The sequence below is a fragment of the Oncorhynchus mykiss genome, chromosome 25, assembly GCF_013265735.2.
Source record: "Oncorhynchus mykiss isolate Arlee chromosome 25, USDA_OmykA_1.1, whole genome shotgun sequence".
Taxonomy (NCBI): Eukaryota; Metazoa; Chordata; class Actinopteri; order Salmoniformes; family Salmonidae; genus Oncorhynchus; species Oncorhynchus mykiss.
In genome coordinates this window covers 13,183,175-13,327,353 of record NC_048589.1, presented here as the reverse complement: position 1 = coordinate 13,327,353, position 144,179 = coordinate 13,183,175, and the positions used below count along the sequence as shown (strand labels likewise).

The 144,179-nt window shown below is 42.4% G+C and overlaps 6 protein-coding genes and 1 long non-coding RNA gene across 10 annotated transcripts; 4 read left to right on the top strand and 3 right to left on the bottom strand.

The window, feature by feature from the left end:
* Positions 1-7,777: 7,777 nt before the first annotated feature.
* On the bottom strand, positions 7,778-9,111 carry LOC118944138 (C-C chemokine receptor type 6-like). Its single transcript, XM_036962262.1, has 3 exons — positions 8,767-9,111; positions 8,232-8,642; positions 7,778-8,116 (listed from the first exon to the last, which is right to left on the bottom strand). Exons 1-3 carry the CDS (start codon positions 9,109-9,111, stop codon positions 7,778-7,780), a joined length of 1,095 nt encoding a protein of 364 aa, XP_036818157.1.
* Positions 9,112-17,406: 8,295 nt separating this feature from the next.
* Positions 17,407-21,032, bottom strand: LOC110505380 (C-C chemokine receptor type 6-like). Its single transcript, XM_021584561.2, has 4 exons — positions 20,788-21,032; positions 19,087-19,440; positions 18,552-18,962; positions 17,407-18,436 (listed from the first exon to the last, which is right to left on the bottom strand). The coding sequence occupies exons 2-4, from the start codon at positions 19,429-19,431 to the stop codon at positions 18,062-18,064; spliced, it is 1,131 nt and encodes a 376-aa protein (XP_021440236.2). The 5' UTR covers positions 19,432-19,440; positions 20,788-21,032; the 3' UTR covers positions 17,407-18,061.
* A 7,866-nt stretch (positions 21,033-28,898) lies between these two features.
* On the top strand, positions 28,899-80,525 carry LOC110505377. 4 transcript variants are annotated; one of them, XM_021584555.2, is made up of 22 exons: positions 28,899-29,503; positions 50,565-50,703; positions 53,713-55,100; positions 57,334-58,493; positions 58,758-61,453; positions 63,766-63,804; positions 64,920-65,038; positions 65,268-65,582; positions 69,643-69,769; positions 69,883-69,918; positions 70,742-70,914; positions 71,108-71,234; positions 71,429-71,574; positions 74,365-74,491; positions 74,653-74,682; positions 76,232-76,344; positions 76,527-76,659; positions 76,833-76,972; positions 77,400-77,523; positions 77,812-77,970; positions 78,223-78,388; positions 78,774-80,525. In XM_021584555.2, the coding sequence occupies exons 1-22, from the start codon at positions 29,160-29,162 to the stop codon at positions 78,860-78,862; spliced, it is 7,890 nt and encodes a 2,629-aa protein (XP_021440230.2). In that variant the 5' UTR covers positions 28,899-29,159; the 3' UTR covers positions 78,863-80,525. The 4 variants fall into 4 exon arrangements, with proteins under 4 accessions (XP_021440230.2, XP_021440231.2, XP_021440232.2 ...); XM_021584556.2 differs by lacking the exon at positions 28,899-29,503 and adding an exon at positions 49,564-49,580; XM_021584557.2 differs by lacking the exons at positions 28,899-29,503; positions 50,565-50,703 and adding an exon at positions 52,524-52,831.
* Positions 79,704-110,865, bottom strand: rtn4ip1 (reticulon 4 interacting protein 1). Its single transcript, XM_021584560.2, has 9 exons — positions 110,363-110,865; positions 109,457-109,614; positions 106,774-106,842; positions 104,079-104,203; positions 103,146-103,194; positions 102,509-102,645; positions 101,958-102,141; positions 97,356-97,448; positions 79,704-79,943 (listed from the first exon to the last, which is right to left on the bottom strand). The coding sequence occupies exons 1-9, from the start codon at positions 110,640-110,642 to the stop codon at positions 79,815-79,817; spliced, it is 1,224 nt and encodes a 407-aa protein (XP_021440235.1). The 5' UTR covers positions 110,643-110,865; the 3' UTR covers positions 79,704-79,814.
* defb3 (defensin beta 3) lies at positions 85,950-92,490 on the top strand. Its single transcript, NM_001195183.2, has 3 exons — positions 85,950-86,088; positions 86,303-86,432; positions 92,283-92,490. The coding sequence occupies exons 1-3, from the start codon at positions 86,040-86,042 to the stop codon at positions 92,293-92,295; spliced, it is 192 nt and encodes a 63-aa protein (NP_001182112.2). The 5' UTR covers positions 85,950-86,039; the 3' UTR covers positions 92,296-92,490.
* A 44-nt stretch (positions 110,866-110,909) lies between the features above and the next one.
* qrsl1 (glutaminyl-tRNA amidotransferase subunit QRSL1) lies at positions 110,910-116,606 on the top strand. The gene is made up of 10 exons (XM_021584559.2): positions 110,910-111,055; positions 111,421-111,580; positions 111,694-111,792; positions 111,885-111,981; positions 112,105-112,266; positions 112,376-112,667; positions 112,778-112,970; positions 115,170-115,287; positions 115,478-115,683; positions 115,979-116,606. The coding sequence occupies exons 1-10, from the start codon at positions 111,032-111,034 to the stop codon at positions 116,194-116,196; spliced, it is 1,569 nt and encodes a 522-aa protein (XP_021440234.1). The 5' UTR covers positions 110,910-111,031; the 3' UTR covers positions 116,197-116,606.
* A 1,034-nt stretch (positions 116,607-117,640) lies between these two features.
* Positions 117,641-123,117, top strand: LOC118944316. The gene is made up of 2 exons (XR_005039562.1): positions 117,641-117,702; positions 122,814-123,117. It is a non-coding gene; the product is annotated as an uncharacterized LOC118944316 (long non-coding RNA).
* Positions 123,118-144,179: the final 21,062 nt, after the last annotated feature.

Here is a 144,179-nt window from a genome sequence, read left to right as displayed (position 1 = left end):
CTCAAAAATAAGGAAAATGTCTGTACATTTCAGCTGTTTCAAAAACATGGCTCAGCTATTACATGTTTACATGTAAGACTGTTGGCTCAACGAAACAACTGTTTTCACTGCCCTGCTTAGAGGGGGGCAACTGTCAGGTTATTCTCCTGTGCTTCCTCCGGATGTAGCGTTTGAGTTGTGACTAGTTTGCAAGTTTACATTGCAGTAAAATGTGTTGTCAAGGTTATTTTTGCGAAAAGTCTAGTTAGTGTGAAGACCCTCTAATTCTTGTTATTCATCATAGGGAGTTATGTGAAAAATGTACCTTTGTGTTCAAGGGGGCCCTAACAACACATGTTGCATACAATGGTTTCAGCAGTGTCTTTTACACTCGATCAAGATTCTTGCATGTGGTGTTGTGATTTTGATCTTTGTGAACTCAAATCCAGTCTTATGTAGGTCAGAAAAGGGGGGCAACTGTAACAGTGTCTCGTTCCTGCAGTCACTGACCAAAAGCACCCCTTTTGGCCCCAAAGGGGGATTATTAATGATTTTCACAATTAATAAAATAAAAAAATAACTAATGGAAATCTTGTGTTTCAGTCTTCTGTGATGTACTGTATATAACGTGTAATATTGGGATGAAAACTCAAAATTGAATACATTTCAACTCTATATCTGTCACGTTGGTATGAAAAGTCGAGGGACAGGTGCAGGAATGCATAATAGGAGTTTTTATTACCCCAAATTACAGCGTGCCATGTAAAGGCACGGGAATGAAGACCAGGGATCCGTGACAGTACCCCCGCCTGTGCAGCGCAACGATACCGGCCTCGAGAATGATCACTGGACCGCAGTGCGGGTTGAACAGGACCCGATATAGCTGCCGAAGTTGCATCATCATTGGACGGGCCAGTTGTCGCTGCCAAAGTTGCGGTGGCGTCAGACGGACCAGTAGCAGTGGCGTCGGACGGACCGGTTGTGGCGGTGTCGGACGGACCAGTTGTAGCTGCTGAAGTTGTGGCGGCGCCGGACAGACCAGTCTCAGCATCGTCGGACGGGCCATTCCCGTTGTCGCCCTTATTGGTCGATTATTCTGTCACGTCAGTATGAATGATTTGGGAGACAGGCACAGGAATGCGTAATGGGATTTTTTATTTCACCCAAATTACGGTGTGCTGTGTAAAGGCACAGGGACGAAGACCAAACAAACACTATACAAAACACAGGGTTGAAACCCAAACAAAAGAGCGAGGAATACCTCAAATAAATTCACAATCGCACAATGATTATCACAGGGGACGAAAACCGTAATCATCTGCACAATACAAGTGGCACAAAATCCAAACCAACACTGCACAGGTACTCACACACACCAAAGGACATTGTAACAATAATCTACAGCCCAATGGAACCAAAGGGCACACTTATACAAGTACTAATCAGTGGGAATAGGGGACAGGTGTGCGTAATGAAAGTTCCCTGAGGGATCCGTGACAATTTCTGACATGGTACAGGTGTCTTCTTTTTTTAAGCCTATAACCATGTGTGTGAGGTGTATAAGTTTGTTTCAAAGTAGATTTGTTTAAGACTACCAAAAATCACTCTGTGTGACCCTGATTTCGCCTACTGCAGTAATTATCCAACAGCTACATAGCCACCTAAACAATGCTGCTCACAGCTCAGCTCGAAGACAGTTTCATGTCTACAGATGTTGTTCTCTTAGGAAGATAAGAGGTGAACTGTGTGACTGAAAAGCTCAAAGCATTTTCTATACTCTTGAAGTCTGTTGTAGTGCTATATAGCACATTTTTTATTCTTCTGCCATATTTATAGCTATAGTTTATAATGCACATAATTTTTTTTATTTTTTATTTAACCTTTATTTAACCAGGTAGGCAAGTTGAGAACAAGTTCTCATTTACAATTGTGACCTGGCCAAGATAAAGCAAAGCAGTTCGACACATACAACAACACAGAAATACACATGGAGTAAAACAACCATACAGTCAATAATACAGTAGAAATATAAGTCTATATACGATGTGAACAAATGAGGTGAGATAAGGGAGGTAAAAAAAAAACACACAAAAAAGGCCACGGTGGCAAAGTAAATACAATATAGCAAGTAAAACACTGGAATGGTAGATTTGCAGTGGAAGAATGTGCGAAGTAGAAATAATGGGGTGCAAAGGAGCAAAATAAATAAATAAAGTGGGGAAGAGGTAGTTGTTTGTGCTAAATTATAGATGGGCTATGTACAGGTGCAGTAATCTGTGAGCTGTTCTGACAGCTAGTGCTTAAAGCTAGTGAGGGAGATAAGTGTTTCCAGTTTCAGAGAATTTTGTAGTTCGTTCCAGTCATTGGCAGCAGAGAACTGGATGGAGAGGCGGCCAAAGGAAGAATTGGTTTTGGGGGTGAACAGAGAGATATACCTGCTGGAGCGCGGGCTACAGGTGGGTGCTGCTATGGTGACCAGCAAGCTGAGATAAGGGGGGACTACCTAGCAGGGTCTTGTAGAGTATGAAGTGAGGGCCAGCCAATGAGAGCATACAGGTCGCAGTGGTGGGTAGTATATGTGGTTTTGGTGGCAAAACGGATGGCACTGTGATAGACTGCATCCAATTTATTGAGTTGGGTATTGGAGGCTATTTTGTAAATGACATCGCCAAAGTCGAGGATCGGTAGGATCGGCAGTTTTACGAGGGTGTGTTTGGCAGCATGAGTGAAGGATGCTTTGTTGCGAAATAGGATGCCAATTCTAGATTTAACTTTGGATTAGAGATGTTTGATGTGAGTCCTGAAGGATAGTTTACAGTCTAACCAGACACCTAGGTATTTGTAGTTGTCCACATATTCTAATTCAGAACCGTCCAGAGTAGTGATGCTGGACGGGTGGGCAGGTGCAGGCAGCGATCGTTGAAGAGCATGCATTTGGTTTTACTTGTATTTAAGAGCAGTTAGAGGCCACGGAAGGAGAGTTGTGTGGCATTGAAGCTCGTCTGGAGGGTTGTTAACACAGTGTCCAAAGAAGGGCCAGAAGTATACAGAATGGTGTCGTCTGCATAGAGGTGGATCAGAGACTCACTAGCAGCAAGAGCAACATCATTGATGTATACAGAGAAGAGAGTCGGCCCAAGAATTGAACCCTGTGGCACCCCCATAGAGACTGCCAGAGGCTCGGACAACAGGCCCTCCGATTTGACACACTGAACTCTATCAGAGAAGTAGTTGGTGAACCAGGTGAGGCAATCATTTGAGAAACCAAGGCTATTGAGTCTGCCGATGAGGATGTGGTGATTGACAGAGTCGAAAGCCTTGGCCAGGTCAATGAATACGGCTGCACAGTATTGTTTCTTAACGATGGCGGTTAAGATATTGTTTAGGACCTTGAGCGTGGCTGAGGTGCACCCATGACCTGCTCTGAAACCAGATTGCATAGCGGAGAAGGTGCGGTGGGATTCGAAATGGTCGGTAATCTGATTGTTGACTTGGCTTTCGAAGACCTTAGAAAGGCAGAGTAGGATAGATATAGGTCTGTAGCAGTTTGTTTCAAGTGTCCCCCCCTTTGAAGAGGGGGATGACCGCAGCTGCTTTCCAATCTTTTGGAATCTCAGACGACACGAAAGAGAGGTTGAACAGGCTAGTAATAGGGGTTGCAACAATTTCGGCAGATAATTTTAGAAAGAATGGGTCCAGATTGTCTAGCCCGGCTGATTTGAAAGGGTCCAGATTTTTCAGCTCTTTCAGAACATCAGCTGACTGGATTTGGGAGAAGGACAAATGGGGAAGGCTTGGGCGAGTTGCTGTGGGGGGTACAGTGCTGTTGACCGGGGTAGGGGTAGCCAGGTGGAAAGCATGGCCAGCCATAGAAAAATGCTTGTTGAAATTCGCAATTATTGTGGATTTATCGGTGGTGACAGTTTCCTATCCTCAGTGCAGTAGGCAGCTGGGAGGAAGTGTTCTTATTCTCCATGGACTTTACAGTGTCCCAGAACCTTTGTGAGTTTGTGTTGCAGGAAGCAAATTTCTACTTGAAAAAGCTAGCCTTGGCTTTTCTAACTGCCTGTGTATATTGGTTTCTAATTTCCCTGAAAAGTTGCATATCACGGGGGCTGTTCGATGCTAATGCAGAACGCCATAGGATGTTTTTGTGTTGGTTAAGGGCAGTCAGGTCTGGAGAGAAGCAAGGGCTATATCTGTTCCTGGTTCTAAATTTCTTGAATGGGGCATGCTTATTAAAGATGATGAGGAAGGCATTTAAAAATAATAAAAAAACAGGCTACTGACGGGATGAGGTCAATAATCTTCCAGGATACCCGGGCCAGGTCGATTAGAAAGGCCTGCTCGCTGAAGTGTTTCAGGGAGGGTTTGACAGTGATGAGTGGAGGTTGCTTGACCGCTGCACCCTTTACGGATGCAGGCAATGAGGCAGTGATTGCTGAGATCTTGGTTGAAAACAGCAGAGGTGTATTTAGAGGGCAAGTTGGTTAGGATGATATCTATGAGGGTGCCCGTGTTTACGGCTTTGTGGTGGTACCTGGTAGGTTCATTGATAATTTGTGTGAGATTGAGGTCATCAAGCTTAGATTGTAGGATGGCTGGGGCGTTAAGCATGTTCCAGTTTAGGTCACCTAGCAGCACGAGCTCTGAAGATAGATGGGGGGCAATCAGTTCACATATGGTGTCCAGAGCACAGCTGGTGGCAGAGGGTGGTCTATAGCAGGCGGCAACGGTGAGAGACTTGTTTTTAGAGAGGTTGATTTTTAAAAGTAGAAGTTCAAATTGTTTGGGTACAGACTTGGATAGTAGGACAGAACTCTGCAGGCTATCTTTGCAGTAGATTGCAACAATGCCCCCTTTGGCCGTTCTATCTTGTCTGAAAATGTTGTAGTTAGGGATGGAGATTTCAGAGTTTTTGGTGGTCTTCCTAAGCCAGGATTCAGACATGGCTAGGACATCCGGGTTGGCAGAGTGTGCTAAAGCAATGTATAAAACAAACTTAGGGTGGAGGCTTCTAATGTTAACATGCATGCAACCAAGGCTATTACGGTTACAGAAGTCATCAAAAGAGAGCGCCTGAGGAATAGAAATGGAGCTAGGCACTGCAGGGCCTGGATTCACCTCTACATCACCAGAGGGACAGAGGAGGAGTAGGATAAGGGTACGGCTAAAAGCTATGAGAATTGGTCGACTAGGACGTCCAGAACAGAGAGTAAAATAATGTTTCTGGGGGCGAAAAAATAGCTTCAAGGTATAATGTACAGACAAAGGTATGGTAAGATGTGAATACAGAGGAGGTAAACCTAGGCATTGAGTGATGATGAGAGAGATATTGTTGATGGAATTTAAATGTTTAAATGAATGATTAGAATATTCCACCCTGAAATCATATATTTGTATGAAATTGATTAGAATCATAAAATTATTATTAATGATGTGTGTAGTTTTAGTCAGTGAAATTATAATAAATGTTGGTCAGTGAAATTATAATAAATGTGTAGTTTTAGTCAGAATTAGGGTAAAGCAATAGATCTGTACAATATGTCTTTATAGTATCTTAAACACAGGCTGTCTTAACAGAATTCGTTGCTGACCTGGCCAGGGGCCTCTGAGAGATTGGGGAAAGGACAGGAAGTACTTCCCACGGTCTCCCTATCTTGATGGAGGACGGGGAGTGATTCTCACGGCCTCCCCTAATCTTTGTCGGCTGGGTAGTGGGACAGTATGTGCGTAGGATACCTTCTGTTTGTGTGTGAAAGTATGTGCGCAAGGAGTCTGTTTGTGTGTGAAAGTATGTGCGTAAGGAGTCTGTTTGTGTGCGAAAGTATGTGCGTAAGGAGCTAGTATAAAATGAATGGTTTTGTACAACGAACCAGCCCTCTCGTGAATAAACATTTTGACTATTTTAGCTGGGCCTCTGTCTGTTTCATTCAACCAGTCCTTACAAATTCTGCGTTGCAGAGCGAGTAGCTGCAAGATCCAGGTGTAAATGTCCAGAGCTTGCGGTAGAAATCCGGGGATATGGAGAGCAAATAGGTATGCTCTGTTCTGAGTCGCGTTGTACAAAACTGCCGATAGATTTTCGAGCTAAAGGATAGCTGATGACCACCAACCATGGTTAGCTGAATACTAACGTTAGCCAGTAAACTGGCTAGCTTCTGGCTAGCTTCCATATATATATATATATATATATATAATATAATACACTGTGATAGAATCTGTACTTTATATAATACACCATATGATTTCACTGATTGTCATGAAAACCTGAAATCAGCCAAAAATACCCTTTTCACAATGAGTACGTATCTCAACCAGCCTAAGGATGCTGTGACTGTCTATATGATTAGATTTTGTTGAAGTGTGTCATCATTAGGGTTTATTAGATGTTTAAGAGCATTACAGTCTGTGGCACAAATACTGTAGACCTTCTCCTATTATGAATTCATTCCAATTATACCACAGTTGTACAGCTGCGTTGTCATCTCCACTTTTAGCTTCCCTTCCTCCACTCTATCTATGCCTATTGACTCTGCTCATCCTCGAACGCTTTCATGTGGAAACTTAGTCTGAAGTTGTTTTATTTTCTCTTACCCTCTAATTTTGCTCAAACCAAAACTCTCTTTGTTGTTGAAAAGTGTCTTACCTGAAAAGCTTATAAATATAACAAAAAACAGGATGTTAAGAAAATAAAGTGGAAGGTCTTAATGCGTCTCGTAGGGATTATGGGTTCAGAGAAGGGAGAGTACTATGCTCAGTATACTACACAGTATACTGTATTCCAAGGTTCAGGGGAGAGTGGGGTAAGTTGAAGCATTTATTAAATTCAGCAACACTTCGTCAAGGGAAATATAGTATTATTTCTAACAAAGATATCTACATATATTTCAGGATGTTGTGTATCCCTGGAAATAACCTGAATTCATGTAACCAGTACAGTTAAAGATTTGTGCAAAGCTTTCATCAAGGCAAAGGGTGGCTACTTTGAAGAATCTCAAATATAAAATATATGTTAGTTTAACACTTTTTTGGTTACTACATGATTCCATATGTGCTATTTCATAATTGGGATTCTTCACTTTTATTATACAATGTAGAAATAGTACAAATAAAGAAAAACCCTTGAATGAGAAGTTGAGTCCAAACCTTTGACTGGTACTGTATACATATTTTTTAACAATACAATACAAAATAAAACTTACACATACAAACAGCAACATCACACCTGCTCACACTGCCATCTCCAGCATCACTCTCCACCATATTGCCTCAAACTGCACCATTTGTATCTCTCCGTAGCCCCACATACACTTTCATTTGGAAAGCTCCCCTTTGGCACCAAATTACTTTTACTGAAAGACTGGTTTATGCAAAACATCCCATGGAACTAGTGAATGCTTATTTTTATTTTAGAGTTATTTTTAAGAGAGATGAGATATTTTCTAGACAAATACATTTACTTTAAATACACAGTGTCATTGCATTCTATTAGATTGCATCCAGTACATTTTTATTCTATTGTTTTTATGTTTTAGCAATTCTTGGCTTTATTTTGACAAAAAGCAGTATCATGCTGTGAAACAAATTGGCATTGATAAGCAAAGAGGAATATTGGTTATTAGAGCAATTTCAATACATAATTATCAGCATCCATGATACAAATACCATGTACTGTAGCTACAGCATCAATCAAATGCTCATAATAACAGTCATTACTGGACTTCCTGTAGTTGGAGGCAATCTCAACCTACTCCCATCTTCACATGGTGAACGAGGAGCCATTCTCATTGTTGGATCAGTCAGTGGACTTGCGAGCTGGGATATAGAGGTCAGAGGTCATGCGTGAGGAGCGACCCGAGGGGTAGATGTACTTCCTGCCCAGGCACCACAGATCCACCAGGATCTTCCTGAAGTGGTTCCTGAACTTGACCCCGACGAAGGCGTACAGGATGGGGTTGAGGCAGCAGTGGAGGTAGGCCACGCTCCTGGTGGTGGTGAGGGTGGTGAGGATGACCTTCTCCCCCTCACACTCCCTCTGCTGGAACAGAGCCACTGTGTGGTAGAGCAGGGCCATGTTGTAGGGCAAGTGGCACACAATAAAGACCACAACCACAGCTAGGACCACACGCACTGCCTTAAGTGAGAGAAGAAACAACAAGAAACTTAATTGACCCTATAAGAAACATTGACTGTATTCTTATAATTAAACATTCTAATTCTATGACTGGAACTTTGGTGGATACTGGAACCTTGTGCCTCTGGGTGCTGTGGGCCCTCAGGAGGGTCCAGATGATGCTGGCATAACAGAGGACCATGACCAGGATGGGCAGGAAGAACCCCATGGTCATCTGCAGACTGGGTACCAGCACCTTTATCAGCCGGGCGGTCTTGTTACTTTCAAACTGAGCCTGGCACACGGCTATAGTCTCTCCCAACCTGTTGGTCTCCTCAACCCGCTCGTTGTAGATGACTGTGGGGATAGACAGGGCTATGGCCAGAGCCCAGATGGCAGTGCAGATGAGGCGGCTGTAGATCAGGGTCCGGGAGCGGAGGTCGAAGGAGCGCCTGGCCTGGACGATGGAGATGTAGCGGTCTCCACTGATGCAGGCCAGCAGGAGCATGCCACTGTACAGGTTGATGCTGTAGGCTCCTCGTAGGGCCTTAGAGAATGAAGAACATATTCTTATAATTCCATGCAATGTTGACATCTGCCTCTGACTTCACTGTAACATGAACGACATTGAAGCATCAGGAGCTTTATTAGGAACTGCACCAAACCCGTACCTTGCAGACCACTGAGCCCATGCTCCAGTCATGCTTCTCATTGTAGATGATGAGTGGCAGGGTCACGATGAACAGAAGATCTGCCACAGCCACGTTCAGGAGGTACACGTCCGTCATGGTCTTGGCTCTCTTGTAGAAGGCATATGTGACAATCACCAATGCATTGCCACAGAGACCGAATGCACAGATGAAGGAATGGACGTAGGTCTGTATGACTATCTCCATATCACGGTTGAGATTCAGGTTACAGATATATGCTGTTCCGCTTTCATCAGGATAACCTTCAGTGTAGTCTTTTGGGTCATAATCATATTCATCTGTTTGCATCGCATTACGCACCTCCATGTTTATCACCTGTGGAGAAAAATATATTTCTGCAGAAAATAGTAGGCCTTCTATCATGATTTAGTTATTGAATGTCATGATGTACAGTCAAGTCCATGACAAAAAGAGAAGATATAAACATCACAGTAACTGTGAACTATTGTCTGTAGCTTCAATGTGACATGTCCTATTTTACACATACAGCAGTGAAAGTGTTCAACTGCAACTGCATTTGTCTGATCTAAAGCACTGATCAAATCCTTATCAGACCCAAGGCTAGAGATACCAAGACACATTGTACACAGCATCTCAGATCTGTTCCCACATCAACACTGATAATACAGAGGAAGGTCTTAATGTGTCTTGTGGTGATGATAATGGACATGGGGTAATGAATGGAGTACTATGTTTGCTTTAGTAAATGTAGTGTACTGTTAGCCACGGCTGTAGCTCAGGGGATTCAGTAATATTCCCTCCTATCACCATGTTATTGTTATTTTATTGTGTAACGTTTTTTTATTCTTTACTTTAGTTTATTTAGTTAATATTTTCTTAACTCTTCTTGAACTGCACTGTTGGTTAAGGGCTTGTAAGTAAGCATTTCACGGTCTACACTTGTTGTATTTGGCGCATGTGACAAATAAAGTTTGATTTGATTTGACCATGCTTCATAGTAAGCACCTGTCAGGCCTTTCTGTTCGAAAGCTTTGGCATCATAACATTTCTAACGTCTGAAACCCTACGTCTTCAAAGATTCCCAGTGGTTCAGAAGTTTACATATCCTCAATTAGTCTTTGGCAGCATTGCCTTTTAAGTGTTTAACTTGGGTCAAACGTTTGGGTAGCCTTCCACAAGCTTCCCATAATAACTTGGGTGAATTTTGGCCCATTCCTCCGGACAGAGCTGGTGTAACTGAGTCAGGTTTGCAGGCCTCCTTGCTCGCAAACGTTTTTTCAGTTCTGCCCACAAATTTTCTATGGGTTTGAGGTCAGGGCTTTGTGATGGCCACTCCAATACCTTGACTTTGTTGTCCTTAAGCCATTTTTCAACAACTTTGGAAGTATGCTTGGGGTCATTGTCCACCTATTTTGTGAAGTGCACCAATCCCTCCTGCAGCAAAGCAACCCACAACATGATGCTGCCACCCCCGTGCTTCACAGTTGGGATGGTGTTCTTCGGCTCGCAAGCATCCCCCTTTTTCCTCCAAACATAACGATGGTCATTATGGCCAAACAGTTCTATTTTTGTTTAATCAGACCAGAGGACATTTCTCCAAAAAGTACGATCTTTGTCCCCATGTGCAGTTGCAAACCGTAGTCTGGCTTTTTTATGGCAATTTTGGAGCAGTGGCTTCTTCCTTGCTAAGCGTTCTTTCATTTTATGTCGATATAGGACTCGCTTTACTGTGGATATAGATACTTTTGTACCTGTTTCCTCCAGCATCTTCACAAGGTCATTTGCTGTTGTTCTGGGAACGATTTGCACTTTTCTCACAAAAGTATGTTCATCTCCAGGAGACAGAACGCGTCTCCTTCCTGAGTGGTATGACGGCTGCGTGGTCCCATGGTGTTTATATGTGCATACTATTGTTTGTACAGATGAACATGGTACCTTCAGGTGTTTGGAAATTGCTCCCAAGGATGAACCAGATTTGTGGAGGTCTACAATTTTTTGGGCTGATTTCTTTAAATTTTCCCATGATGTCAAGCATTGAGGCACTGAGTTTGAAGGTAGGCCTTGAAATACATCCACAGGTACACCTCCAATTGACTCAAATGATGTTAATTATCCTATCACAAACTTCTAAATCCATGACATAATTGTCTGGAATTTTTTAAGCTGTTTAAAGGCACAGTCAACTTAGTCTTTGTAAACTTCTGACCCACTGGAATTGTGATACAGTGAATTATAAGTGAAATAATCTGTCTGTAAACAATTGTTGGAAAAATTACTTGTGTCATGCACAAAGTAGATGTCCTAACCAACTTGCCCAAACTATAGTTTGTTAACAAGAAATTTGTGGAGTGGTTGAAAAACCAGTTTTAATGACTAAGTGTATGTAAACTTCCGACATCAACTGTACATACCTCAATTACATTGTACCCCTGCACATAGAATTGGCACTAGTACCTCGTGTATATAGTCAGGCTATCGTTACTCATTGTGTATTTATTCCTTGTGTTATTGTTTTTCTATTATTTAAAAAATCTCTCTCTGCATAAGTAATCATTTCACAGTTAGTCTACATCTGTTCTTTACGAAGCAAGTGAGTTGCTTCTTTCCTGGACATCGGTGGCTCAGTGCAGTCAAGCAGAAACTACACCGTTGAGATATGATGACAATTTCAGAATGTAACAGGCTTTTACTTCAATTTCATCAGGTTAAAACTCAATAAAGCAAGTATCAAAAAAGAAGGAAAATGTCTGTACATTTCAGCTGTTTCAAAAACATGGCTCAGCTATTACATGTTTACATGTAAGACTGTTGGCTCAACGAAACAACTGTTTTCACTGCCCTGCTTAGAGGGGGGCAACTGTCAGGTTATTCTCCTGTGCTTCCTCCGGATGTAGCGTTTGAGTTGTGACTAGTTTGCAAGTTTACATTGCAGTAAAATGTGTTGTCAAGGTTATTTTTGCGAAAAGTCTAGTTAGTGTGAAGACCCTCTAATTCTTGTTAATCATCATAGGGAGTTATGTGAAAAATGTACCTTTGTGTTCAAGGGGGCCCTAACAACACATGTTGCATACAATGGTTTCAGCAGTGTCTTTTACACTCGATCAAGATTCTTGCATGTGGTGTTGTGATTTTGATCTTTGTGAACTCAAATCCAGTCTTATGTAGGTCAGAAAAGGGGGGCAACTGTAACAGTGTCTCGTTCCTGCAGTCACTGACCAAAAGCACCCCTTTTGGCCCCAAAGGGGGATTATTAATAATTTTCACAATTAATAAAATAAAAAAATAACTAATGGAAATCTTGTGTTTCAGTCTTCTGTGATGTACTGTATATAACGTGTAATATTGGGATGAAAAAAATTGAATACATTTCAACTCTATATCTGTCACGTTGGTATGAAAACAGGTGCAGGAATGCATAATAGGGGTTTTTATTACCCCAAATTACAGCGTGCCATGTAAAGGCACGGGAATGAAGACCAGGGATCCGTGACAGTACCCCCGCCTGTGCAGCGCAACGACACCGGCCTCGAGGATGATCACTGGACCGCAGTGCGGGTTGAACAGGACCCAATATAGCTGCCGAAGTTGCATCGTCATTGGACGGGCCAGTTGTCGCTGCCAAAGTTGCGGCGGCGTCAGACGGACCAGTAGCAGTGGCATCGGACGGACCGGTTGTGGCGGTGTCGGACGGACCAGTTGTAGCTGCTGAAGTTGTGGCGGCGCCGGACAGACCAGTCTCAGCATCGTCGGACGGGCCATTCCCGTTGTCGCCCTTATTGGTCGATTATTCTGTCACGTCAGTATGAATGATTTGGGAGACAGGCACAGGAATGCGTAATGGGATTTTTTATTTCACCCAAATTACGGTGTGCTGTGTAAAGGCACAGGGACGAAGACCAAACAAACACTGTACAAAACACAGGGTTGAAACCCAAACAAAAGAGCGAGGAATACCTCAAATAAATTCACAATCGCACAATGATTATCACAGGGGACGAAAACGGTAATCATCTGCACAATACAAGTGGCACAAAATCCAAACCAACACTGCACAGGTACTCACACACACCAAAGGACATTGTAACAATAATCTACAGCCCAATGGAACCAAAGGGCACACTTATACAAGTACTAATCAGTGGGAATAGGGGACAGGTGTGCGTAATGAAAGTTCCCTGAGGGATCCGTGACAATTTCTGACATGGTACAGGTGTCTTCTTTTTTTAAGCCTATAACCATGTGTGTGAGGTGTATAAGTTTGTTTCAAAGTAGATTTGTTTAAGACTACCAAAAATCACTCTGTGTGACCCTGATTTCGCCTACTGCAGTAATTATCCAACAGCTACATAGCCACCTAAACAATGCTGCTCACAGCTCAGCTCGAAGACAGTTTCATGTCTACAGATGTTGTTCTCTTAGGAAGATAAGAGGTGAACTGTGTGACTGAAAAGCTCAAAGCATTTTCTATACTCTTGAAGTCTGTTGTAGTGCTATATAGCACATTTTTTATTCTTCTGCCATATTTATAGCTATAGTTTATAATGCACATAATTTTTTTTATTTTTTATTTAACCTTTATTTAACCAGGTAGGCAAGTTGAGAACAAGTTCTCATTTACAATTGTGACCTGGCCAAGATAAAGCAAAGCAGTTCGACACATACAACAACACAGAAATACACATGGAGTAAAACAACCATACAGTCAATAATACAGTAGAAATATAAGTCTATATACGATGTGAACAAATGAGGTGAGATAAGGGAGGTAAAAAAAAAACACACAAAAAAGGCCACGGTGGCAAAGTAAATACAATATAGCAAGTAAAACACTGGAATGGTAGATTTGCAGTGGAAGAATGTGCGAAGTAGAAATAATGGGGTGCAAAGGAGCAAAATAAATAAATAAAGTGGGGAAGAGGTAGTTGTTTGTGCTAAATTATAGATGGGCTATGTACAGGTGCAGTAATCTGTGAGCTGTTCTGACAGCTAGTGCTTAAAGCTAGTGAGGGAGATAAGTGTTTCCAGTTTCAGAGAATTTTGTAGTTCGTTCCAGTCATTGGCAGCAGAGAACTGGATGGAGAGGCGGCCAAAGGAAGAATTGGTTTTGGGGGTGAACAGAGAGATATACCTGCTGGAGCGCGGGCTACAGGTGGGTGCTGCTATGGTGACCAGCAAGCTGAGATAAGGGGGGACTACCTAGCAGGGTCTTGTAGAGTATGAAGTGAGGGCCAGCCAATGAGAGCATACAGGTCGCAGTGGTGGGTAGTATATGTGGTTTTGGTGGCAAAACGGATGGCACTGTGATAGACTGCATCCAATTTATTGAGTTGGGTATTGGAGGCTATTTTGTAAATGACATCGCCAAAGTCGAGGATCGGTAGGATCGGCAGTTTTACGAGGGTGTGTTTGGCAGCATGAGTGAAGGATGCTTTGTTGCGAAATAGGATGCCAATTCTAGATTTAACTTTGGATTAGAGATGTTTGATGTGAGTCCTGAAGGATAGTTTACAGTCTAACCAGACACCTAGGTATTTGTAGTTGTCCACATATTCTAATTCAGAACCGTCCAGAGTAGTGATGCTGGACGGGTGGGCAGGTGCAGGCAGCGATCGTTGAAGAGCATGCATTTGGTTTTACTTGTATTTAAGAGCAGTTAGAGGCCACGGAAGGAGAGTTGTGTGGCATTGAAGCTCGTCTGGAGGGTTGTTAACACAGTGTCCAAAGAAGGGCCAGAAGTATACAGAATGGTGTCGTCTGCATAGAGGTGGATCAGAGACTCACTAGCAGCAAGAGCAACATCATTGATGTATACAGAGAAGAGAGTCGGCCCAAGAATTGAACCCTGTGGCACCCCCATAGAGACTGCCAGAGGCTCGGACAACAGGCCCTCCGATTTGACACACTGAACTCTATCAGAGAAGTAGTTGGTGAACCAGGTGAGGCAATCATTTGAGAAACCAAGGCTATTGAGTCTGCCGATGAGGATGTGGTGATTGACAGAGTCGAAAGCCTTGGCCAGGTCAATGAATACGGCTGCACAGTATTGTTTCTTAACGATGGCGGTTAAGATATCGTTTAGGACCTTGAGCGTGGCTGAGGTGCACCCATGACCTGCTCTGAAACCAGATTGCATAGCGGAGAAGGTGCGGTGGGATTCGAAATGGTCGGTAATCTGATTGTTGACTTGGCTTTCGAAGACCTTAGAAAGGCAGAGTAGGATAGATATAGGTCTGTAGCAGTTTGTTTCAAGTGTCCCCCCCTTTGAAGAGGGGGATGACCGCAGCTGCTTTCCAATCTTTTGGAATCTCAGACGACACGAAAGAGAGGTTGAACAGGCTAGTAATAGGGGTTGCAACAATTTCGGCAGATAATTTTAGAAAGAATGGGTCCAGATTGTCTAGCCCGGCTGATTTGAAAGGGTCCAGATTTTTCAGCTCTTTCAGAACATCAGCTGACTGGATTTGGGAGAAGGACAAATGGGGAAGGCTTGGGCGAGTTGCTGTGGGGGGTACAGTGCTGTTGACCGGGGTAGGGGTAGCCAGGTGGAAAGCATGGCCAGCCATAGAAAAATGCTTGTTGAAATTCGCAATTATTGTGGATTTATCGGTGGTGACAGTTTCCTATCCTCAGTGCAGTAGGCAGCTGGGAGGAAGTGTTCTTATTCTCCATGGACTTTACAGTGTCCCAGAACCTTTGTGAGTTTGTGTTGCAGGAAGCAAATTTCTACTTGAAAAAGCTAGCCTTGGCTTTTCTAACTGCCTGTGTATATTGGTTTCTAATTTCCCTGAAAAGTTGCATATCACGGGGGCTGTTCGATGCTAATGCAGAACGCCATAGGATGTTTTTGTGTTGGTTAAGGGCAGTCAGGTCTGGAGAGAAGCAAGGGCTATATCTGTTCCTGGTTCTAAATTTCTTGAATGGGGCATGCTTATTAAAGATGATGAGGAAGGCATTTAAAAATAATAAAAAAACAGGCTACTGACGGGATGAGGTCAATAATCTTCCAGGATACCCGGGCCAGGTCGATTAGAAAGGCCTGCTCGCTGAAGTGTTTCAGGGAGGGTTTGACAGTGATGAGTGGAGGTTGCTTGACCGCTGCACCCTTTACGGATGCAGGCAATGAGGCAGTGATTGCTGAGATCTTGGTTGAAAACAGCAGAGGTGTATTTAGAGGGCAAGTTGGTTAGGATGATATCTATGAGGGTGCCCGTGTTTACGGCTTTGTGGTGGTACCTGGTAGGTTCATTGATAATTTGTGTGAGATTGAGGTCATCAAGCTTAGATTGTAGGATGGCTGGGGTGTTAAGCATGTTCCAGTTTAGGTCACCTAGCAGCACGAGCTCTGAAGATAGATGGGGGGCAATCAGTATGTGCGTAAGGAGCTAGTATAAAATGAATGGTTTTGTACAACGAACCAGCCCTCTCGTGAATAAACATTTTGACTATTTTAGCTGGGCCTCTGTCTGTTTCATTCAACCAGTCCTTACAAATTCTGCGTTGCAGAGCGAGTAGCTGCAAGATCCAGGTGTAAATGTCCAGAGCTTGCGGTAGAAATCCGGGGATATGGAGAGCAAATAGGTATGCTCTGTTCTGAGTCGCGTTGTACAAAACTGCCGATAGATTTTCGAGCTAAAGGATAGCTGATGACCACCAACCATGGTTAGCTGAATACTAACGTTAGCCAGTAAACTGGCTAGCTTCTGGCTAGCTTCCATATATATATATATATATAATATAATACACTGTGATAGAATCTGTACTTTATATAATACACCATATGATTTCACTGATTGTCATGAAAACCTGAAATCAGCCAAAAATACCCTTTTCACAATGAGTACGTATCTCAACCAGCCTAAGGATGCTGTGACTGTCTATATGATTAGATTTTGTTGAAGTGTGTCATCATTAGGGTTTATTAGATGTTTAAGAGCATTACAGTCTGTGGCACAAATACTGTAGACCTTCTCCTATTATGAATTCATTCCAATTATACCACAGTTGTACAGCTGCGTTGTCATCTCCACTTTTAGCTTCCCTTCCTCCACTCTATCTATGCCTATTGACTCTGCTCATCCTCGAACGCTTTCATGTGGAAACTTAGTCTGAAGTTGTTTTATTTTCTCTTACCCTCTAATTTTGCTCAAACCAAAACTCTCTTTGTTGTTGAAAAGTGTCTTACCTGAAAAGCTTATAAATATAACAAAAAACAGGATGTTAAGAAAATAAAGTGGAAGGTCTTAATGCGTCTCGTAGGGATTATGGGTTCAGAGAAGGGAGAGTACTATGCTCAGTATACTACACAGTATACTGTATTCCAAGGTTCAGGGGAGAGTGGGGTAAGTTGAAGCATTTATTAAATTCAGCAACACTTCGTCAAGGGAAATATAGTATTATTTCTAACAAAGATATCTACATATATTTCAGGATGTTGTGTATCCCTGGAAATAACCTGAATTCATGTAACCAGTACAGTTAAAGATTTGTGCAAAGCTTTCATCAAGGCAAAGGGTGGCTACTTTGAAGAATCTCAAATATAAAATATATGTTAGTTTAACACTTTTTTGGTTACTACATGATTCCATATGTGCTATTTCATAATTGGGATTCTTCACTTTTATTATACAATGTAGAAATAGTACAAATAAAGAAAAACCCTTGAATGAGAAGTTGAGTCCAAACCTTTGACTGGTACTGTATACATATTTTTTAACAATACAATACAAAATAAAACTTACACATACAAACAGCAACATCACACCTGCTCACACTGCCATCTCCAGCATCACTCTCCACCATATTGCCTCAAACTGCACCATTTGTATCTCTCCGTAGCCCCACATACACTTTCATTTGGAAAGCTCCCCTTTGGCACCAAATTACTTTTACTGAAAGACTGGTTTATGCAAAACATCCCATGGAACTAGTGAATGCTTATTTTTATTTTAGAGTTATTTTTAAGAGAGATGAGATATTTTCTAGACAAATACATTTACTTTAAATACACAGTGTCATTGCATTCTATTAGATTGCATCCAGTACATTTTTATTCTATTGTTTTTATGTTTTAGCAATTCTTGGCTTTATTTTGACAAAAAGCAGTATCATGCTGTGAAACAAATTGGCATTGATAAGCAAAGAGGAATATTGGTTATTAGAGCAATTTCAATACATAATTATCAGCATCCATGATACAAATACCATGTACTGTAGCTACAGCATCAATCAAATGCTCATAATAACAGTCATTACTGGACTTCCTGTAGTTGGAGGCAATCTCAACCTACTCCCATCTTCACATGGTGAACGAGGAGCCATTCTCATTGTTGGATCCGTCAGTGGACTTGCGAGCTGGGATATAGAGGTCAGAGGTCATGCGTGAGGAGCGACCCGAGGGGTAGATGTACTTCCTGCCCAGGCACCACAGATCCACCAGGATCTTCCTGAAGTGGTTCCTGAACTTGACCCCGACGAAGGCGTACAGGATGGGGTTGAGGCAGCAGTGGAGGTAGGCCACGCTCCTGGTGGTGGTGAGGGTGGTGAGGATGACCTTCTCCCCCTCACACTCCCTCTGCTGGAACAGAGCCACTGTGTGGTAGAGCAGGGCCATGTTGTAGGGCAAGTGGCACACAATAAAGACCACAACCACAGCTAGGACCACACGCACTGCCTTAAGTGAGAGAAGAAACAACAAGAAACTTAATTGACCCTATAAGAAACATTGACTGTATTCTTATAATTAAACATTCTAATTCTATGACTGGAACTTTGGTGGATACTGGAACCTTGTGCCTCTGGGTGCTGTGGGCCCTCAGGAGGGTCCAGATGATGCTGGCATAACAGAGGACCATGACCAGGATGGGCAGGAAGAACCCCATGGTCATCTGCAGACTGGGTACAAGCACCTTTATCAGCCGGGCGGTCTTGTTACTTTCAAACTGAGCCTGGCACACGGCTATAGTCTCTCCCAACCTGTTGGTCTCCTCAACCCGCTCGTTGTAGATGACTGTGGGGATAGACAGGGCTATGGCCAGAGCCCAGATGGCAGTGCAGATGAGGCGGCTGTAGATCAGGGTCCGGGAGCGGAGGCCGAAGGACCGCCTGGCCTGGACGATGGAGATGTAGCGGTCTCCACTGATGCAGGCCAGCAGGAGCATGCCACTGTACAGGTTGATGCTGTAGGCTCCTCGTAGGGCCTTAGAGAATGAAGAACATATTCTTATAATTCCATGCAATGTTGACATCTGCCTCTGACTTCACTGTAACATGAACGACATTGAAACATCAGGAGCTTTATTAGGAACTGCACCAAACCCGTACCTTGCAGACCACTGAGCCCATGCTCCAGTCATGCTTCTCATTGTAGATGATGAGTGGCAGGGTCACGATGAACAGAAGATCTGCCACAGCCACGTTCAGGAGGTACACGTCCGTCATGGTCTTGGCTTTCTTGTAGAAGGCATATGTGACAATCACCAATGCATTGCCACAGAGACCGAATGCACAGATGAAGGAATGGACGTAGGTCTGTATGACTATCTCCATATCACGGTTGAGATTCAGGTTACAGATATATTCTGTTCCGCTTTCATCAGGATAACCTTCAGTGTAGTCTTTTGGGTCATAATCATATTCATCTGTTTGCATCGCATTACGCACCTCCATGTTTATCACCTGTGGAGAAAAATATATTTCTGCAGAAAATAGTAGGCCTTCTATCATGATTTAATTATTGAATGTCATGATGTATAGTCAAGTCCATGACAAAAAGAGAAGATATAAACATCACAGTAACTGTGAATTATTGTCTGTAGCTTCAATGTGACATGTCCTATTTTACACATACAGCAGTGAAAGTGTTCAACTGCGGAGTGCAAACCCTATTTACTGAGAAACAAACATGTCTGAGAGCTTGAGAACATCCGTTGGTTGTGAATGACCCCATTTTCTGTTGTAACCGAGAGTACATCAAGGCACGTGTAGGTGTTTAACAACTGCATTTGTCTGATCTAAAGCACTGATCAAATCCTTATCAGACCCAAGGCTAGAGATACTAAGACACATTGTACACAGCATCTCACATCTGTGCCCACATCAACACGGATGTGCCTAAAACAGGTCAACATGAAGCCAGTGAATCCTGCTTGCAAGCACATCGAGAATCAGCTCCCACACGGTATTATCATGACTGTCATGACTTCTGTTTGATAAGAATGATAAACATGACCGAAAAGACAAATTGTGTAAAGCATTTGGTAACTACACTATATTACCCAAGTACTGTAGCCATTTATAATGGATAATAGTCAAATAGCTGTAGAGATGTACAGTGACATACTGTGTGAGGAACAATCTGACTACGCTGAGATATTGTCATGCTACCACTCACATGTTACACACGTGCTACGTTAAAAGACACTTCCGTCTTTCACAATACATGTTCCTGTTCATGTTCCTGTTCCTATTTAGCTTCCCAACCACACTCTGTATCTCACCGACAGCCATTTAAACGCAGTTAATTGCAAGATTCTCTGTGCTCAGTGTCACAATAGTGCTGATCTACAGTGTGAAGACATTCATCTCTCAATCATCCAAGAACGGTTACGAATGAATGTGCTCATAGTGCTCGAGGATTTGCTCGTGCCTTGGAATGTGATGTGATTCATTGCGGATCCTCTTCAAATAATACATGGGCCTTATACAGTATAGAGTTTTTCAAGGACCCAAGATTGCTTTACAACCATAGAAACAAAACAATAATCTGAGCTCTAAACCAGAGGTGGGACCAAGTCACTATTATTCGAGTCACAAGCAAATCACAAGGTCCAAGTCCAAAGTAGAACAGGTCAAGTCCAAGTCGCGCAAATTTTTTCAAGTCCAGTCTCAATTTTTTTTTAAATACATATTTGTGCAATTATTTGTTCAACTACAAATCTTTGTCTATTTATTGAGGCTACCAGACAGCCCTTTTCATTATTTCGTCTACAACACCTTTGGATTATGTAATTGTAAAATATAGACCTTGTAGCAGTGGTAAGGGCCTGTAATCAGCAGAAGGCATGGCAGGTTGAAGTGCTCAGAGTGTAGATTTATTTCCAGGTCTTGGTGATCGTCACGGCTGTTGGAGAGGACCAAAGTGCAGCGTGGTACGTGTTCATACTCTTATTAATGGAACTGAACACTGATTAACAAAACAACAACGAGAACGAACTAAACTGAAACAGTTGCGTCTGATGCAGACACAAAACAGAAAACAACTACCCACAAACACCAGGGGGGAACAGGCTACCTAAGTATGGTTCTCAATCAGAGACAACGAAAGACAGCTGCCTCTGATTGGGAACCATACCAGGCCAAACACATAGAGAACATAGAAAAACAACATAGAATGCCCACCCCCACTCACGCCCCGACCAAACCAAAGACCGCACAGCCTCTGTCTAACAGAAGCTCAAACAGGTAGCCTACACACACTGAGTGTTCAAAACATTACGAACACCATCCTAATATTTAGTTGCACCCCCTTTTCCCCTTAGAACAGCCTCAATTTGTCAGGGCATGGACTCTACAGTACAAGCTGTCAAAAGCGTTCCACAGGGATGCTGGCCCATGTTGTTTCCAATGCATCCAAATTTTTTGAGTAAATATATCAATATACATACATACATACACATACCCATATATATATATATATATATATATATATATATATATATATATATATAAACATTCATACACATATATATACATACATACACATACACACTTTTTTAAGAATCCACCTTTATTATTCCTCGCAAACCCTACCACCCCTCCCCCAATTGGTGTAAACTAGTAAACAATAACACTTAGGCTTCTACCTTCAGTTTATACATACTATACACATTTTACAGACACAATCTATTTTACAATGTATATATTTTGTTTGTTTTTAGTCCGTCCTCTATTTCTGATGTCCATCCAGTTTGTTTTCTATTTGTAACTGTGCTATTTCACAACATTTCTGAACCTATATACATTTTACAGACCCCGTATGTTTTACATTGGTTATCTTGTTATTATTAGTCCCACCCTTCAGCTCCATTCAACCCCTCCCATCTATCTCTCAACACCATCCATTTTGGATTTCTATTTTCAATATATTTTTTCGACTGTGCTTCACAAAAGTACTGAACTTTTCTATTCTCATAGCTTCTACAGATTGTAAATTAAAGATACATTTTTTTACTAAAGTAATTATTATATTATTGATCGATTGACTATGACTTTTCAAATCACCCAGTATTGCTATCTGCAGCGTTAGTTCTAGGTAAATGTTGCAATTCTTCAGTCATTCCTGGAGCTGTGACCAAAAAACGAGCTACGTATGGACAGTACCAAAATAAATGATCTAATGACTGTACCTCCTCGCAGCAAAATCTGCAGAGCTGGAAGATTGTATCCCCCATATATATAACATTCTATTGGTTGCAAGAATTTTGTATAATAATTTTAATTAAAACATTTTGAATCCAGCGTTGTTTTGCGTGTCAATTCATAAACCATGTGCCATGGAATCGGTGCGTCGAAAATCTCTTCCCAACTATTTAGCCATTTATATGGCACAGCTGTCAATCTTTTGGTCCTTAAATGAAATTGGTATATATTTTTATTTAGCACAATTTTCTTTAACCATTTTTGGTCTGTAATGCAGGGCCGACAGACAAGTTCCTTACTTTTTCCCCTTCCACTTGGTAATGCTGCAATTAGTCGGTTGCAATTTTGGGTAGAGCAAACATTTCGATATGTCTCTGTTAGCTGACATAACTCCACCAGTCCTATTTATGATATCATTTACAGAAATTATACTTTTTTTTTTTAAATGATCGAAAAAAAATGTTTTATGAATAAGTATATTTGTTGTTTTATTTGTTGTCTTTTCAGGTGTATTAAACTGAAATTGCAACCAACTTTCTAAGGCTTGTTTAAAAAAATACATAATAATGGAAAGTGAGCCATTGTAATCTGAATAAAGGGAAAAAGGCCATTCTTGAACATTCTTACTAATTTACTAGAGAACCATTTTGGATGCAAGTATAACTTTTGTATGACTGATGCCTTTACTGAGAGGTCGAATGCTTTAATATTTCATATTTTCTGCTATCTGAATTCATGTTCGTTATATAAGTAGGCCATTTGAATTTTGTCTGGCTTGCCATTTCAAATAAAATTGAATATTTTTTGTTCATATAATTTAAAAAGCAGGTCACTAGGTGTAGGCAAAACCTTAATCAAATAGGTTAACTGTGATATGACTAAAAAGTTTATCAGGTATTTTCCTTTCCATGGTAGCAAGATCTTATATATTTTTGCTAACTTTCTATTAAAATGTATTGGAGTGAGATCATTTCTTTCTTCTGGGATATGTATGTAAATCTTTTGTCTTGATGGTTCACCACCCTCTGGCACACATACACAATCCATGTCTCAATTGTCTGCCTCAAAGCTTGAAAATCCTTCTTTAACCTGTCTCCTCCCCTTCATCTACACAGACTGAAGTGGATCATACAGTAGCTTTCACCTGGATTCCCCTGGTCAGTCTAAGTAATGGAAAGTCAGCTAACGTTAGCCACTAAGCTAGAATTCATGACATATCATACATTTTGCAAATTTGTAACATATTGCACGTTTTGCAAATTTTGGGAACATATAATACGAATTGCAATTTGTAACATATCATACAAAATGGGTAATGTAAGTCCACAAATGAATATATACCATACAAAACGCAACATATAATGCTAAATGGGGTGTCCCGGATTTACGTACAGAATAATATGAAATGCTCTGAGACCAGGTTGCAGGTTCAAGGAAGGGAACGCCTGTAGTGTGTCAGTGTATGAGTCAGCGAACAGGTGTTGTGCATGTGTGTGTGAGAAATAACACTATTTTGGTTTGTCAAAGGTTTTACAAGCCTCATTCATTACTAGACATTATTTCCGATGTAACTAAGAACCAGTTTATTTCAAATACTCTTCATAAGTTATCAGTACATACCTGTAGACAAGCCCTTGAGAGGACAGGTTGCTGGGATACAAAACAGTTGATGAAAAATGTTCTGGTCAGGTTAAGCCCAAAATTTAGCCTTCTAAATCAAATCAGGCAAAGCCTGGTCAATCTTGTAAGCTAGGATGCCCAAATATGTTAACTTGATTTGAGAGTACTCTTGTTAGGCTATTGTCTCGGATATCCCAGACATTGGAGCAATGTATGCTAGCGTTGGTATATTACCTGATGCAACGGTCTGTGTACAGAGACTAGTTTGGCTACCTTATGATCTCTGCAGACAGAAGTTACTGTGTGTGGGGGTCAGGATCGAGAGGTTCAGTGTGGTTGGCTGTGTCTCTCCTGGGAGGTGGAAACCTCACGGTGTCACAGCTACTAGCTTCTGCACAGATGATCTTATCTCTGCTTATCTGTTTTCTCTTTTTTGATCTCATGCCTGCATATCTACATCTCGCCTGTGTTCAAAGACACATCGGCTTTTATGTAATGCCTACACACACCCTCTGACATCTTCATATTCAAATCAAACTTTCAATTGGTAGTTTGAGCATTTTCAATTGCACAGGAAAATGAATTGACATTTGAATTGACATAGATTAACCCTTAGGCCCAACATTCTAGGCATAAGGTCTGAAAGGATATGATGGGAATAGGCACTGTGACAGGCTCAATAGAGTTTTTACCACCTTGCTTGTACTAATAGTACTAACCTCTTAGATGTTAAGTCGTCTATTTGGGAGATTTTGAGTGGTTCTGGACCGGTTCTGACTGATATTTTGGTGTGCAATGCACTCTGTGAACTTCATAGGGTCCAGTGCCTTACAGCAGTGGTTCTCGAACCTCTTCTCAGGGAACCCCAGATGTTTCACAATGTTGTTGTAGCCCTGAAGTAGCTCAACTGATTCACATAGTCAAGGGCTTGACAAATTGAATTATGTGCTATCTGTGGAATAAATCAAATACATGAAATATCTGGGGGTCGTTGAGTAAAGGTTTGAGAACCACCGCCTAATAGTACCAGAAGAACTCATCTGTCTGTACTCCGCTACCACTCTGTCTGCAGAGCAGACTTGAAGTGTCAGGTTTCACAGCCATAGGGAGCGATGTGTCCAGTGGCAACCCGTAATTCAGGGCAGGTGGGGCAGAGCCCCACTTGTCTTGAGCCCCACATTTTTAGCAATAAATAAATAAATATATAAATATAAATATATTTATTTTTTGGGGCTTCCCTGTTTTGCATGTTATTTTGGCATTATTACGTGTCACATATCAGTTTGCAGACAATGTAAAAAATATATATATATATCATTGAGTTAATAAAGCCGCATACAAACATGGTCTCTTTTTGTTTTATTGAGTAAGCCAGCTCCAAAATGCAGGTGTTTCAGCCCAACTCAGTGCTTTCAATGCTGGTGGGACGAGCCAGCAAAAAATAGGAGCATTGCGCCTTGATTGGCTCAATGTTCTGTCGCTCATGGGAACACTAAGATGCCACCAAGTTTACATCCTTAGTGAAGGTAGGCATCCACAATTTCCGCCCTTTGGATCCTGCCATAGAGTAATATTACAAGTGCCCTTCCAAGAAGGCTCAAGGTCATTGACCACAGATAAAATGACGTAAAATCAAATTTTACGTACAGTAGCTTTGATTGGACTGATCATGTCAACATCTTACTTTCAAAGTCTTAGCTTGCAGTCATCATCATGAATCAAGTTGACAATCTCCTGGGAAATCCTTTATAATCCTTGTCATATGAAGAGAAATAATGAAGAGGAATTATAGATAAAACGTATCGGTGCTCATCGGCCATTGGACATAAAGATTACACAACAAGTTGGAAATCGCAAATTCAACAATGAGTCGTTTGGAAGGAGTCAGTGACTAACTGCAAGAATTGCAAAGCAACCAGTAGCATGCTATTCAATGGAGTGGCTGTGTTTTTTTTCTTTGGAGTTCCCACCATAAATCCAGGGAATGTGTGGTGGCATTTTTCTGCTTTACCAAATGAGGAGAGTTACAAACTACACACCAGTCAGAGATATACTTAAATTACATCTTTAATAATAATAAGAGTTTTGCAATAGCCTTTTTTTACTTTCAATGATGCGCAATCTCTTATGAACCATTGAAAAGTGACTACAGAAAAATAAAAAATATATTTTATAGCCAATACACCCCTCTCAACTTATATGACGAACCACAGATCTTCGGAACTCTTCAAAAAGGGATGTTTACTTGAGAAAGAAGTATCCCTTAGCCAGATAGCATTCACTATAAATTATCGCTCAGTTTGGTCTCTAAAATGGGGTTCTAATCACGTTCCTGGTACTTCATAGCACAGAACCATTACCTCATGTTATCTGGAATGCTCTTTAGGTTTTATCACCCAAAGACATCGTAAATCTCCTCTGTCAGTGCTATCTCAGAGAGGCCCATCCTCAGTGGAATACACATACACAATAGTATAGTCTGTTGAATGTAAAAACTATTATAATGTAATACAAGCATGAAAACATAATCTTGCAATTTTCCATGACAAATGCTAGACTTTGATGATAAAGTTTGATGCCAAAATTTGCCCACAAAGGACCACTGCGCCACCTTCATGTTTAAGAGAGCATATCACAAGCCAAGGTGAGTCCAAAAATGTATTGTATGCTGCTGCATAAATTATGTGATATGCAAGGGAGATATGTATACTGTAGCTAAAAAAGAAATACTAAGTGTATGTTGTGTAGTAAGCAGTTTGTAGCACATGTGCCTCACCCAAATAATTTGGTCTATTTTCACCTCCTAATTTCACCTAACGTTACTGTTCTGACTCTGTGGTGCTGCACATGTACTGTAGTCTATAACCTGTTTTTGAGAAATGTCATCATCTAATATTGTAAGAGGTTTTATTCAAATGAAATGAAATCAAATGTATTTATATAGCCCTTCGTACATCAGCTGATATCTCAAAGTGCTGTACAGAAACCCAGCCTAAAAACCCAAACAGCAAGAAATGCAGGTGTAGAAGCACGGTGGCTAAGAAAAACTCCCTAGAAAGGCCAAAACCTAGGAAGAAACCTAGAGAGGAACCAGGCTAAGTGGGGTGGCCAGTCCTCTTCTGGCTGTGCCGGGTGGAGATTGTAACAGAACATGGCCAAGATGTTCAAATGTTCATAAATGACCAGCATGGTCAAATAATAATAATCACAGGCAGAACAGTTGAAACTGGAGCAGGAACACGGCCAGGTGGACTGGGGACAGCAAGGAGTCATCATGTCAGGTAGTCCTGAGGCATGGTCCTAGGGCTCAGGTCCTCAGAGAGAGAGAAAGAAAGAGAGAAAGAGAGAATTGGAGAGAGCATACTTAAATTCACACAGGACACCGGATAGGACATGAGAAGTACTCCAGATATAACAAACTGACTCTAGCCCCCCGACACATAAACTACTGCAGCATAAATACTGGAGGCTGAGACAGGAGGGGTCAGGAGACACTGTGGCTCCATCCGAGGACTCCCCCGGACAGGGCCAAACAGGAAAGATATAACCCCACCCACTTTGCCAAAGCACAGCCCCCACACCACTGAAGGGATATCTTCAACCACCAACTTACCATCCGGAGACAAGGCCGAGTATAGCCCACAAAGTTCTCCGCCACGGCGCCAACCCACAAAGCTGTCTGCTTATATGCCCCCTATATTTATCCTACGTTTCTGACTTGGTGTACAGGGAAAAAACTGTAAGAGCAGCCCATGTTCTGCATTCTGTCGCTGTACATTTCAAAAGTGCTGTAGATCGCTCATTAATGTCGTAATCTAAATTACGGAATTTCTCTTATCTGCTCATCGTTCCCTTATGCCATAGTTTGTACATCTCAATTGTCAGTAGAAACCACATTTGTTTATGCAAGTCAGCCATGTCAGCTTTGTTTAAAAAAAGGCAATAAACAAGGCTGAATTAATTGTTTCGCTGCCAGACAAGGTTCCGCTGATAGCCAGGTGTAGCAGTGGTAAGGATTCACTCCATTGTGCTGGAAGGAAAGCTCTGCTGTTGGGGACAGTTTTATGTAGGCCCTAACAGTTTGTGGGCACCGCTTGTCGCCGTTATAGTGCAATTAATGTATTGTTTAGTGTTGTGTTGTGTAGTGTCTTTGCTGGCATGCATCTAAAACAAATATGGGAACTTTGCCCCACCAAGATTTACATGCTAAAATCGCCACTGGATGTGTCATATTTTCTGGCCTATCCAGATAAATAATTGATTTCCTCCGCCTCTGAGCGACAACTCCGAGGCAGGGAGATAGCATTTTAAATCCTCCCCTAAAGTGAGTAGGGTTGGGGGTAGAGGTCGATTTGGATTGTTTCATGCCATTGTAGTTCGTGTGGATGAGAAACTGGTCCTCCCTCTGGTTCTTCCAGATCTCAATTGTATTCTACCATGTGAATAAATATATCAATTTGATCTTGAACATTCCAAATATGGCCAGCAGGGAGGGCCAACATGCATAAAATGCAACTCTTGAGAAAGGTTTTGCCCAGTAATTTGGCTATTATGCCACAAAATGCCCTCTTGACACAGTTTGGATAGCCTAGCCTACTTGACTTACATCTGCAGGTTTATGCCCAGTTTATTGATGCTATGATAAGTGCAGTAGATTTTAGTTGTAAAATGAATGTTGTGAAGTATGCTTTAGACTGCTAACTGATTATATGGAAGGAAAGGGGCAATGAGTGTATTTTAGTATGTAGCATAGCCTACATTTTTATGTGACAAAGTATACAATTTTTTTCTTGTCCAAATCAAACACCCTTTATAACTGAAATATTTTGGTATTGTATTGGCATAGGCCTACAAGTAAAGGACAAAAGGCTTTGGACAAAAAAAGTTTTGCCTACTATTTGCAATATTGTCAGATATGTGGATATAGCTCTGCTTGAGCAATGTGTGATTCATGTACGAAAATGAATCCTCATAATTATTTTTGGTTTTGTATACAATGACGTATATATACATCATTGGTTATACATCATTGCCGGTGGCTCTGAAAGTGAACAAAAGAAAGGCTACCTGTGTGCTGGAACCCTTTTCGAAACCGGAAGATGACACTCCGCAGTAAAGGAGTTAAGAGATTTAGGAGTTCCACTGAGACAGACTTTAATCACCTGCGCTCCCTGCGCATTTGCAAATGCGCTCTTGGCCACTTGGCATGCGTTTAAAAAAAAATCTTGCTATAGCTTGCAAATAGTCTGCGTGGATCGGTTCAATCAACTTTTTTGTGTTTCTTATTTCGATTTCTGTATAATATTTTAAATTCAATGTATTATCGATTTCATTGAAAAGCATAATTTCGGGCAACCATGAGTAAATCTGGAACATTTAAAATAAATAATTTGTTTCATAAAACAAAGTCACTGGATAAAGTAAACAAGGACGGAGGAAAGAATACATTTATAGATGCAACTTCATATGTAGATGGAGAGCCTTCAAGCCCTTTACGGTCGAGTCGCGGACTTGTCAGCCCCAAAGATGGGACCTTTCCCGGTGATATTCTACCTACAAGCCCGCCGAGCGAGGAGAAAAAGAAGAAGAAACGGTTCCTGTCCTTTAAACTCAAGAAGAAACGCTCCAAGGACTCAGGGAGCATCGACGACCCATTGTTCTGCACCGGTGCCGACGAGCTCGACAGCTTCAGCAGTAACATGTAAATTATAATCTTTATTAAAATTTGTGGGGACTGGGGTAGGCCTATTATCACCTTGATTTGTTGAACAGGCTACACTGTTTATGTAGGTAGCCTAGCTCTCACACTTAAAGGCAAGACATAAAATAGATAGGCAAACCTATTCTAATTTACCCCAATGTTTCATGCCATTATGACAGAATGGATGACATATCTTACCCTGCAGTGCTACCTGCATTGATACCTGTCAGTGCCAGCTTGGTGCTCAAATGTAGGCCACAATTTAGGCTATGATACAGGTAGGCCTACCTCAGGCAGAGTTATACTTCTGGCAACAAATCAAATTGACTGATTTTAACAGTATGGTTATTTGCCTTAAAGCTCACCTCCATATTCAATAATAGGGGATTTTATTGAAAAACAGGCTATTTGCAATAAGAGATGTGATTAAGAATATATTTAATCAATAAGGCCTGAGATTGTGTAGTATATGGCCAATATACCAAGGCTAAGGGCTGTTCTTAAGCACGACACAAGCACGACGCAACGTAGAGTGCCTGGATACAGCCCCTAGCCGTGGTAAAATGGCCATATTCCACAAACCCCTGAGGTGCCGTATTGCTATTATAAACTGGTTAACAACGTAATTAAAAATAAATGTTTAATCATACCTTTGGTATACGGTCTGATATACCACAGCTGTCAGTCAATCAGCAATCAGGGCTCGAACCACCCAGTTTACAATATGTTTTAAATCCCTGTATAGTTGTCACAGATCCTCTATTGACTGACTGTCTTGTATGGGGTGCAATTATTTTAAGAACTGGCTACTTTAATGTATAAATGTATCATAATCTGCAGTGTTACAACAGCTATTGTGTGTGTGTGTGTGTGTGTGTGTGTGTGTGTGTGTGTGTGTGTGTGTGTGTTTGTGTGTGTGTGTGTGTGTGTTGCGTTGGTTAGCAATGTTGTTGGGATTGGCTACTGGATTTCAACAGAAATGGGCCTATCTGATATGATGCGCTTGATAAAGCGTGAATTCTTGCCAACTGCTTAATTTTCACACAAAACAATGAGTCATGAGGAGTTGGCAAGATAGCACAAGCATATCTGGGATCAGGCCAGGTAATATGCAGTTAGGGTTTAATTCTCCACCTGCACTCTCCCATTTGTACTCTCATAAAGATAAAGTGAGCTCCTCAAATACTTACTGTATGTGCATATTATAGTATAATAGATTACAGTCCCAGTTAATCCTGTATTTCAGTCAGGCCTACAATACATAACAACTCTATGGTATTCCAGGTAACACTATAGCTAATACTGTGACAAACCACCACTAGACCTGACATATGTTTCTCAAGTTAAACCTATTCCTCCAATTATGGTCTCACATGTATTACTGCACTTGAGGTGTTTGTCGACTGAATGCGTTTTTGATGTATTCATGTCGTTCTAAACGCAAAGCAGAGTGTATCTTTTCCCTTGTGGCAGTTTGCATAGGTAAACTAGTGAGGTGTCGAGTTCCTGCTCACCTAGTCGGGTCTTGCTCAGGTTTTGGTCACTGTCGAAGGGAGACAAGTTTGATCTGGTGTTTGGGTCGTGATCGACATCCTTCCATCTGTGCAACGTAATGGGGAATTTACCAGCAAGCAGCAGTATAACAATGGGAAAGGCAATAACAAGGTGTGAGAAGGGTAACGGGGTAAATTAGGTGAACATTTAAATGGGAAGCTTATGTTAATCCAGGGTTATCCAACCATCTTCCTGGAGAGCCATCCTCCTGTAGGTTTGGCTATTTCAGCTAATGAGAATCAGTTAGATTCACTCCATCCTGCTAGATTAGGGTTGGAGTGAAAAACCTAGAAGACAGTAGCTCTCAAGGAACAGGGTTGGATAGCCCTGTGTTAAACTGTGTTTTATTGTTTGTTTGCTCTTAAATGGTTTGGGTGGATTTAAGTGTCCAGTCTGTCATTTTTAGCAGCCTGGATGGGGTTGAGGAAATGTGTCTCAACGTGTTTTGAAGCCATACATGGTTTATCACGTGACTTAAACAGCCATGACATCTGCTAATTGTTCATGACGGTTATTTTATGATTATGCCATCCTTAAGGCGGCGGTAATGTTTTCGGGTAAAGTGTGACCGACACAACGTGGAGTGCCTGGACACAGCCTTCAGCCGTGGTATATCGGCCATATATCACATACCCAGAGGAGCCTTATTGCTATTATTAACTTGTTACAAACGTAATTAGAGCAGTACAAATACATGTTTTGTCATACCCGTGGTATACGGTCTGATATACCACAGCTTTCATGGAATCAGCATTCAAGGGCTCGAACCACCCAGTTTATAATATTCAAAAATCAATGGGTACCGTATATCATTGAAATGACCATTGAACACGAACAGCAGATAGTCACTGTCACACTTGCATCTATGCAACCTGGATGTCTGTGTTACTATGTGGTGTAAATACTATTACTTTCAAAAAGCTATAGACTCTCCTCATGGCTATGCAAGTGTACTGCACATGTTTTCCATTATAAACCAAACTCCATAACACACCCCAACAACTCTCCCTACTAGACGATGACAGTCAACCATAACCTAACTGGGTTCCACTGTCAGACAGATACATAAGAAACCCTTATGGTGGGACTCTCACGAACGTGGTGCGATCCAGTGTAATTGGCCTGGCAAGTGTGCATGCGTTAATTCAGAGAAAGTGTTGTTTGATGTTTTAGCATTGATGTTTTAGCATTGAACTTTGACTAGTACCTAATCCTGGTGTGATGATGATGATGTAGTGTGGATCATGTACTTGGCTGAGGAGGTGGCCTGGCCAGCCTTACATCATATTTGAATAGTGGATCAGAAACCTGTTGCACCCGTAGGACCATGCAGTGCAATCCTATCAACCTGAGCTCAGTGATGTGTGATCCCTGCAGGCCAGACAGGGAGGAATATGACTCACGCGCACAAACGCAGGCACGCACGCATTCGTTCAGCAAATTACATTTGAGACAGAAGACGTTATCAGAGTCCCTGTAAATGTACACTAACAGATCCTATCTGTTCTTGAGGTTAGAGGAGAGCTGCTGTAACTTTTCATCGCAATGCCGCAGTGACATCACCAGTTTGTGACTGTCATCACAGACTGTCAGGTGGACTTACGTTTTGTCCTGTGTTTGTTTGTTCATCGTAGGTCAAAGAAACACAGACCATTCAGTTTACGTACAGTAACATAGCTTTGTTCAGATATGTTTTCAGAGATATGCTTTAAAAATCCTAAACCTTCTACCGTACTCTGTCAACAACACCCCTATACAAACAAACCTATTTATAGCACCCTAGTACTGTTCTGTATTCTCAATCATCAGGTATAAGTGTCACAATTGTTTTTCTCCACTTTGGCACTTGGGCTCAAAACAGTTGTCAATGCAAGGTTTCGAATGGTCTTCAGCTGAAATTCTATACAAGGCAGTTATAGGAACGGGATATGTAATGATTTTGGATTGTAGCACAGTTGCCAGACCGAAAGCCAGAAAGGTATAGCTCGTGGCTCCAGCATGCTTGAATTGAATGGTTTTGGATTACCAAAGACATGTCACATACTATACAAGTGCACTGTGCCACAGGCCCTCATGCATCCACCCAAATGTTAGCATCATTAACTTAATAATCCATGCCCTTCAGTGGTTCCACTATCATTTCTTCAACAAAACAAGCACCCTTTCATTTTTCTGCCCACCCTTACTGGAATTATACGACCGAACACCAATCCAAAACAGAGTGCCACACACTCATAATATTGAATAGTGGGAAGGGATGTATCCATTTTAGATATGACACATATAGTCCGTTTGCACAGTTTGACCAAACATTCACAGCCTTACAGCTTAGATAAGTGGTCTGCTTATCATACTATAGAACTGATGGATTGCTTTCAGTAATGTACTGTAAATCGTGTCTTGTGACAGAAAGGGGACACTCTGATTGTGGTGCAGTTGCTTTCTTTCTGCGCTTTGTGAGTTTTGAGTTACGGCATCTTGTTTATGTCCCTGTCTTTTAAATTTCCAAGCCTGCGGCTAATTGGAATTGGACCAGTACTGCACTGTGTATCCCAGTTGAAGTTCTGGACAGACGTAACATGCTCCCCCAGCATGCTTGCTTCACTGACACAGTGGCATTATATCAAAGCTTCTGGTAATGAGCGATGTTCCCTGAAGTTGTTTTGGCACTGAGCAAATTTCAGGTCTTCTGAGCGCGAACTCGAACGTTGTGAATATTCTATGCAACTTCCAGCGTGCGTTTAGTGTGAACACTGATGCTGTATCCACTTTAAGTTACAGTTTCAGACAGTGGTCAAGTAGGCTACTGTGGATGATTATAATGTAGGCCTACCAGAGTGGCCTAAAGTACCATCAAAAAACAATGGAGAAAATGCATCCCATAACATGGAAAGAGCTGTTCTATCATTCAGCCTACAGTAGCAGCCAATGTGTGGTGTTAAATGTAGGCCTACATTCCATGAGACTTTTGAAGAAAAAAAACATGCAGGACTTGACATGAACCTGTTTATCCACTTGTCCTTTAGACAAGGAGGTGACTGGAAATGTTGTTGTGTTTGATGCAAGAAACCACTTTACAAAATAGAACGGATTATTATTCCCATACCATTATAACAGAGAATCAGACAAATGATGCTACCCTCTGGCTGTTGGCTATTTAGTTTATTCAAGCCTATCTCAAAATACAACACTGCCCCTTTAAGACAAAAAAAAGCTCTTTACCTGACTTGTTTTTCAAAAAATGGCTAGAAATGCACATGTTTTGTGCTCCTGTAGGAAGCATTCCCTTCACCATTGCTGACTACAAATGATCTATAACTGGGCTAAAAACTCTCTTAACTAGCAAAGGATATGAGCAAATGTGCACACGTGGCTACATGCAGCTCTCGCTTTGGTCTCAAAACAAGCGCATTTACTCACGACCGCTCATGCTGTAAACACAGCCTTTTTCAAAGTGAATGGCACAGATGCATTATGGCAATGGTCTATTTGCATAGGCCTACTGCTGTTATGGCGCAACGGTCTGTGTAGAGAACAGGACTGAGTCCTGCCTGTGAATGCAATAGAATCCTACTCCGATGTGTTCTGCCTGCAACCACATCTCTCGCAGCGGGATGTTGCGTTGAAAGTGGCTAATATTGCGTTGATTCGATCACAATTCCCACAGTAAAGAGAAAACCTTAATGGTGTTAGCTAAGGGGGAAAACTCTAGAAAGTTCAATCTGGTGCTTATCTGCCGGGGCTGATCTTTCTTCTGCACAGCAGTCCCTGGGGAGCTGTGCTCCCACGCATCTGCTCAGCTTCGAGGGAACCTTGGCTGTGAGCCTCACAGACAAGTCTCTATCAGTATCGTTGAGCGTCCTACTGCTCTATAATCTTACTAGGCTCTGTACTGACAGGATCTCCAGTATGATGCGTAACAGCCAGGTTGTGGTGAGTGCCTGGGGGAGGGTGTAGACAGGGCCAAGCAGGTTGTATGATAAATGAGAAGTGGATTCTAACACAACACCTCTGGTTTCCCTTCACACTGTAGGATTGCTCCTACACTCCTACGCTGTAGCTTATAGGCCTACCTGTGCTCCTGATTAACACGCGCAAGGTTATGGTATGGGTTATGACTCATTTACAATGGGTTTGTACTGTAACAACTGGAAGGATGGTCCTCTTTGTGACACTAATATCGTTGTTTCCTATGGATGGTTAAAGTAGTCTGCTCTCAAATCCCCAAATGATCTTCTATGGGTGTGTGTATACCGGTCGTCTTTGTCTGGTGTCTTCATTATCTACTACTGAAAGGGTAGTTGTTTTAAGCAAAGAGTAAGCTGTGCCCCTGGACAACTAGCTATACATGGCCATTGGCCATAGTACAATTGGCCTACCGGTTTATGTTTGCCAAGGTTTCAACTACCTTTGTTTTGCGTATTTGCTGGAGATTTCCTAGGAGATACATTCCAGTTTAATTCCCTGAAGTTAATGTTGTTGTGTTATTCTACCTGTAGGAGATTTCCATTGTTAAGACTGTGATAATATGATTAATATATTCATTCGTTATGAGTTTGGCTGTTTTGATGTTATTGTTTATTGGTTTTGTGGGAATGTGGCAGTTTCAGGTACAAGAGTGTATGAAATCAGTTGTCTCCTGTAGAAGCAGACACATACAGTATCTGTAGTAAAGGGTTATTTGCATTTCTGTTGATGGAGTTTGCCATGGGAACTCAGAACAATAAACAGATGTAGCCTTACTGCCAAATGCTGCAGAGTCAGTCTATTCGTGGTCTGTAACCGGCTCCCTGCTTTCCCTTTGATCCCAGCTCGCCCGGGGAGAGTGTGTGTATGAAACTTCTCGTAAAAGCGAAAGGAAAGATGCCATAATGATTGACTGGTAATATTGTGGCGAGACGCACCACGCAGACACAGTCACGAAGCTCATCAGCTGACACGTTTCAATCATAGAACGGAATATGTAGATGAACCAAATCAAATCAAATGTCTCATTTATTTGTCACATACACATGGTTAGCAGATGTTAATGCGAGTGTAGCGAAATGCTTGTAGTGTAGCGAAATGCATTTATCGTCCTCTCTGTATAGACATACTCGATTGCTCTAGGTCCGATCCATTTTTCTCTCATTTAAACATTCCTTGCTCGATGATTCATATTACTGTTCTTTACCAGATAAATCTGTATAAATCTTCTCCGATGTGACATAATTGATTTCACTACCTGTTCCGTGTTCTCTAGATCATCAGAGTCACTCCAGTGGAATGCACTTAGCAAGCAAAGCTTTTACAAATAGTTCCCTACTTTAGGACCATTAGATAAGACATTGATTCACCATTCTGTCCATATCAGCCCTTTTGACATCATCCCCTACTGACAGACAGTATTGCTGTCTGGATTCCTAAACCGGTGTTGGCCCTTCTTCACTCCCAGGGGGAGGTTCTGTAAAACTCTTACATATGGCACAAGGCCTGTCAGTGGAGAGCATGAAGGACTGTTGTCAAAAGCATAAAAAAGTACAATTATAAACTCTGATCGGTCATGGCAAAGGTTGAGGGGAGTCTTATCTGTGCTATCCTAGGTATTGACCATTCTCATATTGAGCGCTTGTGTGAGTTTGAGTGGATTAAGAGAGAGTATCAGACAGGGCCCTGCAGGTAGAGACAGAGTAGAGGGTGAGGTCGGAGAGAGGGAGCAAAAAGAGGGATGGAATGAGGAAGGGGTGAGTTTGGAGTGAGGGATGGGTGGGAGGGAGTGAGTGAGTGAGAGGGAGGAGTTACGAGGAGTTGCGAGGAGTGGGAATGAGAAAGTGGGACAGTGGACAGTGGGACAGTCTCCATGAGCTCAAGATGTGTAAAGCATATCGCCCAAAGCTTTCCAAAGGGTTGGGAGATGTGTTTGGAATTTAACTGTCATGGCTAACTGGTTCTGGAGTCTAGAAAACTAGAAACCTTAAAAACTTGTCTGCAATGAAATAGAATGTGCATGGCATGAACCGGAACCAAGGTTGCGAGATCCTATCGAATTTGCTCACCTGAATTAAATGTGTTGTTTGCCTAGTTCCTTTGTGCTTTACTTAAAAATACATACAGAATCTAAAAGGTTAACAGCCATTTAAACCCAATGACTGAGTCGTCATGGCAAGGTCAGTTACCATATCACAACTATCCCTCTGTGTCAGTATGTTGGTCCCTCCCTACACTTCTCTATGTTGACAAATGTCTCTCTACACCTCCAGGTAAAATGGATGCTTTAGGCCTCACTCCATCCCCAACACATAATCACTGACACAATCACAGTGCCGACAAGGCCGGACGAAGCCTACAGTTTTTTTACTAACACTGATGGGTGTTTTGTAGGTTGTGTTGTTGTATCTCGTCAAGGCCAACTCTTGATTTTGAGACAATGAATCAAGGCTTTGCTTTTCAATGGTCAATTAAATTCAGCTTAGTACACATGTTTTACCCCATCAATCGTCATCCAAAGTAAAAGGTTGTATTACTTTATATTTTTCATGTACGGAAGCGTATTAGGGCCAAGTGAAGAGACATTTGATTTATGTAATCAGTAGCGTAACTTTGGATTACCAGAACTCAGTAACGTAATCTGATTACATTCTGTTACTTTTAGATTACTTTCCCGTTAAGAGGCATTAGAAGAAGACAAAAATGTATGTTACCAATTGAATGACATCAATTGCAGGATAAATCAATGTTAAAGTTTACATAGCTGGTCACATGGATGTTACATTTTACTTTATGGGTTGGTTATGTAGGCTTCTTCTAACACATCGCTTTCTACTACATATAATCATATTATTATATCTTTACATTAAAAACCAAAGTCTATCAGAATTCCAGTCATTCCAATAAATGTTATACTCCTTGATCTTCAAGACTAGGACTTGGAAATATGGAAGTATAGATTAGCCAAATTGTTTTACCTGAGCATGACCCCAAAACTAAGGCCTTCTTAGCCAGCCCTGCTCTGTTGTTTCTGATTTTGTTGTCATGGAGGACTGATTCGAGTTGAAAAATAAATGCTGCGCTCATGGAATGGCATGCTTTGAGAACTACTGAAAAGTGCTATTTACAAAATGAATGCCATATGCTGCATTTGCTGTAGGCCGGTTGTTTACTTTTTTGTCGGTGACACTTTGATATCTTGATAATATACAGCTGTTTTAAAGGGCAAATCCACAGATAAAACAATTTAAAAAATGGTCGCCCCGCCTCTGTTTTGGGAAAAAAGCTGAGGAATGGGCCTGTAACCATATAACCATTCTCAGATTAATAGACAGAGCTATGGATGCAAGGACTGTTATCCATGATAACAACAATGATATCCATGATGTAACAATGATATAACAATGATACCGTGTTTGTTACATTTACAATGTTTGCAAACATTGGATTAAAACAAGCCTATATTTTAGATTCTCATGAAGTGCGACAGTTGAGCTAAACTCATGAGGCATTTATACGTTTTATTCTTCAAGAATCAATGCATATACATTATACCATTTATAAATCCAAAAATGGGAGTAGCAGCTACTTATTGCCCCTTTAAGTTTATCAAAAGTGTGCAAGTTTGAGCATGTGTCCATTACGCCTATGGATTTTTTTCTTGTATCAGCATGAATTAGATTGAGCAATTAAAGCCCAACTTTTATTCCATAGGCTTGGATCCGCACCATGCAGCTGTTGCACAAGCACATTTTTCACCCACCGGCTGTCTACTAGTTTCAAAAGCAGTGATTGATAGGCATCTTAAACTTCTTGAATTCAACCATTATTGGGTTCAAATACACATTCAGATTTGTCAACAGCCATCCACAACAACCACAATCTGTAAAGCTCAAATAGCTAAATGAGAGATCAGCAGTGGGATTCACATCAATGCGCTATGATATAAATAATAAGTGTTATCCGTATCGCCGTAGACTACACTGCTGTCATCCTTACCTCCAAGCGTTTGTTCAAGTTGGATAATCTTTGGATGCCGACAGCAGTCACACCATTGGAAGACATAGCTTGGACTGTAGCCTACAAAAGCCTATTCCTGCTCTTTTCCCGCGACCCATCAAACACATTTGGTGTGTCGTCATAGTGGTCTCTGACTTGTGGTCAGACTCGCTCAGGTGTCACAAACTTAAGTGTCAAAGTTTTTTTTTTGCAAACATCCTTTCTGAATTTTAAAGTAATCCTCAAAGTAATCATCTAGTTTTTCAAAAGTATCTGTAATCTGATGACCATATTTTTGCTGGTAACATAACGAATTACAGGTACCGTTTTTTTTGTAATCCATTACTCCCCAACCCTGGTCTTTTCAGAAGGAGGAACCACACGGACTTGGATGAGGTATTTTGAGTATGTGTAGTTACATAGGTAGAGATGGGTTGTGTGTGTATGCAGCTGTGTGTATGGGGGGGAGGGGTAAAACATAGAGGCAAAACAAACAAATGGTCATCAATCTAATGATCTAACACACTTGTTTAAACAGGCGTTGCTGCACATGCACACACACACACACACACCAAGTTTCCCCTGGCAACTTCAGACTGGATGGATTCTCCCTTTCTTGAAATAATCATTGATCTAAATATTGATCTATTAGATCAATGATCAATAAAGAAATATTCACTTATCTGAAATAACTTGGTTGGTAGCCTAGCGTAAAATCTCCTTACACGTATCCATCTATCAGTGATGTTTTCAAGGATGTTTTCAAGGATGTTCAAGGATATCCCAAAACAGGGGCATAGTGTCCGTTATGCTGTAGGCTATGCATTAGGCTCAGCTATACCACTAACTTAGGCTACCGCTTGTTCACCTCATACAAACTAGTGGCTAGACCTGTTAGGTTATAATAAAGGTCCATAAAATTGCTTTCTTAGATGGGGATTTAAACTGCCTCCCTGCACCGTGGCTATGCAAGTTCCATGACAGGGGTTTGGGGGCAGCCCTTGAGCAAGACAGGGACGCGCAATCCTTCTCCGTGCAATCCGTGACTTATATTCACAAGATAATAAGCATAGGCCTATGAGACTACTTCATTGGAAGTGTACATCACCATGCCATTACACACACATTTGTAAGTTAAACTTTCGTTTTGACACAAAGGCAGCTGGACCTAGCTGTCACTCTAAAATACTATGCAAGGTGTTGGCATACGCAGGGGATTGGGAACATCGTGGCAAATTGTGTGTGTGATTTTGGTTTTACTATCCTTGTGGTGACCAGACGTCCTTTACAAGGTATAACATGGACAATTCTGAGAAGTGGGGACATTTCGCAAAATGCTATTTTAGGTTTAGGGTTACAATTAGGTTTAGGTTTAGGGTAAGGAATTAGGGTTCTGGTTAGGGTTAAGGTTTAGGGTAAGGAGTTAGGGTTCTGGTTAGGGTTAAGGTTTAGGGTAAGGAGTTAGGGTTCTGGTTAGGGTTAAGGTTTAGGGTAAGGAGTTAGGGTTCTGGTTAGGGTTAAGGTTTAGGGTAAGGAGTTAGGGTTCTGGTTAGGGTTAAGGTTTAGGGTAAGGAGTTAGGGTTCTGGTTAGGGTTAAGGTTTAGGGTAAGGAGTTAGGGTTCTGGTTAGGGTTAAGGTTTAGGGTAAGGAGTTAGGGTTCTGGTTAGGGTTAAGGTTTAGGGTAAGGAGTTAGGGTTCTGGTTAGGGTTAAGGTTTAGGGTAAGGAGTTAGGGTTCTGGTTAGGGTTAAGGTTTAGGGTAAGGAGTTAGGGTTCTGGTTAGGGTTAAGGTTTAGGGTAAGGAGTTAGGGTTCTGGTTAGGGTTAAGGTTTAGGGGTTAGGGAAAATAGGATTTTCAATCAATTGTTTGGTCCCCACAAGGATAGTAAAACAAATGTGTGTGTGTGTGTGTTCATTCAGAGTGGTTACATTTCCCCAGCCCAGCCCTCAAAAATGTTGCTGCTCCTGATGCCCAGATAAGGGATTGTAAAACATGGAAAGTATCCAGCTTTGCTGTGACTCAGGTGACTCTCGTGTGTGCGTGGGCTTATGTGAATACTTGACTGGGTGTTATTGACAGGTAGTGTTTTATCCACTTTGAGACAGGCCTTTCTGTCAAGTTCGGAGGACTTTGATCGGTATGATAATTAAAGAAGGCCTTCTGAGGCTGAAGATCCTCCATCCCACCTGGCTTCATTGTTTCCATTCTAGAGTAACATCAGGAGCCCCATTTAAACCTGATTCTAACATGTATCCTTTGCCCTGATCTTGTCCACATACTGATTGTCCCCACATTTTTAGACAGCTGTAGACGTTTAAAAGACACATTGTGATCTGATTGTGATCAGATCTTCCTGGCCTCCCCAGGAAGTAGTCGGGCACACATTGTGTCTGGATATTTTACAGGTGTAGACAGATTAGGGCAGTGAAACCATTTAACCATTCATCATTATCCCATCGTCTAAAATCCTTGACAGGTGGCGGCGCACTACTGACTTATGACACCAAGTCTTAAAATAAAGAAATATAATTTTGAAAAAATATCCGGCAAATATTTTGCATTTAGGGAGACTACGAAATCTGGTCACAACGCGGATACAGTGGACAGATAAGAGACACATCTTAATACCATGTGTAGACGCTTTTCTGAAAACGTGGGCACAATCAGAATGTGAACAACATTAAGACAGAGGACGCATGTTTGTGCCTGTTATAAACAAGGCGAGGGGGTGTGAATGCAGTCTGTCTCTACAGTTTGTAGGCAGCAATTTGGTGCTCCAGGTTCAACTAGACGAGAATAAGTGACTGTCACCTGCAAAGTTTAAGTTTAGATAACCTGTGACAGTCTATTGGTCTGTTTTCAGTCCAGTCAATGGAATATGGCTGGTACAGTCTGAGACTAGACATACAAACTGTTACAACTGACCCAGATTCAGCTTTAGCTAGTTAAAATGCCAGATTAGCTGGTGGCATGTGACAATGATCTGACTTTGGAATATAGCACTTAACATTAAAGGTGTAGCTCTTGTTATTTTTACATACAAAGCCAATGCAATGCGATCTGGGCCAGCGTATTATAGGTGTGTGCTGCACATCCTGTTATTTGTGCATGTGTGTGTGTGTCTGTGTGTGTGTGTGTGTGTGTGTGTGTGTGTGTGTGTGTGTGTGTGTGTGCGCGTGTGACCTTCGAAAGACTATTGACCCTGTCAATACAGTTCCTATCATTCTGCAAACCATGCACAGTAGCAGGATATTCATGTAATGTAATGTGTGATGGCGTGTGTGGAGGGAGGGAGTGTTTCTGTTGTTTGAGGGGACTGGTTAGAAGTCATTAAGTATTCTAGCTTCTTTTGGGCAAACACAGTCTTTCTAGAGGACTATAATGCAAACATAACCCTGCTTTGAACCTCATCCCCCTGAACACTGTATATACAAAGACAAAATCACATACCGTACGTACTGTATACACACAGACCCACAGAGTGGTATTCAATAAAGACCTAGGGATCACGCTGACACCAGTCATCTTCTGGGGAAATAAAGCTCTCTTTGTTGTCCTGCAGTGAATACAGGACTTATTGCAACATACAGACCTGCCTGTTTGAACGAGATGTTTTTCCTAGCCCTTCCCCCTTGGTTTTACTAACAACCAGTCTAATTTCTCTGCTGCCAACAGTTATCCCAAGAACTGTTGTATTGCTTCAATTTTGTCAGAAATCACTCGACTGTGACAATGAAGTCCTAACTGTGCGAGTTACTGTCACTCCCTGGCCATAGAGAGGCTTTTATTTTCTATTTTGGTTAGGCCAGGGTGTGACTAGGGTGGGCATTCTAGTTTCTTTATTTCTATGCTTTGGCCGGGTATGGTTCTCAATCAGGGACAGCTGTCTATCGTTGTCTCTGATTGGGAATCATACTTAGGCAGCCTTTTTTCCCACCTGTGTTTTGTGGGTAGTTGTTTTCTGTATTGTTTTTGCACCTTACATAACTGTTTCGGTTTTCCCTCTTGTTTATTTTGTTCGAGTGTTTTGTGATCAAATAAAATCATGAACACTTACCACGCTGCGCTTTTGTCCGATCCTCATTACGACGAGAGCCGTGACAGTTACATTTTTTATTAGTCGTATCGGACTGAGCTGCACATTCTACATGCTCACCTCACTCCAAATGTCATATATTTTAGGCTACGATTTGGCTATGATTTGGTCAAACAGTAATGTGCATTATCCTCATTCTTTACTGTAATGAAAGTCGCTCCGCTGCCCCTGTACCTGTTTCACTGGAGCTTACTTCTGTGATGATCAAAAATTGTTCTGATTGTAGGCTATAACATTTCAAAATCCAACTGCGGGTAAAACACAGCTTTGGAGGCAACTGATGTTGTTACTGTTGAAGAGAGAATATTCTCATCTTTCTGTAGGTATAATTTAATATTGAGCTCTATAGCAATTATTTTACAACTAATATATTTGATATGGCTTTGAGAAGTATTTTTAGGATATTACATTTACTGTTAGATTATTACATGGCTACCAGCAGTGGGTATTATGTTTAGAGTTAATTATCTAGCTACCCAGCTAGCACATAATGTTCTGAGAACCATATGTTTCTTATAGCTTGGTGAGAGTGTGGTTATCCTATGGTTATTTTGCAGGATAGTTGCTTGACTTTGGAACATTCTCAGCACATTGAAAGAACTTGAGAAAATAATGTAATTTTCTTGTTATTTCATTACTTTAACAGAACGTTTCCTAAACGTTCAAACATGGTTACATTGTCTAAAATGTTGGTAATGTTCTAAGAACGTTCTCCATCTTCTTTGACAGTGGGAATGTTCTCAAATATTTCAGAGAACGTAAAGAACCAATGTTCTTCTATGAGAATTTCAATATTTCAGCATAACGTTTCCTACAGGTTCCCTCTTAGTTCTATCTAAAGAAATGTTCTCAAATTGTTCGAAGAAAGTTAAGAAACAACGTTCTTCTGTGGGTACGTTTCCTACAGGTTTCTTGATGGTTCTATTTAAAGTAGTGTTCTCAAATTGTTCTGAGAACATTAAATCAAAATCAAATGAAATTTATTTGTCACATACACATGGTTAGCAGATGTTAATGCGAGTGCAGCGAAATGCTTGTGCTTCTAGTTCCGACAATGCAGTAATAACCAACGAGTAATCTAACCTAACAATTCCAAAACTACTACCTTATACACACAAGTGTAAAGGGATAAAGAATATGTACATAAAGATATATGAATGAGTGATGGTACAGAACGGCATATGCAAGATGCAGTAGATGGTATCGAGTACAGTATATACATATGAGATGAGTAATGTAGGGTATGTAAACAAAGTGGCATAGTTTAAAGTGGCTAGTAATACATGTATTACATAAAGATGCAGTAGATGATATAGAGTACAGTATATACATATACATATGAGATGAGTAATGTAGGGTATGTAAACATTATATTAGTAGCATTGTTTAAAGTGGCTAGTGATATATTTTACATAAATTTCCATCAATTCCCATTATTAAAGTGGCTGGAGTTGAGTCAGTGTGTTGGCAGCAGCAACTCAATGTTATTGATGGCTGTTTAACAGTCTGATGGCCTTGAGATAGAAGCTGTTTTTCAGTCTCTCGGTCCCTGCTTTGATGCACCTGTACTGACCTCGCCTTCTGGGTGATAGCGGGGTGAACAGGCAGTGGCTCGGGTGGTTGTTGTCCTTGATGATCTTTATGGCCTTCCTGTGACATCGGGTGGTGTAGGTGTCCTGGAGGGCAGGTAGTTTGCCCCCGGTGATGCGTTGTGCAAACCTCACTACCCTCTGGAGAGCCTTACGGCTGTGAGAGAAGCAGTTGCCGTACCAGGCGGTGATACAGCCCGACAGGATGCTGTCGATTGTGCTTTGTGAGTGCTTTTGGTGACAAGCCAAATTTCTTCAGCCTCCTGAGGTTGAAGAGGCGCTGCTGCGCCTTCTTCACGATGCTGTCTGTGTGGGTGGACCAATTCAGTTTGTCTGTGATGTGTACGCCGAGGAACTTAAAACATACTACCCTCTCGACTACTGTCCCATCGATGTGGATAGGGGGGTGCTCCCTCTGCTGTTTCCTGAAGTCCACAATCATCTCCTTAGTTTTGTTGACATTGAGTGTGAGGTTATTTTCCTGACACCACACTCCGAGGGCCCTCACCTCCTCCCTGTAGGCCGTCTCGTCGTCGTTGGTAATCAAGCCTACCACTGTAGTGTCGCCACGCAATCGTGGGTGAACAGGGAGAACAGGTGAGGGCTCAGAACGCACCCTTGTGGGGCCCCAGTGTTGAGGATCAGCGGGGTGGAGATGTTGTTACCTACCCTCACCACCTGGGGGTGGCCCGTCAGGAAGTCCACTACCCATTTGCACAGGGCGGGGTCGAGACCCAGGGTCTCGAGCTTGATGACGAGTTTGGAGGGTACTAAATGCTGAGCTGTAGTTGATGAATAGCATTCTCACATAGATATTCCTCTTGTCCAGATGGGTTAGGGCAGTGTGCAGTGTGGTTGAGATTGCATCGTCTGTGGACCTATTTGGGCGGTAAGCAAATTGGAGTGGGTCTAGGGTGTCAGGTAGGGTGGAGGTGATATGGTCCTTGACTAGTCTCTCAAAGCATTTCATGATGACGGAAGTGAGTGCTACGGGGCGGTAGTCGTTTAGCTCAGTTATCTTAGCTTTCTTGGGAACAAGGACAATGGTGGCCCTCTTGAAGCGTGTGGGAACAGCAGACTGGGATAAGGATTGATTGAATATGTCCATAAACACACCAGCCAGCTGGTCTGCGCATGCTCTGAGGACGCGGCTGGGGATGCCGTCTGGGCCTGCAGCCTTGCGAGGTTTAACACGTTTAAATGTTTTACTCACATCGGCTGCAGTGAAGGAGAGTCCGCATGTTTTGGTTGCAGGCCGTGTCAGTGGCACTGTATTGTCCTCAAAGCGGGAAAAAAAAGTTATTTAGTCTGCCTGGGATTAAGACATCCTGGTCCGTGACGGGGCTGGTTTTCTTTTTGTAATCCGTGATTGACTGTAGAACCTGCCACATACCTCTTGTGTCTGAGCCGTTGAATTGCGACTCTACTTTGTCTCTATACTGATGCTTAGCTTGTTTGATTGCCTTGCGGAGGGAATAGCTACACTGTTTGTATTCGGTCATATTTCCGGTCACCTTGCCCTGGTTAAAAGCAGTGGTTCGCGCTTTCAGTTTCACGCGAATGCTGCCATCAATCCACGGTTTCTGGTTTGGGAATGTTTTAATCGTTGCTATGGGAACGACATCTTCAATGCACTTTCTAATGAATATTCATATTCGTCAATGTTGTTGTTGGACGCAGTGCGGATCATATCCCAGTCCACGAGATGGAAGCAGTCTTGGAGCGTGGAATGAGATTGGTCGGACCAGCGTTGAACAGACCTGAGCGCGGGAGCTTCTTGTTTTAGCTTCTTAAGAAAACTTTCCATTAAAAAAAACAAGAAAACTTCCGTAATGTTCAGAGTTCTAATTTTTTTTACATTTAAAAACATATACTGTTCACCGTTCTCAGCATCAACAAAACTCTCTCTATCCTCAATGTTGTTAAGTGTGTTCAGCTGTGTTTGCCGCGCCCACACATTGGCCACACCTGGTCTTAATGATCGTTTGTTTCCTTTGAAATAGGGTCTGTTTGAATAGACTAAAATAAACAGCTTTGTATGAGTTATAAAAACATGGCATGGTAGCCCCATCCCGGTGGTGTAGTGGACTTATTCCATGGGTAGAGAACAGAAGACGATCATAGGTTTGAATCTCACATGCCGCAATAAAAAATACATGTTTTTGCATGATTAATGCCCACGCAAATACATTTCTATGTGTCCTATCTGTGCTTTGAGTTCAAAACAGTTAACTCAAACTAAGCTAGCAGTGTTGTTAAAAGTTTTATTGAACATTGAACATTATTTAATTACCTTCAAATAACCTGGCAATTTCCATTGTCAGAACGTTATTAAAACCTCCCAGGAAAATTCCCTGCATTTTAGGTTGCACCTAAAAATATCTTGAATCATGACATTGAAAGTCACTTCAGAAGTCTATTAAACCTCTTAATTAAGCATAGCAAAAAAAATGATCGGTGTCACCAAATCATGGGCTTGTGCAACCAACTGAAAATGCTAGTCTGGAGCCCTGAAACTCATAACTTACATTGCTCTTCTGGACAAAAGCTCTGTCTTTCAGCTTTCTGCTAAACTATGCATAGTTGCGTAATGTACAGTATGTGCACAGAGTGATATATAATGTTTAATGTTCATGTTCTCTGTCTATTAAACTGAAGCACATGCGTCATTCAGCTACCATTGTAAGCTGCTGTCCAAACCAGAGCCGTTTAAGTGTGTTTTAGAGTTTGCATTAGATTGGGCCTGGCAAAAACAAACATGTCTTTCATCAACAGCCACTGGTGAGTCACCTAGCCAGCAACACTCATAACTTGTAGAATAGGGTTTGAGTCAGGCCTTGACTTCCCTCCATCCCTTGTTTGACTTTATGAAGTCCCACAGGGTCCACATGTTTTCTCCATGCGTATGTTTATTAAAACATGTTTGTGTGTTTGTTTCTGTGTGATGAGTGATGCGATTCATGTGACTGTTTTGAAAAACCTAGGCAAGTTGGCATTGTCGTGGCATCGCACTGTGCCAAGCTGCAAGCTGTGCCAAGCTGTCCAGTGTGTGTGTGTGTGTGTGTGTGTGTGCATGCATGATACACTGCCTTTTTGACAAAACAGCTGTGCTGTGTTGCCATTGTAAGTGTATCGTGTGAACATGCCCAGGAAACTAGTGGGAGTGACCATAGGTATTGCACAACAGTTCATTGAACTTCATATATGTCTAAAACACTGTACAACAGTTACATTAATGCTAGTGTTACAGGAAAGCTTATTGAAACTGTTAATGTTACTCTCTTAGAAAACAAACAGCTTCTTCTGCTGTCCCCATAGGATAACCCTTTTTGGTTCCAGGTAGAACAATTTTGGGTTCCATGTAGAACCCTCCGTGGAACCAACAAGGGTTTTTCAAAGGGTTCGCCTATGGGACAGCCGGTTTTAGAAAGCACCTTTTTATCTAAGAGTCTACCCGGTTCCTCTTGTTGTGCAAAGTTGTGCCTGATCTGAAGACGTGCTATCTCCACAGCCCTGTACTGTGTGGGTGACATCAGTTGGCATGGCATAACAAGAGGAACTGCTCCTCCCTACCTTCAGGCTATGCTCAAAACCAACATTCCAAACCGAGCACTCCGTTCTGCCACCTCAGGTCTCTTGGCCCTCCCACCCCTATGGGAGGACAGCTGCCGCTCAGCCCTTCTCTGTCCTGGCACCCCAATGGTGGAATCAGCTTCCCCCTGAAGATAGGACAGCAGAGTCCCTGCCCATCTTCCCGAAAACATCTGAAAAACTACCTCCTCAGGCACTATCTGAAATAATCTTCTTCCTCGCCTTGACCCCCCCCCCCCCAATTTTTTTAAAGAAAAAAAAGAACACTTAACCAGCACTTGCACTTGACCCCCCTGCCCCCCCCCTCTTAGCTCCGATTCTGCTGACAGCTACGTTATTGAAGAAAAATGTACTTTCTATGCCTGTGATATGTGGTTGTCCTACCTAGCTATCTTGAGATGAATGCACTAACTGTAAGTCACTCTGGATAAGAGCATCTGCTAAATGACTCAAATGTAAATGTAACAGAGAAAGACTCCAGGCAGGTTGGAACTGGTTGGTTTGGGCATTGGCTTTGTGTCAAGAGTCTGCAAACTGCAAAATTGTTAATGGTTTCTGTGGTCTTTAAATGAACTTATAGTGCATAGTTGTTGCATTGGATAGGCCTATGTAATAGTGAATATCCATGATTTAACTAATGGAAGCAATTAGCATTCATATGCATTGTCATCCTTTCAGATCTTTTCATATCGAGCCGCGGTATGTGAGATGTCATGTTCTGCCAGACGTCTTCACGAAGAGAATGCATCTGCGCTGGATGCTTCCTTTGTGGAAGTCTTGCAAACTGAGCATCGTTTTGCAGAAAACAAATTCATAATCAACACCATTCATGCATGATGTCCCATGAATTAAAAACATCCCCGGTTCCTTACCAATTCATGGCTCATAGACTGGATGTTGTAGCACACCTTTCTGCACAGTTTACCCAACGTCACTGTACCAGTAAATCATTAACTAAAGAGACTGGCTTCAAAGTGTTGGCAAAGTTGGCATGACCAGGGTAACTAAACATATGCCACGGGGAAACAATAGATTCTGTAGAATGGCAGTATGTTTTGTTATTCTGTATGATTCATCCGTCAACATCAGTCAGGAAAATGTAATCTGATACACCCTCTTGTGGGCGGAGATGGTATAATAAAGCTAGAAGATGCTGGTCAGTGATACCAGCTATCTTGGAACAAACATAGCGTCCTCTTGTGGTGAAAAATTCACATGACCAGCCATTTTCACTTGGCAGGGGTTTAGGTGGTTGAAACTTCCCGAACGTAGAAGATACAAATGTAAGTGAATAGTGTAGACGATTATCGTATTGATTGATGTGAAAAGTATTTCTCTAGGTACTGGATTAATCTTCAACATTGCTGAATTATTTCTGAACATAACATCCTCTTAAAACACCCCGGATGTTGCACACGTATCTACAATGGAATGCTATTGACCATTCTGCATTCGGGGGAGTGATGACCGTAGCTCACTATAATGGGATGCCACAGTGGGTGAGCTAGCCTAACTGCTTCTGTTGACAACACAGTCTACTTAAAAGCCTTTGGGTATAGTGGTGACAGCCAAAACCTCCTGAAAACAGACCAGTGCCTCTTCACACACATGTCCCAGAATCCACGCGGTGTAGTCTAGCTGCTGCACACACGCATTGGTGTGACTAAGCCGTGTGGAGTGAATGTCGTCTGACCAGTGTCCCATTTGTCTCTGCTATAATTGTTGTCGTCTGCCGAGCATGATCAAGGTGTCAACACTTACAATGAATGCTCTAATGAACTCACCCCATTTGGAGGGAGGAAATGTTTTTGGTTGTGTTTGTTCCTGTACTGCAGTACATGTATGTACACAGTGTGTGAAGAGAACAACAGATGCCATAGTTGAAGCAGGAAACACAGGGGTTGTCGTTTTGTTCTTGGATAAGTTGACGTTTAAGAAAACTATACTTTTCTGTTTTACAGGTGATGTTATTTTCAGAGCGTCAAGCAGTCATGGGAGGTGACTGGACTTTTGTACCTTTCATTTTGACAAGGTCATATAACATTAATGGGATAACAACAACATGTGGGTGGGACTATCAGCCATGCCATGGGTCTGTGAATGTGTGTGACAGAATGTGGGTCAAAGGCTAAGGATATGAAAGAAAAAGAGAGGCTGAGCGAGTAGGCGCAGGATAGAAACATAGTTACATGTTTATCAGTGGTAATGGGTGAGAAGATCTGCCTGCTCTAAGCCTAACAGTACCTATCTTTCTCTCTCTGTGACAGGAGTTTTGATCAGCTGAGTGTGTCGACAGAGTACAGCGTCAACAGCACCAGGACGGAGAGAGACAGGGATGCTACCTCCATGTTCAGCTTCGACATGTCAGCCTTCAACAGCCTCAGCCCCACCAAGTCCAGAAATAAGGTACGTCACAATATAGTAGTGTACAATAGGAGTCCACTTTTGTGTTGTGGAGAACTAATCAGGAAATATCCATTATTTACTATATCTGAATTACTGTACTTTCAAACCACCCCCTCTTTACCTTCTGTGAGGACAATCTGGACTCCTTTAGGATTTTTTGATTTAATTTATTAGGATCCCCTTTAGCCGACGCCAATGGCGCCAGCTAGCCTTAGGACAGACTCATCTAAGAATGATGTTGAGATGAATGATGAAATGTGACTATAGTATACATAGTGGCTAATCATACTGTACCATACATGTTTACCATAGTTCTACAATTGTCCAAAGTATATGTCAAACATAGAGGACTTTCAGAGTGGTTAGAATAATATCCAACTGACTTGATAACACTTGATAAAGATTTGTATTTTTTTATGTGAAACTTTTTTCAAATCATTTGAGAGTGACAGAATCTGTCTCTTAGAGATACATTTACCCCATACAACTGATTGTTACTGCTTGCACTGAGCCTGGCTGATAGGTCATATAAAAAGGGTGCATAGGAGGGCAGTATTGACTCACTTTGCAGGGTATCAGCTGCAGGAGAGGTAGTGTGGTTATAGGATACCTTCCAGATACACAAATCCTCCGCAGAATATCTTTACAATGCCCACGGAAATCCATTTTGATTGTGTCATTTGCACAGGCCTGTGCGTAATGTGTGTATCTGGAACCCACCTGTAGTGTTATTGATTCTAACTGCCCATAAACATTTTATGCAGCAACTGAAATTCTTCAGACAGACCCCCTCAATATAAGTTTATGACTCCGTTTATACTAAAGCTTTGCATTACGCAATATTTGGGTTTGGAGTAACAATCGATATGAGCATTTATTCCATGCCTAGAGGTTTTAAGATCAATGTCAGACTGTAAGTTCTTTATCAGCATCCTGTCAAATTGTATAGAAATCATTAAGGGCGAAGGGTCAAATGACAAGATGCCATAGATATCCTCGGTGAAATGGCATGCTAGAAATGATTCTTTAGAATTGAATTTCCTTACTGTGTTATTCTCCATTGACACAGACTTGTCCAACCTGTTCTCCGTCCTGGAGTAATTAATGGGGTAGGATTCACTCTGTGTTCTATTAATATTCATCCAACATTCACAAGTGCAGAATTGAGCACATTTCAGCCATTCAAGAAGAAAAAACCTGGTTACTGGGGTAGACTTTTATTTCTATGCTAGGCTCACAATTTGGAACATAACCTGGAATACAGTACTGCAAGCACAAAGTCTGTGGTTTCTCCTTTCATGTGTTTCCTGACCTGTCTGAGGCCATTTGGAAACAAAGGAACAATGAGCTCTGTTTCAACAGGATTTTGTATTAGGTAAGTCCTGTTGAGATCCAGACTCTTCTCTGTTAAAACCATTTCTACTTCTGAATGAAGGACGTGCACAGGTCCATATGAAACAATACCAGCAAATCATTCAACCTGTGTCAATTTAAAGGGAAAGGGTGTCCAAAATGTGTGTCCTTGCATGTGTTAGAGTTGGTCAAAACATTTATACTCTACACAACCGAAACATGCTGCGATTTGCAAGTATGCAAATGTCCATACTGTGTTACGTACAACCCACAAGAGATGTGTTCTTTCTTTGTCTCAGTCCAACTGAAAGTAGCTCTCCTGTCCATGGTATTATTATATTGATAAAGAGGTTTTCAGACTACTCACTTGCTCCAGTTTGAATGAGGAAGGAAGGGTGGGGTTGTTAGGCAGATATCCGTGTCCATATATTCTCATTGGATCATTCATTCCTGTGAGTTGTTTGCTATGTCAAAGCTCTTTCACAATAGCCTATATGCTGCACTGTACTTGGCAGTACAAATTGATTTATGCCCTGAAGCGATGTACTGTAGTTTGTTTGATAGTCTACTCAAGGCTAGACATATACAGATACACACATACATCACACACAGACTGTCTGTCTCTCTGTGAAGGTCATTTTTTTCCCCCACATTGTTGGATTTGGCGGCGTTGTGACTCTTATCCCAGCTTAGCAGGAAGTAAAAAGCTGATCAACATTAGCTTTTTGCAGCTGATATGCGAGTGGTCAACTGGGCTGGAGTGGTGCAGTATATGGTCAGTATGTTGGGATTCTAAAGAAAGGAAATCTACCGGTTAAATTCCAGGAAGTGTCACTAAAATGGTATGCAGCGGTCTCATTTTTCTTGTGTTAGTGTGTATTATCTTTGGTTATGATTTGTAGCCTGTTCCAGCCTGTACTAGGAAACAGACAGAGTGTCCTGTGATTTTGTATATATGCTACTGTGTCTACTGTGTTTTTATCTAGTCAACCTTTATGTGATGTGTATTTTTTATTGATTCGATGGAACCCAGGTCTCCCTGGAAAACAGTGGCAAGTGTTACTGAATATACTATCCTGGCTAAAGGAAACAAGCAGACCATGTCGTTATTGACTTGCCTGGCTAAGTATAGGTTGAATGAGACAGAAATATATTGTATTTGCTTCAGATATGATATTTACTCCAATGATACTGCATAGATCGTATTACAAACTAGTCTTATTTGATGACCCTCCCATTCCTAGTTTGCCTCGTTGGTTCTCATTCCTCCTATCCCGCAGTGGGTTTGAATACTTGTGGTTACTGACTTGTGGGCATCACAGAAATGTTCCTGTAATGTTCTATCTGTCCAATGTTGTCATTACCCAGGTGCTGTAGCAGCCTGATCATGTTCAACCTGGCTGTTAGTAGAAAGACACATTCACTATTCAGCTTGGCTGGTGTTTGATTTTGACAAGAATCTGTACCTAATCTTCGGAGGTTATAGTTAAGGATATTAAGGTAAATGTACTAAATTATATCAAGGACTGAAAGAAGTGAGATGAGACCCAACCTCTGGCTCTTTGTATAGCTGTGCCAAAAACAACAGGTGTGTCTGTTCTCCATTTGGGTATTTATTTTTCTTTTTCTTTTTTTTGTCTGTCTGTCTCCTCCCAGAGCTCGGACGGAATGTTTAACCGCATCAGCAGTTTATTTTCCACCAAGAAGAAGAAGAGCCGGAGTGGTTCACTCTCAGTAGGCTCAGAGGATGGATCCTGGCTGGGTCCTGGCTCTCCCATCTCTCCCCTGTCACCTGGTTCTCCTCTCTCCCCCCACCAGAAGGACGGGCTGAGGACCACCACTACCCAGAAAGAGGGGGAGGTAGTGGAAGCGGGAGCTGGGCCAGTGCTGGAGAGTCTGTCGGAGCTCCAAGCGAAGGGGTCAGTGTTCAGTAGCAGCTCCAGCCCTATTACATCCAGCCTAGCCTCTCTGTTGGTGGCGGACACAGAGGACCTGCCGTTTGCAGACAGTGATAGCAGCGGCCGGGGCAGCGTGAGGGAGGTGCAGGTGTGCAGGGTCAGCCGGGCGGAAGCAGAGTCAGACGGAGAGGCAGACAGGAATTCTGGGAATCTGACTCCCACGAACGTGTTCCCCTCCGGAGCAGAGCAAGCCCCAGAGCTCGGCCTCACTAAGGACGTGGTGGAGGAGGTGAACAGGAGGCTGCAGGTATATCTGAAGGAACAAACCACTGTGAAAGACGGAGAGGGGTCGGAGTGGGGCAGCCCAGTGGTCCAAACCACCCTCAGGTCGTTTGAGCTCTCTCAATCTCACCTAAAGACTGATGTCACCTCTCTCGGCATCGAGTCTAAAAAGACCTCTCTGAAAACATCTGTTGGAGGGAAGGGGAGTTCCCTGCTGGGAGTGACTCTAGGCTCTGTGTCTCACACCCCGTCCTCCTCAGACCCACAGCCAGAGGGTGTGGAGGGAGAGAACAGCCCAGCCATGGGGAAGAAGAACAGGAGAAGGGCTCTGAAACCCACCAGCGTCAGCTCGGCTGAAACTGCTCCCCCCAGCCAGATGACGTTACCTGGGGGAGAGGGGACGAGGCGGGACTCACCTGCGAAGCTACATAAACCTGTGTGGGTGGAACCACACCTGGGAGAAGAGCCCATACCTGTGTCTGTGGCCCCTGTGGTGTACACTGATACTGCCGGTGTCCTGGCCACTGTAACCCTTTCAGCGGTATCCGGTGGCAGAGAGCCAGAGCTGGCTGTATCCACAGCACCAGTCTCCAAGGACTCCGAAACAAACAAAGCCCGGCCAGAGGCGACCAGTCCAGCCACAGACTCCGAGTGCAACCCCCCTCTAGAGGATGAGACGGCCCTGAGCAAAGAGGAAAAGCGCAGGAGTGTGAAACTGTCCCACAGTGAGAAGCTTTTCACTAAGAAGGTGTATGTGAGCCCTGAGCCCAGTTTTGATGGGGATGAGCAGACAGAGAGAGAGCTGGAAAAGAATGACATCGTAGACTTGGCTTCAAAGATTCCTCAGAAGTCTGAGGTGAAACTGTAAGTGTCTTTATTTAACTTTTTTGGGAAGTCTTTTTAATGAGCACTTTGATCCTTGAGAGGGAGAGCGAGACAGAGAGAGAGAGAGAGGTGTGCAACCTAACCTGTGTATTCCCATGTCTATTTGTGCCAAAAGAGAACAATAAGAACAATTTGTTACATAGCTGAAAAACTCCTGCGTCATTCAAATGTTCACCTACAGTACTAATACTTTACTTTGACTGAATGATACTGACAAGACTACTGCATGTATGGAAGGCCATTGACTATAAAGTACAACAATATCGTCTTATGTATTCGTCACAAAATACTGTGCACAGTCAGTCAGTCTTTACAACCGAGTCAATAGGCTAAATTGTTACGGGTCTGCTGTTGAGCAAGAAAAAAAAATACAGGGGAACCATTTCAATATTGTAGTATACTGTAATTCAGTGGCAAATCAATCATGATGCAGCAGTTATTTCAATAATGCAACAAGTAAACTCATGAGCAACTGTTCCTTTTACCCAAGCTAATAAGAATTGTGTTAAATTATGCTAGCAGCGACCATGACAGCTTCAGATGTAGGATCTTAATTTGAGCCAGTTTGCTGCAGCAGGAAAATAATCCTGCAGCAACAGGAAATTTTTATTATTATGTGGGTTATAATGAATTGACATTTTTGGTAGGGCAAATCAAGTCTGACATTTTAAAGTGGAAATTCCAAACTTTAGAAGTATTTTTATACCTAAAATACACTACAGGTTTGCATTTCCTGCCGTGCAGGAACATTCTCAGCAACAAAAGAGTGATCAGGTTAAGATCCTACATCTGTACCACTGATGCAATGCTTATTATCTTAACAATATGGTTAAGTCTGTTAACTGTGTCCTCTGGCACAGGGGATTCTGAAGAGAAAATATCATAGATGATCAGCCCAACCAAGATTGTCTTTAAACTGTTTTTCCAATTTACTGTAACATTTCACACTAGTTATTTTGGAGGCCACTTTACTGGAGTAAGCAGAAGTTTGTAAACAGAACATTCATAGTAGATAAAGATAGGACGTGTAAAATATAATATATATTGCATGAGATAATTATAGATAATTAGCTAATTATAATCACTGAAAGAAAAAAAAAATGTTTGTTCAAATGAGCTGTTGTTATATTTCAATCAAAATGGAGGGCATCTCAAACTGGGCACTCATTGGTTCATTCAACATTGTTTCCACGTCATTTCAGTGAAATTACTTTAAACCAATGTGGAATACACATCTGTGACCACTGGGCTGTGTTTACTTCAGGCGTTATTTCCATCCTGAATGGTGACTCATGACGAAAGTTACTCTGAAGGTGACCACAAGTCACTCACTTTGTTTGACTAAAAGGTTTGCTGAATAGAAACAATACAATGCTGATAAAAGTAAGGCATGCCATTCTGATATCCATCTATCAGATGTACTATTGTCACAAGGAATATGTATTTAGTTGTATCATGTTCAGGTGGAATAGCCTGTTTTTAGATTAAAACTATTGTTATACTGTACCTCAATGGAATCAAATTTCTACTGTTCTACTGATACCTGAGGGGATGTTCTGCATATCTGAAAGTTTGAATTAAGAGCAGTTTAGAAAAATCTGTTTTGTCAAGTTACACATAGCAGAAGGATTTATTTCAGTTTCACTTTGCACTTATGGGTATTGCTAAAGGCTGTTTTTCTTTATCTGAAGAATGTGTTTATATATTTTAAAGTTGAATGTATAAATCAGGTAGCATCAATGTCATGTTATCTGAGTTTAACAAGCACACCTGTTTGTGGTGACAAGTTTATTCTGCACACTAAATTGTTTTCCCCTCCTCCCCTCAAAGTGAACCTTTTACTGCAGTGGGCTAAATCAGGATCACGCAGAGTGATTATTGGTAGTCTTAAACAAATCTACTTTAAAACAAAAGTGTACACCTCACACACATGGTTATGGGCGTAAAAATAGAAGACACTTGTACCATGTCAGATATAGAGGTGAAATGTGTTCCATTTTGAGTTTGCATCCCAATATTACACTTTATATACATCACAGAAGACTAAAATATAACCAAACTGTTTGACGTAGAAATGTTTTATACATTTTTATAATCTTTATTAATTAAAGAAAAATATAAATACCATTCTACCCATGAGGCGAAAGAGGGAGCTTTTGGTCACTGTCTGCAGGAAAGGGCTACTCACTATTTTTCCATCTTTTCTCTCCAGGTTGCCAAGCCTCAAAAAGGTGAATGTGAATCTCAAGGAACCAAACAATGACTGTATCATCTCTGTGGGAGAGATAACTGAGGGTACAGACTTTGACCTAAGCCACCATGAGCCCAAAGCTGTAGACAGTTCCCCAACCCCAGATCTGGATGAGGCCTCTCCAACCACAACCATGCCAGGACGCAAAACACAGCCTAACACTGGGGGTTCAGGGGTTAGAGGTCAGGGGATGCCCCAGGTCACCCCGTCTAAACCAGGGGATAAAGTAGGACATGTAGCCAGTCGGTTAAAGAGCCCATCTCCTTCTGTTGGACCCAAGTCCAAAGCTGGCCTGGGCATGGCTAAGGGAAAGGGTCTCAAAGATGGTGGAAAGTCTGGTGTTTCTAGTGGGGCTCCATCGCAAAGTACAACTAAAGATGGCGGGGAGAAAACAGAGGTTATGCCGTCTACATCAAAGGGTCAACTCACTGCAGAAAAAACAGAGATCACCGACAGCCCCAAGTCGAGAATCCCCAAAAAGTCATTATCAGAATCTGCATTGAAACCCCCAGTATCACCAGACACAACCTCAGTGGTTGATGTTTCAGAGGTTGTGCCTGTGGCTGGTTCCAAACAACAGAAAACTCCTGAACCTAAACATTTAATGATGAAAACAGGCACAAAGCCTATTGTTGAGGAGATGAAGGGAGTGGGTTCAGGAGAAAAACAAACTTCTGGGCCTGTTAAGTCAGAAGAGGTTTCACCTACTAAAGTACCACTCATGTCACCTGTGAAGTTCAGCAAAGATAAGAGCAAAGATATTTCAGATAAGGTTAACCTGGTCAATGGACTGGAGAAAGACCCAGAGGACAACACTACCACTGCCAAAACAAGTGAACCCAAAGATGTGAAAAAACAGACTCCCACACACCCAGACAGCAACAACAGCAGCTTGATACCAAAGAGTCGGTTACCCAAAGCCCCTGACAACTCTTCGGTCAGAAAGGCGAAAAATGGTAAACCCCAAACCATCGACACAGGCAGTAAAAAGACCAAAACCACTGAGAGAGCATCAGGTGTCAATAGTAGGCCTTCCACACCAACCAGTCCAAAGCAGCAGGAGCTTCCCAGCCCAGAGGAAAGGCCCACAGATGAGACCCTGATCCCTGAACCTGAGAAGGGTAAGACAAATGTGTCGTGCATTTTAAACATGCAGTATTAATAAGATTATCTGCTTGCTTATGGCATCTGTCTAGCTAACACACTTTAGCTGTGTGTTTAGTAGTGGTAATGTTTCAGAATTGTTTAATTGCTTTGATGGACTTGAGGTATTGTACATTTCACATATTTTATAGAGGGATAGCTCTCATTTTGCATTGTATGATTAAAAACGAACCAACACACCGTTATAAGAATTGTCTGACTAACTAATGTATCACCAACAGGAAGCAAGCTGCCTTGCCCTTTGCCAACAAACTTGCCCCAACAGCTCTCCAATAAGAGCAATCCACATGACGATGGTGACACACCCACCTCTCCCGCACTGGTACCAACCAAGTCAGAGAAACCTGCCTTCCTTAGACTGAAGAAGCAGAGTAACATCACATCTCCCATCATGAACAAGACTGCTGAGGATGCTGGGAGTTTGAAAAGTCCAGTGAAAGATCCAAGTGATTCTGTAACTGTGGCTAGCAAGCTTCCGATGTTCCGTCAGAAAACCCCCCCTAAAGGAAAACGCAGCAAACCCCTTAAGAAATTTGAGCAAACTGTGAACTCTGAAACACTATCTGAAACACAATCTACACCAGTACAAGATCATGTGTCGCTGATCACAGATAACTCTCAGATAGAAGATCAACAAACCAAACCAGCAACAGGCTCCTCACTAGTAGCAGACTGTAGCACTGAGCTTGTAAAATATCAAACAGATAAACCAGCAATCACTGGAACGAAGGAATCACTGAAGGACAGCAGTAGTAGTACACCTGTAACAAAACTGGATGCAAAATCGGAAATTGCACAAGAAAAATCCCTGTCAGTCAGAACTACCTCTATTACACAGAAACATCAAACCAAACCACCCCCAGATCTTTCATCAGAGATTGACCGCGACTATGTGGAAGCCTTAACAGATACACCACAGCTGCTGACAGGTAATGTAGAGCCAGGTGTCGTTGTGGAGAAACGCCCATCTGAACCAAGCCCCATTGTGTCTGCCTCAGGCACACCTACCCATGAGGAAGTAATATATGCATCTACCAAGCCTGCATTGACTGACCGCATTCATGCTGACACTGACACCCGAACCAATCAGAAGAGTAATGAGAGCAATGACAACACCTCTACAGCATCAGAGAAGCTCATATCTGGTGCTGGAGAGGAAATAGGTAGTACAAATCAGCCTGTGGAAAATGGCCTGGATGAAGCTAAGGAAAGCTCACCCAAAAATGCCTCCACTGTGGTTGAAAATGGAGATAGTCTCAATATGGCAACACAGACAAATCTGATTGGCTTGGAGGAAAAATCAAAGGCACTAGCTAATGTTCAAACCCCAGATATAGTACCTATTGGTAATGCCATAGATTCTGATATATCCACAGTTTTTAGGAAAGAGAGTGAAGTACAGAAGGAGGGAGAGCCGGTGAAGGTCTCAGACATTCTAACAAAGGGTGGGATTGTTCAGAAAACAGTTGAAAATGGAGAGGTCCAACTGAACAAAGAGGTTCCTTCACTGACACATAATTTGGCAAATGCACATAGGCAGCCACACAAAGGAAAGAAACAAGAGGACAAACCCCATGAGGCAGCCAATAAGAGTACCGTAACTAAGATGGATGCAAAACAGGAATCAAAGACCAGAACCACAAAGGCTAAGGAAAAGAAGAAGGTGACAAAACAAGAAGATAGACCAAGTGAAGGAGTGACTAAAAACACTGTCTTTAAGATATTAGACACAAAACAGGAATCAAAAACCATAAGCACAAAATCTCAGGATGAGAAGGTATTGGTCCTCAAAGAACCCCCTAAAACTCAAAAAGCATCCCCCAATACTGAACTGCCTCTTCAGCCGCCAACTTCTCTGAAGCACCCCTCTCCCTTTAAACCTCTCCCTTTGAAACAGGCCTCTCCCTCCAGCTGGTTAGATGTGGAGCACAGATCCAAGCGGGAGCAGAAGAAGGAGACCAAGAGGAGGCTGGACTGTTCAGCCAGCGAGGATGAGAGTCTGGCTGAGTCTGACGATGTGGAGGACTTCATCAGGAACATAAAGGAACTGGGCACCCCCTTTTCCCTGCCCTCCAAGAGGCACCACAGTCATCCCAAGACCCCCTCACCCCCCTTTGCTCTGCCCGCCATCAAGGAGGACCGCTTCGAGAACCCCTTTGATGCTGAGGGCTTTCAGTTTGGCCTGAAGAAGAGGCCGAAGGATAAAGTAACCCCGGCCATGTTGATAAAGAAACAGCCTCACAGGGAGGACAAGACACGGACAAGACAGAATAGAGCAGAGGGTAGCCTTCTCTACAAAGCTCTCCAGTCTCCATCTAGAGCCCTGAGAAAACCAGGGTATCAAACAGACAGGAAAGATGGAGAGGTGGAAGTGAAGGTAGAAGTGAAGAGGGAGGTAGAGAAGGAAGAGGAGCAAGGGAAAGGAGAAGAAACCGGGCAGCTCTCGTCACGGCTTGGAAGGATGTCCATACTGTCCAAATTGTTGAGTTCCCCCAAGACTTCCGGAAAGGGCAACGGGGATCCTTCCTCCTCAGTCTCTATTGGTGCTCCTCCTTCTCTTACAACCCAGGGCACAGTGCCAGGAAGGGCGGGCGGGAGCGGTATGGATCCAGGCCTGCTTGTGGGTGTGGGTGCAGCTTGTGAGTCAATAATCAGTCCCTCTTCATCTCCTTCTTTGCCCTCATTCACTGAGCTAAAGCTACCAGATCACCTGGAGAAATGTCTCAGGGAAGACAAAAGAGCTTCACAGAGTAATGTTACACAGAGTGCTTTGGTTAGTACTGTAATGGACCTAGGTCAGGGTGCTGGACTTCCTTCTCTAAATATGAGCGTAAAGGGACTAACGTTACGACATCTTTCAACCGATAACCATCTCCCACAGGCCCCTCTGAATGGTCTTCTTACAGCCAACACAAAGGTAAGAGTCTCAGATGACTGCATGAAACCAACTGACAGTTTGGGGTTTTGCATTGTTGCTGTGTCTACCTTATTTTATTTATCTGTCTAAAATCTCTTTAGCCAGGTAGGGCAGACCGGGGTTGGTTGTCTCACAGGTTGGTCAATTTATATCAGGATGGCAAAACATTGAAGTGACGGGAATTTGTGTTCTTCTTCATAGGTAAAAATAAATATTTAAAAAAGATCCACGTATCCTGTATCCTGTATCCAACAGTTATGTTTGTTGAAAAGTTCTTATTTCGGAGTTCCTAGGTCAAGCCATGTGGTAACTAGCATCTTAATTAGCGGGTGGTTGGGCCATCTTAATTAGCGGGTGGTTGGGCCATCTTAATTAGCGGGTGGTTAGGCCATCTTATTTCGCGGGTGGTTGGGCCATCTTAATTAGCGGGTGGTTGGGCCATCTTATTTAGTGGGTTGTTGGGCCATCTTAATTAGCGGGTGGTTGGGCCATCTTATTTAGTGGGTGGTTGGGCGCATACACACGCAAATGTACTCAAAATGTTATTCTCACGGCATAAAATGCTGAATTTTGTTAGGAATATTGTTGGCTGCTTTTCCTTCACTCTGCGGTCCGACTCATCCCGAACCATCTCAAATGGGTTGAGGTCAGGGCATTGTGGAAGCCAGGTCATCTGATGCAGCACTCCATCACTCTCCTTCTTGGTAAAATAGCCCTTACACAGCCTGGAGGTGTGTTGAGTCATTGTCCTATTGAAAATAAAATGATAGTCCCACTAAGCCCAAACCAGATGCAATGGCGTATTGCTGCAGAATGCTGTAGTAGCCATGCTGGTTAAGTGTGCCTTGAATTCTAAATAAATCACTGACCGTGTCACCAGCAAAGCACCCCCACACCATAACACTTCCTTCTTCATGCTTTACGGTGGGAAATACACATGCGGAGATCATCTGTTCACCCACACCGTGTCTCACAAAGACATGGTGGTTGGAACCAAAAAAGGCTGGTAACTATAATGAACATGTCCTCTGCAGCAGAGGTAACTCTGGGTCTTCCTTTCCTGTGGCGGTCCTCATGAGAGCCAGTTTCATCATAGCGCTTGATGGTTTTTGCGACTACACTTGAAACTTTCAAAGTTCTTGAAATGTTCCGAAACGATTCACCGTCTTTCTCTTTGCTTATTTGAGCTGTTCTTACCATGATATGGACTTGGTCTTTTACCAAATAGGGTTATCTTCTGTATACCACCCCTACCTTGTCACAGCACAACTGATTGGCTCAAATGATTAAGAAGGGAAGAATTTCCACAAAATTAACTTTTAACAAGGCACACCTGTTAATTTAAATGCGTTCCAGGGGACTACCTCGTGAAGCTTGTTGAGAGAATGCCAAGCGTGTGCAAAGCTGTCATCAAGGCAAGGGGTGGCTATTTGAAGAATCTCAAATATGAAATATATTTTGGTTACTACATGATTCCATATGTGTTGTTTCATAGTTTTGATGTCTTCACTATTATTCTACAATGTAGAAAATAGTAAAAATAAAGAAAAATGAGTAGATGTTCTAAAACTTTTGACCGTTTAGTATAGCTATGGTTGTCTCCACCTGCTTCTATTATATTCGCTCAGTACCATCACTGCTTTACTGCTTCAAGCTGATAAATCACTTTAACAACTGAGTTGAGTTTTGACCTGCAAGGCATTATTTTATGGACTGGGCAGGTCCTTCAGAAACGGTTCACCTTGAACAAAGTCCTGGCAGTGACAGTATTATCTATCCCCAGGGCCACACATCACTAAATCACCTCAGGTCCATCTTTTTCTTTTGGAATGTTGAAATCCATTCACAAGTTGTAGATCTTTACAAGTTATGTCTCTTAGAAACAAGCCATACATTGTTTACAAGGAAAGACGAGAAGAAAAGGCATTCTTCACAATAAATGTTTCATATACGTCCAGAACGACCTCATTTTGTGCACCAGTTTTTATCAACATGCGAATAGCCCGACTTCTCTCGTGCTGTTCTGTTTATATGAGCCAGATGCCACGATTGCCATCTTACTTCCTTCCCAGCAAGCAGTGGGTGTAGACCAACAACGTTTTTTTCTTACACACCAAATACCATGTAGATGACTAACTATTGATGTTCTTAAGCTGGCAAATTTTTAACTGCTAGTCTTTTGAGTTATTTTTATCTGGAGGCGGTCCATAGTTTTGTCGGGAGTACAGGAAATACACAGTATACTTCTGCTTTTCCACCCCCCAGTCCCTCAGAAGAAAATGAAAGACAGCATGCTCTCTTTTCCTTTGCAGATTCCAGAAGCGAGAGGGTTTCATAAACGGCCTGGGAAGGTACAGTTGACTTTACATTAAACTAACTAACTATCCAATATCCAGTGTTTTACAGTAACACACTGATATTATAAAATGATGCACGGTATACACCTCGTGGTGTTTTGGAGAGTTCTAAATGATTTACTCTCATATAATTATTCATATTTCATGGTGATAATCCTGATAGATATTTAATAAAACAACATCTGCAGTATTCAATTATATTTTACACACTAAAAACAAATGGTTCTATATAGTGCCAAATAAGGGCTATTGTGGATCCTATTTTGGTGTTACATAGAACCGTTTTTTGAAGGTTCTATAAGGAACCATGCTCATAATGTTGTAAATGGAACCTTTATGGTGATTTAAAGAACCATTTCCTAAGGTTCTATAAAGAACCAATAAATAAAGGTTCTATATAGCACCAAAAAGGGTTCTGCTATCATTATAACCCTTTTTGGTGCTATATATAATCGTTATGAATGGTTCATTACAGAACCTTTATGGAGAATGGTTTTATAAAGAAACTTTCTCAATCTACAAAACCTTTTGAAGAACCATCAGGATTTTTTTATTCTGGTTAGCCATATTATATTGTAAAAAACCCATAGGTGTCCTTATTGTGTTAATGACAAGATGAATCAGGTGCTAGCTCTGGAATGGCTTGGTGTCCCTGAGGAGAGAATTCAGAACCACTAATTTAGACAACAGTTCTCAATAGACTCAAGGCCATACGTGGGTTTTTCACAAGGCACCAACACTGGCCATAGTCATATTTAATATGTAACAGATTAGATCAACTGGAATGACACTCACTCACGGTTGCACGAAAAGATATGGGTGCAAACCACACCCCAAAATATTCTAATGAGCCACCGCCCCTACACTTTAATTATCACTTAAACAGGAAATAAACCTTTTCTGAACTGCAAAAAAACATTGAAGGGCTCAAAGGGTTCTTTGAGTTATTATGGTTCCACATAGAACAATCACCCTTCCCAAAGAACCCTTGAGGAACCCTTTTTTCTAAGTGTGTTTAAGAAGTTACAAGTGGCAATGATACAACCACCAAGTGTCACATGTAATGACCATGAGATATACTTACTGTCCATCTCTACTTCCTGTTGTAGATAGTGCTCCATGAGCAGGCTCAGTTTGAAGGAGAGGCCTACGAGGTGTTTGGTGACGTGGAGGATGCCTCCATGATGAAGCTGTCTCCTGTCATCTCAGTCAGGGTCATCAGGGGATGGTAAGACCGTTTGTTGGGGACAACATTCTTCCCTCGTTCCCTTACTCTTTATTCCATCAATAAATGCTTAGATTAATAAAAATCTCACACACATAAAAATCTTATTAACTTGACACAATCCTTTATGAATTGATGAATGTCTCATATTAACGAAGCATGACAGCAACTCTAAACATATTGTCACTGTTATGAACATGCCTCTGTGTGTCATCACTACCTGTCTGTGTAGCTGGCTGCTATATGAGAAGCCAGGGTTCCAGGGGCGGACCATCGCCTTGGAGGAGGGCCCCATGGAGCTGGTCAACGTGTGGGCAGAGGAGGTGACATCAGGGGCACTGGACCAGATGGATCAGCCTGTCCCAACTTCACCCATGATCATCGGATCCATCCGCCTGGCAGTGAGGGACTACAGTTTACCTCAGATTGACCTGTATACTGAGGTGAATGGTCTGGGGAGGATGTCATCATTCTGTGACGACTCCATTGAGATCTGTTCCTATGGGAACATACAGAACACCGGCTCCATCAAGGTCCACTCTGGAGTGTAAGTTCTACCCTCATACCAACACGGTTGAAGGTCCAAATCATAGTCCAGATATTGCTATAATATTCAATTGAATCCAGTATACTGGACTACATCGCCCCAGCAGGCTTGCTATTGCTCAAAAGCGTGTTGAAATGGATGAAACAGTTTGCAAGCAATCATTTTGCATGTTCATTCATGATTTTGTGTATGCATTATTGTTGGCAAATCTTCTCATAGACAGAGCTTACTTCACTTTAGATATACTGTGTCATATGAAATACAGAATAAGACCTGAGAGTGTATTGGTCTGGCATCTTCTCTTTCCTCAGTGGAATGCAGGCTGGCCTGTTTGTTTGTTGGAGTGACTTAAACCTGCCGTTAGATGTTTTCACTGAGTCACACAAACTGTTGTTGTTTTCTATATACAGTAGTTACCTTGGTGGTTTTATATATGTGACCGACCGGCTCGATTCGGTCTTATGTAGCAAAATTTGAAATTGTGCTTTTTACATTGGAAAAAAGTAGAGACTCCGAGCTAGAAAATGGTATTTCATACACTACAGTTGAGGAACAATGGGAAAATAATTCTGCTTTGAAAGTTGATAAACTTGTAACCTCACTTTTGAGAAAATGGCCTTTGAATGTTTTGGTACACCTCCTGGAGACCTCTTTGTCTACACCCATTCAGCATCGTTCACACCCTCTTAAGCTTTATCCCAACCCATCTCTTTAAGGGTTGATTCAAGCGTTCTGTCTTAACATCAGCAGTCAAGCCCCCGAGCTAACTGGCTAACGTTGGTTAGCTTGCTAGCTACTACCAGACACAAATGTGAGAACAGCTTACTCTGACCATTTTACTCACCCTAGCAGAGCTGGTTAGGCTGTTTTTATGTTATCCAGAGCATAGTGTTGAGCGTTTGTAAATTTGTCAGTTATTCTGCGCTCTGGCACACTCAGATGAGAGTGCTCTGAAATCGGAGTAGATAGCCAGAGCGAATTTACCAGCTACATCTATCAACAGTTGTTGTAATGACATCATTACCATTCTATTGAAATTGTTACTTGCATAGTGGAGTCTTTTGTTAAGAAATGTAGCTAGCTAGCTAAACAATGAACCATAATCCCAATTTATTACGTTACCAACCTGCATGAATCTGCAGGTAGCTAACCAATCAGGTTCAATGTTAGCTGGCATTAGGCTATAACTAGCAAAGCAAATGGCTCTGAGAAACAAATAATATTACTACACAGATCATACATGTAACGTTAGCTGACCTAACAACAGCAATCAGGCACCCAAAGTAACTGGCTAACGTTGGCTAGCTTGCTAGCTACTTCCAGACACAAATGAGAGAACAGCTCACCCTGACCATTTTACTTGAAATGGATACTTGCATAGTGGAGTCTTTTGTTAAGACATGTAGCTAACTAACTAAACAATGAACCATAATCCCAACTCATGAACGTTACTACCCTGCATGATTCTGCAGATAGCTAACCAACCAGGTTCAATGTTAGCGTGCTAACATTAGGCTATAACTAGCAAAACAAATGGCTCTGAGATACGAATAATATTACTACACAGATCATACACGTAACGTCAGCTAGCGAGCCAGTCAGCTAATGTTAGCTAGCTAGCTAACAGTAGACTAACTTGAAATGAAAACAACTTTCTGACAAAAATTTGAAATGTGTAATATCTGAAAATGGAGCTAGCTAGACTATCTTACCCGTATGGATGGACACTTCCCCCTCTCTCACAGATGCCATGGTTGCCCTTAGTTTGAAGATGTAATCCGGAGACAGGTGTTTTCTCCATCTCCTTAGCTATCATACTCTAATTACATTGATTTCAAAACTTTTTTAAAGCCGTATTAGACAGAATTACCTACACATAAGGTTACTGACCAGCTCAAATAGACAGGAGTGTGCTACATGGCAGACCATTCCGAATTCATCTCTTGGCATGTCCAGCCCACTCATTATCTCAGCAAATCATTGCTTTCTTTTTCTGTTGTTAAACCAACTAGGCTCGTATTTACAGGTGACATACATGTTTGTTATTAAGACACATGAAGTTCACATTTTCCAGAAGGCATTTCTGTCCAAAAAACGCATTTTGATAAAAATATACAGTGGGGCAAAAAAGTATTTAGTCAGCCACCAATTGTGCAAGTTCTCCCACTTAAAAAGATGAGAGAGGCCTGTAATTTTCATCATAGATACACTTCAACTATGATAGACAAAATGAGAGAAAAAAATCCAGAAAATCACATTGTAGGATTTTTTATGAATTTATTTGCAAATTATGGTGGAAAATAAGTATTTGGTCACCTACAAACAAGCAAGATTTCTGGCTCTCACAGACCTGTAACTTCTTCTTTAAGAGGCTCCTCTGTTCTCCACTCGTTACCTGTATTAATGGCACCTGTTTGAACTTGTTATCAGTATAAAAGACACCTGTCCACAACCTCAAACAGTCACACTCCAAACTCCACTATGGCCAAGACCAAAGAGCTGTCAAAGGACACCAGAAACAAAATTGTAGACCTGCACCAGGCTGGGAAGACTGAATCTGCAATAGGTAAGCAGCTTGGTTTGAAGAAATCAACTGTGGGAGCAATTATTAGGAAATGAAAGACATACAAGACCACTGATAATCTCCCTCGATCTGGGTCTCCACGCAAGATCTCACCCCGTGGGGTCAAAATGATCATAAGAACGGTGACCAAAAATCCCAGAACCACACGGGGGGACCTAGTGAATGACCTGCAGAGAGCTGGGACCAAAGTAACAAAGCCTACCATCAGTAACACACTACGCCGCCATGGACTCAAATCCTGCAGTGCCAGACGTGTCCCCCTGCTTAAGCCAGTACATGTCCAGGCCCGTCTGAAGTTTGCTAGAGAACATTTAGATGATCCAGAAGAGGATTGGGAGAATGTCATATGTTAGATGAAACCAAAATATAACTTTTTGGTAAAAACTCAACTCGTAGTGTTTGGAGGACAAAGAATGCTGAGTTGCATCCAAAGAACACCATACCTACTGTGAAGCATGGGGGTGGAAACATCATGCTTTGGGGCTGTTTTTCTGCAAAGGGACCAGGACGACTGATCCGTGTAAAGGAAAAAATGAATGGGGCCATGTATCGTGAGATTTTGAGTGAAAACCTCCTTCCATCAGCAAGGGCATTGAAGATGAAACGTGGCTGGGTCTTTCAGCATGACAATGATCGCAAACACACCACCCGGGCAACGAAGGAGTGGCTTCGTAAGAAGCATTTCAAGGTCCTGGAGTGGCCTAGTCAGTCTCCAGATCTCAACCCCATAGAAAATCTTTGGAGGCAGTTGAAAGTCCGTGTTGCCCAGCAACAGCCCCAAAACATCACTGCTCTAGAGGAGATCTGCATGGAGGAATGGGCCAAAATACCAGCAACAGTGTGTGAAAACCTTGTGAAGACTTACAGAAAACGTTTGACCTCTGTCATTGCCAACAAAGGGTATATAACAAAGTATTGAGATACACTTTTGTTATTGACCAAATACTTATTTTGCACCACAATTTGCAAATAAATTCTTAAAAAATCCTACAATGTGATTTTCTGGATTTTTTTTGTCATTTTGTCTGTCATAGTTGAAGTGTACCTATGATGAAAATTGCAGGCCTCTCTCATCTTTTTAAGTGGGAGAACTTGCACAATTGGTGGCTGACTAAATACTTTTTTGCCCCACTGTATATATATATATATATATATATACGTTCAAATTGCTCTCCTGTGAAGTACTGACGTATATATATATACGTTCAAATTGCTCTCCTGTGAAGTACTGACGTCTAGTTTCCTGAAACAAGTCACATATGTCGTCATTTTAGATATAGTTTAGGATATCTACTCGTCTGTCTTCTCAGGTGTGAAGGAGAATCACGGGGCTAACACCCTGAGCTTGTATTGGGATTTTCTTTATTATTAATATTTACATGGGAGCTGAAAAACAAAGGTGTGATGTACATCACTTAGTGTCTAATCTTTGTATGCGGTGTGTGTGTGTATGTGGGCCTTTTCCCCGTCCTGTAGCTGGCTGGTGTATAGTGACCCAGGATTTGGGGGTCTGCTAGCGGTGTTGGAGGTAGGAGAGTATCCCTGTCCGGAGGCCTGGGGATTCCCTCAGCCGTTCATCGGATCTCTGAAACCCCTCAAAATGGTATCATTATGGCATTCTTACTTATTTTCTGAAAATCACTTTCCCCATATAGCTTCCACTGTTTTATCTTTATGATGTTAAAAGTCTACTGTGTGGTTTTCCGTGTCTTACAGGGTGGGATAAAGGTGGAGCATTCTAATGAAGTAAAGGTACGTCTCCCCTCTGTGAATTCTTCTGTTTTTATAGCTATTTCCATGGCCATTCATATTTACATCAGTGTTTAAGGATGAAAAAAATAAACATACAGTCAGTGAATGACAGCGGGAAGTTTCAACAACTGCAAGAGCCTCTTATCACAAAAGTCATAATAACCAAAGGCTTGTAAAATGTTATTCTTGTGACATGGCTGAAGACAAGCTGTGATGTGATGACATGGCATATTATTATAGCTCCGCTGCCATCCTAAATCCTCTGCCTTATCAAATCTGCCCGTTGTGAATCAGACAGACAGGCCTGTTGTTGCAGGTGAATTGGCCAGTGACTAGTGAGAGAACTATGTGTGCACTGGCAGCTCTATGGACACATGGCACCAGTGTGCCGTCTCTGCATGCTCTCACTCTCGCTGTCTAACCCAGGAGACAGGCCTGTGGTTACCAGTAGAGCTGTTTGTTTAGGTCAATTTCAGTAGTCAATCTAAAATGTAGAAATATGCAAGCGCAGTTTATGCGTTTTCAAGGGGCTGATAATGTAGTTGTCTGGCCCAGTATGTGCTGAACATTTGTGTATCCATTCAAGCATATGATTGATTTATAGGTTAGGAAAAAGTACCACGTAGCCATCTGGGCTTAAATTACACTGACAGACAGGCAGTGGTGAAATACAGTATGTTTTGGCCAGATGGCACAGGGCCTAGGGAGCTGGAATCTGTGGTATGAGGAGCATGCAGCCCTGGCATGGGGATGGGGACAGCATGGAACACACTGCCCACCTCAGCACATCAGCCTAAACTTGAACCCCTTCTCTCCCCCTCAGGCTCTGGTGTTCGAGAGGCCGTGCTTTGAGGGCAAGTGTGTGGAGATTGACGATGATGTGTACGACTTCAGAGAGGGAGGAGATGAGGAAGATGGGGAGGAGGAGGAGGAAGAGAATCCAGTCAAAAGGAAGACATTGTGTTCTGTGGGATCCCTCAAGATTCTTAGAGGACTGTACGTACTTGTGGTTGATCTCAGCTGACATACTGTACAGTAAGGGATAGTATTGTAGAATTGTGTATCTTATCTATGTAATGACCCCCTTCTGCCCATATTAACCTATCATAACACAGATTAATGGTCTATTAATTCTGTACTGTATTGGCTTGTATGTACTCGAACATCACCCTCCTGATTGTCCCTGTAGCTGGGTGGGCTATGATGAGCCAGACTTTGAGGGTCACCAGTATCTCCTGGAGGAAGGGGAGTACCCTGACTGGAGGGAGTGGGGAGGCTACGGAGACCAGCTCCTGTCACTGCGCCGTGTATGCTCTGTAAGTATTGCAACTCTATTCAGAGCTATGTGAACATGACCATGGTTTAAATCTGTTTCATCTATTTCCGACCTGTCTTTGATGGGTTTTGAAGTATGAATGGTCAGGTAGTTGAAAAGATGGGTCTACTTTGATCTTGTTAATCCAGAGGGGCCATTTCAATGGTGTTTGTGTGTACATTCCCTGTGTTGTAGGACTTCCTGTCTCCCCATGTGAAGCTGTTCAGTGAGAGGGACTTTGGGGAGAGAGGGGTCCACATGGACCTGCTGGGGCCTGTCACTAACATGGAGGACACCTGCTGCGGCCCCAAGACGCAGTCCATCAATGTACAGGGTGGAGTGTAAGTCAAATTCTCTGACAGTCCTATGTAAGCAGGCCTTGCATCCACTGAAACGCGGTGTGTCATAACTGCACCAAGGCTTGGGCTTGCTGTGCTAGAGATATATAGGTGGGTCACTCCTATCCTCTTTCCTCTTATTGCAAGCTTTTAATGAACACATACTCACACACACAGCACCGGAGGGCACAAACATGAAAGAGGTGTGTGAATGTCACGCTTAGTAAAGTAATACTGAAGGTTAGACAATGGGTGGAGGAATGAGAGCGCACTCTAGGGTTACATATTCTAAAAGATGAGATTAGGGTGTAAAGGCACAGTGCTGGAGTCAATATTATTATTACGTTTTTCGAAAAGGGAGTGGCCATGTTCCAGACATGAATTGAATCACCTTCAGCTTCATTGGTGCTTTTTTGTATATGGTATATTCAGTTGTCGCAGTGGTTCATAAGCTATCACAAATGTCTCTATGTTAGAATGAAATTATAACTTTTACTTCCATTTGAATGCATCTTTCCAAACTATTTAGTTATGTAGGGCCAGATTTTGACCCGAGTTAAGTGCATCTAAATGGAACAAAATTCCCTTTTTATGCACTTTTCTTTCTATGCGTACTCTGACCTTGAACTTAAGCATGAGAAAGGCATGCTATTCTCACATAGTTAGATCTAAGGAATCAAGGTGTGGCAGAGGTGTATTCTGAACTTTACTTAATTCTCTAATAATTCTACCACATTTACACCACCATTCTCCATGCACTGTAATTTGCAACTTCATAAGAGCTATTGATAAGAGCCAGGTAAATGAGTAATCCGTTTGGATAAGGAAATTGTAAATATAAGCCTAAATAACACTTGTTTTGGATCTATTTTACCTTTATAATTGCTGGAGACTAATGTGAAACCAGTCATATGGCAGCGAACTGAAGTATATCAAGCATATCCCACAGTAAAGTTTATGAAATGCTGTGCCATTATGCAGAATGTTTTGTGTACGGCCTTTTAACATGCAGGGATGGGCACTCTCGAATGTCTTAATTATAGGTTACCTCGACTTTCTCTGTCTCCTATTTCTATCATGTTAAATATTAGCCACTTTCATTATCAACCGTCAGTAGGACTAATAACCACCCATATTTAACTGCCAATTTACTGTTAGTTCCCTTCAGTTGGTCTAGCCTACATTATCATTCTATTTAATTCCATTGTTGTATTTACCTAAGTTTGCTTCCTATGTAAACGCCGTTACGGATGTGTGGTTGTTGCTGAGGATCATTAGTAACAGTTGATGATTAAAAAAATACATGTCGGCTAATTTGTTTGGCTAGTATGGAGCTACAGCTATTGATTTAAGTTATAAACATCTAATGCTAGGGCTGTTGGTTTGGTAGTAATATAATGGAGTTACAGCTAGTGATTTAAGTTATAAACATCTAATGCTAGGGCTGTTGGTTTGGTAGTAATATAATGGAGTTACAGCTAGTGATTTAAGTTATAAACATCTAATGCTAGGGCTGTTGGTTTGGTAGTAATATAATGGAGTTACAGCTAGTGATTTAAGTTATAAATAAAATAAAATAAAACTTTACTTGTTACATGCGCCGAATACACCTTACCATGAAATGCTTACTTACAAGCCCTTAACCAACCGTGTAGACTTTACCGTGAAATGCTTACTTACAAGCCCTTAACCAACCGTGCAGTTCAAGAAGAGTTAAGAAAATATTTACCAAATAAACTAAAGTAAAAATAATAAGTAACACAATAAAACAACAATAATGACGCTATATACAGGGGGTACCAGTACCATGTCAGTGTGTGGGGGTACAGGTTAGTCGATCATTTGTACATGTAGGTAGGGGTGAAGTGACTATGCATAGATAATAAACAGAGAGTAGCAGCAGTGTACAAACAAATGGAGGGGGGGGGGTCAATGTAAATAGTCCGGTGACCATTTTATTAATTGTTCAGCACTCATATGGCTTGGGGGTAGAAGCTGTTAAGGAGCCTTTTGGACCAAGACTTGGCGCTCCGGTACCGCTTGCCGTGTGGTAGCAGAGAAAACAGTCTATGACTTCGGTGACTGGAGTCTCTGACAATTTTATGGGCCTTCCTCTGACACCGCCTATTATATAGGTCCTGGATGGCAGGAAGCTTGGCCCCATTGATGCACTGGGCCGTACACACTACCCTCTGTAGCGCCTTATGGTCATATGCCGAGCAGTTGCAATACCAGGCGGTAATGTAGCCGGTCAGGATGCTTTTGATGATGCAGCTGTAGAACTTTTTTAGGATCTGGGGACCCATTCCAAATCTTTTCAGTCTCCTGGGGGGAAAAAGGTTTTGTCGTGCCCTCTTCATGACCGTCTTGGTGTGTTTAGACCATGATAATTTGAAACTCCCGAACCGCTTCACTACAGCCCCGTCAATGTTATTGGGGGCCTGTTCGGCCCGCCCTATCCTGTAGTCCACGATCAACTACAGGGCGGTAATCATTTAGGTTACCTTTGCTTCCTTGGGTACAGGGACTATGGTGGTCTGCTTGAAACATGTAGGTATTACAGACTCGGTCAGGGAGAGGTTGAAAATGTCAGTGAAGTTAGAGGACTTGAGACTACAGTCAAATGATAAGGCCTATAATGATCATATTCAGACCATCTGTTTAAAGTTTATGTAACACGGGAGGGAATGATGCTATTTACAACATGTTATATTGTAAAATTGTACCGTTTTATGGGGTGTCCTACTGTAAGTGTTCATTTACCAGTTCCAACCTGTTGTGTGCTCTAAACAGGTGGGTTGCCTTTGAGAACCCAATGTTCTCCGGAGAGCTCTACGTTCTAGAGAAAGGCCTCTACGGAAGCCCAGAGGACTGGGGAGGACAGAACCTCAAGATCTCCTCGCTGCAGCCCGTTTTCCAGGTAAAACCGTTGTAAAATAATACTCACAGTAGTATCACCTTTATAGTATCATACTAAGTTTTTACTTGCATGACAGTGATAAGTTGTGAGGATACTTTGAAATGGTTTATCCAGTGACGATAAAGAATGTAATCCATCATTTCCTTCTTTATTACTTTCAGGATAACCTGGGTGGATCAAGCAAGTTCAAGGTAAAGTCAGATAGTGATAAACAAATAGTATTAACTATCTTAACATAGTCAATAATGTATGGAAGTGATTATACCATCAGTTTGCATGAAGAGTAGCCTACGTGTAGTGGAGGGTATAAGCAGGTTTACGCCATATACCCACTTCTTTTTCAGTGGGCATTGCGTATACTCACTTCTAAATTCCCATGATGCGTATGAAAGTAGTGGAGAGGAGATATACCCTGGCTGGTGGACCAGATCAGAATGTTTAGCTTAAAATGTCCTTCACATTTTCAGCACAGCAATTTGCACACGGCTGTAGACCTAGATCGGTGCAAATGTTCCATAATGCAATTTGCGGGAAAACACTGTTCTAAAATCCATACCACATGTGTGAGCGGTTTCATGGACAGAGTTGGAAATATCTGTTAGAAACGTAGAGAGGGGAGATCTAAAGATGCAACAACTACCATGGGTCACTAAAATTACTAGGATAATGCCTTTAGCTGCTAAACAATGAAAGAAAGTTAAAAGAAAACCAATAGAACATGAGAAAGCATATGAGGAAGTCTTTATAAAATAATTGCCTCCAGGTTTCTATGGTGGGATTTTAGCTAGAGGCTACCTTGAAGCATGCCTCATAATATGAAGTAAAACGTCCAGGTTTTAAAAAATTAAGGAACATGGAAAAAATATAGCAATGCTAATGATAGGCCTAACCGTCTTCTGGTAGATCAGGTGTCAAACTCATTCCACAGGGGCCGAGTGTCTGCGGGTTTTTGTTCCACCCTTGTACTTGATTGATGATTTAAGGTCACTAATTAGTAAGGAACTTCCCTAACCTGGCTGTCTAGGTTTTAATTGAAAGAAAAAACAAACAAACCCACAGACACTCGGCCATCCATGGAATGAGTTTGACACCCCTGTGGTAGATGGGAAAGTCTTTCCCCAAAAATCTTCTCAATTAAATGTTAACTAGCTACATAGTAGCCTATGCCTACCTGGCAGAATTATATTATTTGCGTCAATCCTGTGGACATTTGTTTTGCAAACTCCATCTCATGTGCTACAAAAAAACACTACTAACCAAACAACAGTGCTAGGTGCCCGAGCACTTGAATTAAAGGGTAACTACACAATAAATAAATACAAATTCTTCTATTTTTCCCAGACCTCAAAAGTGGTGTGCTGATGTGGTTTAAGCATTGTTGTGGTCTTAGAACATCCAATTTTGTAGTTTTACTATTAAACCTGTGAATTTCAGACTTAGTTGACAGCATCATTTATCTGTTTAAATAGTAGGCCTACTATTAGACTACTGCACAGTACAGCTTGGGTTGAGCTGTGAAAGACCAATATGGATTTATCATTTTAGGTCATTCAGACTGTATGTCACTGTTTCTCATAGAATTGTTCTCACAGGACACCTTTGCTTAGCCGGCTGGGCAGCCGAGGAAATTTTGGGCAAAATTAGAGTATACCCACTTCTCCAGCCACCACTACCTACCTGTAATCCACTGTACATTATGGCGGCCCTGTCTCATGTCAGTCTCCTGTGTATGTACTGTAGGTCCAGCTGTTCTCAGAGCCTGGGTTCCAGGGCAGAGTGGTGGTACTGGAGGACAGTGTGGTATCCCTGGAGGAAGACTTCTCCCCTCGCTCCTGTAGAGTACTGGCTGGGAGGTGAGCAAAAAAATCTGCTTTAAATGCAGCATGCAAACATCAATACTGTGCCTTTTGATAGGAAAAAAATACTGAAAGTGTAGGCTTTCCTTTTCTGTTGTCCAAGAGCCCTCTGAACACTCAAAGGGGACTTAGTACTGGAGAGCGCTATGTTGACTGTGTGCCTCTATGTTATGTTCCAGCTGGGTGGCATATGAGGGATCCCAGTTCACAGAGCACATGTTTGTCCTGGAGGAGGGAGATTACCCTAACACTGAGTCAATGGGCTGTCTGGGTCCTGACTCTACCATCCGCTCCATACAGACCATCAGCCATGTGAGTAGAGTGGATTATGTGTGTTGGCATGGGATGCACGCGTACAGTATTTGTGAACCTAAGTCATGTCTGTGTAAAGTGACTGCATATCTTAGAGATGTCCTGTACCTACAATACCATAATGTATAATCTCAGGTTTTTACCCACCCTCCCCTTCCCCCTTGTCTCTCCAGGAGTTCTCCCTCCCGTCCATAACGCTGTTCAGTAAGGTTGGGTGTAGAGGCCGTAGGGTGGTGCTGACGGGAGAGACGGTGAACCTGCAGCTGGCTGGGGTTGACAGACGCATACGCTCCCTGGTGATCCACGGAGGAATGTAAGTCACACCTGGATAGGATTTGACCGTTTTTATTAGGCGATTAAAAACCAACATTGACATCTTAAAGAGAGAGTTTCATTTACAATTCATCTTGGTTGGTTGAAGCACTGTCTAAGCAACTAATAAACCATCAACCAGGCCTCTATTTAATCTGTATCCCTGAAGCGATGCAGATTGCGCAATATAAATGTAAAGGTCATTTCCGGAACGCAGTCTCCGCTGACGCGGGAACATTGCCTTTAAATTTTAATCGCGCTGTAAAGCTGAACTTCCACGATACGGATTGAATAGAGCCCATAGTTTTGCTGGGCTATTGTAAACTGAAACGGTGTAGGAGGGTTGATTGTTTACATTTGAGGTGTGTCAGAGATTTTGTATAAGAAGACCAACTGACTGTGTTGGATTGATTTCTCCTGCCCTACAGTTGGGTGTTGTATGAGGATAGTAACCACCGGGGCCGTCAGATCCTGCTACCGCCAAGCGAACTGAATGATTGGTGTAAGTTCAGCAGCTGGCCGCGAATCGGATCCCTGCGACCACTATTGCAGGTATGGAAGCGGGGAATGGTTCCATTTTAGATTCACATATTGCTGTCTATCCAATACAGTTTTCCCTATAACTAAACAACAGTCAATGGACTGACATGAGATCTGTGTACACAACTCAACTTTTGCACTAATCTCATTTTGTCATCACTGCATGAATTACCCCATAATGCAAATAATATGCAGCCACCTCAAGTTTGGATTTGGATAATGACCACTGTCGGGTGAGAACTCTTATCTCGCCTAGTCAAGCTAATGTTAAGTGTGTTGTTTGCCTATTGACCTCTACAGAAGCAGGTGTACTTCCGTTTGCGGAGCAGAGAGACGGGCGATGTGATGTCCCTGTCAGGGCCTCTGGATGAAATCAAGCTTTTGCGGGTCCAGGCCCTGGAGGAGTCAGGGGGAGTGGACCAGATCTGGATCTACCATGACGGAGTCCTACGCTGCAAGGTACTTCATGGGCTCAAGCTTTTGCACTGAATCATCATTTCCACTCATTCCATCGCCACCAACTTCAAGTGTTGCAGAACTGGCTTCCTCGTTCTTTCAACATAGTTTAATGTCACGTGTTGAGCATATTCCAGTACAATTGTCAATTATCTCTCATATAAAATCAAATGAAACTTTATCTGTACCATGCTTGTCAGTTTGTATTCATACAGAATCCACCCACATCTGAACCCATATTCTCTGTCTCTATAGCTGGTGGAGGACTGTTGCCTGCAGACATCAGGGAGCATTATCATGGCGGGCAGCAGGCTGAGTGTGTCTCCTCCGGAGCCAGGGATAGACAACCAGCTGTGGAGCATTACCCCAGACGGCCTGGTCCGATGCCACCTCAAACCTGACCTGGTGCTGGAGGTTAAAGGTCAGATCAGTTCTTCTGCTCTCTCTCTCAGCTAGCCTTACTATCATTAGCTAAGAGCTACAAAGATAGGAGCTCTGGCATTCAGCTCAGTACCCATAGTTATAATCAGGCTCCATCTGGTGGTAGGTTTAGGAAGTGGTTTGTATTATCCATATGTTGCCACGTCCTCAAGCTATTGAATAGGTAGCCGCCACCAAACCTAAAGATACACTCTCAAACTTGTATATAATTTTAGCCAGTAGTTTTTAAAGTGGTGCTCACGAGACAAAAGTGGTTCCCGTTTTGTGTACTACGTCATCCATTTCATATATTTTACATCCTGACCAATTTTGATGTGCTTAAGATTCTGGAGTACACCTTTAACTGTATTGTTTTCTTTTCACAGGTGGACAAAGTTATGACAAAACTCAAGTGATTCTCAATACATTTGATGAAAGAAAACACACCCAAAGATGGTCTTTGGAGATCCTGTAATGGAATGTCAATCTGGCCCTTGCCCTTCCACTGCAGCTCAGCTCTGTGATGCAGCTCCACCGTGGGGCCCATACTCTTGCTTCTTGATGAAGTTTCTCCAGGGGCCTTAGTGCCCTGTGATGCTGGTCTGCAGTAGGCCTCCAAACATTCTGCAACATTTGTTGAGCTTGAGAGCAGAAATTCCAAACTGTCTTTGTGAAATACAACCGTAAACCAGTGATCTACACTCTGAAGACAAAACTACACACGGCTATAGAACTATCTATCGAGCAAGGAGCACAGCATTTTACTTTGAGGACTTGACTGATGCTGTACAAATACCACAATTCATTTGTTCACTTACCTCTCATTGAGCATACCAAAGAATAACTATGGGAATGTGTCTCTCCTGTATTCATATCATTTACAATGATTTTATCCACATCTCTTTTCTATGGTACTTTACCAGTCAATTACTGAGATCTGTTTTCTTACAACAATGTTGTAAATTTATGTATTTTTTTAGCACTTATTGTTCTATGGTCACATAATGTCATAGATGAACACTCCTTAAATTCTCCAAATAATGTTTTGTGGAAATGTTTTTTCACGACTTTTGAAGTCAACTTAATATTTTTTTACAGACATCACTGCACAGTACATTAGCTTCTGCAGGTGTATAGATTTTGTTGAATGACTAAATATCAACTTCAACACTGTGCTACAATATCATACTAACCACGGTCTTACTTGTAAATATGTCAACAAAATGCTGTTACATCTACAACAAAAAATTGTTTCCTTGATTGGTGTTACTATGGCGAAGAATCTCAATTACCCTTTCAATGAAGATCACAAGGTCAAGGACTTGAATAAGTTTTACTTATCACATAGCTACAACAGGCAGCCTCTTCTCAAACAGACACACAGCCATAGCCTTAGCACAGACGATCATAAAGGATCATTTCGCTGGTTACTCGGATGAGTCCTCTCCGCTGCTGATCTTGACCACAGTCTTCCCCCGAGCGTGTCCCTTCTCTACCTTCAGCATGGCCTGGGGCACCTGGGAGAAGGTAAACTCCTCCTCCACCACCGCACGGATCTGCAGGAACAGGAAGTGTGGTCACACGAAGTTAAAAAAATCTAAAACAAACCTGACTTTAGACATGTGTGAAGGGGCAAAGGTCGGGATTCACTCAAAGGCTTGTTATCGACAAGTGCATTGCACTTAGCTTCAAAATAAAATGTATACTTGAGCCAAAATCTCTGCAGAACTGAAGCATGAATTGATCTCCACAAACATCTGAGAAATTGCCTTTAAAAGTGTGTAGCATTGTTGGTTGTGCAGTGCACAGTTCTGCAACGGGCCTTTGAATGAATCCTGGCCAAATTGATCTTCCAAAAAAGAAAATGAATAACAGAGAAAGTTGAGTCATATCTGTCGGCACAGTAGCCTACATTGAAAAATGGAGAGTTCCTCTTCTACACAGAATGACCTGATCCTTACCTCTGTGTGGATTGAAGATAACCTATAATTGAAGTGGTGAGGATGTACTGACATCTTTCACAAAACTACGACGTACACCAACACTGTACACAACAGCACCCTGTTCAGCCTAAGATGCTCTCATCATGTAGGTGTATTGTATATTTGAAAATGAGTATTAAAAACATGAAAAAATTACATAATTGACACAGTATACCGCATATTCTGTTGCTAACCTAACATTGTAATGAGTCAACACACACCTTTGCATCCTGTTGTGTTTGTTGTTATGACAAACATACCAACAGCATGGTAGGACAACCAACTGTAGAGGATCTGGTGACCAGGCCAAGCTGAAACTAGCCGTAGCCGTTTCATCAGAATAGAATGGAACCGTGATGTCATGGTGGAACGCTTCCATAATACCCAGGCCATGCCATGAAGAGACAGGAATCTGTTCCGCTTCCAGGCTGGGGAGTGGGCTCGGGGGCTAACAAAGGGCCCGGATTAAGGGCCTAGCACCAAGATTACACTGGCATTCCATCTTGACCGGTCAGGACAGCCCCGACATAGCAGGTGATTATCTGGTCTGACCATACCAAACCCAGCCTGCTTCACTGTCTGTCTGACAAATGAGAAGGGGAGGTGTGTGTAGTGTGGCTTCAGCCAATTGATGGCTGAAGCGTACCGATTAGTTCCTCCACTTGGCCTAGGGGGTCATAAAAACCCCACTATTGACCAATATAATGTGTCGCTCAGATGTAATGGTGCCACTATTGACCAATATAATTTCACCCTTGAATCAATAAGGTCAACATGATATTTGCTAACCATATCAAAGGGATATTTCGGGATTATCTACTTCCCCAGAGTCAGATGAAATCGTGGAAACCATTTTCATGTCTCTGTGTAAAGTATTAAGGAAGGCAGAGGTATTTTGTGAGCCAACGCTAACTAGCATTAGCGCAATGACAAAGTCTATGGGTATCTGCTAGCATGCTAGAAATAATTGAATGGCTGTCTTCAGCTTTACAAAAACTCTGTATAGAATGATGAAGTGGGTGCCCACTGACCCGCTGGCATGGGAGACACACATACACTCAGTGAAGTGTGTCACATCCCCCCTTTGGGCAAAGACCCATCCAGGTCTTTTGTACATCTCACTCACACTTTTATGTCAACACAGGCAGAGATGATCAAGTCACAACCATCTGCTCCACTATAGGTGCTAGATAAGACTATGGCTTAGTTACCTACTGTCGGTCTCAGAGAGTGAGTGACCGAGCGTTCACCTGTGTCTAATTCTCTGTGGTCACAAGAGTAATAGGGTGAGGTTTCTAAGGCAGCCTGTGTTTAAAAAAATAATTTAAAAAAAGTACACTTAGACAAAAGCCATATAAACCTAAAGAAATGTCAGACTCACGAATTTACGCAATATTATTAATTGAGTCTCTTACTATTATGGCATGTTGTTGACTATCTATTCCCTTTTGTTACTATACCATTTTAATGGCACAACCAGAAACCCATGAGGGGAATGTCTATTACAAGACTTACCCCTCATGGAAGACTATTAAAGGCCTAGTGCACTACTTTTGTGAGAATTATTTTTTTCTCTCCAAAAAACAACAAATTATATATATATATATATATATATATATATATACATACATACACACACACACACACTGCTCAACACATCCTAGATCTGAATAAATGAAATATTCGTATTACTTTTTTCTTTACATTGTTGAATGTGCTGACAACAAAATCACACAAAAATTATCATCAATGGAAATCAAATTTATCAACCCATGGAGGTCTGAATTTGGAGTCACACTCAAAATTATAGTGGAAAACCACCACACTACAGGCTGATCCAACTTTTATGTAATGTCCTTAAAACAAGTCAAAATGAGGCTCAGTAGTGTGTGTGGCCCCCACGTGCCTGTATGACCTCCCTACAACGCCTGGGCATGCTCCTGATGAGGTGGCGGATGGTCTCCTGAGGGATCTCCTCCCAGACCTGGACTAAAGCATCCGCCAACTTCTGGACAGTCTGTGGTGCAACGTGGCGTTGGTGGATGGAGCGAGACATGATGTCCCAGATGTGCTCAATTGGATTCAGGTCTGGGGAACGGGCCGGCCAGTCCATAGCATCAATGCCTTCCTCTCGCAGGAACTGCTGACAACACTCCAGCCACATGAGGTCTAGCATTGTCTTGCATTAGGAGGAACCTAGGGCCAACCGCACCAGCATATGGTCTCACAAGGGGTCTGAGGATCTCATCTCGGTACCTAATGGCAGTCAGGCTACCTCTGGCGAGCACATGGAGGGCTGTGCGGCCCCGCAAAGAAATGCCACCCCACACCATGACTGACCCACCGCCAAACCGGTCATGCTGGAGGATGTTGCAGGCAGCAGAACGTTCTCCACGGCGTCTCCAGACTCTGTCACATGTGCTCAGTGTGAACCTGCTTTAATCTGTGAAGAGCACAGGGCGCCAGTGGCGAATTTGCCAATCTTGGTGTTCTCTGGCAAATACCAAACGTCCTGCACGGTTATGGGCTGTAAGCACATCCCCCACCTGTGGACATCGGGCCCTCATACCAACCCCATGGAGTCTGTTTCTGACCATTTGAGCAGGCACATGCACATTTGTGGCCTGCTGGAGGTCATTTTGCAGGGCTCTGGCAGTGCGCCTCCTGCTCCTCCTTGCACAAAGGCGGAGGTAGCGGTCCTGCTGCTGGGTTGTTGCCCTCCTACGGCCTCCTCCACGTCTCCTGATGTACTGGCCTGTCTCCGGGTAGCGCCTCCATACTCTGGACACTACGCTGACAGACACAGCAAACCTTCTTGCCACAGCTGGCATTGATGTGCCATCCTGGATGAGCTGCACTACCTGAGCCTCTTGTGTGGGTTGTAGACTCTGTCTCATGCTACCACTAGAGTGAAAGCACCGCCAGCATTCAAAAGTGACCAAAACATCAGCCAGGAAGCATAGGAACTGAGAGGTGGTCTGTGGTGACCACCTGCAGAACCACGTCTATTCCATTTGCACAACAGCATGTGAAATTTATTGTCAATCAGTGTTGCTTCCTAAGTGGACGGTTTGATTTCACAGAAGTGTGATTGACTTGGAGTTACATTGTGTTGTTTAAGTGTTCCCTTTATTTTTTGGAGCAGTATATATATATATATATACTATTAAAGGCCTAGTGCATTATTTTTTTCTCTCCAAAAAATAACATTTATTTTTATATATATACACAGTGCCTTGAGAAAGTATTCGGCCCCCTTGAACTTTGCGACCTTTTGCCACATTTCAGGCTTCAAACATAAATATATAAAACTGTATTTTTTTGTGAAGAATCAACAACAAGTGGGACACAATCATGAAGTGGAATGACATTTATTGGATATTTCAAACTTTTTTAACAAATCAAAAACTGAAAAATTGGGCGTGCAAAATTTTTCAGCCCCCTTAAGTTAATACTTTGTAGCGCCACCTTTTGCTGCGATTACAGCTGTAAGTCGCTTGGGGTATGTCTATCAGTTTTGCACATCGAGAGACTGACATTTTTTCCCATTCGTCCTTGCAAAACAGCTCGAGCTCAGTGAGGTTGGATGGAGAGCATTTGTGAACAGCAGTTTTCAGTTCTTTCCACAGATTCTCGATTGGATTCAGGTCTGGACTTTGACTTGGCCATTCTAACACCTGGATATGTTTATTTTTGAACCATTCCATTGTAGATTTTGCTTTATGTTTTGGATCATTGTCTTGTTGGAAGACAAATCTCCGTCCCAGTCTCAGGTCTTTTGCAGACTCCATCAGGTTATCTTCCAGAATGGTCCTGTATTTGGCTCCATCCATCTTCCCTTCAATTTTAACCATCTTCCCTGTCCCTGCTGAAGAAAAGCAGGCCCAAACCATGATGCTGCCACCACCATGTTTGACAGTGGGGATGGTGTGCTCAGCTGTGTTGCTTTTACGCCAAACATAACGTTTTGCATTATTGCCAAAAAGTTCCATTTTGGTTTCATCTGACCAGAGCACCTTCTTCCACATGTTTGGTGTGTCTCCCAGGTGGCTTGTGGCAAACTTTAAACGACACTTTTTATGGATATCTTTAAGAAATGGCTTTCTTCTTGCCACTCTTCCATAAAGGCCAGATTTGTGCAATATACGACTGATTGTTGTCCTATGGACAGAGTCTCCCACCTCAGCTGTAGATCTCTGCAGTTCATCCAGAGTGATCATGGGCCTCTTGGCTGCATCTCTGATCAGTCTTCTCCTTGTATGAGCTGAAAGTTTAGAGGGACGGCCAGGTCTTGGAAGATTTGCAGTGGTCTGATACCCCTTCCATTTCAATATTATCGCTTGCACAGTGCTCCTTGGGATGTTTAAAGCTTGGGAAATCTTTTTGTATCCAAATCCAGCTTTAAACTTCTTCACAACAGTATCTAGGACCTGCCTGGTGTGTTCCTTGTTCTTCATGATGCTCTCTGCGCTTTTAACGGACCTCTGAGACTATCACAGTGCAGGTGCATTTATACGGAGACTTGATTACACACAGGTGGATTGTATTAATCATCATTAGTCATTTAGGTCAACATTGGATCATTCAGAGATCCTCACTGAACTTCTGGAGAGAGTTTGCTGCACTGAAAGTAAAGGGGCTGAATAATTTTGCACGCCCAATTTTTCAGTTTTTGATTTGTTAAAAAAGTTAGAAATATCCAATAAATGTCATTCCACTTCATGATTGTGTCCCACTTGTTGTTGATTCTTCACAAAAAAATATAGTTTTATATCTTTATGTTTGAAGCCTGAAATGTGGCAAAAGGTCGCAAAGTTCAAGGGGGCCGAATACTTTCGCAAGGCACTGTATGTATGTGTATATATATATATATATTAAAAAAAATAATAATAAATGTTATTTTTTGGAGAGAAAAAAATAATGTACTAGGCCTTTAATAGTCTTCCATGAGGTGTAAGTATTTTAATAGACATTCCCCTCATGGGTTTCTGGTAAATATTTTTTTTAGGGCACCCCTACTTCCCACCGCTACATGTATGGTTCAGAATATTAGGGAATAAAAGAAAGCCATCTAAATATGAATATTTGTCACCCTGAAAATGTCCACATTCAGTTCTTCAACCCATGGTAATGTTGGAAGGTTAGTGAGCATAGAATTATAATAGGCAGAATAGTGTAGAATAACCTTGTCTATTGCCTGCACTAACCATGGGGTTCAAACAGTTATGACTTGGTCTGGGCTCTGCTCCATTAAGATCGAAATCAGCCTACATGTATTTTATTATTTATTTTTTATAATGCTCCTCAGCTACAACCACACAGCAGTGACATGTTAACAGAGGCAGCAAATGAAAGTAAATTAAACAATGGAAATAAATGGAATTATAATGTAGGCTATACCAACTGAAGGAAACAAACAGTCAATTGATCGGTCGATACTGACAGTGGCTAATATTTAACATGAAAGAAATGTTAAATATTACAACTACTGTTTATTGACTGATCAGATAAGACTCTTTCATTCAATTGGACCACAATCATCTCCACCCCTAAATAGGGATGGCACTAAAATGAGGTCATGAAAGGACAACAGAGATTGGAAAATACATTTGCAATTCAGCTTCGTTGCATTCTTCTAAACGGAGGGTCATATTCATCAAATCAAAGACCATGAACTGCCTGATGATCTTCATGCTAGTGGCTCTTTTAGTCATTGCTTGTAAGTCAAATCAAATTCATTCTTAAAAAGGCCGTATATGTGCAACAGCTCCTCTAACTCAGCTATGCTTATACAGTTGAACAGCAAAATAAACTGTTGAACTGTTTTTGTCAAATGTAAAAACTATAAACTGTAAAAACGATTTTTAAAAATTGATAAAAATGTGCTATAATGGTAGGAAATAATGAGATTGACATTTTTCTGGTAATTCCAGGTGGAATACAAGAGTCATCTGCATCTCTACACTTATGTTTCATTAGTGGGGGCGGGTGCAGAAACCTTCGTTTGTGCCTTGCTTCTGGTGGTACTAACATTGGAAAAATGGGATGTACATGGCCGAATGTGTAAGTTTATCAATGACCCAAACTGACTTGATAAATCAGAAATGCAGCGTCCCATTATGAATTTCAAATACATTCCAATTACTGTATCCATAGCAGTAATATCAGACAGGACTCACGTTTGCTATTTTACGTACATCTTGCTCCTCAAATAAGTATATGGAACGTTTTGTATCGTTACTAAAAACTAAAAACAGAAGATTACTTAGTGGAGGTTGGTCGGGGTGGATGACTGGTGGGGGTGGTAGGCGTATACTGCGACCGAGTAGCAACCCACAGGTTGCGTGTTCGAGGTGCGTCCGGGACAAGTGTAGCATTTTAGCTAACCCTTCCCCTAACCTTGACCCAATTCACCTTTCAATTCTTCTAACCTTTTGTCGTTTTCATTCCAACGTTTTACGTACATTCTCACCGTAATTCTTCTTTGTTGTTAGACGCAACCAGCAATTTGGTCTCGGAGATATTGCTATTGGTCCTCCCAAGACGTATGATAAGATACACCATCCAATTCGTATGCTTTTGTATATTGCATTGACCACTATTCCATTCATAACGTAATGTAACGTAAATAGCATTGCACGAGCCGTGGTTTGTGCAAGCCGGAACATCTCACAGGGGCACGTTTTATTTGTCACATGCTCAAGTACAGTGAAATACTTAACTTGCAAGCAGTAACCAACAATGCCGTATTTAATATTTTTAAAAGTATAACTAATGAGGAAAAGATAACTACTTAAGTAAAAACTACTTTAAAGTACTACTTATGTAGTTTTTTTGGGTATCTGTACTTTACTTTTTATACTGTAGTATATTCCTAGATTTTTTTTACTCCATACATTTTCCCTGACAACCAAAAGTAGTTTTTACAGTTTGAATGCTTAGCAGGACAGGAAAATTGTCAAATTCAAGCAATTATCAAGAGAACACGTGGTCATGCCTATTGCCTCTGGCCAGGCAGACTCACTAAACACAAATTAATATTTTGTAAATAATGTCTGAGTTGGAGTGTGACCTGGCTAAAAACAAGAAAATGGTGGTCTGCTAATATAAGGAATTGTAAATGATTTATACCTGTACTTTTGATACTTAAGTATACTTAAAACCAAATACTTTTAGACTGTTACTCAAGTAGTATTTTACTGGGTTACTTTCACTTTTACTTGAGTAATTTTCTATTAAGGTATCTATACTTTTACTCAAGTATGACAATTGGATACTTTTTAATCCACTGACAAATACACAAGAAATAAGAGAGGAAGCTCAGGGTAAATTTGGCACGGCAGGTGGTTAGAGCGTTGGTTAGAGCGTTGGGCCAGTTACCGAAAGGTCAGCTCGGGGATTCAACCAGCAACAAGGTAAACATGTTGTTCTACCCCTGAACAAGGCAGTTAAACCCACTGTTCCCCAGTAGGCCGTCATTGTAAATAAGAATTTGTTCTTAACCGACTTGCCTAGTTAAATAAAGGTTAAATAAAAAGGGATTGGTGTATTTGAGGTACAGTACAAGACCAAAAGTATGTGGACACCTGCTCAATGAACATCTCATTCCAAAATCATGGCATTAATATGGAGTTTGTCCCCCCTTGGCTGCTATAACAGCCTCTACTCTTCTGGGAAGGCTTTCCACTAGATGTTGGAACAGGGACTTGCTTCCATTCAGCCACAAGAACATTGGTGAGGTCGGTCACTGATGTTGAGTTTTAGGCCTGCCTCGCAGTCGGCATTCCAATTCTTTCCAAAGGTGTCAGATGGATTTGAGGTCAGGGATCTGTTCAGGCCAGTCAAGTTCTTCCACACCGATCTCGACAAACCATTTATTTTTTGTTGTATTTTATCCCCCTTTTCTCCCCAATTTTGATCTTGTCTCATCGTTGCAAACCCCAACGGGCCAGGGAGGCAAAGGTTGAGTCAGGCGTCCTCCAAAACATGACACGCCAAACCGCGCTTCTTAACACCCGCCTGCTTAACCCGGAAGCCAGCGGCACTAGTGGGTCAAAGGAAACACTGCTCACCTGACGACCAAGGTCAGCCTTCAGGTGCCAGGGCCGCCACAAGGAGATGCTAGAGCGTGATGATACAAGTAAAGTAATTGTTGTGGCGTTACGATTTCCCTTCACTGGAACTAAGGGGCCTAGCCCGAAACCATGAAAAATAGCCCGAGACCATTATTCCTCCTCCACCAAACTTTACAGTTGGCACTATGCATTTGGGCTGGTAGTGTTCTCCTGGCATCCGCCAAACCCAGATTCGTCCGTCGGACTGCCAGATGGGTGAAGCGTGATTCATCACTCCAGAGAACGCGTTTCCACTGCTCCAGAGTCTTACGGCGGCGAGCTTTACACCACTCCAGCTGACACTTGACATTGAGCATGGTGATCTTAGGCTTGTGTGCCGCTGCTCGGCCATGGAGAACCATTTCATGAAGCTCCCGACAAACAGTTCTAGTTCCTTCCAGGGGAAGCTTGGACGATTTTTACATGATACGCACTTCCGCACTCGACGGTGCCATTCTGTGAGCTAATGTGGCCTACCGAGCCGTTGTTGCTCCTAGACATTTCCACTTCAAAATAACAGCACTTACAGTTGACCGGGGCAGCTCTAGCAGGGCAGACATTTGACAAACTCACTTGTTGGAAAGGTGGCATCCTATGACGGTGCTACGTTGAAAGTCACTGAGCACTTCAGTTAAGCCATTCTACTGCCAATGTTTGTCTATGGCAATTGCATGAGTGTGTGCTCGATTTTATACACCTGTCAGCAACGGGTGTGGCTGAAATAGCCAAATCCACTCATTTGAAGGGGTGTCCGCATACTTTTGTATATAGTGTAGATATGTACATGCATATGTACATGTAGATATATAGTGTAGGAGAAAGTAACTGGTAGCAGGAGAAATCATAATAATAAGAGTAAACTTTATGGCAGCAGCATAGGTGGTGGGTGTGTGTATTGTGCAAGAGTGTCAGTGTAGGCGTGATAGGCGGATTTACATGTAAACATGGATGAAAAGTGACTAGTAGCAGGAATACATAAATACTTAAGGTAATATACTAATGGTAATATATACAGTGGCAATAAACAGTATGTGAACCATTTGGAATGACCTGGATTTCTGCATAAATTGGTCATAAAATAGACAAACACTTAAACTAATAACACACAGATTATTGTATTTTTCTTGTCTATATTCAATACATCATTTAAACATTCACAGTGTAGGTTGGGAAAAGTATGTGAACCCCTGGGCTAATGACTTCTCCAAAAGCTAACCTGGAGTCCAATCAATGAGACGAGACTGGAGATGTTGGCTAGAGCTGCCCAGCCCTATACAAAACACTCACAAAATTTGAGTTTGCTATTCATAAGAAGCATTGCCTGATGTGAACCATGCCTCGAACAAAAGAGATCTCAGAAGACCTTAATATTAAGAATTGTTGACTTGCATAAAGCTGGAAAGGGTTAGAAAAGTATCTCTAAAAGCCTTGATGTTCATCAGTCCACGGTAAGAAATTATCTATAAATGGAGAAAGTTCAGCACTGTTGCTACTCTCCCTAGGAGTGGCCATCCTGCAAAGATGATTGCAAGAGCACAACGCAGAATGCTCATTGAGGTTAAGAAGAATCCTAGAGTCAGTCAGTCAGCTAAAGACTTACAGAAATCTCTGGAACATGCTAACATCTCTGTTGATGATTCTACGATATGTAAACACTAAACAAGAATGGTGTAAATTGGAGGACAACACGGAAGAAGCCACTGCTGTCCAAAAAAACCATTGCTGCACGTCTGAAGTTCACAGAAGAGCACCTGGATGTTCCACAGGGCTACTGGCAAAATATTATTTGGACAGATTAAACTAAATTTGAGTTGTTTGGAAGGAACACCCAACACTATGTGTGGAGGAAAAAAAGGTACAGCACACCAACGTCAAAACCTCATCCCAACTGTAAAGTATGGTGAAGAGAGCCGAAAGGTTGCTGGATCGAATCCCCAAGCTGGCAAGGTAAATTTTTAAAAAATTGGTCGTTCTTCCCCTGATCAAGGCATTTAACCCATTGTTCCCTGGGCGCCGAAGACGTGGATGTCGTTTAAGGCAGCCCTCTGCACCTCTCTGATTCAGAGGGGTTGGGTTAAATGCGGAAGACACATTTCAGTTGAATGCATTCAGTTGTACAACTGACTTCCCTATCTTTCCACCAGTTGAAGCTCAACAGGACAACCCAAAACACAGAAGTAAATCAACAACAGAATGACTTCAACAGAAGAAAATACGCCTTCTGGAGTCCTGACCTCAACCCGATTGAGATGCTGTGGCATGACCTCGACATCCCAAGAATATTGCTGAGCTGAAACAAATTTGTAAAGAGGAACAGTCCAAAATCCCCCCTGACCGTTGTGCAGTTCTGATCCGCAACTATAGAAAACTTTTGGTTGAGGTTATTGCTGCCAAAGGAGGTCCAACCAGTTATTAAATCCAAGGGTTCACATACTTTTTACAGCCTGCACTTTGAATGTTTACACTGTGTGTTCAATAAAGACATGAAAACGTATAATTGTTTGAGTGTTAGTTTAAGCAGACTGTGTTTGTCTATTGTTGTGACTTAGATGAAGATCAAATTAAATTTTATGACCAATTTATTTGACTTATTTTCCACCATAATTTGCAAATAAATTCATAAAAAATCCTATAATGTGATTTTCTGGATTTTTCTTTTTTCTCATTTTGTCTGTCATAGTTGAAGTATACCTATGATGAAAATTACAGGCCTCATCTTTTTAAGTGGGAGAACTTGCACAATTGGTGGCTGACTAAATACTTTTTTGCCCCACTGTATGTGTGCCCATACCATAACCCCAACACCACCATGGGGCACTCTGTTCACAACGTTGACATCAGCAAACCGCTCGCCCACACAATGCCAGGTCTTGTGAGGCTGGTTGGACGTACTGCCAAATCTTCTAAAAACAACATTGGAGGCGGCTTACGGTAGAGAAATGAACATGAAATTCTCTGGCAACAGCTCTGGTGGACATTCCTGCAGTCAGCATGCCAATTGCACGCTCCCTCAAAACTTGAGACATCTGTGGCATTGTGTTGTGTGACAAAACTGCACATTTTAGAAAAGCCTTTTATTGTCCCCAGCACAAGCTGCACCTGTGTAATGATCATGCCGTTTAATCAGCTTCTTGATATGCCACACCTGTCAGGTAGATGGATTATCTTGGCAAAGGAGAAATGCTCACTAACAGGGATTTAAACAAATTTGTGCACACAATTTGAAAGCATTTCTTGGATCTTTCATTTCAGCTCATGAAACATGGGACCAACACTTTACATGTTGCGTTTATATTTTTTGTTCAGTGTCGATAGATACTAATGTTGATGGCAATCAATAATCAATGAACAGCAGCATAGTGGTAGTAATAAATCAAATCAATAATCAATTTAGCAGCAGCGTAGGAGAAGCCCATCTTTTAATTCTGTAGCGTGAGGTAGCTTGAAGTACAAGTACAGCCCCCTACAGGACACTAGTCTATCATAGGGCCTTTCCCCCAATCTATATCCTTAACGCTGAGTGCCAAGCAAAGACGGATTGGTTCACATTTTTACTGTCTTTGGTATGACTCGGCCGGGCATCGAACTCCCAACCTTCCAATCTCAGGGCGGACACTAAACACAAGGCCACTGAGTTGGTCGTAAAGTAATGTATCATACTAAATAGAGGGGAACAGATTTATGTACCAAATCTTTAGAATTTCCAGAGGCCAGGTTGGTAATATTCAATGTTTTATATACAGCTATAAATGTTGGCGTATTTTTCCAAACCAAATCTATTGGATGCTTTCTCTTTCAGATGCTGTAAATGATACTGGCCAGAGTCTTGACAATGGCCACTGAGGATCCCATGGAACATTCACCAAGAGTAGGGACTAGGGGGTGTTAACCCCTGTGTCTTGGCCAGATGCCCAACTGGCAACTCCTACTGAATTGACTATTCCTGTTTGAGCCTTTTGTCATGATTTGTACTTCCCTTTTGCGGAATAAAATTGCAATGAGAAAACACTATTTGTTCCATTTTCAATTACACAACACTATATCACAACAACATTTGAAAGGTATTCACACATGCTTTCTTGCGGCACATGAAATAGACCTACAATATGATGCCATGCCTTGACCTGGAGTACTGGTCCCACTTTCATTGTATAGCTGACATACTTTAAAGCCTAAAAGTGCAGTAAAACTGATGCTACGAGGGCTCCCGAATAGCGCAGCAGTTTAAGGCAATGCATCTCAGTGCTAGAGTTGTCACTACAGACCCTGGCTCGATCCCTGGATCGATCCCGGGTTGTATCACAACTGGCCATGATTGGGAGTCCTCCCATAGGGAGGCTCACAATTGGCCCAGCTTCATCTGGGTTTGGCCGGTGTGGGCCGTCATTGTAAATAAGACTTTGTTCTTAACTGACTTGCCTAGTTAAATGAAGGTTAAATTGAAAGAAAATGTTTTAAATACAATAGTATAGAGCCAGGCTATGATATGGCACTGTGTGATAACACAAATAAGTGTTCTGAAGCGGGGCCAGTTTTACAGATCAATTTCCTTCCCTCTGAGAGAAAACTGCTACATTCGGAGTTACACATAGCTCCACTCCTCACCAAGTCAATAGCCTTCACCTATCCGTCATTCAGAATGCCTTCGTATGGGAATAGTGATCCCGGTTACAGCAGCATGGCGGCAAGCGCAGGCCCCAGGCTCTTAAATCAGTCTGGGTGGTTCTGAGACCCACTGTTGATGCTGAAGCCCAAACCAGACTATAGCGCCACTATAGTCATCATAGGAGCCCTCGGCCAGTTCTGCCACATCTTCTTTGGTGACAGAGGACACTGTTCTTCCGCCCTGCAGCCAGTCTCCTTCATGGACATAGAGTGCGCCAGACCAGGGGGCTCCCAAGTGGCGCAGAGGTCTAAGGCACTGCATCTCAGCTCCGCTACGGAGCCGCAGTCAAACGACCACCCCTCATCACTGTCAAACGCTCCCTAAAACACTTCTGTGAGCAGGCCTTTCTAATCGACCTGGCCCGGGTATCCTGGAAGGACATTGACTTCATCCCGTCAGTTGAGGATGCCTGGTCTTTCTTTAAAAGTAACTTCCTCACCATTTTAGATAAGCATGCTCCGTTCAAAAAATGCAGAACTAAGAACAGATATAGCCCCTGGTTCACTCCAGACCTGACTGCCCTCGACCAGCACAAAAACATCCTGTGGCGGACTGCGCTAACATCGAATAGTCCCCGCGATATGCAACTGTTCAGGGAAGTCAGGAACCAATACACACAGTCAGTCAGGAAAGCTAAAGCCAACTTCTTCAGGCAGAAGTTTGCATCCTGTAGCTCCAACTCCAAAAAGTTCTGGGACACTGTGAAGTCCATGGAGAACAAGAGCACCTCCTCCCAGCTGCCCACTGCACTGAGACTAGGTAACATGGTCACCACCGATAAATCCATGATTATCGAAAACTTCAACAAGCATTTCTCAACGGCTGGCCATGCCTTCCGCCTGGCTACTCCAACCTCGGACAACAGCTCCCCCCCCCCCGCAGCTACTCGCCCAAGCCTCTCCAGGTTCTCCTTTACCCAAATCCAGATAGCAGATGTCCTGAAAGAGCTGCAAAACCTGGACCCGTACAAATCAGCTGGGCTGGACAATCTGGACCCTCTATTCCTGAAACTATCCGCCGCCATTGTCGCAACCCCTATTACCAGCCTGTTCAACCTCTCTTTCATATCGTCTGAGATCCCCAAGGATTGGAAAGCTGCCGCAGTCATCCCCCTCTTCAAAGGGGGCGACACCCTGGACCCAAACTGTTACAGACCTATATCCATCCTGCCCTGCCTATCTAAGGTCTTCGAAAGCCAAGTCAACAAACAGGTCACTGACCATCTTGAATCCCACCGTACCTTCTCCGCTGTGCAATCTGGTTTCCGAGCCGGTCACGGGTGTACCTCAGCCACGCTCAAGGTACTAAACGATATCATAACCGCCATCGATAAAAGACAGTACTGTGCAGCCGTCTTCATAGACCTTGCCAAGGCTTTCGACTCTGTCAATCACCGTATTCTTATCGGCAGACTCAGTAGCCTCGGTTTTTCGGATGACTGCCTTGCCTGGTTCACCAATTACTTTGCAGACAGAGTTCAGTGTGTCAAATCGGAGGGCATGCTGTCCGGTCCTCTGGCAGTCTCTATGGGGGTGCCACAGGGTTCAATTCTCGGGCCGACTCTTTTCTCTGTATATATCAATGATGTTTCTCATGCTGCGGGCGATTCCCTGATCCACCTCTACGCAGACGACACCATTCTATATACTTCCGGCCCGTCCTTGGACACTGTGCTATCTAACCTCCAAACGAGCTTCAATGCCATACAGCACTCCTTCCGTGGCCTCCAACTGCTCTTAAACGCTAGTAAAACCAAATGCATGCTTTTCAACCGTTCGCTGCCTGCACCCGCACGCCTGACCAGCATCACCACCCTGGATGGTTCCGACCTTGAATATGTGGACATCTATAAGTACCTAGGTGTCTGGCTAGACTCTAAACTCTCCTTCCAGACCCATATCAAACATCTCCAATCGAAAATCAAATCAAGAGTCGGCTTTCTATTCCGCAACAAAGCCTCCTTCACTCACGCCGCCAAACTTACCCTAGTAAAACTGACTATCCTACCGATCCTCGACTTCGGCGACGTCATCTACAAAATTGCTTCCAACACTCTACTCAGCAAACTGGATGCAGTTTATCACAGTGCCATCCGTTTTGTCACTAAAGCACCTTATACCACCCACCACTGCGACTTGTATGCTCTAGTCGGCTGGCCCTCGCTACATATTCGTCGCCAGACCCACTGGCTCCAGGTCATCTACAAGTCCATGCTAGGTAAAGCTCCGCCTTATCTCAGTTCACTGGTTACGATGGCAACACCCATCCGTAGCACGCGCTCCAGCAGGTGTATCTCACTGATCATCCCTAAAGCCAACACCTCATTTGGCCGCCTTTCGTTCCAGTTCTCTGCTGCCTGTGACTGGAACGAATTGCAAAAATCGCTGAAGTTGGAGACTTTTATCTCCCTCACCAACTTCAAACATCTGCTATCTGAGCAGCTAACCGATCGCTGCAGCTGTACATAGTCTATTGGTAAATAGCCCACCCATTTTCACCTACCTCATCCCCATACTGTTTTTATTTATTTATTTTTATTTTTCTGCTCTTTTGCACACCAATATCTCTACCTGTACATAACCATCTGATCATTTATCACTCCAGTGTTAATCTGCATAATTGTAATTATTTGCCTACCTCATGCCTTTTGCACACAATGTATATATAGACTCCCCTTTTTTTTCTACTGTGTTATTGACTTGTTAATTGTTTACTCCATGTGTAACTCTGTGTTGTCTGTTCACACTGCTATGCCTTATCTTGGCCAGGTCGCAGTTGCAAATGAGAACTTGTTCTCAACTAGCCTACCTGGTTAAATAAAGGTGAAATAAAAAAAAAATAAAAATAAAAAAGAGGTTCGAATCCAGGCTGCATCACATCCACCCCTTCCGGGTGGCGCACAATTGGCCCAGCGTCGTCCAGGTTTGGCCGGGGTAGGCCGTCATTGTAAATAATAATTTGTTCTTAACTGACTTGCCTAGCTAAATAAAGGTTAAATAAAACAATCAGTATGCCCTACCTGAAGTCCCTTGGGGTAGGGGGGTCAGATTCCGGAGAGTTGTGGTCTAGGAGTTCAGTTCAGAGGATGATGACAGGAAAGTGATGAAGAGAAAGACAGGAGTCTCTACCTGCCCCGAGGGGCTCCCAACATCTCATTGGTGGATTTAGATGTGAGGTCACTGCCACCACACACAAATCACTTCCTGCCATGGAGACACATGCAAACACTCCAGGGAGACATTTTGCAGAGTCTGATGGTGGGTAGTGGTGATTCATTGCAGAGGCTGCTCATGTTTCTGGTGATGACACCTGTTGTCAAATACAGCAAAGAACTCAGCCCTTCACAGAGCATGTCTGTAGAGGGCAGGGCACATGATCAGACCAGACCAAATGGACAGGGGGATCCACAGGGGAAAAAGGGGAAACTCAAAAGCTCCAGCTTGGATCTCTTCTGCTCCCTCAGTCACTCCCGGTCTAGAGAGGAAACCCTCCTTTTTGGCAGCTTCAACTTCCAACACTTCCTCCATCCCCTTCTCCACCATTTACCCAGCCCTGCCATCACCCCCATCCTGGCATTCCTATGCTCCTGGGGCTGTGTCCACTTCCTGGATTGTGACCAGCTCGAGTTTGGACTGCCTGGGCCCCAACTCCATGGAAACACTGAAGCTTCAGCCACAGAAGGGCGTCGTCATCAAACTATATGTTTCTGGCAGCCAACTCAGCCTACTGGACTTTGATTTCATGGACTATAAATAATGTATATTCTACAGTAAAATTTGAGAATTTGACTTCAAATTGTGTTTAGTTATTAGCATTCTAACAAATCAACTTCCTTGTTGTTGTGAGAGACCGTATTTGGCAGTAAGTGTTTTGCCAAGGCCAAAACTGGCATATAAAGAACGTGGTTCAATTCTGTTAATTCCTTCAACATTTGAATTTCTCTTAGTTTGATTCAGATTACAAAAGTCAGGTTACAAATCAAGTGGAACAGAGGTTTTCATCAAATCCAAAGACCATGAACCGTCACATTCTCTGTTAGTCTTTGTAAGTACTCAACATTTCTTGGACGGTTGCATCGTTTATTATTATACCAATAACCATTCAGTCAGGATGCTTTCAGCAACTGTTATTCAGCTTGATTACTATTATAAAAGGGAAAACAGCTGGTGGCTCAACTGAGAAAGAAACGCTAAGATTGAACAGTACCTTTCCTGCATCCACCATCTCGCTGATGTCATCCAGGGCAAGTCCGTTGGGTGCAAACATCCCCCAGCGATAGTGCACTCCCTTGGATAAATGCTAGGAGCGACAAAGGAGAAAAAGGGAGATGAACAAGGTTTTGTACACTCAAATAAAATAAGACATTGATGTTGGTGTTGTCCACCCATACACAGACTGTTGGTGGTGTTGTCCACCCATACAGACTGTTGGTGGTGTTGTCCACCCATACACAGACTGTTGGTGGTGTTGTCCACCCATACACAGACTGTTGGTGTTGTTGTCCACCCCATACACAGACTGTTGGTGGTGTTGTCCACCCATACACAGACTGTTGGTGGTGTTGTCCACCCCATACACAGACTGTTGGTGGTGTTGTCCACCCCATACACAGACTGTTGGTGTTGTTGTTCACCCATACAGACTGTTGGTGTTGTTGTCCACCCATACACAGACTATTGGTGGTGTTGTCCACCCATACACAGACTGTTGGTGGTGTTGTCCACCCATACACAGACTGTTGGTGGTGTTGTCCACCCATACACAGACTGTTGGTGGTGTTGTCCACCCATACACAGACTGTTGGTGGTGTTGTCCACCCATACACAGACTGTTGGTGTTGTTGTCCACCCCATACACAGACTGTTGGTGGTGTTGTCCACCCATACAGACTGTTGGTGTTGTCCACCCATACACAGACTGTTGGTGGTGTTGTCCACCCATACACAGACTGTTGGTGGTGTTGTCCACCCATACACAGACTGTTGGTGGTGTTGTCCACCCATACACAGACTATTGGTGGTGTTGTCCACCCATACACAGACTGTTGGTGTTGTTGTCCACCCATACAGACTGTTGGTGTTGTTGTCCACACATACAGACTGTTGGTGTTGTTGTCCACCCATACACAGACTGTTGATGTTGTTGTCCACCCATACAGACTTAAATGCAGATGCTTAAGTACAGATATGTCTCAGATGTACTATATATAAACTTAAACAAACTACAAACTTCACATACAAAATTATCAGTCCATAATTAGGTTGAGATTATTACCAGTTTATAAATCACTCCTAACTAGTGGCCTGTAAAATAGAAACATGCATATGTAGATGAGCACCTTTGTCTGAATCTCTGGTTACATTTGCCTTCTTTGCATGTGGTATATCCGTGGTTTATAATGCTCTTCATTACAAATGCATTGGTTTTATTATTCTGCCGTCGATCACTCACTATACCATTGTGAGGCAGTGTTGGCACACACAAGGCAAGACACCAACCCACACAGACAACGGCATCCCTGGCTGTGTCAACTGCCTTCTATCCCAGACACCATACACACAAAGCACTTCATTTTTATGAGGTGACATTTTAACCCAAAGAGGACTGTCTAATTGTCAAAGTATGTCAGGCAATCAGGGCGTGGAGCGCGCCTCTTTCATGAAGGCATTCCCTATCCATTATCTATTCCCAGCATCGAGATGGGATTCCCGGCTCCATTCCAAATGGAAAAAGGAGATGGCTGAGTGCTAGGGTTTGTGGGTGGTGTCTCAGGGGGGGGCAAGGTCCAGGGGAAGGTTCCTCAACATAAAGCATCTAGGGAGATTATAGGGTTTTTAAATGACAACTTCGACTGGCAAACCGGTTGTCTGCACTTTACTTCTGATTACACTGTGCGTGCACAATGAGCACTAAGAGTTTGCGGAGAAAGAAAGGTTGGAACTGAGAGGTTGGGTTATTTCCTGTCTTAACCCACAGACTACATCCGTCATTAATTATTTTCCACTTTTGAGTTTTTGCATTCAATGCTTTATTCTACCGATGCCAAATCTTCTGCCCCATGGCCACATACAAACCTGTGACACACACAGTTAACAGAGTTGCAATGGTTGGATGGAGAAAGAGAGAGCCACTGTGTGTGTGTGTGTGAATAAGATCACCTCGGTTCCTTTGGAACTCATTTTGACACCTAACAAACCAGGTGAACATACACTGTCTGTATTAGCAATAGTCAAACGAAATATGCCTCCAAAGTATCTAACCACCAAACCAAAGGTAAACATTTAAACATGAACCAAATCTGTTAAGTATGCCTCTTTCAGTCCTGTCTGAGGGCTGTTTCCATGGAGACGCTAGACCAGTAGTTTGAGGAACAAATTGTACCCCGTTGTGACATGCTCCTTCTTTGGGGACAGAGGCCTTCTCTCTACCCAAACTACCCAAGGCCCTCTAATGCGGTGCTGGGCGCGAAATCAGCTCAACACTCCCACATCATTGCATCCAGCTTTGTTTCCCCAAAGCCTGGGGGCCATATTTTCCCATCGTTGGCCCCAGACCTTAGAGGCCATGCTCCATTAAGCACTTTGTAGGCTATGTCTTGGAAATGAGAGATTATATGTTGTAGAGAGCGGAGAGAGATATTAAGGGATAGAGGGGAGAAAGAGGGGGAGACCAGCAGGTGTTCAAAAAGTGATAGGCAGTATGGGGTGTTGATAAGGTTTGTTGATTTAACTTCCCCCATATCTTCTATATTCTAGCCTAGGTCTGACACGTTCTACTGTCAACACTGTCCCGGGACAAACCCCATAATACAAATCCACCATGCCACTCTACCTATAGTGGGTGAGAAAAACGGTGCATGTTTCCATGGGGTTCCCCCAAACCATGTCTTCACCCACCTTGTCTTCAGTTTCTATTTCCCACAGTCAATGTTTTTCCATTTCTGTTACTAGATACTATTGCAGTACTGATAAAGTGAGAACCTTATGGCACTGGAAACACAATGTGTTCCAAGTCTTACTTCAGCCTAGAAGTTCTACAGTATTCCAGCAGTGCTGTACTCAATGAATGCAATACGCACATCACAGTTCAGGTTCTCCCTGATAAGACTCACTTAAACATACAGTAACATACTACAGTTATCTGTAGTTCTTGGTGCTGTGGTGAGTGGGAGTAAGAAGAAGAACCTTGGCACGCACAAAGCCTCAAATGCACTGCACATATTGCGGTCTGTACACCACAAAATGCCAACAGGATGCCAGTGGCACTCTGTTGGGGTGAGATGACAAGCAAATGGAGCGAGATGAGGTTTTGCTTTATAAGGGGACACTGCAGATGTCTTGTAAGTGCTTTACTGCACATGTTAAAGGCAGAGGTCTTATACAGTACCAGTCAAAAGATTCAACACACTCATTCAAGGGTTTTTCTTTATTTGTACTATTTTCTACATTGTAGAATAACAGTGAAGACATCACAACTATGACATAACACATATAGAATCATGTAGTAACCAAAAAGGTGATAATAAACTAGTCAAAATATATTTTATATTTGAGATTCTTCAAAGTAGCCACCCTTTGCCTTGATAAAAGTTCATTTGTGGAATTTCTTTCCTTCTTAATGTTTTTGAGCCAATCAGTTGTGTTGTGACAAGGTAATGGTGGTATACAGAACATAGCCCTATTTGATAAAAGACCAAGTCCATATTATGGTGAGTACAGCTCAAATAAGCAAAGAGAAACGACAGTCCATCATTACTTTATGACATGAAGGTCAGTCAATACGGAAAATTTCAAGAACTTTGAAAGTTTCTTCAAGTGCAGTTGCAAAAACCATCAAGCGCAATGATGAGGATAAGTTCATTAATTTCCAGCCTCAGAAATTGCAGCCCAAATAAATGCTCCACAGAGTTCAAGTAACAGACATCTCAATATCAACTGTTCAGAGGAGACTGTGTGAATCAGGGCTTCATTGTCAAATTTCTGCAAAGAAACCACTACTAAAGAACACCAATAATAAGAAGAGACTTGCTTGGGCCAAGAAACACGAGCAATGGACATTACACCGGTGGAAATCTGTCCTTTGGTCTGATGAGCCCAAATGTGGGATTTTTGGTTCCAACCGCCATGTCTTTGTGAGATGCTGAGTAGGTGAATGGATGATCTCCACATGTGTGGTTCCCACCGTGAAGAATGGAGGACGTGTGATGGTGCTTTGCTGATGACACTGTCAGCGATTTATTTATTAGACAAGGCACACTTGCTACCACAGAATTCTGCAGCGATATTCCAAGCTGTGTAAGGACTATTTGTCCAAGAAGGAGAGTGATGGAGTGCTGCATCAGATGACCTGGCCTCCACAATCTAACCTCAACCCGATTGAGATGGTTTGGGATGAGTTGGACCGCAGAGTGAAGGAAAAGCAGCCAACAAGTGCTCAGCATATGTGGGAACTCCTTCAAGACTGTTGGAAAAGCATTCCAGGTGAAGCTGGTTGAGAGAATGCCAAGAGTGTGCACAGCTGTCATCAGGGCAAAGGGTGGCTACTTTGAAGAATCTATAATCAAAAATATATTTTGATTTTTTTTGACGTTTTTGGTTACTACATGATTCCATATGTGTTATTTCATATTTGATGTATTCACTATTATACTACAATGTATAAAATATTAATATAAATATAATATATATTAAGAAAAACTCTTAAATGACTAGCTGTGTCCAAACTTTTGACAGGTACTGTATGGTTCTGTGATCACCTGTATAAATAAAGGACATGGAAAATTAAATACAGAAATGCTGCCACAGTTACCTTGAGGGCCTTGGATGCCACGGTGACCCCGGTCTGGAGCATTCCATCAGCGATACCCAGCTGGTCAGTGTTACGGAGGAAGGGTGTTACCAGTGTTACGTACTTGGCGCCGCACCATGGCTTCAGCAGGCCCAGAGCCCAGCTCTCTGTGTCCCCGCCCACATTATCCAGAACCAGATCAAACCTAGGACGGGGGGAGGAGAGGTAGAGAGAGATGGAGAGAGACAGAGAGAGTTAATTTTGTTACATGGAGAGTAATTCTCCCACACACCAATGAGAGTTGACTGTGGCTATGAGAGAGATGTGCCTAAGCGTTGATTACAGCAAACTGACCAATGGGGAACACTCCTCCTCCTATTCAGATAAATGCCACCATGGAGGTTTTAAAGTGTGTCTGCATGTGCTTCTGTGTGTCTGCATGTGCTTCTGTGTGTCTGCATGTGCTTCTGTGTGTCTGCATGTGCTTCTGTGTGTCTGCATGTGCTTCTGTGTGTCTGCATGTGCTTCTGTGTGACAAGGGAAAAGGTGTGTGTGTTTGTGGGCGTGCTCACTTTTCCAGTGCCCTCAGGGGCACCTCAACAGGCCCAGCTGTGTAGTCCACCACGTGATCCACCCCTAGACCCCTCACCAGCCGCTCGGCATTCTGGGAGCAGGTTACTGTAACATGGGCTCCCCAGGCCTTGAGCATCTGAGACGAGAAAACGGGATCTACATCATCATCAACACACTCTTTGCGGGTACCTGGAATGATGTTGATAAAATCAGTAAGACTTGTGTAATAGAAGTGAGCGAGGCTGCAGCCGGTACACATATCATCTCTTATAACAGGAGAGATCAGATGAACCAGCACTGAATCCCTGATGTAAGATACATGTGCAGATTGAGGTCACAACAAAAGGCTGAAGTGGCACACTAGGACACCCAATCCAAGACGAGTGTATAACATCACTGACATAATTATAAACAGCTGTCCATGGAACAGAATTGACAGGATTTAGATAGTATAATTGTTTGTTTATGATTAAGGATCTTTCTTTTCCATCATTGTTTTGTATTAGGACCATGCAGCTATTGTCACTGCGATGTGGTTTGAATACCTAAGATTGAAAGTAAACAGAGTCACATTGAAGATTAAGTCATGAATGTACAGAATGAGGGCATCATGGTTATCATCAGCAGCATGATCACCTGTATGGAAAATGTTCCGACTCCTCCTGAACCTCCCAGGATCAGAATGCTGTATGAGGATGGAAAACACCGGATTAAAACACAGAGAAGTAAACACAGAGTCATAATGGAGACGTAAGAATGTCCTTCACTGAACCAGGTTTTTGTGTTTGACTTTGATGTACATTTAACGTGTGTACAAAACACACACACTTAACTGAGTGTACAAAACATTAGGAGCACCTTCCTAATATTGAGTTGCATCCCCTTTTGCCCTCAGAACAGCTTCAATTCGTCGAGGCATGGACTCTACAAGGTGTCGAAAGTGTTCCACAGGGATGCTGGCCCATGCTTCACAGTTTTGTCAAGTTGACTGTGAAAAACATGGCAATGTTGCAGTTCTTGACACACTCCAACCAGTGCCCTAGGCACCCTTACAAAACCCATGCACCCTCTGAATGTCACACATACACAATCCATGTCTCAAGGCTTAGAAATCATTCTTTAACCTGTCTCCTCCCCTTCATCTATACTGATTAAAGTCGATTTAACAACTGACATCAATAATGGATCATAGCGTTCTCCTGGATTCCCCTGGCCAGTCTGTCATGGAGTAATACACAAAAAATGTGTCCAATTGATCTATATGTTGCATGTGAACCAGGTGCTTCAGAGTCCAGTGCCATGCCAGCTATTGATGAAGCTCATTTCCAAAGAACCAACTTTGCCCACAGTACAATTCCCTCCAAATTACCCACAGGCCTCAGAGACCGGATTTTTATGAAATAACCAAGTTGAATACTCAACTAGATCAAAGACACGAGAAGTATTTTAGGTGAATATGGACAACAGCATAGGTTATAAGGGGAAAGAGACAACTTGAACTCAAAGTGGCAGGAAACGTGTGTGTGTGTGTGTGTGTGAGAGAGAGAGTGTGTGCATGTGTGTACTTACCGTTTCTTGGCACAGTTGTCCTTGTTGAGGCCTCCTGTGTTGACTAGGGCAGACCAGGCTGTGGCAGCTACGTAAGGAACAGCCGCCGCCTCTATGTGACTCAGACATTTGGGCTTTTTGGACACCTGGCACGGACACAAAATGGCGCACTCAGAAGTAGGTCACAAATATCTGTCCATATGTCAAAAGGCTGAGGTAAGTCTAATTTCTCCCCCTGTTCCCATAGAAAGGTCAGTGTTTCCCCTAAATGCATTTAGCAGGGGCACACCGCCACATTATTTATACATACAGTAGCAGTCAAAAGTTTGGACACACCTACAGTACTCGTTCAAGGGTTTTTCTTTATTTTTACTATTTTCTACATTGTAGAATAATAGTGAAGACATCAAAACTATGAAATAAAATATATGGAATCATGTAGTAACCAAAAAAGTGTTTCTTCAAACAGCCACCCTTTGCCTTGATGAAAGCTTTACACACACTTGGCATTCTCTCAACCAACTTCACCTGGAATGCTTTTCCAACAGTCTTGAAGGAGTTCCCATTAAATTGGGTTGAGGTCGGGTGATTGTAGAGGCCAGGTCATCTGATTGAGCACTCCATCAATCTCCTTCTTGGTCAAAAAGCCCTTACACAGTCTGGAGGTGTGTTGGGTCATTGTTGAAAAACAAATGGCTTGTTGTAGCCATGCTGGTTAAGTGTGCCTTGAAATCTAAATAAATCACTGACAGTGTCACCAGAAAAGCACCCCCACACCATCACACCTCCTGCTCCATGCTTCACGGTGAGAACCACACATGCGGAGATCATCCGTTCACCTACTCTGTGTCTCACAAAGACACGGCGTTTGGAACCAAAAATCTCACATTTGGGCTCATCAGACCAAAGGACAGATTTCAACCTGTAATGTCCATTGCTTGTGTTTCTTGGCCCAAGCAAGTCTCTTCTTATTATTGGTGTTCTTTAGTAGTGGTTGCTTTGCAGCAATTTGACCATGGGGCGGCAGAGTAGCCTAGTGGTTAGAGCGTTGGGCTAGTAACCGAAAGGTTGCAAGTTTGAATCCCTGAGCTGACAAGGTACAAATCGGCCGTTCTGCCCCTGAACAAGGCAGTTTACCCACTGTTCCTAGGCCGTCATTGAAAATAAGAATTTGTTCTTAACTGGCTAGTTAAATAAAGATCAAATAAAATCAAATTCATGCATTCTCCTCTGAACAGTTGATGTTGAGATGTGTCTGTTACTTGAACTCTGTGAAGCATTTATTTGGGCTGCCATTTCTGAGGCTGGAAAGTCTAATGAACTTATCCTCTGCAGTAGAAGCAGAGGATGTGGCGGTCCTCATGAGGGCCAGTTTCATCATAGTGCTTGATGGTTTTTGTGATTGAAATGATAGAAATGTCTTTGTGATTGAAATGTTCCGTATTGACGGACCTTCATGTCTTAAAGTAATGATGGACTGTCATTTCTCTTTGCTTATTTGAGCTGTTCTTGCCATAATATGGACTTCTTATTCTCTATACCACCATTACACAGCTGATTGGCTCAAAAACATTAAGAAGGAAAGAAATTACACAAATTAACTTTTAACAAGGCACACCTGTTAATTGAAATGCATTCCAGGTGACTACCTCATGAAGCTGGTGGAGAGAATTCCAAAAGTGTGCAAAGCTGTCATCAAGGCAAAGGGTGGCTACTTTGAAGAATCTTAAATATATTTTGATTTGTTTCATGCTTTTGGTTACTACATGACTCCATAGTTTTGACGTCTTCACTGTTATTCTACAATGTAGAAAATAGTAAAAAATAAAGAAAAACCCTGAGTAGGTGTGTCCAAACTTTTGACTGGTACTGTATATCATTTTGGGGATGGTAAAACGTTTTCAGTGTAAACTTAAACGACTAAAACCAGATACAAAGCATGTAGAAAAGATAATGGAGCAATATTTTTTTGAAATAAGAGAATCGTTGAGAAATAGCAATCACCTAAGTAAAAACTAGACAGTCAGGGAGAATATAAAATGTCATGTTTGACTCACTTAGATAGCATAAGAACACGGAATAAGCCATGGGGAAAATGTGTTGAACTGCATGAAATTAGCTTTAAAACTGCACATTTTCTCTCAGCCCAATAAATTATTGCATAGAATTTCAGGAAACTATCTTTGAAACTGTGAAATGCTGTCTCTGCCCCATGGAAAAATGTTTAGAATTGCAGAAAAATAGCTTTATCATTTTGAAATGTAAAGAGGGCCTCTAAAACCACTCCATTGGCCACACCCACGCTAATCAAAGGGTAAACACTGAAGCCATTAATGACCATGCCTCACTGAGCAGCAGCATGGAGCCACACTGCCTGCAGCTTTCCTTCTCAAATCTGAGACCAATTGTAGTCTATCCCAAAAGTCCATTCCAGCCTAGCAACATCCTTTAGCTCACAAGAGATACCTAGTATTGCCTATACCAAGGTATCCCAACGCTACTGTGCATTGTCTCTTGAATATATGCTAGAGAAAGCAGAGTATCCCTGGTAGTGGTAAAGAAAGTGAGATTTTAAAAAACATACAGTAGTTCAACTGAAATGTTAACTACTCGTGCACATATTTGCATGCACAATGTAGAAATAAGCAAACAGTGGTTTTGGAAAACAAACAAAACTACAACATAAAACATAAACGGGTCAGACACAAAACAGTACCTCATTTGCACTCAACACCACAAACTCAGCCAGGCTGCCTTGTTTCCATGGGGGAATGGCCGCCCACACCTGAGAATAAAAACAACAACAATGGCTTAACCAACCATGCACTAGAATGACCCTGAATGGGTGGCACAGATACAAATATTGTTTTATTCTCTGTTTGGATATACACTATATACACAAACGTATGTGAACACCCCTTCAAATTAGTGGTTTCGCCTATTTCAGCCACACCCGTTGCTGACAGTTGTTTAAAATCGAGCACATAGCCAAACAATCTCCATAAACAAACATTGGCAGTAGAATGGCCTTACTTAAGAACTCAGTGACTTTCAACATGGCACCATCATAGGATGCCAATTTTCTAACAAGTCAGTTCGTCAAATTTCTGCCCTGCGAGAGCTGCCCCGGTCAACTGTAAGTGTTGTTATTGTGAATTGGAAACATTTAGAAGCAATAACAGCTCAGCCGCGAAGTGGTAGGCCACACAAGCTCACAGAATGGGACCACCGAGTGCTGAAGCGCTTAGTGCGTAAAAATCATCTGTCCTCGGTTGCAACACACACTACAGCTTTCCAAACTGCCTCTGGAAGCAACGTCAGCACAAGAACTGTTCGTCGGGAGCTTAATCAAATGGGTTTCCATGGCTGAGCAGCCACACACAAGCCTAAGATCACCATAAGCAATGCCAAGCCTCGGCTGGAGTGGTGTAATGCTCGCCACCATTGGATTCTGAAGCAGTGGAAAGCATTCTCTGGAGTGTTGAATCACGCTTCACCATCTGGCAGTCCGACGGACTAATCTGGTTCTGGCGGATGCCCAGGAGAACGCTACCTGCCCCAATGCAGAGTGCCAACTGTAAAGTTTGGTGGAGGAGGAATAATGGTCTGGGGCTGTTTTTCATGGTTCAGGCTAGGCCACTTAGTTCCAGTGGAAGAAAATATTAACGCTACAGCATACAATAACATTCTAGACGATTCTGTGCTTCCAACTTTGTGGCAACAGTTTGGGGAAGGCCCTTTCCTGTGTCATCATGACAATGCCCCTGTGCTCAAAGCAAGGTCCATACAGAAATGGTTTGTTGAGATCGGTGTGGAAGAACTTGACTGACCTGCACAGAGCCCTGACCTCAACCCCATCGAACACCTTTGAGATTAATTGGAAAGCTGACTGCGAGCCAGGTCTAATCGCCCAACATCAGTGCCCAACCTCACTAAAGCTTGCGGCTGAATGGAAGCAACTCCCCGCAGCGATGTGCCAACATCTAGTGGACAGCCTTCCCAGAAGAGTGGAGGCTGTTATAGCAGCAAAGGGAGGACCAACTCCATATCAATGCCTATGATTTTGGAATGAGATGTTCAAAGAGCAGGTGTGCACATACTCTCGGTCATGTAGTGTATGTTATGTTTACATCCATTTTATGGGATAGTGTTTCACTGCAAGCCACAGGCCCACCTACTGGGGAACCAGGCCCACCCAATCAGATTTTTTTATTTTATTGTAAAATTATGCTCTACTTGTCAGTGCGGGGATTCTATTAATCTGGCCCGGGTGCCCAGGTAGGTATGTTTTGCACCAGGTGACAGATGATTGCCCATGGCGAAGTTGGCTCAAAACCAAAGTGACATCATCAAGCACGAGGAGTAATGAGTAGCATTCTGTGTTTTCACATGCAAAAGTGATTGCTTTGGATAAAAACGCTTTATCTGACTTAACAATGAAAACTAGTTTGAAACAAAACACGATGCTACCTTGTTGACAACATGACCGAGCGGTGCAGATTACTGTTCCATTTGAGAAGGGCAGTCCTCCGTCACGGCTTTTGCTCATTCACGTCACGGGCCATAGACCGGTACTCAGCATAATCGAATCCGCCCAGTGTTCCAAACAGGACATTATTTGTCTTTTTACCTAAACATGCAAACACCATCAGATATAATTCCTAGCAAGCAGTGCAGTGCACTGGAATAACATTCACTCTCTCGGGATGGGTGGCCGAAAATAACTAACTGTAAGCCACAACCCCATTAAACCACAAATATGACTGTATTGATGCATATAGTATGTCACTGTGATTCTATGGCTATATGCACCATGCCACTGCCTACTTCATTTATTAATTTAGCAAACAAGACAGCTCATAATCTAGTGCTTTTATCAGTCAACACACTTATAGTTTAGCTTTAATTAGCTTTAAAACGCATCATTTTCACTCAGCCAAACTTTGTAGAATAGCATGAGATTAGCTATGAAACTGCACATGTTCCTCTCTGCCCCAAGGCAAAATCTGTAGAATTGAAGGACATTAGCTTTAAAACAGTAACATTTTCTCTCAGCCTCATATAAAAATGTGTAGAATTGCAGGAAGTTAAATGTATATTTTTTGATGCACCCATCAACCAATTAATGGCTACACTACTGCCCCAAGGTGGTGCAATTAAATGTAACATTATACAATGAGGTACTCCCCATCTCAGCTGCACTTGGATTAAGTAAACAAAGCACTAACAGAAGAGCCAAAAAAACAGACCCTCATTGTCATAACATGCCACAATGACATGACTTCATGAGGTACTGTGGAGCCACATAGGCTTATAGTATAAATATAAATACACACACACACACACACGAGAAAGTGTCACCCTATTCTACTCCATCCTGGGGCCTGTGTTTGTGTTACCTCATCCCCCTCTTTAAAGTAGGCTGGTGCCACATCCAGACCACACTCCATGATGACTCCGGACATATCTCGGCCCAGAATGAGGGGGAACTCACTGCCCGACTGGTTGATGTTCAGGGGGTCTCTCTTCATGGCCATAGTGGCAGCCCCATACCCACCTGAGAGGGCAGAAACAACACAGAAATGAGGCCGAACCAAATTAGAAATAACCACATAAACAGTCCACGTGGAGACATGTGGATTCAGGTACGAACAGAGACCACAATGATGAGAACACAGATTAACTGGGAAGATCATCACTGAATATGCCGAGAGGTAACCATGAAGAACTCCAGGCACCCTACCTCCTCAAAGAGCACATATAGGCCTAGCTGTGGTTTACCAGTCGTTGAGAGGTGGGAGTGGGTAAGGAGTTTGATGATTCACAATTCAACACCCAAACCACACGTTTCGTCAGTCTACTTTCCCTTTGCGTCAGAAGAGCTTTACTCGTTACCTGGTGTGATCCATTATGCCCACACAGCTCTCTCTCTCACACAGGCCATATTTGAATGGCAAAAAAACAGATGCTCAGTCAACTCTGAATGAGAGCAGTTTAGACTGAGGGATGTTGAATTTCCTTTTCACTAGTGGTGTGTGCACAAATGTGAAAATGTCTTGCATCTGTCTTCATATAGGTGCAGGAGCTCCACAATACGGTTGAGCTTATATTCTATAAGAGGAACAGGAGCTCAAGCAGTAGAACATTTGAGGTGCCGGTACTCCTGCCCAAGTCAAGCACAGGCTATATGTAAAATATCTGATAGTCTATGTTCTCTGAGAACTGAAGGTTATAGGAAAACCACTGACATGAACAATGAAGAGGTATCCTATCACGGGTACCAAACATCTTTATCAATCACCAACCTCTCATGCTGACGTCAATGGGGTTTAGACCTGCGGCATGGACTTGAACGACGACTTCATTCGGATAGTTGATGATTGGGAAGCCCGCGTTTTTAGTGAACCGTAGGACATCATTGCTGCCGTATCTATCGATAACCCAAGCAGGCATTATTGTCATACGGCTGTTTGAGGTGTTGAACAGTCTCCTCTGATCTCCGTGGACCAATGTTTTCACACATGGTGCTCTACTGTTAAGGAGACACGACCACCAACTGCAAGCAAACTGTCTCAAAGGAAGCATGATTATCTCCAGATATCAATTGTCAATACACTTGCTCTTCAAACTGCACATTATTTATCAAGCCATGGACGCGACTACAATTAGCTCAATGACTGATATCTAATCTTTCCATTCATTAGACAATACAATGGGAAAAGTTGCAGATACTATAGTTTTTACAGTCTGGAAAGACAGTGTTCACTTAGCTCTGCACTTAATACTGCTTCCTCGTCTACTGCTGCCAGCGTCTGACAGCTTCTACTCAACCAATGGTAGTGCGGCTTACTCATCCCACATCCAATCACAGAGCACGATGTTGGGATTCCAGACGCGAAACAAACATGGCAGCCTCCAGTCGCTGAAGGTTGCTGAAAATTTCCCAGGTTGATTTGGCTAATGACATAGAAAGTATGCTGAGCTTGTCTATAAGAGAGGTACGTGTAATAAACTCGTTACCCGTAACATGAGCTAGTTTGTATTTGGCGTACTTTATTGGCAATAACGATTAGTCTGCTAGTTGCAATGTAATGTAGCTAGCTAACGTTAGCTACCTAGTTACACATATCAACTGATGCAAAGCCTTAAACTCTGGGAGTTAGTTGGCTAGCTACAGTATTACATCTAAAACATCAATGTATTAGCCCACATCCCCACAGAGACATGGTTAAAGTTGAATGGCACAGATTTCCAACCATTTCAGCAGTGTACAAATTGGTCATGTTGATTCAGCAACCATGTTCACAAAATGGAAATTATTGTGATTATTATAGAATCATACACATTTCACATTATTTGACAGGTGTCCTTGGCTCTGCGGGAAGGTAGGATCTCCCCCACGGAACTGTGTCGAAAATGCCTGGACCGCATCAAGAAAACTCACTATCTCAATGCTTACATCACTGTGACAGAGGAGCTTGCATTGAAACAGGCACAGGAGGCTGAGAGTAGGCTCCTCAAAGGTGTGTGTTTCCTGTCTCTCTGTCTGTATCTGTTTGTTTATGTGTGCTGTATGCATGTTTTGTACAGTGCAGATTATGATCAGGTCTTGCCTTATTATCTTTCTTTCCTACAGGTGCACCCAAAGGTCCACTGGATGGGATCCCTTTTGCTGTGAAGGACAACTTCTGCACAGAGAACATCAAGACCACTTGTGCCTCCAAAATGCTGAAAGGTATGTCCCCTAATATCTAAAACAGGGATTCATTGCTCCTCATTTGAGTTGGGTGCATTGATAATCCTAATCCCCTGCTCTCTGTTTTGTAGACTACATTCCTCCATACAGTGCTACAGTGGTTCAGAAGCTCCTTGATCAGGGTGCTGTTCTCATGGGGAAAACTAACCTGGATGAGTTTGCAATGGGGTAAGCCTCTTAAACACATTTCAAGAACTATACACACACTAAGAACTATATTTATTTGCAGAAGTACTAGATTATTATCATCTTCTGGCCTTCATTTACATCCCTCCCTCCATCCTTCTCCAGTGCAGGCAGTACTGACAGTGCTTTTGGACCTGTCCGGAACCCCTGGAGCTACGCCGCCCCTTACAGAGAGCAGACTGGGGCTGACCCGGACTCTAACTGGGTCATCACTGGAGGCAGTTCTGGAGGAAGTGCTGCAGCCGTGGCCTCTCTCACCAGCTTCCTGTGAGTCTGCAGACCCAGGGCTGCGTTCAAGAGCTTTGGACTGTTCCAAACTGAAATGACAATTTAAACACACAAATTATTTATTGTTTCCTTGTTCTGGTACTTGCAGCTCTTTAGGATCGGATACAGGTGGCTCCACCCGTAACCCAGGGGCATTGTGTGGTGTTGTGGCCCTGAAGCCCACCTACGGCCTAGTGTCCAGACATGGCCTCATCCCCCTGGTCAACTCCATGGACGTCCCAGGCATCATAACCAGGAGTGTCTATGACGCAGCTACAGTCCTGGATATTCTTCAAGGACATGATGTCAAAGACTCTACTACCATAACCCATAACCCCTCCACACTGACACACCTATTCGATGACTTTGATGTCAGGAACATCTGTGTTGGCATTCCCAAGGTGAGCTTTCCTTATTCTCCCAGTAGGATCAGGCTTCTCCGCTCATCCCAGTGGTTTAACGTGGAGATTGTTGTTCTGGTTGTGTTGTGTGTCCTTTCCCTCATCGTCAGGAGTACCACGCCCCAGGTCTGTCCCAGGAAACCCTGGCCCAGTGGAACCGTGTGGCGGACATGTTTGAGCAGGCGGGGGCACGGGTGGAGCAGGTGTCCCTCCCCCACACCCAGCACTCCATCGTCTGCTACCACGTCCTATGCCACACCGAGGTGGCATCCAACATGGCACGCTTTGACGGCCTGGAATATGGTACAAACCAGGTTTCAATATTTAATGCCCTGTGCTGAAAATGTTTTTCTAATTGCCACTTATGGATTAAGTTGTATTGAATTGAGTGGTTTGATCTATCTGACTATTTGTCTGTCTGGCTATGCCATTGTTTGATGATCTATGGTGTTAATTTATATAGCTCAGTAAATGCAAGACGAAGGTAATTTTATTTGAAATCCCAACAAAGTGAAGTTTTCCTTAACGTTACATTTATTGTACAGTGGGGCAAGAAAGTATTTAGTCAGCCACCAATTGTGCAAGTTCTCCCACTTAAAAAGATGAGAGAGGCCTGTAATTTTCATCATAGGGTACACTTCAACTATGACAGACAAAATTAGGGGAAAAAATGCAGAAAATCACATTGTAGGATTTTTAATGAATTTATTTGCAAATTATGGTGGAAAATAAGTATTTGGTCACCTACAAACAAGCAAGATTTCTGGCTCTCAAAGACCTGTAACTTCTTCTTTAAGAGGCTCCTCTGTCCTCCACTCGTTACCTGTATTAATGGCACCTGTTTGAACTTGTTATCAGTATAAAAGACACCTGTCCACAACCTCAAACAGTTACACTCCAAACTCCACTATGGCCAAGACCAAAGAGCTGTCAAAGGACACCAGAAACAAAATTGTAGACCTGCACCCGGCTGGGAAGACTGAATCTACAATAGGTAAGCAGCTTGGTTTGAAGAAATCAACTGTGGGAGCAATTATTAGGAAATGGAAGACATACAAGACCACTGATAATCTTCCTCGATCTGGGGCTCCACGCAAGATCTCACCCTGTGGGGTCAAAATAATCACAAGAACGGTGAGCAAAAATCCCAGAACCACAGTGAATGACCTGCAAAGAGCTGGGACCAAAGTAACAAAGCCTACCATCAGTAACACACTACGCCACCAGGGACTCAAATCCTGCAGTGCCAGACGTGTCCCCCTGCTTAAGCCAGTACATGTCCAGGCCCGTCTGAAGTCTGCTAGAGAGCATTTGGATGATCCAGAAGAAGATTGGGAGAATGTCATATGGTCAGATGAAACCAAAATATAACTTTTTGGTAAAAACTCAACTCGTCGTGTTTGGGGGACAAAGAATGCTGAGTTGCATCCAAAGAACACCATACCTACTGTGAAGCATGGGGGTGGAAACATCATGCTTTGGGGCTGTTTTTCTGCAAAGGGACCAGGACGACTGATCTGTGTAAAGGAAAAAATGAATGGGGCCATGTATCGTGAGATTTTGAGTGAAAACCTCCTTCCATCAGCAAGGGCATTGAAGATGAAACGTGGCTGGGTCTTTCAGCATGACAATGATCCCAAACACACCGCCCGGGCAACGAAGGAGTGGCTTCGTAAGAAGCATTTCAAGGTCCTGGAGTGGCCTAGTCAGTCTCCAGATCTCAACCCCATAGAAAATCTTTGGAGGGAGTTGAGTTGCCCAGCAACAGCCCCAAAACATCACTGCTCTAGAGGAGATCTGCATGGAGGAATGGGCCAAAATACCAGCAACAGTGTGTGAAAACCTTGTGAAGACTTACAGAAAACGTTTGACCTCTGTCATTGCCAACAAAGGGTATATAACAAAGTATTGAGATCAACTTTTGTTATTGACCAAATACTTAATTTCCACCATCATTTGCAAATAAATTCATAAAAAAATCCTACAATGTGATTTTCTGGATTTTTTTTCTCATTTTGTCTGTCATAGTTGAAGTGTACCTATGATGAAAATTACAGGGCTCTCTCATCTTTTTAAGTGGGCGAACTTGCACAATTGGTGGCTGACTAAATACTTTTTTGCCCCAATGTAAATGCCCTATAGCCAGCAAAGCCCATGATGGCCACCTCTGTTTATTTTCATTATTGCTGTGTGTGTAGGGAGGCAGGTAGCCTAGCTGTTACAGCGTTTGGGCAGTAACCAATAGCTTGCTGGATCGAATACCTGAGACGACAAGGTGAAACATCGGTTGATGGGCCCTTTAGCAATGCACTTGACCCTAATTTGCACAGAAAGGACGTACCACTATGGCTGACCCTGTAAAACAACACATTTCATTGCACCTATCCGGCATATGTGACAATAAAACCTATACAAAAAACAACAACATAATATTTATTTACAAGGGATTTGTCATTGTAAAGCAAGATTGATATGATATTATTTGTGAATTGTTCTCCACAGGCCACCGTAGTGGGATCGACAGTTCAACAGAGGCAATGTATAGCACCACTCGCCACGAGGGATTCAATGATGTTGTACGAGGAAGAATCCTCTCCGGGAACTACTTCCTGCTCAGACAGTAAGATACATCACACATTTTCAGTAACAAAAAAAAACACATTTTAATTTCAACAGCTTATTTTTAGCTAATTTCAAAATAAATACTTCACATTTTTACTACTGTAAGATCGGTGATCATGTTGGGGATGGAAGCAGAAATTAGAGTTTTTGGACAAAAGTTAAGATCTCTCACAGGTTGCCTCCCTCAGGAACTACGAGCACTACTTTGTGAAGGCCCAGCAGGTGCGGCGGCTAATAGCGGAGGACTTCAAGCGAGTGTTCAGCTCTGGTGTTGATGTGCTGCTCACGCCCACCACACTGAGTGACGCCATGCGATACACGGACTTCATGCAGGAAGACAACCGCACACGCAGTGCCCAGGAGGACATTTTTACACAGCCTGTCAATATGGCAGGTACTGAGGAAACACACACTCCCCCGACACTTCAAGGGAAATAATGTTAATCTTTTAACTCTCCCTTTTCAAAGGAATTGGGTTGGAATTCATAGTTCGGTCAACCCATTGATTTAGATATCAGATTAATGTCTATCTCAAACAGTTCATCTCCAAAAGAAAACCGATCACTTTGAGGACAGTTAAAGTTTCACCCGTCTTTTATACCCGCAGCCACTGATCTTCAGACAACCTTACCCTCCAAACCTTTCTCCCTTCTCACATTTACCCCTTCAACTCTCTATTTCTTCCCCAGGGCTCCCTGCTGTTTCCGTGCCAACAGCATTATCAAACAGAGGCCTTCCCATTGGCCTGCAGCTGATAGGCCCCGCCCTCCAGGACAGGAAGCTGCTGACGGTAGCCCAGTGGATAGAGCAGAAGGTGGGCTTTCCCCCCATCCGTTACCATGGAGATGCCGGAGAGGGGGAGATGGGTGAGGAGGTCCATGAGAGAGAGCAGACCTCCGTTGTATGAGGAGAAACATGGACACTAAACTAATGATACAGAGCTACTCAGATGTATGATGGTCAAGGAAAGGACATACACAGAAAAAGGCCTTTTCCGGGTACTTTTCCAGGGTACTACCACCGAATGAACCCACTTAAAGTGATGCTCCAGAACTTTTGTATAATTTCAGCCAGTAGTTTTTCAAAAGCGCTTACGAGCCTGAAGGAAAATCTATCCATTGCATCATGTACAGTACAGTTCAATTTGTAATGTTAGTAAAGGAACACCTTGAAATGTTGCTCCCTTGTGTTTGAAGATAAACTGTTTCAGTAGTATTTGATTTGTACAGAGAACCCTTTCACACGTTGCATTAGGAGCATGTTTACACGTCTGTCTGATCATAATGGCCATTATAAATGAGACTTTATCTTGTGAAATGTGTACTTAAAAGCAACTACTGTGTGTCTGCAGAGTTTTCAGGCTTTTGTCAATATTTGTACTTGGAACAAAAGAACACAAACCACTTTCCATACACAGTGCAGATAGTAAAACTTTACAAGGCAATTTAATCTTATATACTAATGTTTACCTTATCAGAATATGTTTTGATAACTTTGAGAATGGTTGTTAATGTGTGCAGTTCCAAGCAACCCTCATGGGAGGGTTGTGAGGAGACTAGTTTGCCTTAGGTTAGATTACCATACCCTGAGGCACGGTGAGTCACATGGCACAACAAACACGGAGTAGAAAGTCTGGTATAGCTAATTTCATCCCCTAAAGGTTACGTTTAGGATTGGGTGTAGGATCATCTAGGCCCGTATTCACCAAGTCTCAGTGTAGGAGTGATGATATAGGATTGGTTTTGCCTATTAGATCTTTAGGGGGGAATTCAGACCTGAACTGTATTCCTATTTATGCACTTTTCTTTAAGTGTATCTGGCCTTGAATGTACGCTTGGGGAAAAGCCAGTGGCAGCAAGGTTTGCGTTTGGAGATGTGTCTACAGATACTCTGAATTCTGACCTTGACTTAATTCCCTCATAATTCCACCACCTTTACGTTCTAGTGGAAAAACATTTAAAAAACACAATTCTCCATGTACTGTAATTAACTAATTGATGAGTAGGAACAGTTGAAGTCGGAAGTTTACATGCACCTTAGCCAAATACATTTAAACTCAGTTTTTCACAATTCCTGAAATTTAAACCTAGTAAAAATTCCCTGTCTTAGGTCAGTTAGGGTCACCACTTTATTTTAAGAATGTGAAATGTCAGAATAATAGTAGAGAATTATTTATTTCAGCTTTTATTTCTTTCATCACATTCCCAGTGCATCAGAAGTTTACATACACTTAATTAGTATTTGGTATAGAGGTCGACCGATTAATCGGAATGGGCGATTTAATTAGGGCCGATTTCAAGTTTTCGTAACATTCAGCATTTTGGACACCGATCATGGCCGATTACATTGCACTCCACGAGGAGACTGCGTGGCAGGCTGACTACCTATTATGCGAGTGCAGCAAGGAGCCAAGGTAAGGTGCTAGCTAGCATTAAACATATCTTATAAAAACAATCTTAACATAATCACTAGTTAAAACTACACATGGTTGATGATATTACTAGTTTATCTAGCTTGTCCTGCGTTGCATATAATCGATGCGGTTCCTGTTAATTTATCGTTGAATCATAGCCTACTTCGGCAAACGGGTGATTTAACAAGAGCATTCGCGAAAAAAGCACTGTTGTTGCACCAATGTGTACCTAACCATAAACATCAACGCCTTTCTTAAAATCAATACACAAGTATATATTTTTAAACCTGCATATTTAGTTAAAATTGCCTGCTAACATGAATTTGTTTTAACTAGGGAAATTGTCACTTCTCTTGCGTTCTGTGCAACAGAGTCAGTGTATATACAGCAGTTTGGGCCGCCTGGCTCGTTGCGAACTGTGAAGACTATTTCTTCCTAACAAAGACAGCCAACTTCGCCAAACGGGGGATGATTTAACAAAAACGCATTTGCGAAAAAAAATCATAATCGTTGCAAGTATGTACCTAACCATAAACATCAATGCCTTTCTTAAAATCAATACACAGAAGTATATATTTTTAAACCTGCATACTTAGTTAAAATAAATTAATGTTAGCAGGCAATATTTAACTAGGGAAATTGTCACTTCTCTTGCGTTAATTGCAGGCAGAGTCAGGGTATATGCAACAGTTTGGGCCGCCTGGCTCGTTGCAAACTAATTTGCCAGAATTTTACATAATTATGACATAACATTGAAGGTTGTGCAATGTAACAGGAATATTTAGACTGATGGATGCCACCCGTTAGATAAAATAAGGAACGGTTCCGTATTTCACTGAAAGAATAAACGTTTTGTTTTTGAAATTATAGTTTCCGCATTTGACCATATTAATGACCTACGGCTCATATTTCTGTGTTATTATGTTATAATTAAGTCTATGATTTGATATTTGATAGAGCAGTCTGACTGAGCGGTGGTAGGCAGCAGCAGGCTCGTAAGCATTCCTTCAAACAGCAATTTCATGCGTTTGCCAGCAGCTCTTCGCAATGCTTCAGGCATTGAGCTGTTTATGACTTCAACTGAAGTCAAAAACACTGTTTAAGCCTATCAACTGAGATGAGGCTGGTGTAACCAATGTGAAATGACTAGCTAGTTAGCGGGGTGCACGCTTATAGCATTTCAAACGTCACTCGCTCTGAGACTTGGAGTAGTTGTTCCCCTTGCTCTACATGGGTAACGATGCTTCGAGGGTGGCTGTTGTCGATGTGTACCTGGTTCGAGCCCAGGTAGGGGCGAGGGGAGGGACGGAAGCTATACTGTTACACTGGCAATACTAAAGTGCCTATAAGAACATCCAATAGTCAAAGGTATATGAAATACAAATGGTATAGAGAGAAATAGTCCTACAATTCCTATAATAACCTCAACCTAAAACTTCTTACCTGGGAATATGGAAGACTCAGGTTAAAAGGAACAGCCAGCTTTCATAAGTTCTGATGTTCTGAGCAAGGAACTTAAACGTTAGCTTTTTTACATGGCACATATTGCACTTTTACTTTCTTCTCCAACACTTTGTTTTTGTATTATTTAAACCAAATTGAACATGTTTCATTATTTATTTGAGGCTAAATTGATTTGATTGATGTATTATATTAAGTTAAAATAAGTGTTTCTTCAGTATTGTTGTAATTGTCATTATTACAAATACATAAATTAAAAATACAAAAATAGGGCAATTAATCGGTATCAACTTTTTATGGTCTCCAATAATCGGTATCGGCGTTGAACAATCATAGTTGGTCGACCTCTAATTTGGTAAAATTGTTTAACTTGGGTCAAACGTTTTGGGCAGTCTTTCACAAGCTTCCCACAATAAGTTGGGTGAATTTTGGCCCATTCCTCCTGACAGAGCTGGTGTAAGTCGGGTTTGTAGGCCTCCTTGCTTGCACACACTTTTTCAGTTCTGCCCACACATTTTCTATAGGATTGAGGTCAGGGCTTTGTGATGGCCACTCCAATACCTTGACTTTGTTGTCCTTAAGCCATTTTGCCACAACTTTGGAAGTATGATTGGGGTTATTGTCCATTTGGAAGACCCATTTGTGACCAAGCTTTAACTTCCTGACTGATGTCTTCAGATGTTTCTTCAATATATCCACATACTTTTCCTACTTCATGATGCCATCTATTTTGTGAAGTGCACCAGTCACTCCTGCAGCAAAGCACCCCCACAACATGATGCTGCCACCCCTGTGCTTCACGGTTGGGATGGTGTTCTTCGGCTGGCAAGCATCCCCTTCTTTCCTCCAAACATGATGAAGGTCATTATGGACAAACAGTTCTATTTTTGTTTCATCAGACCAGAGGACATTTCTACAAAAAGTACGATCTTTGTCCCCATGTGCAGTTGCAAACCGTAGTCTGGCTTTTTTATGGCAGTTTTGGAGCGGTGGCTTTTTCCTTGCTGAGCGGCCTTTCAGGTTTTGTCGATATAGGACTTGTTTACTGTGGATATAGATACTTTTGTACCTGTTTCCTCCAGCATCTTCACAAGGTCCTTTGCTGTTGTTCTGGGATTGATTTGCACTTTTCGCACCAAAGTACGTTCATCTCTAGGAGACAGAACGCGTCTCCTTCCTGAGCAGTATGACGGCTGCGTGGTCCCATGGTGTTTATACTTGCGTACTATTGTTTGAACAGATGAACGTGGTACCTTCAGGCATTTGGGAATTGCTCCCAAGGATGAACCAGACTTGTGGAGGTCTACAATATTTTTTCTGATGTCTTGGCTGATTTCTTTTGATTTTCCCATGATGTCAAGCAAAGAGGGACTGAGTTTGAAATACATCCACAGGTACACCTCCAGTTGACTCAAATGATGTCAATTAGATGATGTCAAGTGCAGACTGACTCAACTCCAGCTCAATTCAATAATGGAAATTGATGTAAATAAATGTATCACTAGCCACTTTAAACAATGCCACTTAATATAATGTTTACATTCCCTACATTACTCATCTCATATGTATATACTATACTCGATACCATCTACTGCATCTTGCCTATGCCGTTCTGTACCGTCACTCATTCATACATCTTTATGTACATATTCTTTATCCCTTTACACTTGTGTGTATAAGGTAGTAGTTGTGGAATTGTTAGGTTAGATTACTCGTTGGTTATTACTGCATTGTCGGAACTAGAAGCACAAGCATTTCGCTACACTCGCATTAACATCTGCTAACCATGTGTACGTGACAAATAAAATTTGATTTGATTTACCTTTCTTACCTCTGTCACATCCGTGTGGTTGTTCCTGAGGATCTCTAGCAATAGTGGATCATATTAGGCTAACGTATTACAAGTTATGCAATATTTTTGAACATGTGGCCTATTTGAATCATTATGGAAAGCAGACCATACGTAGCAGTTTACACCTGGAGCCTGGGCATGGTTCATGACAAGTTATGTAATTAGAGAAGATTAGCGTAGATTTGAAGGGCTATAATTCAACCCCTATTGTACACTTTTCTCACCTTACAATATTTCATGAATTGAAGAATTGAATATGACAACTTTCAGGATGACTCAAACCAATGGATTTTTATTCACCTATATATGTTGTGTGTAAACGAGCCACAACTGTAAATCCCGTTACGAACCTGCATACTGTAAATCTGAATACCAACTATTCAGAAGTCCTTAAATCAAAACCTGCAAAAATGAAATAGATTTCCGAAGTCTGAATCGGCCTCTATCAGACTTAAGAAATGTACCCTTTCTTACCCACACCCTTCCTACGCACTTCTCAGTAGTTGGTATTTAGACTTACCTTATGCAGGTGTGTAATGGGCTTTGCAGGCGTGGCTTGCTTGCGCACTGAATTCATGTTCTTCAACGACTGAAAACCCTCCCACTTGCTGGCCAACAGTTTTTCTTGGAGTTTTCATTCAATAGCGTTTTCAGAAGATTTCTCGAAAGCCATCCCTTTAATATATGTTTTCTCTGGACAGACTCACTAGAATATATGGAGAGAGCAGTTCTGAATGTATGGGGGAGAGCAGTTCTGAATATACGGGGAGAGCAGTTCTGAATATATGGGTGAGAGCAGTTCTGAATATATGGTGGAGAGCAGTTCTGAATATATGGTGGAGAGCAGTTCTGAATATATGGGGGAGAGTAGTTCTGAATATATGGGGGAGAGTAGTTCTGAATATATGGGGGAGAGCAGGTCTGAATATATGGGGGAGAGTAGTTCTGAATATATGGGGGAAAGCAGTTCTGAATATATGGGGGAAAGCAGTTCTGAATATATGGGGGAGAGCAGTTCTGAATATATGGGGGAGAGCAGTTCTGAATATATGGGGGAGAGCAGTTCTGAATATATGGGGGAGAGCAGTTCTGAATATATGGGGGAGAGCAGTTCTGAATATATGGGGGAGAGCAGTTCTGAATATATGGGGGAGAGCAGTTCTGAATATATGGGGAGAGAAGTTCTGAATATATGGGGAGAGGAGTTCTGAATATATGGGGAGAGCAGTTCTGAATATATGGGGAGAGCAGTTCTGAATATATGGAGAGAGCAGTTCTGAATATATGGGCTCAACGAAAGAAAGCCACACAGGTCTAAATACACGCATATCCCTCTCACTTTCAACACCAATTGGTAAATTTAAAAATACTCTGATCCTGTATATTATTTTACGGTTAGGAAAGTATTTATGAATCATAAAAAAACAGGTTTGGAGAGCCTTTACGCACAAAATATATTGGTAAATAAAAAATACAGTGGTTGGTTTTAGTCATCCTGAAAGTTGGCGTATTCCATTCTTCAATCCATGAAATATTGGAAGGTGAGAAAAGTGTACAATAGGGGTTGAACAATAGTCCTCTAAATCTATCCTAATAATCCTCACTAATCATGGAACTGTGATGACAACAGTCCAGTCGTTGTGAAACCTTTGCCAGGCTACAGGTTTAAACTGCTATGTATGGTGTGGGTGAAAAAAAATGTTTTGTTACAGTCTAAAATGCTATGAATATGCTTTAGTTGTATAGTGCCATCAAACCGGTAATTGTCCATTACTGTCTTGTGTTCCTCTTCTCATAGCGCACAAAGGAGTGATGTGCTGCTGACTCCTTATCACTCTGGGCACCAGAGGCCTAGCTCAAGGTTGAAATCTTCTTGCAGCTGCATAGGCTTTAAAGAACTCACCACTCCCCTCTCTTAGACATGTGGGCTGTGAGGACTGGTGTACCATGCTTTTTACGGAAGTGCAGCCAAATACCCCTTCTCTCTCATGTAAAATTGCCTCCTTATAATGACTGTGTGTGACTCTGAAATGTTTTGTTTGCTCTCAGATTCATCTTGAATGTGATCTTCCTTGGAATTCTTGAATAAACTATTATTAACTGGATAATGAGCTCTCCCTGATCCTTGGATTGAGTTTTACTCAACAATGGTCCATGCGGCTACATGTCCCAAATTATTGCACAATTTGTAATACGTTAGCATAATATGATCCACTATGGCTAGCGATCCTCAGGAACAACCACACGAACGTGACAGAGGTAAGGTAAACCTGCGACGTAACGGAATGATGCAAAATATAAGGAAACAAAGTCAGTGGCAGTTTTAAATGTATGTGGGTTTAACTGACCTAGATACCGATAGTGGCTCATGCTTAACACAATACAAATAGTTTAAAAAATACTGGGAAATGATTAAAACATTATATAAATCCTAACTCTGTAGGTTTGGCGCTATACTGTCATTTGCGTATGGCTAGAGAAGCCTATACTGTAGCTTGGGCCTCCAAATTTCATCCCAAATTCTAAGGCCTGCATTTAATAAACTTCACTGTGGAAAAGGTGATACACTACATTATCAAAAGTATGTGGACACATACTCGTTGAACATCTCATTCCAAAATCATGGGCATTAATATGGAGTTGGACCCCCCTTTGCTGCTATATTAGCCTCCCCAATTCTGGGAATGCTGTCCACTAGATGTTGAAACACTGCTGCAGGGACTTGCTTCCATTCAGCCACAAGAACATTAGTGAGGTTGGGCACTAATATAGGGTGGTTAGGCCTGGCTCGCATTTGGTGTTCCAATTCATCCCAAAGGTGTTTGACGGGGTTTAACGCCAGGACTCTGTGCAGGCCAGTGGCTTCTCCCGAGTCTCTACGGAAGTTGCAGCATTGGGACAAGACTAACTACCAATTGGATACCACAAAATTGGGGAGAAAAAGAGGTTAAAAAAAAATCAAAGAATGGTGTTATTTATTTATATTGGAAAAAATAAAGTAGATATTGTTCCACAGCTTGCTCGACCTTATTCATTGTTTCATTGCTCGTAAAGGTTGTGAAATTGAGGGAATTCAGAGTACGGCGTATCTGTAGACACACCTCCACCACACACACCTTATTTCTTCAAACCAAAAGAAAACGGGTGAATAGCATGCTATTCTCATGCACAAATTCACAGTCAGAATACACATGACGAGAAAAGTGCATGAAAAGGGAATTACATAATTGAGGTCGGAATTTCCCCCCATGTCTTCGAAGTTACAGAGCTGTAGTGTCAAATCACTAGTGACATGAATGCAGAGTCTCATTTCACTGTGTAGATGTTTTTGCACAGGACACCCACACACACACTGACACATAAAGAAAAGGGAAAGGGGGATACCTAGTCAGTTGTACAACTGAATGCATTCAAGTGTAATGTGTCTTTTTAACCCAACCCCTCTGAATCAGAGAGGTGCAGAGGGCGGCCTTAATCGACATCCACATAATAACACACACAAGGATTTATTATTTTTATTTAACCTTTATTTAACTAGACAAGTCAGTTAAGAACAAATACTTATTTACAATGACGGCCTACCCCGGCCAAACCCTAACCCGGACAAAACTGGGCCTATTGTGCGCCGCACTACGGGACTCCAAATCATGGCTGGTTGTGATACAGCCTGGAATCGAACCAGGGTCTGTAGTGATGCCTCTAGAGCTGAGATGCATTGCCTTAGACCGTTGTGCCACTAGGGAGGATAACTACTCGTTACACAAATGTCACTCGCACTCTGCCGCAGTGACAGGCTGACAAAATATCAACAAAGCTAGGACTCTTCTTCTGCACATACCATCTCTCTCTCACACACACACACACACACACACACACACAAAATAATACCACTACAAACCTCCCACACCAAACCTCAGGACAGGCACAAACACATGAATACACACACACATCCACCTATTTATTAATTATTATTATATTTTTTTATTTAACCTTTATTTAACTTGGCAAGTCAGTTAAGAACACATTCTTATTTACAATGACGGCTACACCTACTCCCCCATCACATCCCCTCATCTTTGTACACCAGGACAACCCAAAGACATATCATTTAATTATATCTGTTTGTAAGTTCTGTTTGTATAGGTAAATTTATTCTGCGTAACAGTAGACACAATGTTATGGCTTGTTTCCACAGTGATTGTTCAATATCATGTACTTTACATGTGCAAATGACCTGCCAACACTCCTGTCCATGTGATTTGCATGCAATGACAGACAATATAAACTCAGCAAAAAAAGAAACGGACCTTTTTCAGGACCCTGTCTTTTAAAGATAATTCGTAAAAATCCAAATAACTTCACAGATCTTCATTGTAAAGGGTAAAACACTGTTTCCCATGCTTGTTCAATGAACCATAAACAATTAATGAACATGCACCTGCGGAACGGTCGTTAAGACACTAACAGCTTACAGACTGTAGGCAATTAAGGTCACAGTTATGAAAACTTAGGACACTAAAGAGGCCTTTCTACTGACTCTGAAAAACACCAAAAGAAAGATGCCCAGGGTCCCTGCTCATCTGCGTTAACGTGCATTAGGCATGCTGCAAGGAAGCATGAGGACTGCAGATGTGGCCAGGGCAATAAATTGCAATATCCGTACTGTGAGATGTCTAAGACAGCGCTACAAGGAGACAGGATGGACAGCTGATCATCTTCGCAGTGGCTGACCACGTGTAACAACACCTGCACAGGATCGGTACATCCAAACATCACACCTGTGAGACAGGTACAGGATGGCAACAACAACTGCCTGAGTTACACCAGGAACGCACAATCCCTCCATCAGTGGTCAGACTGTCCGCAATAGGCTGAGAGAGGCTGGACTGAGGGGCTTGTAGGCCTGTTGTAAGGCAGGTCTCACCAGACATCACTAGCAGAAACGTAGCTTATGGGCACAAACCCACCGTCGCTGGACCAGACAGGATTGGCAAAAAGTGCTCTTCGCTGACGAGTCGCGGTTTTGTCTCACCAGGGGTGATGGTCGGATTCCCGTTTATCATCGAAGGAATGAGTGTTACACCGAGGCCGGTACTCTGGAACGGGATCTATTTGGAGGAGCAGGGACCATCATGGTCTGGGGCGGTGTGTGACAGCATTATCGGACTGAGCTTGTCGTCATTGCAAGCAATCTCAACGCTGCGCGTTACAAGGAAGACATCCTCATCCCTCGTGTGGTACCCTTCCTGCAGGCTCATCCTGACATGACCCTCCAGCATGATAATGCCACCAGCCATACTGCTCATTATTTTGCGTGATTTCCTGCAAGACAGGAATGCCAGTGTTCTGCCATGGCCAGCGAAGAGCCCGGATCTCAATCCCATTGAGCATGTCTGGGACCTGTTGGATCGGAAGGTGAAGGCTAGGGCCATTCACCCAGAAATGCCCGGGAACTTGCAGGAGCCTTGGTGGAAATTCGGGTAACATCTCACAGCAAAAACTTGGAAATCGGGTGCAGTCCATGAGGAGGAGATGCACTGCAGTACTTAATGCAGCTGGTGGCCACACCAGATACTGACTGTTACTTTTGATTTAGACTCCGCCTTTGTTCAGGGACACATTATTCCATTTATGTTAGTCACATGTCTATGGAACTTGTTCAGTTTATGTCTCAGTTGTTGAATCTTGTTATTATCATACAAATATTTACACATGTTAAGTTTGCTGACAATAAACGCAGTTGACAGTGAGAGGACCTTTTCTTATTTTGCTGAGTTTATGACACAATGTACTTGAATAGATGGAAAACAGCTTTCACTTTATATCCTGCAATGAAACCAAGTCTTGAATTCTCACAAATTAGATATTGATGAACAAAGTCGTTTCCAAAAGGTGAGAGGAAATGGCACAATTTTGTGGGAAAGAGAAGAATGGACTTACGTAACTCATAGTAAGCTGATACAATAAGGCGGAAGTGTGCAAGGCAGACATTACTGGTCTGGTGGGAGAGGGATAAGCAAGCAAGGGGCCCTCTTCAACAACTGCTGCGAATGAGCAGTCTCCACTCTGCACTTGTCCAAAGATTAGAATGGGTGACCATTGGCTCAACGCAGAATTCCAATTACGTGTATGCAGTCACCATACAATGGTCCTTCTAACACGCATACTTCATTCTCTGACATTTTCTCATTTGCAACTGCGACCTGGCCAAGATAAAGCATAGCAGTGTGAACAGACAACACAGAGTTACACATGGAGTAAACGATTAACAAGTCAATAACACAATAGGAAAAAAGGGGGGGGAGTCTATATACAATGTGTGCAAAAGGCCTGAGGAGGTAGGCGAATAATTACAATTTTGCAGATTAACACTGGAGTGATAAATGATCAGATGGTCATGTACAGGTATAGATATTGTATAGGTAGAGATATTGGTGTGCAAAAGAGCAGAAAAGTAAATAAATAAAAACAGTATGGGAATGAGGTAGGTGAAAATGGGTGGGCTATTTACCAATAGACTATGTACAGCTGCAGCGATCGGTTAGCTGCTCAGATAGCTGAAGTTGGTGAGGGAGATAAAAGTCTCCAACTTCAGCGATTTTTGCAGTTCGTTCCAGTCACAGGCAGCAGAGTACTGAAACGAAAGGCGGCCAAATGAGGTGTTGGCTTTAGGGATGATCAGTGAGATACACCTGCTGGAGCGAGTGCTACGGATGGGTGTTGCCATCATGACCAGTGAACTGAGATAAGGCGGAGCTTTACCTAGCAAGGACTTGTAGATGACCTGGAGCCAGTGGGTCTGGCGACGAATATGTAGCGAGGGCCAGCCGACTAGAGCATACAAGTCGCAGTGGTGGGTGGTATAAGGTGCTTTAGTGACAAAACGGATGGCACTGTGATAGACTGCATCCAGTTTGCTGAGTAGAGTGTTGGAAGCCATTTTGTAGATGACATCGCCGAAGTCGAGGATCGGTAGGATAGTCAGTTTTACTAGGGTAAACTTGGCGGCGTGAGTGAAGGAGGCTTTGTTGCGGAATAGAAAGCCGACTCTTGATTTGATTTTCGATTGGAGATGTTTGATATGAGTCTGGAAGGAGAGTTTGCAGTCTAGCCAGACACCTAGGTACTTATAGATGTCCACATATTCAAGGTCGGAACCATCCAGGGTGGTGATGCTAGTTGGGCATGCGGGTGCAGGCAGACATACATACTTCATTCTCAGGTGTGGTCTTTTGATTGACAGCACTCACACTCATGATTCAAAGCCCACATGGACAATCTAATCCCATTCAGTCTCACACATGCAAGATACTTGATTGTTAATGTTGGAATCATTGACCACACACCACAATAAATTAGTCTACATTATCCACAAAACGTTATTGACAGTATTACATCCCTGATTGTATGGGTAAATGAGATAATAGCCATTAGACTGTTCTGGGAGGTGACTACTTTTACTGCAAGGAGAACGGAGAGACAAAAAGCAATGACCACTTAGTACCATATGTACAGTATATAACAAATCTTACTCTCTGCATGGTGAAGTTGGGGACTTTACATTGCAAAAATAACTGATGAACTTGTCTCCTTCCTGCTCATCCAAGTGGAAAACAAGTGAGGATGATTACCAGAACAGGGAAGTGTGTGTGTGTGTGTGTGTGTGTCCTGTTTAAACTGGGGATTGGTGACACAGTGGGGCACTGTCCACGTGATGGGATGCTGAATGTGGTTGTCCTACTCTTAATACAAACATACATTTGGGTTGCATACACAGTTAGACCCATCTCCAAGGAGCATATCTGATGCTCCCCAAATGCAAATTAATTTAGTTGTTGCAATTTTAACCATGTTAACATAGTACCAGTCAAAAGTTTGGACACACCTACTCATTCAAGGGTTTTTCTTTATTTTTACTATTTGACCAAGGAGAGTGATGGAGTGCTGCATCAGATGACCTGACCTCCACAATCACCCGACCTCAACCCAATTGAGATGGTTTGGGATACTTTGGATCGCAGAGTGAAGGAAAAGCAACCAACAGGTGCTCACCATATGTGGGAACTCCTTCAAGACTGTTGGAAAAGCATTCCAGGTTAAGCTGGTTGAGAGAATGCCAAGAGTGTGCAAAGCTGTCATCAAGGCATAGGTTGGCTACTTTGCAGAATATCAAATATATTTTGATTTGTTTAACACTGTTTTGGTTACTACATGATTCCATATGTGTTATTTTATAGTTTTGATGTCTTCACTATTATTCTACAATGTAGAAAATAGGAAAAATATAGAAAAACCCTTGAATGAGTAGGTGTGTCCAAACTTTTGACTGGTACTGTACATACAAACAAACACGGACACACACACCAACATAGTGTGTGTTATTAGAGTGGTGGTGATGCAACACAGCCTTGCCAAGAAATGGCAAGGGCGCAGGCTGGGTTATCTTACAGCAATTGGCCAATAGCTGGACAGACATTTGATCTCTCCATTGTCCCGAGGGATTTTCTGTATACCGTGCCTTCAGAAAGTATTCGCTGCCTTGTCTTTTTCCACATTTTGTTGTGTTACAGCCTGTTTTTTTTGTTGTTTTTTTTACACATTCATTAAAAATGAAAGCTGAAATGTCTTGTGTCAATAAGTATTCAACCCATTTGTTATGGCAAGCCTAAATAACTTCAGGAGTAAAAATGTTTCACATAATAAGTCACATAAAAGTTGCATGGAGTAACTGTGCAATAATAGTGTTTAACTTGATTTTTGGAATGACTAACTCATCTCTGTACCCCACACATACAATTATCTGTAAGGTTCCTCAGTCAAGCAGTGAATTTCAAACACAGATTCAAGCACAAAGACCAGAGAGGTTTTCCAATGCCTCGCAAAGAAGGGCACCTATTTGTAGATGGGTACATTAGTCATGCTAGTCATCGGCAAGGACTGGGAATTTTTTTTTTTTTTGAGCTAAGCACAGGTAAAATCCTAGAGAAAAACCTGCCTCAGTCTGCTTTCCAACAGACACTGGGAGACAAATTCACCTTTCAGCAGGACAATAACCTAAAAACACAAGGCCAAATCTACACTGGAGTTGAGTTGCTCACCAACATTACATTGAATGTTGAATGAGTGGCCTAGTTACATTTTTGACTTAAATCGATTTGAAAATCTAATGTCAAGACTTGAAAATGGCTGTCTAGCAATGATCAACAAAAACGTGACATATGGTAGGGTTAGGGTTAGGGTTGGTCTGGTAAGAGGTGGTTGCCTGTGTCTGAGATTGTACACACGATGTGGGGAGGAGGCGGAAGAGATAGCAAAAGCTCAGGTTGCCCAGCCCGGCGGTGATACAATCTTCGGCAAAATCATTCGCAAGGAGATTCCTGCAAAAATATTATTTGAAGGTTTATAGGCGCTGTCCTCTTTCTAGACAGATTTGAAACACACACAACTTTACCTGTGCCTGATAGTCATTCTACACGTAACATGGCCATATCATTATCCAATAACATTCTCCTATCTCCTTCCTAGCCTCGCAAGCCGCCTGATCTTGTGAGTTTACATGAATGTCCGCTGCACGGATATCGTATGATAGCGCAGCGGTAATCAGTCTGGCAATTCTGAGACTATCGCCTTCCCGTATCAGGGTGAGATGCAGTAGGCCTACTGTGTCAGATAGATGGATTACAGAAAGGGCTGGTATGTCTGACGTTATTAGATCACCTTGGTGACTCATAGAAGGTTGCCGTTGACAAACAGGCTCAGGTACAGACGATTGGATGATTTCCCTGTCATTACCAGCAGGGAACCCAATCAAAAGTGGAAGACTTGATTTGACCCCTTGCGCGCTTTGGATCCTGAGTGTTAAATAGAAAGTGGTGCAGAACCACCACTGGGTTAAGAACGAGTACTGTGCATACAGTACATCATATGAAACATACTCAAGAGGAAGAATAGGAAATCTCACATGGGACACTTTTGTTATGTCATGCATGACAAACATCATGTGTTCTCAGCTGACATCTCTCCATGCATCATCTCTCCACAGTGATGCATGGAGAGATGTCACCATAATTACATAACCTATGCATGCAAACATGCTATTTTAAAACCATAAAAATACCTTATGTCAATGTGTTATTCAAACTCAATGTACTGTATGCCAACATACTTATGTTCATTTCTGAAAGCAGTAGATCAACGAAAGTAGAGACATCATAAACTTGCTAATCACTATCATAAAAGGAAAAGTATACACACAACAACAGATGGCATTCATAAAGCACACATCTATGCATACACCCTAAATCACTTGACTGCACCCAAGCTCTCCTATTCCTGATCCACCACTGATGTGGATTCCACACCTGCTTAAAACAAATACAAAGTACACCTTTGGATACTCTTTGAATAATGTCCCTGTTCCTTTTGCTCTGATGCTGCCATGAGGAGCTCTCAGCAAGCTTTGAAACCCGATACCTCTCTCTCTGTGAGAAGGCCAACTGTATGGTCCCACGTACAAAATATCAACAAGGTGGCTCAGGTATGCTGACTCTAGTCAATGCCCACTTCAGCTCAGCTATAACAAGCCTCTATTGTTCTGGTGTTCCCCTTGAATACTCCCCTCCGATCTCTCTCTCAAACTCTCTGATCTCTCTCTCTCTCTCCCTTTCTCCTCTGCTGTCCCTCCCCCATCCCTCTCTCTCCAGCAACAAGTGGTCTCTAGGAGGATTGATCTCAGTTTCGGCTGTCTCTCTGTTTAATGAGTAAACACACAATGAACACTGGGAGAAGATAAGGCACAGATTGTATTCAGACTAATACATGCCTACTGTGTATCGTTTAGTTATTCTATCATGTAAAATTCATTGATATGTTAATTATTAAGAAGGGAATATCCACACCCCTATTCTCTGCGCATTTGAGAAACAAATGACCTCTCCCTTTTGCTTGACAGGTATTGTATGTCACTGGCCTTCATGTTATTGGCCTAAACACTCATTAATCAGTTAAAAACTCTCCTCAATGTCACCTCTGTCCTTGTAGAAGCTGGATTGAATGAGAACAGGAAAACATAAGGGAAAAACAGCTGACATTGGCTCTGAGCGGTCTCCGTGCACAGCAACACACTGACGTTGTGCCTAAATTATGTGTTTAAAGCTCTAAAATCTTTTTTGGCTGATTTAATAATGACCAGTGGAGAGTTAAGCATGTAAAACTGTTAGGGCCTACATAAAGCTGTCCCAACAGCAGAGTCCGAACAGTAGTCCCAACACCTTACCACTGCTACACCTGGCTAGCAGTGGAACCTTGCCTGGCAGCAAAAAGGAAAAGGTTTTGTCGTGCCTTCTTTACGACTGTCTTGGTATATTTGGACCATGATAGTTTGTTGGTGATGTGGACACCAAGGAACTTGAAACTCTCGACCCGCACCACTACAGCCCCGTCGATGTTAATGGGGGCCTGTTCGGCCATCCTTTTCTTGTAGTCCACGATCAGCTCCTCTGTCTTGCTCACATTGAGGGAGAGGTTGTTGTCCGGGCACCGCAATGCCAGATCTCTGACCTCCTCCCTATAGGCAGTTTCATCGTTGTTGGTGATCAGGCATACCACTGTTGTGTCGTCAGCAAACTTAATGATGGTGTTGGAGTCGAAGTTTGGCCATGCAGTCGTGGGTGAACAGGGATTACAGGAGAGGACTAAGTACACACCCCTGAGGGGCTCCAGTGTTAAGGATCAGTGTGGCAGAAGTGTTATTGCCTACTCTTACCATCTGGGGGCGGCCTGTCAGGAAGTCCAGGATCCAGTAGCATAGGGAGGTGTTTAGTCCCAGAGTCCTTAGCTTAGTGATGAGCTTCATGGGCACTATGGTGTTGAACGCTGAGCTGTAGTCAATGAACAGCATTCTCACATAGGTGTTCCTTTTGTCCAGGTGAGAAAGGGCAGTGTGGAGTGCAATAGAGATTGCATCGTCTGTGGATCTGTTGGAGCGGTATGCGAATTGGAGTGGGTCTAGGGTGTCCGGAGGATCCTGTTGACGTGAGCCATGACCAGCCTTTCAAAGCACTTCTTGGCTACCAACGTGAGTGCCACGGGGCTGTAATCATTTAGGCAGGTTACCTTTGCTTCCTTGGGCACAGGGACTATGGTGGTCTGCTTGAAACATGTAGATATTCCCAACTCGGTTAGGGAGAGGTTGAAAATGTCAGTGAGGACACTTGACAGCATGCTTTGAGTACACGTCCTGGTAATCTGTCTGGCCCAGCGGCTTTGTGAATGTTGACCTGTTTAAAAGTTTTGTTCATATTGGCTACCGAGAGTGTTATCACACAGTCATCCAGAACAGCTGGTGCTCGCATGCATTCTTCAGGTTTGCTTGCCTCGAAGCGAGCATAAAAGGCATTTAGCTCATCTGGTAGGCTCGAGTCACTGGGCACCTCGCGTCTGGGTTTCCCAGAATTCAGAACATGGGCTGTTCTTACAGTATTCTCCCTGTACAGAACCGTAGGATAAATAAAGGGGACAAAAAGCAGACAATGAAAGCTCTTACAATATTTAATGATGATTTTCTCTAAAACAGGATATAGGCTACATGTGCACCACCAAGTCAGAACAGTAGGCTGTGCTCACTGCTGTGCTCACTTGAACAGGAAGGTGGCGAGGCGGTCCTTCTTGTGGGCAAGTTTTTCCATGAAACGTTGTCATCAAAGTCTGGTATTCTCTGGATTTATGGTTCTTTCAAGACATCTGGGAACTCTAGAAAAAAAAAGTTGAATCTTGACATTAGTGACATCGGAGCTCTAGAAAGAGGCTTGGGTTCCCGATTTGGAATTCCGAGTTGGATGACTGTTCAAAACGTATTTTCCCAGTCGAAACTCATTTTTTCAGAGTTCTCAGTTGTCTTTTACGTGGCAGAAGTCATGCTGGATTGACAGCATGGCCAATGTATTCAACCTTTTCTGGCCCATGGTGTTGCGTGTGAATGTTTATCCTTTTAAGCTTTGAAAAGAGACCCATAAACACAGACTTGGACCACACACTCTCGCCTCTAAATAGCAGGGGAAGCAAAATAGTGATTGCTTTGCAACACTTGAAGTTAGCCACGGATTCCCTCCAAACCACTCATTGTTGAATTTGCGAGTTCCAACTTGTTGTGTAATGTTTATGTCCAATTGCCGATGAATACATTTATCGATCATTTCTCTTCATATGACAAGTATTAAAAAGGAGACTGATTGTCAATGTGATTCATGAGGATGACTGCTTGTCTAGCTTGCTAGCAAAGATTTTGAAAGTATGATGTTGACATGATCAGTCCAACAAAGCTATGGTAGATATAACATGATTTGACAATTTTATCTGTGGCCAATGACCTTGAGCATTCTTGGATGGGCACTTCTAATGTAAATCTATGGCAGCACCCAAGGGGGCTTGAACTTTATAGCTCTCCCTGTAGATTTTGCGGTGACGTACAGAATACTGAGCCAATCACGGCGCAACTAGAAAAGTCAAATTTATTTATATAGCCCTTCTTACATCAGCTGATATATCAAAGTGCTGTACAGAAACCCAGCCTAAAACCACAATCAGCAAGCAATGCAGGTGTAGAAGCACGGTGGCTAGGAAAAACTCCCTAGAAAGGCCAAAACCTAGGAAGAAACCTAGAGAGGAACCAGGCTATGAGGGGTGGCCAGTCCTCTTCTGGCTGTGCCGGGTGGAGATAATAACAGAACATGGCCAAGATGTTCAAATGTTCATTAATGACCAGCATGGTCAAATAATAATAATCACAGTAGTTGTCGAGGGTGCCACAAGTCAGCACCTCAGGAGTAAACGTCAGTTGGCTTTTCATAGCCAATCATTGAGAGTATCTCTACCGCTCCTGCCTGTTTCTAGAGAGTTGAAAACAGCAGGTCTGGGACAAGTAGCACGTCCCAGGTAGCACGTCACGTTATCAACCTCTACGCTCTGTGTTTTTTGCTGGTTGACCCTCCACCACAGAAAGCACTGAGCTAGGCTGAAACACCTGTATTTTGGAGCTGCCTTACTCAAGAAAGCAAAAAAAAAGACCATGTTTGTATGCTGCTTTACTAATTCAAGTTTTTGTATATATTAATGCCAAAATAACATGCAAAACAGGCAACAACAAAAACATATATATATATACCTGAATGTTGGGTCGCCACTGATAATGACATACAGTGGTTCCTCCTTTAAAAGTTGCATCATAACTTCCGTGCTGCTGCAGCATGTCATTTAATGCTCAGCCATTTTTTCTGTTACTGAAATGTATTGCTTGTTTGACCACCAGAGGGAAGCATTTGATACTATTCCGTACTGGCCTTACCAGATAATTTAAAACATTTTTTGTAAAAACATAGTATATGGGATTGATTTTCAGAAATTTGGCTTAATTAATTTGATTAATATTATAGTGTTTCTATTCATAGAAAAACGAAACCCTCAGGGTTTCCGTTAGGTTGGAATGGAAAATATGGCACTGTACAACATGATTATCGGGAGTAGGCTACAGGATTGGATATTCTAAATTGTTTGCCTTCATTAGACAACTTTGTTCCAATATTTCTGTAAATCAGTGATATTTATTCCCATAGCAATTCGCTATGGGTCCATAACTAAATCCATATCTGCATTTTGGAAGAGTATTTTTTATCATTATTTTATTAACGAAATGTGTTTATTTGTTAATAGGCTACTGTGCAGTCTACAATACATACTGTAGTAAACACAGGAAAGTGCCTAATGTTTCTATTCCATACATAAAAAATAAAACATTCCGTTAGGATGGAATAGAAAATATGGTGTTGTACAACGTGACACTCGTAAATTCAGAGCATTGTCAGATTGTCAGTTTGTAAATTCAGACGGTTTCGCTCTCGGAGCGCACACTGGACTTTCAGGCCGAGGAGTAGGGTTGATTTGAGCATTCTGGCCTTCAACGGCAGTCAATCACCTAAACTAATGTTGGCTAGCTTGCTAGCTACTTCCAGACACAAATGAGACCACACTGACCATTTTACTCGCCCTAGCAAAGCTGGTAAGGCAGTTTTCGTGTTAACCAGAGCATTGATGACTGTAAATGTATTGCGGGAAACAATTTAATTTCACTTTTTTTCCAAACATTTACTGACACCTGCCATATTCAACGGATGTTTGGCGCTCGTAAATTAATTATTCTGCGCTCTGGTACACTCAGATGAGAGTGCTCTGAAATCCGTGTAGATAGGCTGGACACATGACATTTTTAACAACGTTCTTTTTTGATCAAAACAAGTTAATTGCATCCGCCGTGGAGCCCAGTTTCATAATATGACCATATTTCCCAGCTGCTTTCCGTCATTAAGAAGTAATCGTGAAAAAACAGGCCTTATTTTAGTGCATTTTTCACCCTGCCAGCTCCTATTAGTTCTATTGATCACCGTGGCACCAACTCGCCTTCCGAACTTTCTATTCCCAGCATATTGTTCAATGTCACAATGCCTGCTTCGCTATTGTTGGCAATGAGACCTGCTCACATTGTTTTATAGTTAAAATGTAAACAACAACAAAATTATATTGGAACTCTGCGGTCTTCCCATTGTTTCCTATGGGGGAAATATAGGTATGTCTGTCTATTTCACCAAATATCTCACAATGTGTATATTTCAATTTTTTCAAGTCAAACGCCATTTTAATCACGAGAATCTCCTCTTTCTAAATATGTAAGCCTGGGCAGCTAGCTCGGTTGTCATCAAGTGCTAGCCCCGAAATACTTTTTGCATTTGGAGCGCTGAGCTCCCCCCTTTGTTTTCCTATGGTTTATTTCGCCAAATATCTCATTGTGTATGTATTGTTTCTTTTCAAATCGGGCACTATTTTAATCAGGAGATTCTCCTCTTTGCAATTATGTATGTCTGGGCAGCGAGCTCATTTGTCATCGATCACTAGACCAGAAATAGTCAGAAGTTTTTATTTTTTCCCTACTTTTTCATTACGCAGACATAAGCACAGTTGACACCATCGACGTGCGGATGTTTACTTTCTACACAAGTCTTTTTTCTTCCAGTTTTGTCCGAAGAAACAGATTGTACTGGTAAACAGGCACTGCAAACGTTCAATTCTAGTCATTTGCTATGGGCTCGCGCCAGTGTTCCAGTTTAGCCAACGTTCTTAAGCTTTGGGTGAATTTTGACTCGTTCTATTCTCCAGCCTATAGATACAGAGCAAATTTCCGAAAGCATCCAAATGTCCATTGAGAAAGCACAACGACTATACCATTTAGCTAAGCTAAAAATGATGGGAATAATCAAGTCAATAAACATTGGGTAGTTAGATAACCTATAGTTAATATACTGGCAAGTTTGATGTATAACTACTAACATTAGGTAGCTAGCTAACATACCGGTACATACTGCTGTAATGATATGCTATGTGGTTCGTAAGGACAGCGTAGCTAACAAATTGTCAGCCAACATAACGTGTAAGGTAACTTATTTGAAAAGTCATTACTTCATTACATTGAATAGCAAGCTACCCTTCGTCGTTAGGGAAAATCTGGTCTGTGATAGGAGTTTTTTTTCTTCACACCTAGCTCAGCTACAGTGCCTTGCGAAAGTATTCGGCCCCCTTGAACTTTGCGACCTTTTGCCACATTTCAGGCTTCAAACATAAAGATATAAAACTGTATTTTTTTGTGAAGAATCAACAACAAGTGGGACACAATCATGAAGTGGAACAACATTTATTGGATATTTCAAACTTTTTCAACAAATCAAAAACTGAAAAATTGGGCGTGCAAAATTATTCAGCCCCCAAGCTACTTTTCAAGTCTTGTGCAACTCTCAACAGTGTTACGCAGTTCCTAGATGGCCGTACTTCTTTATTGCACAAATTAATAACCTCAACCAAATTCCAAAGACTGGTGACATCCAGTTGGAGCAGTAGGAATTGAAAACAAGTTCCGTTTCCCAATGAGAACTCACTGAACAGACAGAGACCTAAAAAAAAAGAAATTCTGAACGGTTAGTCCTCAGGTTTTGCCTGCTACATAAGTTCTGTTATACTCACAGACATGATTCAAACAGTTTTAGAAACTTCAGAGTGCTTTCTATCCAAATATGCGAATAATATGCATATCTTATATTCTTGGCATGAGTAGCAGGAAGTTGAAATTGGGCACTCTATTTATCCAAAAGTGAAAATGCTGCCTTAAGAAGTTTAAACAGGTTAACATTCACAAGGCCACAGGGCCAGATGGATTACCAAGACACATACTCAGAGCATGCACTGACCAGGTGGCAAGTGTCTTCACTAACATTTTCAACCTCACCCTGACCCAGTCTGTAATACCTACATGTTTTAAGCAGACCACCATAGTTCCTGTGCCCAAGGTAACCTGTCTAAATGACTACTGTCCCGTAGCACACAAATCCTTAGCCATGAAATGCTTTGAAAGGCTGGCATGGCACACATCACCACCATCATCCCAGAAACCCTGGACCCACTCCAATACGCATACCGCCAAAACAGATCCACAGATCATGTAATCTCTATTGCACTCCACACTGCCATCTCCCACCTGGACAAAAGGAACACCTTAATGAGAATGCTGTTCATAGACTACAGCTCATTGTTCAACACCATAGTGCCCTCCAAGCTCATCACTAAGCTAAGGTCCCTGGGTCTGAACACCTCCCTCTGTAACTGGATCCTGGACTTCCTGATGGGCCACCCCCAGGTGGTAAGGGTAGGCAACAACACATCCGCCACACTGACCCTCAACATGGGGGCCCCTCAGTGGTGCGTGCTTAGACCCCTCCTGCACTCCCTGTTCACCCATGACTGCATGGCCGCACACGACTCCAACACCATCATTGAGTTTACCGATAACACAACGGTGGTGGGCCTGATCCCCAACAATAATGAGACAACCTATAGGGAGGAGGTAAGAGACCTGGCAGTGTGGTGACAGTACAACTACCTCTCCCTCAACTTGGGCAAACCCAGTGCTTCATTTGATCCTGCTGGAACAGGATCCGGCACCTCTCAGGTTTGACTTTGTTTGTTCCAGCACCTAATTTGCTCGGATCCGGTATGTCTCATGGCATGATTTATTAATTGTTTCACTGTTCTCACTGTAGACATTCTAATAAAAGTGATCAGCGTTAAATCAAGTTGCCTCCTTGTTATTTCTCCCGCCCCCCAGAAAGACCATCATGTGAAAGTGTGGTGATCCTTCTGTGTAATCATCCTATCTGGCCACACTGAATACAGACCTGCTATCGGATTTGTATATAGAGGTTATGAGGAGGGCCGGTGGGGTAAGTAACTGATCTTAACACAGGTCTTGGTAGTGGTGGTCAGCCAGTGAAGCGGTCCCTATGTGTTTACGTCACGTAGTCTAGGCTAGTTGTCTTGCTACTATATTTGAATCGTGGGAAAGCCAAATAAAAAAATGGATAAGAAAAAGCAATCGAGTTTGAAGACATTTTTCAAGTTCAAAAATCCAGAGGAAGATGGTGAATTGAACCCAGAATGAGTCAGAGAACTGTTAGTGCCAAAGGAGAGAAATTAGGGGCAAACTGTTCCTGATAGCAATGCCTTAGCTAGCAGCGCTGCTATTAATCCTGCCAGTTCAGCATCACCACCAGCCCTATTAGCGAGTCAGACTCAGCTGGAGAGGAAGACGGGGAGCTGGGGGGAGGAAGGCAGTGCATCCACCAACGGAGTGCTCGGAACAGGTGCAATTTGTAGTTCAAGAACAAGCAAAAATATAACCCCTGGCTTGTCATGCAGAATTCAAAGTCGGGCTGTACAACATGCAAAAAGGTAGGGAGTTTGGGTCTAGAAACAACTGTAGGGATTAAACTAGCAAAAGAGTGAGTGGAATGTACAGTAAGTTGACATTCTATGTCTCAGAGGTAAAAAGAAAAACGATTTTATCAACAGGTGTATTTTGTGGCAGCAAGCCTTGTAGACAAAGCTTAAGCGGACACCCAGGTTATAGTTAACACTCAAAATGAAAAAATAGACACTACAGCCAGAGTCTTCAGAACAACCTTAGAAGGACGCTAAACATCACAGCCACAGGCCCGCTCATGGCTTTGAGCAAGATATTGACTCTCAGGAGTTAAATGGATTTGACATGTGGAGAGTCATTGTAGGAGGTTTTGAAAACTAAGGTAGGAACTTCCTTTACAAACTTGTTCTGTACTGTGAAGGTAATCTGAATATGTGCTTCATATTATCACATAGGCAGGAGGCCTATATATTCTCATAACTGTGTTCTGCTGTAGCCAACATTGATTTATTTTATTTGAAGTTACATTCTGGTATTTGTTTTACAGCTACATTGATGTCTAGAAAATTATATGAAATTCAGGTCTTGTACGCCCCACAGCTGAGTATGTGTGCATATGCATATGGCAGGTGTTCTGCAGTGTTGTCAAAACAACAAAACTACAGTAATAAGTACTACAGTATACTACAGTCATTCTCGCCATAAAACACTACAGTAAATACTACAGTATACTACAATTTGCAAAAACACTCCATTAATTATTATAGTACAGTATATAGTAGTTTTCTTTTACTACAGTATTTATACTATAATTAACTGTAAACAGTACAGTATCCTACAGTAAATGTTACAGTGAATACTACAGTAATGTCCATAAAAACACTACAGCGAATACAATAGTTTTTATATCCTATAGTATTTTTTCATGGCGGCGGTTTCGTCTGGTAGTTTCTGGAATGCTGATTCCTGGCTCAAGGACCCTGCATGGGGTTCTGGTTAAGTGGTGAGGGTTCATAGTGTCCTTCACCTTTCAGGCTGACCATATACCCCCACCTGCCCTCTATGTTCCTTCCCACTCTGATAGCATACCTCCCAACCCCCTCCACCCTTCCTCTCCTCCCCTTTCCCCTTCTCTCTCTTCCTTTTACTTGCTTTTAATCCTCAACCTATACTCCCCACACCTCCACTCAGGTTTCTCAACAGGTTTCAGGTAGGATTTGGGTGGGTGGTGTTGCAGGGGGGGTCGGGCTTAAAGAGAGTGTAACACACTGGATTGAAGTGGTCATGTAATGATGACTAGAGTGAAAGTGGCCAAACCCAACTCTCCACGTCACCCCAAACAACAGTCCCCAGTTTCGAGAAAGCATGCACATGTGGTCGTAATGAACTAAGGGAAGAAAGCGAGAAAGAGAGGCTGAAGGACTAGGAAAGTAGTTGAGGACCCCATTTCTGGATTCAACATATAATAGAGTAGTGGTGGGAAATAAAAGACAGACAGAGAGCCAGGAGAGGAGATTTTAGAAGAAAGCCCTTGAGTTGAATCTACCTTTGACACAGGTAGGATGCAAGCCTTGGAGGGACAATGAGGCTTTTGTCATGTGATCAGGATAGGAGGAAGTTTCCACAGCTATGAAGACTGGGAAAGGGAAAGGGGGATACGGTCAGTCTGGATGGTGTTTGCATACCTGGGTGTATGGATGTATTTGTATATGGGATAGTTGATAAGTGCTTGTTGCCTTTTTATGTCAAAGCAAATTCACTGGGTCATTAATTTTTACTGCATGAGCAATAATAAAGGGCAAGACTGTTGTTTGCTCCCTGAGGCTATCAGCTGACCTTTCAGAATGGGCTCCCTCCCCAACATGCCCCCAAAGGAAAATCGGGTTTACACTGGTTCTAATTACACTGGTTCTAGTCAGCAGCATACCACCCTGCATACCTCTGCTGGCTTGCTTCTGAAGCTAAGCAGGGTTGGTACTGGTCAGTTCCTGGATGGGAGAACAGATGCTGCTGGAAGTGGTGTTGGAGGGCCAGTAGGAGGCACTCTTTTCTCTGGTCTAAAAAAATATACCAATACCCCAGGGCAGTGATTGGGGACACTGCCCTGTGTAGGGTGCCGTCTTTCGGATCTGGACGTTAAACGGGTGTCCTGACACTCTGAGGTCATTAAAGATCCCATGGCACTTATCGTAAGAGTAGGGGTGTTAACCCCTGTGTCCTGGCAAAATTCCCAATCTGGCCCTCAAACCATCACGGTCACCTAATAATCCCCAGTTTACAATTGGCTCATTCATCCCCTGTAACTATTCCCCAGGTCATTGCTGCAAATTAGAATGTGTTCTCAGTCATCTTACCTGGTAAAATAACGAATAAATAAAAATGCTCCCTCTCAACCTTTAAAATAACTAAAAGTTATCAGGAGTTTAGTTCAACCATCCTTGGTGCTTGTTATCACAGCACAGCGTGGTAAAGAAGTGGTCCACCACTGGGGCATATGTAAAACCTTCCTTTCCAAGTGAGTGGAAATGGTCAGTGACATGCATGGAAAGGTTCTGTTGTGACTGAGGTAATGATCTTCAAAGGCAGAAAATGAATCATAAAACCTTAGTCTCCTTGGGTCACCACGGAAACCAACACGTTTGATTTTGAAAACTCAATAACTTAGAACCATTACAGGACATACAGTTGAAGTCTGACATACACCTTAACCATTTAAACTCAGTTCCTGAACTGTGATTTTGTTTTTATTATATAACAAATTCCCTCTTAGGTCAGTTAGGATCACCACTTTATTTTAAGACTGTGAAATGTCAGAGTAAAATTTATTTCTTTCTTTAATAAAATGTATTTCTTTATAAATCAAATGTATTTATTTCAGCTTTTATTTCTTTCATCACATTCACAGTGGGTCAGAAGTTTACATACACTCAATTAGTATTTGGTAGCATTGCCTTTAAATTGTTTAACTTGGGTCAAACGTTTTGGGTAGCGTTTTAAGCTTCCCACATTAAATTGGGAGAATTTTGTCCCATTCCTCCTGACAAAGCTGGTGTAACTGAGTCAGGTTTTGTAGGCCTCCTTGCTCGTGCATGATTTTTCAGTTCTGCCCACAAATATTCTATGGGATTGAGGTCAGGGCTTTGTGATGGCCACTCCAATACATTGACTTTGTTGTCCTTAAGCCATTTTGCCACAACTTTGGAAGTATGCTTGGGGTCATTGTCCATTTGGAAGACCCATTTGCGACCAAGCTTTAACTTCCTGACTGATGTCTTGAGCTGTTGCTTCATTATATCCACAATTATCCTACCTCATGATGCCATCTATTTTCTGAAGTGCACCAGTCTCTCCTGCAGCAAAGCACCCCCACAACATGATGCTGCCACTCCCGTGCTTCACGGTTGGGATGTTGTTCTTCAGCTTGCAAGCTTCCCACTTTTTTCTCCAAACATAACGATGGTCAATATGGCCAAACAGTTCTATTTTTGTTTCATTTAACCAGAGGAAATTTCTCCAAAAAGTGCGATCTTTGTCCCCATGTGCAGATTTCAGTTTGTTTATGGCAGTTTTGAAGAAGTGGCTTCTTCCTTCATGTTATGTCGATATCGGACTCGTTTTACTGTGGATATAGATACTTTTGTAACCGTTTCCTCCAGCATCTTCACAAGGTCCTTTGCTGTTGTTCTGGGATTGATTTGCACTTTTCGCACCACAGTATGTTAATTTCTAGGAGACAGAATGAGTCTCCTTCCTGAGCGGTATGACGGCTGCGTGGTGTATATACTTGCGTACTATTGTTTGTATAGATGAACGTGGTACCTTCAGGCATTTGGAAATTGCTCCCAATAATGAACCAGACTTGTGGTCTACAATTTATTTCCTGAGGTCTTGGCTGATTTCTTTAGATTTTCCCATGATGTCAAGCAAAGAGGGATTGAGTTTGAAGGTAGGCCTTGAAATACATCCACAGGTCCACCTCCAATTGACTCAAATGATGTCAATTAGCCTATCAGAAGCTTCTAAAGCCATGACATTGTTTTCTGGAATTTTCCAAGCTGTTTAAAGGCACAGTCAACCTAGTGTATGTAAACGTCTGACCCACTGGAACTGTGATACAGTGAATTATAAGTTAAGTAATCTGTCTGTAAACAATTGTTGGAAAAATTACTTGTCTCATGCACAAAGTAGATGTCCCAACTGACTTGCCAAAACTAGTTTGTTGACAAGAAATTTGTGGAGTGGTTGAAAAACGAGTTTTAATGACCTAAGTGTATGTAAACTTCTGACTTCAACTGTATAAACAAAATTAACAAGTGTAAATATTTGTATTAACATAACAAGATTCAACAACAGACATAAACTGAACAAGTT

Excerpts from the sequence above, each read along its gene's own strand:
- LOC118944138 (XM_036962262.1), bottom strand. The coding sequence starts at position 9,111 with ATGGAGGTGCGTAATGCGATGCAAACAGATGAATATGATTATGACCCA. Across the intron at positions 8,643-8,766 it reads TGGGCTCAGTGGTCTGCAAG|GCCCTACGAGGAGCCTACAG; the intron begins GTACGGGTTTGG and ends TCATTCTCTAAG. Across the intron at positions 8,117-8,231 it reads ACAGCACCCAGAGGCACAAG|GCAGTGCGTGTGGTCCTAGC; the intron begins GTTCCAGTATCC and ends CTCTCACTTAAG.
- LOC110505380 (XM_021584561.2), bottom strand. The coding sequence starts at position 19,431 with ATGGAGGTGCGTAATGCGATGCAAACAGATGAATATGATTATGACCCA. Across the intron at positions 18,963-19,086 it reads TGGGCTCAGTGGTCTGCAAG|GCCCTACGAGGAGCCTACAG; the intron begins GTACGGGTTTGG and ends TCATTCTCTAAG. Across the intron at positions 18,437-18,551 it reads ACAGCACCCAGAGGCACAAG|GCAGTGCGTGTGGTCCTAGC; the intron begins GTTCCAGTATCC and ends CTCTCACTTAAG.
- rtn4ip1 (XM_021584560.2), bottom strand. The coding sequence starts at position 110,642 with ATGCTTCCTTTGAGACAGTTTGCTTGCAGTTGGTGGTCGTGTCTCCTT. Across the intron at positions 102,646-103,145 it reads TCGGAACATTTTCCATACAG|ATGCTCAAGGCCTGGGGAGC; the intron begins GTGATCATGCTG and ends TTCTCGTCTCAG. Across the intron at positions 97,449-101,957 it reads TGGCATCCAAGGCCCTCAAG|CATTTATCCAAGGGAGTGCA; the intron begins GTAACTGTGGCA and ends TGTCGCTCCTAG.
- qrsl1 (XM_021584559.2), top strand. The coding sequence starts at position 111,032 with ATGCTGAGCTTGTCTATAAGAGAG. Across the intron at positions 112,668-112,777 it reads TCTGTGTTGGCATTCCCAAG|GAGTACCACGCCCCAGGTCT; the intron begins GTGAGCTTTCCT and ends CCTCATCGTCAG. Across the intron at positions 115,684-115,978 it reads ACAGCCTGTCAATATGGCAG|GGCTCCCTGCTGTTTCCGTG; the intron begins GTACTGAGGAAA and ends TTTCTTCCCCAG.
- LOC110505377 (XM_021584555.2), top strand. The coding sequence starts at position 29,160 with ATGAGTAAATCTGGAACATTTAAAATAAATAATTTGTTTCATAAAACA. Across the intron at positions 63,805-64,919 it reads TTCATAAACGGCCTGGGAAG|ATAGTGCTCCATGAGCAGGC; the intron begins GTACAGTTGACT and ends TTCCTGTTGTAG. Across the intron at positions 74,683-76,231 it reads GTGGATCAAGCAAGTTCAAG|GTCCAGCTGTTCTCAGAGCC; the intron begins GTAAAGTCAGAT and ends TATGTACTGTAG.
- defb3 (NM_001195183.2), top strand. The coding sequence starts at position 86,040 with ATGAACTGCCTGATGATCTTCATGCTAGTGGCTCTTTTAGTCATTGCT. Across the intron at positions 86,089-86,302 it reads GGCTCTTTTAGTCATTGCTT|GTGGAATACAAGAGTCATCT; the intron begins GTAAGTCAAATC and ends TGGTAATTCCAG.